Source organism: Acinonyx jubatus, chromosome B1, assembly GCF_027475565.1.
Source record: "Acinonyx jubatus isolate Ajub_Pintada_27869175 chromosome B1, VMU_Ajub_asm_v1.0, whole genome shotgun sequence".
In the NCBI taxonomy this organism is placed as follows: Eukaryota; Metazoa; Chordata; class Mammalia; order Carnivora; family Felidae; genus Acinonyx; species Acinonyx jubatus.
The window spans coordinates 190,727,658-190,871,836 of NC_069382.1; the positions used below are offsets into that span (position 1 = coordinate 190,727,658).

Consider the following 144,179-nt stretch of genomic DNA (forward strand, 5'->3'; position numbering starts at 1 on the left):
AAGTCTCTTATTCATAGATAAGCAGAAGGAAGGCTGGTTAGGACAGTGTTAGAAGAGTCTCCCTCAGGTCAAAGGTGGTAAGGAGGTGCTTACTTGCAGGGCCTCTCAGCATTTTGATTTTTATCCTAAGGATAATGGGAAATGGGGATCCTCTGAATGGTTCTAAGCAGAGAGTTGGCATGAAATATATTTTCCAAAACTCAGGCTACTATTTGAAGAATAGTGTGTGTGTGTGTGTGTGTGTGTGTGTGCACTTGTGTGGTGGCATGGGCAGGAAAGGAGAGCAAGAGTGGTTGCTGGGAGCCCTCTTAGGAGAATAATGAAGTCGTGATGGTGGCTTGAATTTGGGTGGTGGCTGTGGAGATGGAGAGGTACGAAGATACAAGAGACATTTTGGAGATAGATTCCATATGATACGATGACTGATTGGTTGTGGGGACTGAGGAAAACAGATCTGCCTGAGATGACTCCAAAATTTCATGACTGGAGCAAGGGTTGGCACACTTTCTCAGCAAAAGGCCAGATAGTAAATATTCTAGGATTTGTGGACTATATGGTCTCTTGCAACTACTCATATTGTTCTCCAAAAGCAACCATAAGCAAATGGTCATGGCTCTGTTTCCATGAGACCTTATTTAAACACAGGAAGCAGGCCAGAGTCAGCCTTTGGCCATGGTTAATCAACTCCTGGTCCAAAGGGTGTGAAGGTCACTGAGATGTGGTATGCCAGAAGAGAATGGACAAGACAAATAATTTCTTTTTCTTTTATGCTTATTTTTTATTTTTGAGAAAGAGAGGAGGGGGGATGGGCAGAGAGAGAGAGGGAGACACTGAATCCGAAGCAGGCTCCAGGCTCTGAGCTGTCAGCATAGAAACCGTCATAGGGCTCAAACCCACAAGCCATGAGATCATGACTTGAGCCTAAGTTGGACGCTTAACCCACTGAGACACACAGGTGCCCCAAATAATTTCTTACATCATTTCATTTCCTTTTCATGAAGCACTGCGAAGTATCTGTTGTTATTCTCCTCATTAGAGAAAATAATCCACACTTTGGCACTGTTAATTTTAATTCACTTATCCAGTGCCATACAGCTGGGAAATGGCAAAGACAGTATTTGAACTCAGATCTTTTACTTCCAAACCCATTAAATATTTTCCTGTTACCCATGCTGTTTCTCTTCCTTTGCCCTCGGCAACTACTCCAGGATGGTAGCAAAACTTTGTTTTGAAAGCTTTTCTCACTTTCCCCCAAGGGCACTTTTCTTCTTTGAATGATTTTTTAAAAAGCCAAATAGAAAGGGACAGTGAGTCTCTAAATGTACCATCGTTGCTTTTGTTCAGTACAATAGACTTTATATTGCTTTGTCCAGTCCCTACAAAGTGGGACATAGGAGGTTTGTTTTCAAGAAATTAGCATTGTATTTTTCTCTCTTTTTTTTTTTTAACTCCCGACACAATTTTATCTTGGGGATAAACAGTGTTATTTTCATTCCCTCCATTTGAGCCCCACATTGAACGTTTTCTATTAAAATTTAAATAAGCCTCTTCAGAGACAGATGAAGATGTGAGGCTAAAATGAGCTAATTCACTAGAATTTGTTCCTGAGAATATAACTTATTTCCTTACAGCTTATGCAACTCAGTTTCATAATAGAAGTTTTAAGTGGGCCAGCATCGTGTCGTTATAGTCGTTTCCTCTAACTTTTCCACCCAGAATAGCCAACCGCAGAGGGGGTAATGAGGGCCACAAATTCTCCCTTCTCCCACCCCCTGGAGAACCAATTATTATTTCAGGAAATCGCAGGAAGCTGAAAGATTTTTGAAGATACATTGGATTCTCTTTGTGTGATCCTCAATTGGTACACGTAGCAGCAAAAGCTTTGCTGGTCACTGGTCATCCAAATTGCTCTTTTTTCTTTCATTGAAGTTGGACACAGGGCCTGTCAATGTGGGGATGCATGTGTGGGGTGTCTGAGGGGTGGACACAGGAGATGGCAGTGGGACCAGCGAGCAGGATGAGTGCTGAGGTGGAACAAAAGGAGAGGTTGGAAATCGATGGATGGACAAAGACTCAGGGTACCAAGAGGAGACTAGGCGACTTCTAAATTAGAGGTCTAAAGTCAGGGCACAGAACAAAGGATTCAGGGCCAAGTGGGTGAGAGAAGTATAAGCAAAACATTGGAGGGGTAGAGTAGTGTGAAAGGAATTTTGAGTGATTACAGAGAAAAGCATTTTCCAAGGTATGTTCCTTATCAACTGGTGTTCTAAGAGAAAACGGTTGTTTTGTTGAGTAGCTTCAAAAATATGTAATGTTATTATATATTGGTAGAAATAATAAAAATAATGATGATAGTAATAAACAATAGACATATAGATGATTCCTGCCATAAGCCTTATTGCTACTCACCAATCCCCCCATCTTCCTTCACTTCTGGGTGTACTGAAAGAATGAATATCTCCTGCTATTGAAGTTAAGTGCAGACACGTGACTTGCTTGGGCCAATGAAATGTGAGTAGCGGTGACGTGTGTAGTTGCTAGTGCTCACTTCTACAATTTACTTTTCTCCCTGTCTTTATGGCATTCCCTCAATGAAGATGACTCCCTATTCCAACACCAACTTATGATGGACGTGTAGAATAAACACAAAGTAATTTTTCATTATTCTAAGCCATTGAGATTTTGGGCTTGTTTGTTGCAGACGCATAATCGGATCCTTACTGATAAAATCGATAACATTTACTGAGGTAGATACCTTTCATAGTTTTTACATATGTTGACATATTACTGTCTTATTAGAGTCACTGGTATATCTAGAGGCAAGTAAATATGGAAGTAAAGAAACCTGTGGAAGATTTTCCAAGTGTATAGAACAATGCACAATTTCTACTTTTCTCTTTTCTACATTTCTACTTTTCTCATTTTTGTTTAGAACACTTATTGACACCTTGTGCAACACAACCAGATAACATGTTGGAAAATCCATGCCTCAAACATGCTCTCCTGTCCATAGCTTAATATAGGGTACCATGGACCACAGGGAGAATAGAAGCCTTACCTAGTGGGCAAACTGCGATAAAGAGCTGAACATTCTCTTACCCTTATTTCCACATCAGAGACTGAGATGATTAGTGGTTCTTCATTAAAGCATGATTTTGACGCTTGGCTAACATTCAGTATCCAAGAAGAGGTGGGAAGTCAAGCAATGAAGCAAACGAGGCCTTATTATATTGATAGGTTGATCTTCTTAGAGGAAAACTGCCAGGATGCTAGCTTCTCTTTCAACCAAAACCCCAGGGAAAGATAAAAATTTCCACCTATTGAATAGCTGAGAGAGCAACTAGGACTAAGAGCAAGAGATAAGTAAGTATGACCTTGGAAAGGTGAAGGTCATGAGACTAATGCATCCATGGCCAGTGTTGCTATATTAGTCCTCATAATATGACTAAAATGCCATGTGATGGAGAATGTTTGACAAAGAAGACAGGTGTGATGACTCATTTGATGTGTCAACTTTATTGGGCCAAGGGGTGCCCAGATTAAACGTTATTTATGGGTGTGTCTGTGAGGGTGTTTCTAGATGACAGTAGCATTTAGATCAGTGGACTCAGTAAAGTAGATTGCCCTCCCCAGTGTGGCTGGGCATCATCCAATCCACTGAGGTCCTGAATAGAACAAAAAAGGCAGAGGAAGAAGGAATTTGCCCCTTTGTCTGCCTACTTGAGCTGGGATATCAGTTTTCTCCTGCACTCAGAACAGGATTAATACCATTGACTTCTCTGATTCTCATTGCTTTGGACTTGGACTAGAATGACACCTCTGTCTTTCCTCGGTCTCCAGCTTGCAGATGGCAGATCTCGGGACTTCATTATCACATGCATCAATTCCTCTAATAAATATCTTCCTGTACATATAAATCCTATTTGTTCGGTTTCTCTGTAGAACCCTAATTCACAAGGTGACCTTGGTACTGTTCTTGAAATCACTGGGTAGTCTGAGGTCTGTCCTTCTAAACAGGTTGGCCAAGGAGACAGTACAACCTTAAGACCAGATGTAGAAGCTGCACAGAAAGGACTCAGGGCTCTTGTGTTTATTGTTTCTGTTGCTTGAGACACTCTTCTTCCAGGCCTTTACATTTCTGGCTCTTTCTCATCCTTCAGGCCTTTCCCAAAATGTTATCTCCTCAGAGCGGACTTTGCTAACCTCTCCGCTTTGCAGGCTCACTATCTCTCGCATCACTCTGTTTTACTCACACCCCAGAACTCATCACAATGTGATACTTTTCTTGTTGATTTATTTGGTTGTCATTTGTCTCCTCTTAATAAAATATAAATGCCATGATACCAGAGGCCTTGTCATGTTCAGCAAGAAACTCTCAGTGCCCAGCACAGTATCTGACACCTAACGGAAGCTCAATAAGTATTTCAGAATGATTAACTGAATGGTTGAATTACTGAATGAATAACAGGTACAAAAGAAACTAATGGAGCTCTTACAATGAAATGTGCACAAGATGGACAAAGAGAACCCCTAGGTAGTGTGTCACCAATAGCGGCAGACAGAAGTAGACAGTCACTCAGTACATTTTTATAACATGGAACAGTGCAGGACCACGAGTCAGAGTTTCTGGATTGCCTTACACTAGAAGGTACTCTATTAAGGCTGGGTTTGTGGTGTCCATTGGGTGCTTCCACAGCCCCCATGGGTTAGCTCTAGCAAAAGATTTATAATTCTGGATTGCAATTTTTTGTTAACTTATACACCTTGATAACTAGCCCACGTGTTCCTAGAAAGACTGTCTTATTCATGACAGTGTCTAACACAGAATATTTAACAAAAATTTGTAGGATGGGTAAGCAAGTGTATAATTAGACGGACAATCCCTTTATCATCTCAACCCAGTTGTTGACTCTCATATTAATGCATACCATTTGCAGCTTGAACCTATCCCAGGCTTTGGGTTCAGAATGGTCAATTAAACTTCATTCCAATATACCATATTGGCTATTAGTGGTTACTTACAGAACTGTGGAGAGAAGGATCTCAAGGCTGACTATAGTGCCAAATGGACATGGAATACCATGATTGATTAGTAACGTCAGCGTGAGGAAAGGGTCAGAGAGCTGACTGGAGTTCCACGTGTTTTCTAACCCAAACTTGTGGCCTCTTCATTAGTAAATAGTGACTGAAATTGATTCAACTTTGCCTAACCACCTCTTTGTAGTCAAATATGTGGTCAAATATTTTCACCAAATGCATACATCACACCTGGTGGTTTTTAAACTTTTTTCCCGGAACTCTCCATTAAGGGGTATTTAATATTTTAAGCCATGGGAACAGAAGAAGTATAGAAAAAAGTGGCATAGGGAAGAATGAAAGAGGGACAAGGAAGACAGGAAGAGAGAGTAGATGCAAAGAGGAAAGAAGTGAGGCCAAGTGAAAAAAAAGAACTCTTGAATGTTTATAAATTGTGAAGAACAACACAGGAGAGAAAGAGAAGGAAGGATAGGTTAAGAGAATGTCTAAAGAAAAAGATGGAATGAAAATATTTTCTTGGTTTTAATTCTAAACATGAAATTTTAAAATAGGCCTAATAATACCTGACCCCTCTGAAGTGTGATGCACTTGAGATTGCATTGACTTCATAGGTTAATGAGTCTCTGGATTAGGTTTTATTTTTCTTGTTTCATGTTTCCTCTCCTTTTCTGTTCTCTTGTCCTACTTCTTATCTTCTCTCCACCCCTTTACCCATATTTTTCATCCTTCTTTTCCTCTTCCATTCCTTCCTTTTTGCCTTCCCTCTCTTCCTTCTTCTCTACCTCCTTTCTTCCTCTCCTCTTTCTTCCATCTCTCCCTCTATGTTTTTCTACCTTTTAAAAAATGTTTATTTATTTTGAGAGAGAGAAAGAGAGAGAGAGAGAGAGGGAGAGAGAGGAGAGAGTACAAGAAGCCAGGGAAAGGCAGAGAGAGGGAATCCGAAGCAGACTCTGTGCTGTCAGCTAGACCCTGATGCAGGGCACGATCCCATGAACTGTGAGATCATGACCTGAGCCCATATCAAGAGTCGGACACTTAACTGACTGAGCCACACAGGCACCCCATTTTGCTACCCTTTATTCATCCTTTCTTACTTCCTCCCTTCTTTTTAAAATTTCCTTTCTCCATCAATCCATCATATGAGAAGAATATTGTGCTATTGCCAAAAATAATATAGAAGAACAAGAGAACCATTTCTTAATCTCCATTTGTTCTCTGTTCATTTGGGAGGACATGATTGGAAACAGTGTGTAGCCTAGAGCTGAAGTGTCTTGAGGGCCAGAGAGACATTTTTAGAGTCCTGGCTCTGCCACTGGCTGTCTTGTGTCTTTATCCTCAGGAACCTTAGTTTCTTCCTCTAATAAGTGGGGATAATAATAGCACCTTCTCTGTGGGATAGGCATGAGGAAGACATGAGATAATGCTGTATATAAAACCTTAAAGAAATGTCAGTTATATTATTAAATATTATATAATGAAACCTTCTGGATCTTCACTACTAGAGTAAGATGCTTCATCTTATATCTGCTTAGAATGCTCAATTCATCCTCTTTACTTCTACTACAACATCATTTTATCCTTGTATTCTCTTCTGTATGTGCAGTGTGTTATATTCCTCTTTAAGGAAACAGTGCTTCATAATCATGTATGAATTAGGATACTTTCAGCTATAAAGTAAACAAAAATCAAATTAGAGTAGTTTAAACATTGATAAAGCTTTATAATACATCATAAAGAAGAGTTAGAAGGTAGGAGTTTCCAGTTTAGCTATTCCAATGGTGCAAGGTGTCATCAACAGGAACATAGATGTTCCCATCACTTCCCTTTGCCATCTGCAGCCTGTTGGCATTCATCCAAGACATGTCCCCTCATGATATCAAGATGGCTGCTGTAATGCTAGCCCCCCACTTCTCACACAAGTTTGTCCAGAAGAAAACAAGTTTCTTCTCACCTATCTCTTAATTTTTTTTAATGTTTATTTATTTTTGAGAGAGAGATAGCATGAGCAGGGGAGGGGCAGATAGAGAGAGGGATAGAGGATCCAAAGCAGGCTCTGTGCTGGCATCAGAGAGCCCAGTGTTGGACTCAAACTCACAAACCATGAGATCATGACCGGAGCTGAAGTTGGATGCTTAACTAACTGAGCCACCCAGGTGCCCCATCACCTATCTCTTTTTAAAAGAAAGCAAAACTTTGTATAGAAACTTCCAATGGATTTTCCTTTTTCTTGCCTCATTGGCCAGGGTTGCATCACATGGCCTTGCTTAAATCAAGCTTGTCAAAAGGAATAGAATTGCCTCTGTTGGCTTGAACTGATTAATATTCATTTCTTGGGCCTAGCCTGGAGCCATCTTCCTTGAGAACATAAGAAGATTAACATGAAGGGCACCTGAGTGGCTCAGTTGGTTAAGCGCCCAACTTCCGCCCAGGTAATGATCTCCCAGTTTGGAGTTCAAGCTCTGCGTGGGGCTCTCTGCTGTTAGTGCAGAGTCTGCTTCATATCCTCTGTCCCCTTTCTCTCTGACCCTCCCCTGCTCTTAAGCACTCTCTCTCTCTCTCTCTCTCTCTCTCTCAAAAAATAAACATCAAAAAGAAAGAAGATTAACATGAAAAAATCAGAGATTCTCCATTAAAAATGAAGGAAACAGAGTTGGGGTTTAACTATACAACCAGGAATGTCTGCTATAATTCACATTTGTATCTCAAACTCTAGCAGACTGCCACCCACATATTAGGTCTTTTCCAATAGTTGTGGCAAGAAAACCCCATTATTTCTTGTACTTCCAACTGCCTACTCAAAATCTCCACTTGGATTGCCATCAAACTACCAAGAGGTAGGCAAGAGAAATGGCACAGATTCTGCCTCACAATCCTCAGGAGGAACCAACCCTACAGAAACCTGGATCTCAGACTTCCAGCCTTCAGAACTGTGAGACGATACATTTCTGTTGTTTAAGCCACTGGTTTGTGGTACATTGTTACAGCAGCCCTAGCAAAACAGTAGACTTTTCATTGCCTACTAGGTAAAATCTCTGTTCCTTATCATGATGTACAGGGTCATCCAGGATCCAGTTCTGACCTGTTTCCTAGCATCTCCCACCATTCTGTTCTCTAGACCCTTTTCAGAGTTCTTGTGATATGACCTTGGGTGTGGCACGTGTTCCTTCATTTCTGCCCACATCACATTTTCTCGTTCAGAGTCAGCTCAACTGTCATCTTTTTGGAGAGGCCTTTCCAATCCTGTCTCCCAGAGGGAGTTTCTTCTCTTCTGTTTTCCCCTTGTACTGTGTGCAAACCTCAGGTGAAGCACTATTCCATTGAATTACTTTTGTCTTTGTTTTATGACTGCATCTGTCTGTCTAGACTGCAAGAACATTCAGAGAGTAAATGGCTTCCTATTCACTTTTTTTTCCTTTTAGTGTCACAGTCAGGGAGGTGGCTTATGAGATACAACAATCTTTGCTGGGGTGTTACTAATCAGCTGAGGAGTTGAATATGATCCAGTTGAAAGTGGGTGGAGTAAGGGTGGTGAGAACTTGTTTTACATTTACTCTGCTGCTAACTTGCTGGGTTATCTTGGGCAGATTCCTTAACCGTTCTAGGCCTCTGCATTCCTACCTTCAGAGTGAAGTGGCTGATCAGATGCCTTCTAACGATTCCTTAGTGGTGGCCTATGGGAATCTCCCCCCAAAGATACTCTTTTGTGGGATTTTCAGAGGAAGCCGGACCAAAATTGTAAACACTGAATGAAAGAATTTCAGGCAGACTCAAGTCAAAGAGCAATGCTTCCTAACTGAAGGATCTGTTCAAGTCTCCACTTGTTCCCATGGAGCCAGCCCTTTCTTTTGCCCCTGGCAAGTGTGACTGCAACCTAAGTTCACAATGGCTGGGAATTAAGTTTTAGTTTAAGTTTTATAACTAGACTTTTTAGGACCACCTTCTCTTTTTCTGGCATGGATTTCAGGGGCAGTTAAAAGGAGGCTACTTAAGGAAATGGAATAACTTCCAACAAGATACCTGCAAAACCTGAATGGGAAAACCCCCCAGGGTAGAAGGTGGAGCTTCCTATGGCACTCAGGTTCCTCCTCCTTTCTCAGCACCTGAAATCTCTCCCAGAGCAATAAAAGGCTTATTTGGTGAGAGGAGGATTTTTCCATTGTGGAGCCACCTGAGCTCTGTGTCCCTAGTGGAGAAACAGCTTTGGACTGCTGGTGAGCCTAATTTTGTGATAGAAAAAGACAACAATCTTTATTTTTGCAATGGAACCAAATTGTATTGGTTTCAGATTAGGTCTCACATGGGAAATTCTGTTTTTGCCCTTTGTGAAAGCTGCTCTTGAATACTGAGAATCAACTGAGGGTTGATGGGCGGTGGGGGGGAGGGGAAAGTGGGTGATGGCCATTGAGGAGGGCACCTGTTGGGATGAGCACTGGGTGTTGTATGGAAACCAATTTGACAATAAATTTCATAAAAATAAAAAAGAAATAAAATTTAAAAAAGCAAGCAAGCAAGCTCCCTTTCTCACTATTCTCCGAGAGATCCATATCCTGACAGCCTGGAACAGTTATAGAAAGTGTTCCCATGGTCTTTGTAACTGATTTGTCTGAGGTATTTTGTATAGTATTTGATTCACAACTTGTTAGCTTGTGCAAATTGTTTGGTGTCCATGCTACATGGTGGTCTTGATGTAAAATGGGTATAATGATGCCTTATTACCTCTTACATTTTACTTCTAACAAAACCATTCATTTATCTCATGTAAAGTCTTCAAGTCAGTGATGTTACCCCTGGTTTCCAGGTCTACAGTTTGTTCAAATAAAATTTGACTTTAGTTTTGCAGAAGAACACTTACTTAATTGACTTCAGAGGGGGAAAAAAACCCCGTTGAACTGTACGTTGTCATAGGTCTGGTAGTCACAAACTTGGGTTCCTCAAAGGCTTTTGAGTAATAATAATTCAATAAAGATTCTAGTGACATTTCTTTCTAGGTCATGCTGTATTCTTTTTCTTTATATTTGCAATTTCACTCCCTGCACCCCCTTGAATAACCAAGGAAGCTGATGTTATCACATCTACCTACCATCTTTCAAGATAAGAAAATTATAACTTGAGGAGAATGAGCAATGGTTCCAAGGTCACCCAGTGGCAAAAAAAAAAAAAAAAAAAGAAAAGAAAAGAAAAAATAGAGTCAATACCTAGATCTCCTGACTCTATATCCAGTGCTCTTTCCACTACAGGAGTTAACCATGTCTTGGAGTTGTTTAATTAAGTTCAATTATGATAACTGACTTAATATTTTACGTTAACCCAGAGTAAAAAACATATTAGATGACTGCTATGAGCCAGGCTTTCTGATATATGTTGTTTAACTCCCAACCCCTGTCTGGAAGAAGCCCACAATTGAGTAGTCAAGATAAGATTCCTGCAGAAATAGACCCAGCACAAAGCAGAATGTAGATAGCTCAGGGGTAAGAAAGTGCTCAGATCAAGAAGGGCCTTTGAATGTGTAGCTAAGGAGTTTGGAATTTACTGGCAGGCCATGGGGAACCACAGAGAGTCTTTGTTGAGTGTCCTTAATAAGATTTTCTTAAACAAAACAAAACACAACAAATCACAAGCAACAACAACAAAAACATGGGAAGAATTGAGAGCAAGAATTTGCATCTCTACTCCCCCCCAACTCAAGAAAACTGGAGGAGGACAAGCAAGATGCAAGGGTCTTTTCAAGTCACAGTGAATGAGAGAGAACTGGGACTCCCACCCAGTTCACAGGCATCCTCTCCCATTTCCTTTCCTTAATTTCTAGTGTGCAGACAAGGTAGAAGTTGGCTGGGCAGAAAGAACTGATGGGCCACACTTCCTTTCTCTTCTTCTCTGGGCCATTGCCTTCAAGTCTGCTGGCTCTTAGAGTCAATTATAATCATTCCTCTTTTCTTCCTGGCCCTTTGACAGTTGCCTTATCTGTGTGACTTGTTTTGGGTGGTTAAGCAGACCTGATACACGCAGTGTCTTGAAATGGCTCTGCTTGCAGGGCTTTGCTCTCTCCTCCTCCGTTGTCACCACATAAGCATGTCCAGGTTAGCTCAGAGTGAGACAGCACTGCAAAACTGAACTGCAGAGAGGGCCAGTACAGGGTAGCGGGGAGAACTGGGGCTGTCATTGCAATTTAAGAGCATTTAACTATCCCCACACCTACTCTTCATACAACATCATGCTATTTTTCTGTAGCATCTATGCTGAATCCCATCCATGTCGAGGGTTATGTGTACGAGTTTGATCCTAGTTATACCCCTCCTTTAAGTACAGTCCTGATATCACCTCCTTCAGGAGACTTTGAACACTTCTAAATCATACTAGCTGTTCTTTTCTCTGGGCACCTAAAGCAAGTAAAAATGAAGACTGATTAGTACACTGTCTTTAAATAGACTGTTTTGCTTGAATGGCTTCTTCAAGCAAATATGTAGCAGACAGGGATTCTAGGGAAGAGGCAGAGAGAGCGTTTGGGGGACCCAAGTAGCCAGATACTCCTAAGGTAGAGAAGAATCCCCCATAGACACCTAGAGCCTCTCCAAAGTTGACTTCTTAGGAACTCCAGGAAAAGCCATTGTCCAGCCAGGCAGCATGGAGATGAGGCCTGAGAGACTCATGCAGAGGGCAGAGGGTGAGAGATGAAATTGTGGGCAGATATTTGCTAAGAGGGAACTTGAATTTGTGGACAAGCAGGGCACTGTGTCATTGTCAAAACAATAATACATACAGCTCTCTTTCACTGGTCACCTACTTTGTGCCTTTCCAGTAGACACTATAACTCCCATTTAACAGATGAAGAACCTGAGGCTTAGTAGGGAAGTGATTTACCCAAGATCAAAAAGCTGGTAAGCAGAAGAAATACAATGCAAACCCAGGCCTGCTTAACTCAGAGCCCGACACTTTTCTGCCCTGCTATTTCCAAACTATATTAGGAAGCTGAGAAACTACCTCATCTAATTAGGCTGGGCTTTCCCCCAGGGGGCAAACCATGGGGCAGAGTTTCTAGTGGGAAAGGAAATTGTGAAGGGTCCTTGGAGAACTTGTCTGTCATCCCATGGACAGAAGTGTACCTGGTTCCTCATGTTCCACTTTCCAATGTCTCAGCTGGCTATAGCATTGGCTGCTGGAACACAGTGGTTCTTGCTGGGAAGGGCATCAGAGATTCTAGCTCTGGCTTTACTGTGTGATTCACAAACTTGCCTTGATTAGAGTCACTTTAACTATAAAATGAGGGATTTGGGCAACAATCAATTCAAAATACAACAATTTGGCATCTACTAGGGCGAGTGGATGAATGAGGGTGAAGAGAGACACAGAGAGGGGTGAGTCCCGACTTCCAAGGAGCATGTGGTCCACTGTGGGCAAAAGCCCAGGCCTGGGTTCCTTTGACACAAGTCAAGCTGTAGTGAGAGCTATGGCAGAGGCGTGACCAAACTGTGGGGGCATCAAAGAAGGAAAGACCTGGAGGGAAGGCTGGAGGGCAAGGTGGCGGCAGGCAGGAAGTTGACAGACAGGAGGCCTCAGGAATGAGTGGTGTTTATAAAGAGGGATAAGGGTCTCATTTCATGTAAGTATCTCTAGAGTCTGTTAGAGTGCCCATGACAGTTCTCGATGACTGCTTACTGACTAAATGAAGAAAGGAGGGTGAATAAATGAACAGCCATTTCTGCCACAGACATGATAGTTTCCATTGTTTATAGGTTCTGCAGGGCAGCAAAAAAAAAGTAGTTTTTTCTGTTTTATGATATGGCCAACCAATCTGACATACATGGAAAAACACTACTCTTATTTTTCCTTTGGAGTTTAAGAGCAGTGCTTATTATAAACATTTGGAATTGTGGGGAAATTATAAAGGTGTGACTAATCTTATCACCCAAAGATGATCAGTCTTAACATTTGGTATGTATATTCTCCCAATCCACCTTCCCAGTGCTTACACACACACACACACACACACACACACACACACACACTCACACTTTCTTTTTATCCATACATAGAATGAAAATGTGTTCAGACAAGAAACAAAATGAGAGAATGTAGATTGAGTAGTCTCATTTGACTTTTATATAAAAGTGGAACTCATGGTAAAGTAAAAAAGGGCATAATATGGCATTTTAGGCTAATGCTTAAAATATGAAAATCATTTCCTTTTTTCCCAAATATTCATTAACCAACTCCCCACCATATACAAGTCCATGTACAAAGTACTTCCCACTGTACTAACCTTTTTTAAAAAGTTTATTTATTTATTTTGAGAGAAAGAGAGAGAGGGCAGGGGCAGAAAGAGAGAGAGAGAGAGAGAGAGAGAGAGAGAATCCCAACCAGGCTCTGCATTGTCAGCTCAGAGCCCCACGTGGGGCTCAAGCCCATGAACCGTGAGATCATGAGCTGAGCCGAAACTGAGAGTTGGATGCTTAAGCAATTGAGCCACCCAGACACCCCATTACTAACATTTTTAAATATCACCACAATTTTGCAAATTTTGGATGATGCTGTCTCCATTTTAAAGAAGTGGTTTAGAAAGTTGCCAAATTTACTCAATGGAAACCCAAGTTTGTCCAACTGAAAGCCAAGTGCTTGAAGAGCTTTCAAGAATGTCAGAAGTGGTGTTCCAGAGGTCTCTACACAGGACTGAGAACCAGACTTCTAAATGTCATAGGATCCTTCCCTGAGTTTTCTGTAGAAGTGGGCTGCTCCAGCCAGATGTTGGCTGCTATGCCTGTTAGTGTCCCTGGGCTTACCACTCTGACAGCATTGGCCATCTGAGTTGCTGCAAAGTGTCCTGGTCAACAATCCCTCAGATATTCTTGCCAATAGACTGCGTCATTTGCCAGCTACATGAATGACCCATCTTGGATCTGCAGCTCAGCAAGATTTTAGATCAGTATAGATCAGCTATCAACCGACTGCAATCACAAGAGAAACCCAATGGGAGAATGAACCAGCTGAGCCCATTCAACTCATGGGATCATGAAAGATAATAATAAATTGCTTTTTTATTTGGGGGAAGTTTTGCCACACAGCAATAGATTATCATAGCAGTGACATTGAGTTGGGTGGAAATTCAGACCTAAAGGAAGTTTTTTAGGAAATTTTTTCCAGTAAGTGCATTATTGGCTTTAAAATAAATTCATATGTGGCAAAGGTTGTTTTTGACTATTATACAACTGGCCACTTCCATTAAATGTTGGCACTAAGGGAGTTTTCTGTATATATATTGGCAAGAGGCTCTGTGGACAGACATTTCAATAGATTAAGGCTTCAAAAAACCATTAGTGTATTGAAAAAAGGGAAAAACATGGTGTCCAGAGCCAAGTAGCGTATAAATATTCCTGAAAAAAAAAACACAGGAAAAAATATTTAGAAATTTTTTTTGAGAATAGATTAGGCTAATGAGTAACTTCAATACAGGGTTTTAGCAAGTTGAACTTGTCAGTCTCTTCTAACTTTCTTATATGATAACATTCTGGGCCAGTAGATTCAGAGGAAGCAGACTTGCATTCCTGAACTAATTTGCTTTTGCCCATGGTATATTACACTTTTAAAGAGTAATATGGATTAAGTAGACTAATGTCATAATTAGGGTTTGTATGGATACTCTTTACTGAGATTCTGTGAGTTTTTACTTTTTCTTTCAGGTTCTGTAAGTAATTTGTTGACTTCATGCACAAATTTGAAAGTTTGTTTTAATTATCTGGAATATTTAAAGCCACCTTTGAAGGCTTGTTAGAATCCTCCTGTGAAAGTCAGCCTAGAGGTGTGTATGTGTGTGTGTGTGTGTGAGAGAGAGAGAGAGACAGAGAGAGAGAGACAGAGAGAGAGACAGAGAGAGATTCGGCGGGGACATGAAGAAGAAGAGGAGTCAATGATGGCTTCTAGAATTCCAACTTACACATTTGTTTGGATAGTGCTATTGCCTAAAATAGGGAGCTCTGGAAGGTCAGGACTGAGTGAAAATCTCATGAATCTGATTTTAGAGAAGTGTCAATTTTCAGATTTTGGCTGGGGAAGAGACTAAGAGTGGTGATATAGTTGCCAAAGAGAATGACTAGGAAAGTTGTATAGAACATGTATGCAAATGCTGTATTAGTTTACCAGGACTGTCATCACAAAGTGCCACACACTTTGTGTACGGTTTAAACAACAGACATTTATTATCTCAATAGTTCTGGAGGCCAGAAGTCTGAATTCAAGGTGTTGGCTGGCTTGGTTCTTTTGCACAGCTCTGAAGGAGAATCATTTCCAGACTTTTCTGGTAGGTGGTTCCTTGGCTTATAGTATCATAACTACAGTCTTCCCATGTCAGTCTTCCTATGTGTGTCTGCTTTCAAATTTCTTTTTCTTATGAGGACACCATTTATATTGGATGAGAACTCATTCTAATGACCTCATTTTAATTTTATTACTTCTGTATAGACCCTCATTTTAATTTTATTACTTCTGTATAGACCCTCATTTTCTAAGGTACTGGGGTTTAGAACACCAACATATGAAGTTTGGAAGGAGGAGTACATTTAATCCATAGCAAACATCAAGCTTGTTATTCTAACTTAGATTTTATGTTTACTTGGGAGTAGCTTATTTGGGAGTTAATACAAATGAAGAAATGTACTCTCCTTCAACCATTCCTACTGCTGCTACCAATTTCTGCCACATGTGAGTTTGAGGTGACTTCAAGATATTCAAAAGGACCTTTTAAAAATATATATTTTTGTGTCCACCTAACACCACATATTGGATGAGTCCATTTATATTAAATGTTCTGAATAGGCAAATCCATACAGACAAATCAGTGGTTGTCTAGGACTGGAGCTGGCAATGGGATGTGGACCCACTGTAAGTGGGTACAGAATTTCTTCTCGGGGTGACAAAAATATTCTAAAATTTGATTATGTTGGGTGAACTGCATAGTTTCTGAATCATATCTCCATAAAGCTGTTACAAAAAAGCACATGTTAAGTCAGCAGTTGGATGTAAGGGTGCTTGGGTGGATTTCAAAGTCCTAAGATTTTCAGTCATGTGATTCTAAGACCCTATCTTCCTTTAACTCCCTGGATCTGTTTTATTCTTTGTAAAATGATATTAGAGTCTTCGATAGTTGATCGCTCTATGATTCAGTTAAAAACATCACCTAATATCCTTCTTTTACCTGCAGACTAGCAGACTAGACTAGGGAAGACTAACTTAGAGCATGGGCTCTGGAGCAACAGACCTCAATTTGCATCCAGCTCTCCCACATGGTAGTTCTGCAACTTTGGGCAAATTCTGTACTTCTCTGAAGTGTGATCTCCAAATAGGAGTATGGAATGGGAATGATATAATAATTATTTTCTCACCGGCCTATCAAGAGGGCCTAATGTGATGATATTCTAAAGGGCTTAACAAGCATCTGGCTCATGGTCAGTCCTATTATTACTATCAGCATGAATTTCCCAAGATCAAGACGAATGCCTCTACCAAAATGAGCCAGATAATCCTTTTTTAACAGGAGTTAAGTTGTCCTCTCACGTTGGATGCTCTATCAGTTACACATCCTACACAATTTTTAATTTTTAAATAATTTGACACAGTAGCATCTGTGTTAGTCCAGAACATATTTTCCTCACCCTGCTCCCGCAGTCTGGTAAGATCTTTGTGTTATCAAATAATCAGTTTGCCTCTGTTTTCAAGAGGCACCAAATGTTGTGTAGAATGTGACAAATCTGTGATCATTAACAGCAATGTTGATGAATGCAAATACATCTCTTTAATATTTATTGAGCACCTACTTTGTTCAAGACAATATGCCAAGCACAGAGAAGGGCATGAAAACGAGCTATATAAGGGTGATACTCCTCTCAAGAATCCCCTGAATCAGTGAGGCATATACTACCAGGTATACAGTCATGTATCAAATATTTTCTGAGCTTATGAGGGAGCTGGAAAGATTTACCTGTAACTGATAGATGTATGAACTGGGTGCTGATGACGCTGGAAGAAGGGAATGATTAACTCAATGTGGAGATGACATGGTGCCAGATGGCGAGGTGGAAGAGGGACATTTTGGACTGAAATTGGGAAATGCAGTGAACTTCTCACTATTATGCAAACAAATCATGCCGATTTATGACTTGCATTTCTGATTTGGAGACCAGGGCAGGATTCATGTCTAGGTGGAGGTGCTTCTGAACAGTGGGATTTGGAGATTTCGTGTAGGGACCAGGGAGGGTGATCACAGGCAGGGAACCTGGGGTTGGGTTATAAAAGGCCTTCATGCTAAGAGAAGACAAGAAAAACTCTTAAAGGGGAATGAATGACAAGCCCAGAATTATGCATAAGAATAGCAGTGTGTGTGTGTGTGTGTGTGTGTGTGTGTGTGTGTGTGTGTGTATGTGCGTGTGTATGTGCACGTTTACATACGCACATGTACGCGCTGGAGATATAACACACAGGCTGCTTTGTTTCTTTTTTGCTTGATGTTTACAACCCCGAATTTTATATGCATTGATCAAGAAATTGCTTTTTTTTTTTCGGTACTGAGCAACACCAAACAGCATGTAGTTTCAACATCAAGCTCACTGCTGACTCATTTGTCTCTCAGCAACTGAGACTTTTCATTGTCAATAACGTTAATTACATCTATCATTCATTCTAAAATGACCCTTATTATTTCTCCTCCTTATACCATTCTCTCCACGTGGGCTTGCATTTGGGTGGCTGGAGATCAGTGACGTCAGGGCTGAGATTTCACCATCTGGCCATCAGAGCTCTGGAAGTACAAGTCAGACTCTCGGGCTCTCCTGTGGCTCTGCCTCCCAGCTTAGGTGCCCAAACTGAATTGGTGAGCCATTCTCTGCTCTCAAGATGCAGAGAAGTATATTTGCTGTTTACCAAATAATTTTTCATTTCAAAGGTTTGGGGCAAGGTTTGTAGAAAAAAGAGAGTTGGAAGGAACAAGTCTTATGTTATCATTGAAAGAGACTGGGCCCTGAGATCCAAAGGCCCAAATCTGAATCCCAGACCTGGGATTTTTTTTTCTGGGTAACTTGAGCAAATCTCACTTATTTTCTGGGTAACTTGAGCAAATCTCTTGCCTGTTCTGAGTCTAAGCTTCCTCCTCCTCTCCCAAATGAAGATGGTAATTTTACCTTATAGGGTTGCTGAGGTTTGAACATGAGATTCTGTATGTAAAGCAGGCAATCAGGACCCTGGCTCAAGGTTGGTCTCTGTTCTAAAAGTCCCGAGATAAGTGACAGCTATGGTCTTTCACCTTCTGCAGGCTTTAGAAAGTCAGTGTATAAAGGGGGAAAATAGATTAAAATCCACCCTTGAAGATTTAAACAGGATAGCCTCGATGGTTTTATGCCGACAATGAGATTGCTTCTGGTTAGTGGACTACGTAAACAAAAGAACAGGTAGATAAACATATATTTGAACTTTGCAATCATATTTATCATAGAACAACATGCTCATTGCGTTAGAAATATATCAGAACCCAGAACCCCTGAGAGAATGGGAATGGGCCCATACCCAGGCCTGGCTTCCTCGGTGTGCATCCTGTGTGGTTACGAGAGTCTCCTGCTGGAAGGCTCCCGTGCTCTGCTGTTACCATCTTGAAAATCTTAATAATTTTTGAACAAGGGGCCTCTCAATTTTATTTTCCTCTAGGCCCCACAAATTACGTAGTCAGTGCTGGTCACATCTTCGCATTATCATTTCCTTCACTCCTTCTCACTTCCATTTGGTACAGTTGAATTCACATAAGATAAATGTTTATATGATATGTCACCGTAGCAGTGTAACTATCGTACGAAGCACCTCAGTGCATGCTAAAGTGCCCCCTGGGACATTGATATAATTGTCCCCACTGGAAAGACATGTAATTCGTTCAAGGTCACACCATCCGTAAGCGTTCTGATCCCGACTGGTATATCTGCCTATTATTGCTACTATATCATGATGAATGAGGAAAAACATGAAAAGCAATTCCAGTTCAAAATTAACACAGAGCAACAAATACCCAACAGGAGGATATTTGGACTAAACCGATAGGCCGGGGCACCCTGGACCCAGCAACACATAATTTATTTATGTTCAATTTCCCCAGTTATGTGCTTTCTTCCTGACATACAGTCTGTGGGGTTTTACTCATCATTGTATTCCCAGCACAGTGCTTGGCATATAGAAGGTGCTTAATAAACATTTGTTGAACGGAGAATCTTCCTGCCATGTTCTTCTTCACTCAGCATTAACGTGGCCTTCCTTCCTTTTTGTAGACTCATACCTTTGTGCTTCTCTTTTTGAAGACCTGTCTGTTTGGCATGAGAATGTTCTTTAGCCACTTAATGTCTGATCTATGAAGCAAAAGGGCCCACAAGCATAACAAACAAATAAAAACTTTGATGACAACTCTTTTCATGTAAAACGTGGCTGTTCTATTGTGTATTTTAATGCTGTTGGAACATTCCAGTTAGCATTTTCATTCTCCACTGCCTGGGAGTGCCTTGAAAAAGGCTTTGGGAGGGAAGGCTCCTCTTCCAGGTTGCTGTATATATACATTTAGAGCCACTTTATTGAGGTATAATTGACATAGAAAAAGCTGTACATACCTAATGTATACAATTGGATAGTCTGGAGATAAATATACACCCATGAAACTATCATCACGGTCTATGCAATAAGCATCCAGCCCTCCAGAGTGTTTCCTCCTACCCTCTCTATGTGTTATGATTATGATTATTCTTGGCGTGATAAGAACACTTAACATCAGATCTATCCTTTTAGCAAGTGTTAAAGTACATAATACAGTATTGTTAACTATGCTGTTTTTCCCCAAGCTATCAGTGTCTCCCCACCACCCTGGGGACTAACATACCCCCTCAGTGTCATTCTTCACTCGTACCTTACTTGGCCCCATAGTCAATGTGTCACGAGGGGCTACTGACTTTTCCTCTTGAATTTCTAAACACTACTGTTCCTCGCCATGAACCACTCCTCTAGCTTGGACCTCACTTGTCTCCTTTCTGGAAGGATCCAACGTCTTCCTGGCGGGACTCTTTGCCTCTTTACAGCACCGCCACCACATAGTCCTGCCGGAGAGGCCTGTCCAATCCAGGGCAGACACCACCCCTAGGCAGCTGGCAGCCGGAGGTGTGTTTCCTCAGCACCCCCCTGTAGCTGGGGCAAGGAGTCCTTTCCTCCCGCGGGGAGGATCAGAAGCGCATCTCTACCTGTATCTTACTTCCCTCCTTTTGCTCCACAGAACTTTAGCTCTTTTCTGTGTGTGTTTTTGTGGCTTCCTGCCCTTGTACTTGCTTTTTCAGTGGGAAATGCCCTTTGCTACTGCTTTTTCCCTTTGATCTGATACTTTTGGTTTCTCTTTGTGACTGATGTTAATTGCTGACTCCTCTGGAAGCCCCCACTCACTCTCCCAGGCAGAGTCCCTTCTTCGTGCATGCGTTCCGTGAACGTTGCTCATCTATACACCTGATGAACCTGGACTGGATGCCGAAGATGAATGAGACATGGTTCCTGCCCCGACCTACTGAAAAGATGCCCTCCCCCACCTTGTGCCCTATCACTACTCCGTGCACTATTTTATTATAGCATTTCCCAGGTTGCTTATTTATTCAGCTACTTGATCCTTCATTCGTTCGTTCACTGAGCCTTCATCAAGCCCTTGCCTGCCCTGTGCCCAGTGTTCCGAGAAGCACTGGGAACACAGTGAACAATAGTCGGGTTTGCTGAGGGATAGAGATGAATCAATGGGTCATGCAAGGCCTGCATAATTCTTGCTTGGGCAAAGGCTATGAGGAAGTTTATGGACCGAGGGGATTTTATAGCAGGATGTTTGATCTGGTCAGGGAGGCCAAGGAGATGGCCGGGAGAAGTGATAACTGTGATACAGGCTGGAGAAGGGAGAGAGGAGAAGCCTTTCGGGCAGAGAACACAGAAAGCACACCAGCCCGGTGGCGGAACCGCAGATGGGGAATGAGAAGACATGGAAAAACTTTGATAGGGCTGGAGTCCAAGGAGCCAAGAGAACAGCAAACACGATGTTGTTGTGGTTGGTAATGATGGTGTGAACGTTTATTGCCTGCCACTGAAGCTCGGTGGGAGCCATGAGGAGGTTTTGAGCAAGGGACTCAAGTGATAGGATTACAGATCTGAAAACACGTGGCTGGCCTGCATTCGGAGCAGATTGGAGGAGGGTGTGGATGCCCAGGGAGACTACGAGGAGGAGGCTGTTTTCAGTCAGCCACTGGCTTAGGGCAGCTTGGGGTAAGTTGGGGGGGCATGGAGAGAAGGGGTTAGATCTCGAGCACTTCAAGAGAAAAAGCGGTAAACCTTGGAGATTGGTGTGATGTGACTGGGGACGAAGGAAAGGGGGATGTGAGAGCAACCTTTAGATTCCCATTGATCTCTAACGATTTTGAATTCAGAAACCCATGAAAATTAGAGACCGCTCGGGAGACCTATATATATATATATATATATATATATATATATATATATATATGTACACGTAGGACATTTTGCCCATCACTTCAGAAAGATACATAGACCTTCTAAAGCCCATTCATGAACCCCAGGTTGTAAAAGAAACTATTTCTTACTCCTTATTATAGCTCTAGATCCTACTCTAGAAAACAGCATCGAATCTGGTGCTTAGTATTTGTTTGTTGAAGCAGTTACTAAAGGTAAGACAAGAAGCTGATGGTTAATTCTCTCCCCTTCCTGCTGCAATACGGATGTAGGGGTTTTAACAGATGAGCTGCAACTTACATGCCTGTGAACCAACTGCCCATTAGCTTGCAAGGCAGCATTAGGTGGAAAAGTCCACAAATGGACCCCTGAGCCTCCAGGTGGTGGAGAGGAATAAATTTTAGAGTATTAAAGCTCCAAAGACCCAAGATTTGTCTGCAGCAGATGTCTCCCCGCAATGCTAAGTGCTTTGGGCTGAAGAATAAAACCATCTGCTGTGATTTTTTTGTGGGGGAGTGCATCATTTGGAGATGAAGCCAGTCTGCCTATGGCTGAGTGGACAAGGTAAGTTCATGTCTTGCATTTCATGATTCATTTTTACCTTGTGGAAGAAGCAGAAATGGTAATTGTGTTCATAGACAGAGATTGAGGACAGAATCATGCCTTTGCAGATAAGGCATTTCAGGAGGCCAATAAAGATAAGGGGGAAAGAAATGCATAGGAGACGTTTTCAGAAAGATTTAGTTCACACATATTAACCCAGGCTGGGCTGGATTTTTCTCTCTGTGTCTTGGGTGGCCGCATGCTTGGAGCAGGGAGAACCATCATCTGAACCACAGACTCTTCAAGGGGTCTTAGTGGTCACCTGACTCATCCTCGCATAAGCACAAATTCCCTCTGCAGTGCCCTTTGCAGGTAGTTCCTGGTGCTTCCATTGTTGAATAAGTGAAAGGAAGTCCCACCCTGACTTTACAGTTAATGCCAGGAATGGCACATATGCTTCAATTTGCATGACAGTTCCAGTTACTTGACAGGGTCTGCCTAGAGCAGAAGGACTCCAAAGCTGGGTCTGGATTAAAGAAAAAGAAAAAGGAATTGATTATTAATGTCTGTCAAAGAGGAAGGAGGATGAGAGTGGTACCCTGGAAGCCAAAAATGTTCTGCTCTTGTCATCCTTGGGTTAGATTCTTCAGTCAATTAATTCACCTCATATTTATTAAGCATCTACTATGTGGCAGTTGTGATCCTAGGGGCTAGGGATCTGAATCCAACGGTTATTTCCCAGTCCTCATTTTCCTGTCCTCTCTGCAAAGTAGCCAGACTTGGCCACCTTTTCATTCTTAAGATGCCTCCCACCCCCACCCCCACCCTGCTCTGGCTTCCCTAAAACCATATCCTCTCTTTCCTCCCATCTCACAGGTGATATTCGTCCTCGCTTTTCTCCTCCTCTTCTCTATCTTAAAATGGTGGACGCCACAAGATTTGGTCCCAGGTCGCCTTTTCTTCTCTGTCTTTCTTTATCTAGTCCAGGCCCATCCACGTTTCTAAATGCCATGTATACGCTAATGACACTCGGGTGTATGTCTCTAGCCACAAAGGGAAACCTCTATAACCACCTGCTACTTGACAGCTCGACTTAGATCTCTAAAATGCACCTCAAACATAACACATTCGAAAGGGAGCCATTGAGTTTCTGGAATGCCTCTATCTCCCCCAAAGATAACCTCATTTGTTTGCCAGTCTTTCCACCTCAGGAAATGCCTCTGCCTCCAAAACTTTGGACCAGTCTGCCCATGGCAGTCTACACCTTGACCGCTGTCTTCTTCCTGGCCTGGAGTGCGTAAGTAGACCCCCGTTTGCTCTCTCTGTTTCGATGGTTGCTTCCCTTCAGGCCCCTGTCTGCACAATAAGGAGAAGTTGTAAACATAAGTATTACTAGTATCATGTGAGTTGCTCATTTAAAACGCTTCTTCCCTGTGAAGAAAACTCAAACACCACCTTCCCCACGTTTCCAGGGTGACTTTCATCTGCCTGCGTCTCAGACCTTACTGCCCTTACTGTCTTCAGCCACTTGCTAGCTCACTTTCTATTCCTCCAACAAGCTATTTATGTTTCCTCCTCAGGGACTTCACACTGTTTGTTTCTTTTGCTAGAATACTCTTCTTTCTGATCTTTCTGCGGTTGGCTCCTTCTTGTCTCTTAGATCTTAGCTTAAATCGTACCTTGCAGCGTATCTGTATCATCTTTCGTCTGGAGGATGCAGGCACCTCCCTGCTGGCTTCTGCCTCTGTCTCCCACTCCCATCCTCTCTCCACGCCTCGCAGATTTCAGCCTGGTTGACTCAGCCTAACTCCGTCCAGCCCCTGCCGAGCCCTCCAGCCTCATCCTCGCTGGATTCCTTGCCTTACACAAGGCAAGGAATGCCTTGCCTGTGCTGAGTGGTGGACTGCCTCTGAGTCTTTTCACGTCCTATTCCTCCTGCCCATACTCTCTGCCACCCTTCCTTCTGCATAGCCTCTACTCCTCTCAGACACAATTTAGGAAAGCACCGCCTTCCCTGGAAATGCTTATCTGAGTCTCTCCTGACTTCAACTTCCTGCATTGGGTGTAGGAAAGCATGTGGGGCTCTTTTCTTGTGTTGTTGCCTGTTTCCTGGTCTCTCTTCTGATAGCTCTCTTGAAAGTAGGGATTTGGAGGTATGGCCTTATCTTTATCCCCGGGGCCCGGCACAGACCTGTGCACTATCGTAAACATTACAGGAAGCTTCCTCTACAGGATTTCTGGAAGAGGGCAGTGGGATGGCTTTCTGCTGGGTGGATCAGCCAGTGTTGTACCCATCTCCAGAGTTCATGAGCTCTAAGTGAGGGCTGACCCCTGGGGATAGAATGAACGACATTATCCTGCCAGTAGGTGCATCGTGGAGAATCGAGTCTGGCGCTCTTGGTACAGTTCAGCTATGAGGTTTGCATCTTGAAGCAATTCAGCGCTCAGTGTTTGACATGGGGGCCTAGGAAAGGACAGAACATCAGCAGACATTGGAAATGAGCTGAAAGGACAGGAGAGGCTCAGGTCCCCCAGGAAGTATCATTGTGTCCAGCCCTGGTGGGGCTGCCCCCTTCTCTGGGTATTTCCTCTCACAGGCAGTGGAGTGTAACTGGCCATGTTGCTGTTTAGTGACCCTGCCCCCCTGGCTTCACCTGACTGAGCCAGGAGTAGGCATCCAACTCCACCAGGGCCTGTGGGACTCTCCATCTTCCAGAATTTAATAATTACAATAGAAAAACACAGAGTCTGGAAGGTGGTGGTACTGAATCAAGCTAATGGCTAAAAAAGCTACAAACTCCTGCTGTTGGGATATGTCCATTTCCTTTCCCTTCCTGAGTCAGACCCTCTTGATTCTATGACACAGGTCCAGTAGCCCTGCAAAGAGAGGGAGGTAGTGCATTTGGGATGAAAGAAACTCAAATGCTTTCTGGGGAGTGGACCGGTCTTCCAGGAGTGAAGGATGTAGTGAGAAGAGAGCCAGGGGTAGATTTCAACTTACCATGTTGAGCTGAACAAGCGCCTTTTCCCTATAGCAAAATTAAGGACTTCCAGAAAACCAGGGCTGAAAGTGTTTTACTCATGAGGACACTGTGACCCAGAACGGGGTCCTGACTTGCTGAGGCTCCTGCCATCAGTTAATGGTCAGGTCGGCTCTTAGCTCAGTGTTCTTCTCACCATCTCAGTTGTCCTCAGTCTGTTGAGCTGGGCTCAGCTCATTGGTCAGCAGGGATTCATTGTATTCCCCTTCAGCGTCCCACTTGGTGGCCGCAGCTGATTACCTCTGGAGTCCAGGAGCCCAGGGTTAACCACCCCTCCCAACTGCTATGTGGTTACCAGGGGGGTGTGTTTATCTAGGGCATCTGCCAACCAAAGGACCCAAGTGACCATCCCTTAAGATTGTGGGGCTGTGAACTATAATGTGATGATCACATGGCAGGGCACTGGCACCGAGGAGCATCCATCATAATAACATGATGGGATGTGAGCAGCGTGGAGGCGGTCCTCGCAAGCTGCCCCACCCACCCACGCCCTGCTAGCCCTGCAGCCTTCCAGCAGGGCTGCATTCCTGGCCTCCGACGTCACGCTCGTTACATTGCTTCCAAATTTGGTTGGATGCCATAAATGAGCTCCTCTTTCCAACCAAATCAGTCTTTCCAGGGCAAGAGGATGTCTGTTGTCTCTGCAGGAAGCAGATTCCCAGGGAGACCTGTAGGCAGGCAGTGCTCCTGTCTGACTTCCCCAGTTGGTGTGAAGTCATTGTCCTCGGGGGGTGATCTGAGTTTTGCTTGAATCAGAATCCCTGGTATGACTGTGAGAACGCGGATAATTGGGCCTCTTGTGGACCTACGGAATCCTCACCTCTGTGTTATTAACACGTCCCTCAGATGAGGAAGCTCGCTGGTCTCAAGAGTTCACTGGAGTTGGAAAAAGCAAGGAATTTAGGTTGGGGAGATAGCGGTTTCCTGACCCTGCTGTAGACTTTCTAGCTGGGTAATTTGCATGTGTCTCTCACCTTCTCTGAGTATCCTTGTAAAGGCAGGAATATGTCTTATCTATATTGATCTCTAGCCCGTGCCGAGGACACAGGTGGCCCTCAACTAATGTTGAATGAATGCCTGCATGACTGAAGACCTCAGCCCACTCTGCACCTAGTGACTGAGTTGATTCGGGAGAGACACCTGTGCGGCATCCTACATATGGTAGGTGCTCATCAACACCTCAGTACAGTGGCTTGTCCTCGGCAGGTAACCTGAGTAGAGAAACAGAAGTGCGGAGGAGATGACAGGTATTCAGAGACCTCTCTGAGACCCAGCGGTGGTAGGTGCTTCCAGAAAACTCCAGACATTCCTTCTTCCTCTGCTTCCTATGGCCTTCCGTCCACTGTCCTGGGAGTCACCAAATCAGTGAAGGTCAGCCAAGGCCGGTCACAGAGGAGAGGGCTAGAGCTGCCAGTATGCCATCTTAGGGCAGAGGAGGCCACCAGGTGGCTTCCAGGTCTGTGTCCAGAGGTGGAGGGGCATCTTGGCTGTGGTCAGCAGCTAAGGGTAGGTGACATGTGGAGGAATGACAACATCAGTGGTTTGAGGTTTTGGGTATGAATAAATAAATCCTGGTCTTACAGGTGGTACCACTGGGACAAAAATAGCTAATTTCTTCCAGATGCAATGATTTTATCCATGAAAAGGTCATAATGTACATCCTTCCCTAAATATTCCCAGGATTTTTGTGAGAATTAAATGAGGCAACAGGGATGTAATGATTGTCTCCATATAGATCATATCGTGATGCTTTCTCCTCAAAGTGTGGTTCCCAGACCAGCGGCATTGGTGGGACTCAGGAGCTTATTAGAAATGCAGAATCTTAGGCACCACCCCAGACTTACTGAATCAGGACCTCATTTTAACATGATCCCTAGGTGGTTTGAAATACACATGAAAGCCTAAGAAGCAAAGAGTAAACGATTTTAAGGAAGTTTTGGTTCTCCAAACACCTTCTTTTTTTATCTAGGCAACCCTCTGAAGAAGGGAGTGTGCTTATTTATCTCTGTTTAATACCTAGAAAGTAATTGACCCTTAACTGGAGTAGAAGGAAGGAAGGAAGGAAGGAAGGGGGGGGAGGAAGGAAGTGAGGGGGGAGGAAGGGAGGGAGGAAGGAAGGAAGGGAGGGAGGAAGGAAGAAAGGAAGGGAGGGAGGGGGGAAGGAAAGGAGAGGGGGAGGAAGGGAGGGAGGTGGGAAGGAAGATCTTACTCTCACTCACTACTTGGAGCCCTTTACCCAATATTTCTCCTGCTGTAATAACAGGACATGTATGTGGTGATTGCAGCTGCTTCACAACCACTGATGCCAACCACAGATGCAGGCATTTAGTATGTGATTAAGGACAGAGGAATCCACTTAATGTGGGTTATGGGAGATATTTGGCAGGAACCAAGGGACAGGGGTTGGATTTTAGTTTCCAAAGATAATGTCTTTCCCAATTATTTAAAGCCCTCAGTAACTTGGATCACACCCAGACAGAAATAAGCCTTCTTAAGTCAGAACTGTGTGAACAGCTCTTCTGCTCACGTTTTCGGCAGAATCTTGACTCTAATGGTCTGTTCAGGTGCTTATGTAACATGATGTGGTGGGGTTGTCCAGCTGGATCTTTGTCAAGTTGAGACCAACTAACTTACCCTCTATAAAGGAGAAATGCTTTTTGTTTACTAGATTTTACCACCAGTGAAATTAATTAAAGGATTAATCTATCCTATCGTTCAACAAATGTGCTTGGCATGGGGTTACCATAGTGAGCGTGCAAGCAATCCCTGCTTCTATCAAGTAATTGCTGGGTAGTGAGGTTGGAATATGAATTGAGCAATTACAGTGAGGGTTCAGGAAGTACGGGCTGATATGGGCGAGCATGGCAGGCAAACTTAGCCTCATAAGGGTAGAGGTGATGGAGAGAAGTGACCTGCAGGCTGATACCCAATGAGTAGGAGCTAAGCAGTTGGGATAGGAAGGAGAAAATGAAGCTGATACAAAGAACAGCCTGGATCGAGGTCTAGAAGCAAGAAAGAGCATGCTGTGGCAGAGGAAGAGAAGCAGTAAGTGTTTGGATAGCTAGAGTGACTGTATGGGCTGCTTGTGGGTATATACATGGCTGGGGGGAGTGTGATGAGAGAAGGGGCTACAGAGGTAAGCAAGGGTGGGACCTCCTGGGGTGTTTTGAATCCTCCTAGGAGATTTGCATTTTATCCCCAGGTCACTAGAGGAAGCCTTTGAAAGTGTTGGTGGGTCTGATACATTTCCAGTTTTCTGCTCGAATGGACCAGTGGACCCCCCTTGTCACTAGGGCACTGGGAAAAGATTTGTCTCTGTTCTGTGTGTCTCACCCTGACCTCAGCAGCGGGGTGGCTGCTTCTTGCTTTGCATCCCTTAAGCCTAACCAAGGGTTGGTTTGTGTACTTCTCCCAAGAATCGTATTCCTCCACCCAGCCTTCATCGGTGAAAATCTCCTGGTCGCTCTGCTTCCAGTCTGTCTCGTGCAAAGGTCTACTTATGATAGTCTATTTGTCTGGGTCCCCCTGCCTAAAGGAGCAAGTTTAGCTCTGGCAGCTTTGAGCCTGAGCTGAGAAGAGCTGCCCTGCTGGGCCTCACCAGTGGCAGCCCTGTGGCCACCATCCCAGCAGCTGCGGGTCAGGCCATTACTGTGCAATTGGTTTATACCCATTAGTGTATCGGCTGAATGTAAGACCCTTCATTGCCAAGGGCCTTACTATGAGCTGTCACTTTCGGAAGGTTTTTGAGAGGCAGGGTGGCCAGAACATGGGATTGAGGGTCAGAAGAACTGGCATGCATCGTGGTCCCTTCCTGCCCTCATTCCGTGACCTCAGGTGAGTCACCTGAATCTTCATCGCCTCAGCTGTAAACGAGGACAAGCAAGATCAAAGAAGATCGTGTGTGGGAAAGTGCTTTGTAAAGTTCTATGAAAGGGTGAGTTTTCATTGGCACTCTGGGCATTGCTGGCTTCATCCCTGGCTACACCACCCCTTTCTGGCACCGCTGAAGGCAGATAGGGCTCAGGAGCTGTGCATTTGCTCACCTTCCACAACTAATCGCTGCCTTCCTGTCTGAGGCTTGCAAATTAGGTTTCGTTTTCTCACGACTCCTGCCCTCCGTCGCTAATGGATAACCCAATTAGAAACCATTCGTCCAAATGTAAATATTATTTCAGCTCAAACTTGTTGAGAACAAACAATTTTCGGTGACACGATCCACTTTGAAACACTTTCTGGTGGACCTGTGGTATACACACCCAATTTGCTTCCCTTGTATGTAATTATCTCCTCAAGCTTCTGCTGGCATTTTCTGAAATGTTAATGGCATGACATTAAATTCTAGCTCATTTCAGAGCTCCCGTTTTCCTCTAAAATTTTTTTCTCAGGGAATCTTAAAAAAAAAAAATAGGTCGACCGATAGGTAGGTGAAATAGAAGAGCATTGATTGTCCCTCTTCAAATAATTGCCCTCCAAAATGCAAAATACTGACATGACAGCACAAAGGGGAGATTAAGGTTCAAAGCATTCGGATGAACATGAAATTTAGAGATTTTTAATCTTTGAATCTTATCCTTGGATGGGATCCTCACCATCTCCTGGTCTCATCCATCATACACGGTGGGGGTTCCTGTCCTGGAAACGACAATAGTAGAATGTCCAGGCATTTATATCCAGGTCAACCTAAAGAGAGCATAAGGGATTCTTCAGAAAAGGTGGGGCCCCTACAGGTTATGTTCTCCCTAAAACCTCCCTGGAGTGTCCCTCCCTATCAGGTGGAGACGGTGATTCTCTCTCCTTGCTTCCAAGTGGTCCACATTCCTTTCCCCATCATTTTCCATTTAGTGTCCTTCCTTAGTTATCTGTCTCCCCCTGGTAGACCACAGTCTCCCAGAAGTGAGGGACTGGGATTCATTTGCCTCAGCAGCGTGACTGTATTGGCCTTCTAACTTGTTTTTCTGACTTGACCTCATCTCTACACCATCCTCCCCATGGAAGCCAAGGAAGCCTTTAAGATGTAAATCAGATCAGTCCTTCCCCTACTTAAAACCCTTCCCTGAGTACTCTCGTTCTCTGGAGAAGTCCAAACTCCTTCACGAGGTGTAGGGGGCCTGTCATTGTCTGGACCTGGCTTAGTTCTCCAACCTCATCTGCACCTGTCCTCTCTCCATAGGGGGAGCTCCACCCACCAGTGAGCCACAGTAACTCCCTGAATACATCCTACCCTCTCACATGATAACAGCAACTGCTATTTACTGAGCATTTGCTATCCGCCAGGTACTTTCTTTTGCTCAATCTGCATTCTTTTTTTTTCTTTTTAAGTTTATTTATTTATTTTGAGAGAGGACGAGTGGGGAGGAGCAGAGAGAGAGAGAGAGAGAGAGACAGATGGAATCCAAAGCAGGCTCTGGACTGTCAGCTCAGAGATGGATGTGGGGCTCGAACGCACAAACCGGTGAGATTGTGACCTGAGCTGAAATCAAGAGTCGGCCACTTAACAGACTGAGCCACTCTGGCGCCCTGGATTCTTAATCGACCCCGTAGCAACCCCATGTGATAGTTAGTATTATCCCCTTTTACAGATGAGAAACCTGACCTCTGAAAAGGAAAGGAAATTAGCTCCTGGCCAGACAGTTAAAGGCCAGTAAAGGGTTAGGAGCAGGCCTTTGACTCCAGGGCCAGAAATTTTTGCCCACCATGTTCTGTCGAAGACGTGACTTTCAGGTGGAAAGAACTTACTTCCAGCTGAGACGTGACTGTGCCCAGAGAGATAAGCGACTGCCTAAGAGATCTGCTAAATGTCCCACCCAAAGGAGATTTCAAGGGTGCTGTAGGAAGTCAGAGCAGCACAGCACTTTCAATTGCAAGGGTCCATTGTTACATTCAGAGGATAAAGAGGACTTGCACGGTAGAGAGAGAGAGAGGCTGTTCTGGGCAGGGGCATCACCCGAGGAGGGCTCACAGAGGGGAAGGCCCCAAGTATGTCGGGGGTGAAGCAGAGAAGGGCTCCCTCTGGCCAAAGTATAGAATCTGGGGAAATGTGGAATGGGCCAGGAACGAGGGGACAGGTCAGCTACAGGAGGCTCCCCAAAGCTGGGCTGAGAAGCTGAGGCTGATCTGGTGGGCCATCTGAGAGATACTGATCACCTTCTGGCAAAGAGCTGCTCTGATCCCGTGTTGTTTGGAGGGGAAAACAATATAAAATCCAGGGTGGGTGAACAGGGGGAAAGAGCAAGTCATGAAGGCCCTGTGACAATGCTTTTGCAACAGTTCTGACAAGAGCAGGGGCTCTGTAATTGCAAAGCAAAGGCCTGGTCCCACAGGTATTTAAAGCCACCTGGTCTATAATTTACATTTTCATGACATTGCTGATTTTGCTGCTACTGATGTCTGGGGACCTCTGAGGCACTTTCCGGTCACCCCCTGGGTGGCCAGAGGCCTGTGTGTGGCACTTAAAGAGCCCTCTGTTAGGGTCAAGAGCCCTGGGGTCTCAGGCCGGGCCCTGCCCCACTGGTGGGATAGTCTTAGGCAACTTTTGCAGGTTCCTGGGCTTTTTCCATGTTTGTCCCACCCAATGATGGGCTCGTCTAACGCCTCAATCAAACAAGAGTTTTGGTAACATGGAAATACTCTCCCAGGACGTTTGGAGTGCCTACCATGTGCACAGCACTGTGGGTAACACCGGAATAAGATCCGGCCACTCGTCACCGCTTCTGCCCGAGTTTAAACGGTGTGCATATATAATAAAGGCCTTTTGAAAGCAAGCAGGCGAGAGAGGGGCATCTGATGAGTAACGTGGCCAACAGCGGGGTGAGTCAGTTTACATGAAAGCACCTGACAGAGCCCTGTCTCTGTTGATTTGCAGTTTGGGTCCTTTGCACCAGAACATTTAACCTGTTCTAAACAAGTCAGAGGCTTCCATAGCTTTTAGCCAGGAAGAAGAGGAATCAGATCCCCCTGTTGGAAGACTTGATCAAAGTGGACCTCGGAGCACAAAGCAAATGCGTAGTAGGACCTAACCGAATACAATCGGAATCAGTCTAAGAAAATTCGTCGCTTTTTTTTTTTTTAACAGGCATTCATTCACTTATTTACTCAATGTTTTATAAGCAGCCACTCACTATGCGGGTTTCCTTGATTGTTGAATTGCACAGACTGTCAGCTCCTTGAGAGGAAATATATCTTGTCCATCCATGGGTCAGCAGGGCTGTCTTGGAGCAGTACCTCTCCGGCACAAGGCCACCCCGCTGAGTGGGTCAGCGCTGGAATCCAGCCTCTCTGCTCTGCTTGTTCAGAGCTGCTGGAGCCTGGAGGCCTTCGTTCTTAATGAGCACAAAGGTCCTGTCTGGGTGCTAAGCTGCCGCCTGAGGAACTGTGTGTTCCCAGAGGAAGCCTCTTTTCTAATGATGCAGGGCAGAGGGACAGTTTTCTTCTTCCCATATGTGTGTTCTTTATGCGATCAGAAGCCATCTCTGCTATGGGTCTGATGTAGCACTATACCCTAGCGCTGTTGTTGGTTTTTTTTAAGACATTTATTGGGGGCCGTGTACTGGGTGTGGCGTTCAGTCCTGCCCCATCGCTCAAAGATAAATAGGGCAAAACGCTGACTTCCAGTCTCGTGAGTCCTTTGGTAAGTGTCTGATAAAGACACACGTGCAGTGAGAAGGGGTTCCTTCCTCATGCTGGGTAGTTAGGGATGCCTTTCAGGAGGTACCTCCTGGTTAAGTTTCGAAAGATGAGTAGGGTTGGCCTCGGAGTCGAAGCGTGGGAACATATTCCAGCCCAAGACCAGAGACCCGCCCGGACATGATGAAAGGTGGGGAGTGTGAGATCGTGTGGGTGTGCGAGGAACCCAGGTCTGTAGCCTTTTAGATATAGGTGAGATGCCTTCTTCCCCAGGAGGGCTTCCAGAATCCCTGCAGAAGAAGGGGTTCACTATCTCTTCCTTACTGCCTCTGGACCTGTTATTGGCTTCCATTATTGTATTTGCACACATTTCTAATTCAGGAGTCCCCCGTATCTGGTGGGGGATGCATTCGAAGACCCCCAGTGGATGCCTGAAACCGTGGGTAGCCCTAAACCCTACGTATACCATGTTTTTTCCTGTGCAGACACACCTATGATAAAGTTTCATTTATAAATTAGGCACAGTGAGAGATTAACCACAATAACTAATAATAAAATAGAACAAGTATAACGATACACTGTAATAAAAGTTACATGAATGTGGTCTCTCTCTCAAAATCGCTTACTGTGCTCACCCTTCTCCTTGTGATGATGATAAAATTCCATGCATGATGAGATGAAGGCGGGTGGTGAATTTTGCAGGCCCCATGACGTGGCTTCTCTTGACTTTCTTACATTAATTATGTCAGGTGGATCATCTGCTATCTGATAGCAGTTGACTGCAGATCACTGAAACTTCCGGTAAGGTGGGACTACTGTATGCGCATTTCTGTGATAGCCTAGAGGCTTGCTGAGACCAGAGATCTTGTGTCTTCCTCATTTTTGTTTCCTTAGTAAATAGCATAGGACCTGGAATAGCATAGATGCTTAAAGCATATCTGCTCAAGTGAGTTTACTCATGGAGAACGTGGGGAAGGTACTTCCCTCCTAGACTTGATCTTGGGGGACTAATTAGATCTATTACATATAAGTGGCCTCTAAAGTCTTTCTTGAATTTCCTTAAAGACATTTTACTTAATCATGTGAGCATGTATGCACATGTATATATATCTATGTGTGTGTGAGTGTGTGTGTGTGTGTTATACATATACAGGAAAAATTCATATCAGTGACTTCTGGGGGTGGGTTGAGAAGTGTATGGGGGTGCTATTTCAGGACCATGAATATGGTTGGCCATGTTGTGCACTGCACAATTCTAGGGGACCATTCATTTAGGTGTGAATCTGTACTTTACAAATTTAAACAAAGAGTAATAAAAGCAGAGAAATCACAACACTATAAGTGATTTTACTTTCTTTTCAGAGTTTTTCTGCATTTTCCCAAAATGTCCAAAAGAGATGGGCACGGTTTTCATATTCAAAAATTGTTAAAACTAGTGAGTTGTGGACAATTTCAAAAATCGAAAGTATAAAGAAGGAAATAAAAATGGCCCACCTTTCTTAACCAGAGAAAACTACAATTAGCATTTTACTTTATAAAGTTTGTCTTATAATCTTTTCTTAATTTTATAAGGGTGTTCTTTGAATCATTTTGGATAATTCCAAAATGTAGAAAGAAGAAAATAAAATTCACTTCTAACTCATTACCCAGAGATGACCCACTATTAACATGTTGTGTTTTTTCTTCCACACTCTTACTATATTAATACAATCATGACTCCCATTTGGTGAGTGTTTAAATTTGAGCCAGGCCATGTGCTAAGTGCTTGCCAGACATTATCTCATTTAATTCTCACATAAGCCTGAGGTGGGAATTGTTAGTCTCATCTCACAGAAGATACAAACCAAAGGTTAAGAAACTTGGACCAGTTGCAGTTTGAACCTAATGTTGCTTGATTCCAAAGCAAACATTCTAGATGATTCTCTCTCCTCCTTCAAATTCATGTGTGCAGTTATATACACACATAGACTCACACATGTGTATACACACACACCCCTGCATATACATTAAACACACAGACACACACAAGTTGTGGTTACATTCTGCCTTCCACTTGGATGCCTTTTATTTTTTTATCTAATATCCTATGGTGAGCATTTTATGATGTTAAATAAAAATGCTTTTAGAAAGTGGCTTGGTAAATTTTGCTTTTTTTTTTTTAAGGTAAATTGTAAGCAAATCAACCTTGAAGCTCTATTTTGCAGTAGTAGTACTGGCCTTTGTCATCAGACCTCTAGATCTACACCCCCTGTGCAGTCGTCCTTGTCCCACCTCTTGGGCACTTTTTCAATACTTCCTCCTCCATTTCTACTTCCTCATCACGCTGGGAGGAGGGGAAGCCAGGCGAGCTGAGGTCACTGGGCTCAGAAGCTGTCAGAAGAAGCCGCCACAGTGCCTGCATTTCATGACAGTACCTCATACAAGCATTGCTTCCCAGTGTTCAAGCCTTTCTTACTTGTGCGTGTGTGTTTCACGTGAATAACTCTGTATGGCTGAGAAGGCATTTTTCAAATCAAGACATTTATGGTCAGGTTAAGCAATCGGGATAATAGAGACTCTCCAGTGAGGGTTGCAACCAAAACTAGGGCATAAAGCACCAAACTTTTAGTTGAATGCAAACTGTTCACATCTAAAGTGGAACAGATCACTGCAGGCTTCCTCAGCTCCAATATGCTAATGATGCATTGGGCATTCCCAGGGGGGGTGCAGAGTATGCGGTGATTCCGGAACTTACTCCACTGAGAACCTGTTGGAGCCGAGGCAGCCTCCTTGGCTGACTCGTGTTCTGTAATACAGTTGGAAAAATACCATTTTATAGGTTTTCTGTGTGATGTTAATTTGGTAATTTAATTTCATTCAGTGACTAAGTAGTTCCTCGCTACTCAAAGCATCGTCCACAGACCAGTGGCATCAGTAATCTTCCCGATGCTCTTTAGAAATACAGAATCTGCACTCCCTCTCCCCTCCTCCCCCCACCCCAATCATGACAGATTCAGAATCTGCACTGTGATGAGATTCCCAGGTCATATACACAAGCACAATCAAGTTTGAGATAGAGGCACTACTGTTAAGGACATGAAGTTCTTAATGAAATGGAAGTCGCCTTACAGGGTTTCTTTAATGTCATAAAATGTGTTTTATACATGTGTTAATTTCATGGACATGAGCACAGGAAGTGGAAAATGTATTTGAATCCTGCCGGCCATGGAGCATGGCCTCTGCAGGCATGTTCTGATGCCTGTTCAACAAGGACCCCAAACAACTGTGAGCCCCCAGGTCTCTCCTAAGTCCTTTTTCTTCTCCTTTTTAGGAAAGCATGCAGTCAGTCCCCCAGCATGCCCACATTTGGAACCAGAGCGATATATGCAGCCACATCCCATTAGCTAATAGGGTGGCCCCTGGAGAGGGGTTTCAGCTGGGAACACACAGCTAAAGCCCCTTTAATGGCCCAGTCAGCTGTCAGGGCTGTAAACACATTTCTTCCCATTCAGAGCCATTTGCCCCTCTCTGTGACCTCTCGTGGCTCTCGGACCCTGGCCACGTGGCCCAGATGGCATAATCCGTCAGGGCAAAGCAGGTGACAGTGGGGCTTGCTGTTAGGTAATCAGCGACTATAATTAGCTGGGGTGGAAGCGATAATGGGACCAACTGCAGGGCTGGGGCCAGGGGAGCCCTTGGTGGGTGGAGTCAGGGCAGAGAGAAAGGCTTGCTTCCCTCACTCCCCTGTCTTCCTTCCCCCTCCATATGATGTGCCAGCACAGCGTGTGTGCTTGGGGGAGGCAGGGGCTTCATCCTCAATGAGAAGGTCAGGGCTGAGCGCTGGCAATTTTGTAAGTGAGTGATTTGGCAGCTGATGAATTTTATTTCAAAGAAGCCTTCCAGAAATCTATGTTTCAGTCTGATAATTAGTGGGCTACAAGGACCTTGTGAGGCCAAGGGCAGGGGAGGGTTGTAGAGGATTAGAACATGATTCTTGGGGGGAAGACACGTAGGCATTCTGACCCTGTTTAGCCACCCACCCGCTGGGCAGCTTCAGGCTGGTCAACCAGCCTCTCTGTGTCTTCAACAGTGGAGGTCACATCACTACCCTCAGGGATCCCTGTTTGGGGCTAAGTAAAAACTCCATCAATATTGCCTAAAACATACCGGACATGTAGCAGACACTTTGAAAATAGAGGTCCCCCCCCCCAGTCCTTCTCAACAGCTATTATGGTGTACATGACTTCAGTAAAATAGAACTGACCAACTTAGAACTAACTCCTAACAGGCTGAATAAGGTTTCCGTGATAATAAATGAAACGCAGTTACGTTTATCAAAACGCAGTTGGTAAGCGACGTTGGCTCTGCTTGTAACTTCGATCAGAACAGTCCCTGCATTTTGTAAATCAAAATGGAAGAGGTGGGGGAGGACGGCCCACTGATAAACACTGAAGCATTGTTTGTTTGTCTCTGTGTTGCTGGCCCTCGATGGCTGTTTTCTGACACAGCACATATCGTGGACTTCGCCGCAAACCCACACGTTGTTGAAGCTTCTTTACTTTGGGTTAGTTGAAGGTCTAAAGTAAAACGTCTCCATCTGTCATCTATCCTACTTACCCTCCCAGATTTGGTTTCTTCTTTTTCCTCCCTTTATTAAAAACCATATATAATGCCGCTAGAGAGGCAAAAAGAAAATAAAACCACCTGTAATTCCAGAAAAGACCGGTTAATGATTTGGTGTATATTCTTCTAGATCCTTCTAGACACAGATATGATTATTTTTTTTCATCAAAATAGGTTATATGGTCAGTTGGGACATGATTTTTTTTCTCCCGACTTGATATTTTGAATCTTATTCTGTATAGTCCATTAGTCTATGTCAATAGGTATAGTTCTAGAACATATTTTTTCCCCAGATTTTCTATCTGTCTATTGACTCAGTTTACAAAGACTTCTCCCCATCTTTTTCCATTATCTTTTTTTTAAATTGAGAGAATTCACATGCTCTAAAATTCACCCTTTTAAAGTATACAATTGAGTGTTTTTTAGAGACAGGTTTGGGAAATCATAACAGTTTGTAATTCAAGGACACTTCCATCACCCCCAAAAGAAGTCATTTGCGGTGACTCCCCATTCCCTCCTTTCTCCAGCTCCTGGCTAGTAGTAACCAGTGCTGTTGAGATGGCATGAGTTATTGAACTGATTCCTCACCCCTGGATTTATAAATTGCTTACAACTATGTATGACTTCAAACAATACTGTCATGATCAGTCTGGAAATGTTGGTCCAATTAAATTATATCTGAGCTGTGTTAGAGTTAATACACACACACTATTTTAATTTGAAAAGGAGTGTTACATTTTTGGATGATGTGGTTTTGGGAAAATTTAGAATTAAATCTCTAAATCTGCAGTATTTATAAACATTCTTTGGGGATTTCCCGAGTGTGGTCATTGCAAAACTGCTTTTGCAAATACTGTCTGTGGAGTTTGCCAGACGTTGGAAGTTGTGAAATTATATTACTCTGCAGTTTCACAGTGGAGGTTAATTCCTGACTCCCCCTCCTTGAGTGACAAAGTTGTGTTTTGTTTTGTGTCTCTCTGAGCAGCATTAGGACCTAGGAGAAAGAGGGGTAGGCAGAAGGGTATGGGCTAGGACCAATTCTGTTCTTAGTTTCTAGAAGGGATTAAAAAAATTTTTTTTTTACTTTTATTATTTATTTCTGGGAGTCAGAGAGAGACAGAGCACAAGTGGGGGAGGGCAAGAGAGAGAGAAGGAGACACAGAATCTGAAGAAGACTCCAGGCTCTGAGCTGTCAGCACAGAGCCTGACATGGGGCTCAAACTTATGAACCAAGAGATCATGACCTGAGCCAAGGTCAGATGCTTCACCAACTGAGCCACCCTGGCGCCCCTAGAAGGGATTTTTAAAATTTGACTTTAGGGGCACCTGGGTGGCAAAGTTGGTTGAGTGTCTGACTCTTGGTTTCAGCTTAGGTCACGATCTCCTGGTTTGTGAGTTCGAGCCCTGCATTGGGCTCTGCGCTGGCAGCACAGAGCCTGCTTGGGATTCTCTGTCTCCCTGTCTCTCTGCCCCTCTAGCACTCTCTCTTTCTCTCTCTCTCTCTCACTCTCAAAATAAATAAATAAACTTAAAAATACAAAATAAAATAAAATAAAATAAAATTTGACTTAAGAACAATAGACCTTAATCTGATATAAAATCAATTTGGTAACTATCTTTTAAAAATCTTGCATACATACATGTGCATAGGGGGACCATATTTAAATATTCAAAATTCATTCTCATAATAATAATAATAATTGTAATAACTCCCATGAATTAGGAAGTCACGAGTCTTTGAAGGCCAGGTGTGGTGCTGTGTTTCATGCGCATTATTTCATTCAACAACCTTGTGAAATCACCCCTGCGATTGTTTAAGATATAGAGGTCAGAAGTATTGCACCGCCTAAACGATGGTCAAGCAGCAAGTTATTCTGGAGTCATTTTGGCCCGTCCAGCGTCCCTTGGTAATTTACCCCTTGCTAGCACCTGACTCACTCCCTGCACCCTGCCCCACCTCATCTCAATGACAAAGCCAAGCTCAGCAGATCTTCCCTGAGGCCCTACACATGGGAGAAAAACTGGGGGTGTCCCCTATCTTCATGGAGAGAGTGTGGTCTGAGTCGTGGTTCTGGAATATACCATGCCGCCTTGGGCAAGTTACTCAACCTCTCGGTGGCTCAGTTTCCCCATCTGTGTAATGGAGATAAGAGTATTGACTGTATGCATTTGTGGTGACAGTTAAATAATTATATGAAGTGAAGCTGATAAGTGCTCAAGGGTTTTATTGCCATGGAAAAGTTGGTCCAGCCTTGAGGTGACAGCACTAAGCCTGTCCCCTGAGGTCACCACGGAAAAGGTGGTGGTGGTCCCCCAACTCTACCCCATCATTTTACATCTGGGAAAACGGACACTGGAAAGAGGAAATTCTCATTGAAGACACACTGCTTACCAGCAATGGAATCTTTTCTTTTCTTTTTCTTTTTTTTTTAAGTTATTTACTTTTGAGAGAGAGAGAGAGAGAGAGAGAGAGAGAGAAAGTGGGGGAGGGGCAAAGAGAGAGGATCCCAAGCCAGGCTCCATGCTATCAGCACACAGCCAGAGTTAGGGCTCCATCTCACAAACCCTGAGATCATGACCTGAGCTGAAATCAAGAGTCTGACGCTTAACCGACTGAGCCACCCAGGAGCCCCCAGCAGCAGAATCTTTATTGTGATTTTACAAAATGATCTGCTTGGATTCTGGTTGTTTGTCCAAAGCAGAGACTGGGGCGGTGGAGTGAGCAGACCTCAGAGGACAGTGCTCTATTTCTGCTGTCTGTGCTCACGGGGCTCCTGTATTTAGTTCTTGGTCTCATCCATAGCACAGGGATTACTGGAATCTACTGTGTGTGTGTGAGCCTCAGTGAGTCAGGCACTATATTCTCAGTACGTTTTAAAAATCATCTTGCAAGAGATACCGACCCTTACTCATTTTGCGGATGTGGAAACTGAGGCAGAAAGAAATAAGCCATGCTGAAACTTACACGGATAGGAAGAGGCAGAATTTAGGGAAATTTCATTGTGATCAAGAGCTCTGCCATTAACTAGCTCATTGTGTGACTTTGGGCCAGTTACTTAACCTCCGTCTGTCTCCATTACCCCAAAATGGGGTAATAGCAGTACCTGCCTTACAAGGATGTGGTGAGAGTCAGTAATGCTTGCAAAGGGCTTGGGAGAACACCTGGGACACAGTAGGAGCTCAATAAATGTCAGCCTTCCACCAAACAAAACAAAGCAAAAAACAAAACAGAACAAAACAGTATCATTCTGTCAGGCTTCCAAGCCTTGTGTTCTCTGCTACTCCCCGCTGCCTCAAAAGGAGCCAGGGAATTGAATTCATACTAAGAAACCCGAACAAGGTTCAGGATTGCAAGGCATTCGAAAGCGTGGCCTAGTTAGAAAGCACACTCACTCACATACACACACGTAGCTACTTTTAATAGCTGGTAAGAGCCAGAGAAAATCCAATTACAGATGAATCAATCGATTAAAGAGAAAAGGGGCAGAAGAAAGGAAAGAATGCTGGAGAGACACAGAGCCAAATTACAGCTGGGTAATAGAATTAAGGGTCTGTAGACCGAACTGGGGAAATAACAAAGGCATAAGGGCGGAGGACTCCCTCACAACGCCGTTTTGATTTCATTCTTTCTCGCCCCCTTGACTCCAAAGACCCCTCATTGGTCCAGCGCCCCAAACAAGTGATCGCCAAGGAAAGGGCCAGAATTGGCATTTGGCAAATTATATTTTTGCAAAGAAACAAACCGCGCGTGGCCTCTGGAACAAGAGGATTATGTCCGGGTTAAACAGAAGCTCACCGGGACGGGTGAAAGCTTGGGGCGCGGCGATCACAATCCTGGGAGGGGGAAGGTGAGAGCTGTGTCTTTGCTTGGCAAGAGGTAGCCTTAGCTCTTAAGGCTTTTCTGTTTCCTAAGAAATTCTGCCTTTGCTCTCAAAGAAACATCTCATTGTTGACAGAATTTCCCTTTTGCATACACGCACTGGAAAAAAAAAATCCCACGTGCATTTTTAACTTTATTTTCTATTTTGGTGGGAGGGGGGTGCGGAGAGGGAGGTGGGGCTGTTAATCCAACAGCAGTCTCTACAGCTGTGCCTATTATTGGTGGGTTCTAGAATAACATCCGTTTCTATGTATTTATGGAAAGGCGTCCTTAACTAGGCCACATAAAGAGCCAGCGCATCTATAAATAAATTAAGGCGGCTGCCCCTCGGCGCAGCTGTCGCCTTTGTGACCGGCCAGGCCTGTCCCATTGCCCGATTACCCAGGGCGGGAGGGGCTGTGCACGTGGGGCGGGGCACACCTCCTCCGGCAGGCCTCTGGGATTGACACCAGTGCGGAGGGTGGGCTTCTCAGAGGTCCCGGGCAGGCCTAGCTGGCTCGCGAGTCTCTGGCCCCTGACGGCCAGCGCAGGTGGGCGGGCGGCAGTCACTTCGTGGGAGTCAGGTGCACCCAGCGCGCGCTTAGGCTGGGCACGGAGTTAACGGGTGTGGGACCGAACAAAACAAGGGGAACAACAAAAGAGTCCCGAATGTGTAAAATTAAACGGACAAGGGAGCATGAGCATCAGAGCTTTTCCCAGAGTTTGGCAGCCCAGTCTTCTCATCCCATCCCAGGGTCCATGCCCCTACCAGGGTGATGGCTCTGAAGGGGCATGGGGCATACCGGCAGGGTTTCTTTCCTATGCCCTCAGAGACGGAAGAAGAAAGCAACCTTTGTCCTAGGAGAAATGAAGCAGAGAGCTTCTATTTGCGTGGTAGCCATGTCTGGATTTCCTGGGCATCTTGTGCTGGGAGCGACCTCCCTGAGAGCACCAGTCCGTGGGCAAGCCATATCAGGACCTCCTGTTCAGAAAGCAGAGTCTGGGGCCTTCCAGACCCACTGAGTCAGAAGCTGCAGCCATTCAAGATTCCCAGGGGGCTTAGAGGCCATTTGAAGAGCTGTAGTCCGCTGGGTCCCTAACCCTGGCCGTGCGTCAGAATCACCTGGAGTTATGGATTGACTTGCCTTCTTGAAAAGGATGTCGAAAGTCCTAACCCCCAGTACCTGTGAGTGAGACCTTGTGTGGAAATAGGGTCTTTGCAGATGAGCAGTGTTGTTGGGGCCCCAATCCAATATGACTTCTAAAAATGGGGAATGCGGACTCAGAGATAGGCATGATGCGCGCAGGGACAATGCCATGTGAGCATGGGGCGCAGACTGGAGTGACAGCCTGTGAGAAAAAGAATAACCAAGATTGCCAGAAAACCGCCGGAAGTTCACGGAGACCCTGGAGCAGAGTCTCTCTAACACCCTCAGGAGAAACCAATCCTACTGATACCTTAATCTCAGGCTTCTGGGCTCCAGAAACGTGAGTCATGGAGTTTCTTTCAGTTAAGCCATCCAGTTGGTGTCACTTTGTTAGAAACCCTAGCAAACGAAAACCTCGGGATACTTCCAAGAAAGATCCAGGTTTCTGAGCTACATCTGACATGTTTGCAGTCAGACTACCCGGGGGCGGGGCTACGGGACCTGCATTTTCTACATGTTCTTTGGGTGATACTGATGTGGTCAGTAGTGTGGGCAAGGGGTTCTGTCCACATATCGTGCACTACCTGCCTCACCCTTACAGCTCCCTCCCTACGAGCAGACCCTTGCACGCACCAGTCTGCTTGTAGACTTCCAGTGATGGGGGACTTATTACCTGATGGGGCAGCCTGATCCATCATGGAAACTTGTAATCTGTTCAGAGAAATCTTTAAATAGAGCTAAAATCTCCTATGCCTTTCTCATTATGAGGATGAAGAAACTGAGCTCCTGGGAGCTGGAGTAACTTGTTCAAGGCCATTCAAACATGGGGCTGCCATGGATTTGAATCCAGGTAGATACTGGGGTCCATCCTCCTGACCACTTGAACTCCTCAGATGGCCCAAGAGCTTACAAAGGGCCATGACATCTGTGGTCATAGCAAGACCTCCTCTAGCCTCGGAAGACAGAGACCCAGTGTCCCTCCCTGATCCTTACACCTAAGTGGTGGGAGGAGAGGGTGGTGTATGAGGTTAGAGGAGGGAACTGTGTGGTCCCACGAGGCACTGGGGCTGTGGGATTTGTTATGTGTGCATCCAGAACGTGGCTGAATCATGTGGGGAGGACGCGGTGTGGATTTGGTTCTTGTGTCAGGGCCTATTTCTGGCCCCAACTCCCCGAGTGACCCTGGGCAGGTGTCTTGTGCTTTCCTCAGTGTTCGCATCTGTGAAATGTGGATAATAGATGCTGCCTTTCCTACTCTGTGGCAGCCTTGAGGGGTTACAGTGAGATCACCCACAGGAAAACGCCTTGGGAAGCAGAGATGTGATGATTATGACTTGGCATGAGAATTGTACTTAGGTGTTTCCATGGAAAACTCTTCTCACAAGGGCAACTTTGGCGATTTCTCTTCTTGACCAGCCATTTGATTTCTGCTCGGTTTCTACCCAGCCGTTTCTAGACTGGAGTGGAGGTGGGCATAGGGAGGATGAGTCAGAGGTGAAGCCTTGTAGACAGCTCTGAGTTTGGCCACATACTTCCCTCTCCATGGACATACCCCATAATGGACCCATTCTCCAGAACCAAGAATGGAATCCCCTCCTCTTTTCAATGCATTGCAACTGGGTTGTGTTTTCCTGGGGCAGGACTGCCTGTCCCTCTTTCCCTAGAAATCGAGCTTGCCTCCACTCTATGGACCTGGCTCATTCACCAGGGTTCAAAGGGCTCGATACCATTATTACTCTCACCCCCAGGTTTTCTCATCGATTTCCTGATCAATTCTTTCCACAAATATTCCCTTAGTGCTTACTTTGCCTCAGACATTGTGCTGCAGAATATGAAATGGATTAAGATGACTTTCTGTGTTCCCGAAGCTCGCAAGCAATCTAATCTAAGGGTTCCATGTGGTTCTCTTTCCCAAAGCCGTCCCTGTTTACAGACCTCATGGTGAACCTTCTGCTCCTTCTCCCACCCTTTGTGGTGTGGTAGACCAGGAAGAGATCACAGCTGAGGCAGAAGATGTAGGCTCTCTTCTGCTCCTTGCTGTGTGACCTTGGGCAAGTCACAGCCTCTCTGAGCTATTTACGCTTCTGTAAAATGAGATCAACAATAGGGATATGAGATAAGATTCAGTGAGAATTTGCCATGAGCCAGACACTATTCTAAGTACTTTACTTAGGAAAAGCGTTAACAACTTTAGGAGGGATATGTTACTTGTGTCGTCATTTTGCAGATGAGACAACTGAGGCACAGAGAAGCTCTAATTTGCGAGGTCCCAAAACTAACTCTTTCCGGAACACGAGTCAAGTGCAGGCTCTTTGGTTCTGGAGCCCAGGTTCTTAGCCACTGGAGTGTCCTGACTCCCTAAGTTGTCCATCATCAGAGTTGGCCTTAGAGGGTGTGTGAACAGAGGCTTGACACTCTGTGAAGCACTGAACAAATGAGTGCGGGATGATGATGAAGATGAAGAAGAAGGAGAAGAAGAAGAAGAAGAAGAAGAAGAAGAAGAAGAAGAAGAAGGGGGAGGAGGAGGGGGAGGAGGAGGAGGAGGAGGAGGAGGAGGAGGAGGAGGAGAAGGAGGAGGAGGAGGAAGAAGAAGAACAAAACAGATGTCATCTTTGATAAAGGAGTGAAATTTCTCATAGGGTTTTATCTATCCATAGATGGAGGGAGGGATGGAGGGAGGGAGAGAAGGGAGAAAAAGAAAACAGGAGAGAGTGAGAGAGAGAATTATATACGGTGTTGAATTGCTATATTGTATACCTGAAACTGATATTGCACTGTATGTTAACTAGAATTTAAATAAAAACTTTAGGGGCACTTGGGTGGCTCAGGTGGTTAAGCGTCCAACTTCGGCTCAGGTCATGATATCATGGTTTGTAAGTTCGAGCCCTGCATCTGGCTCTGTGCTGACAGCTCAGAGCCTACAGTCTGCTTCCGATTCTGTGTCTCCTCTCTCTCTGCCTCTCCCCCACTCTCTCTCTCTCTCTCTCTCCCTCCCTCCCTCAAAAATAAATATATATTAAAAAAAATTAAATAACAACTTTAAAAAAGGTGAAGAAATGGAGGCTCAGAGAGGTGCTGTGCCTTGCCCAAGGTCAGTCAGCTACAGAGCTTGGGTTTCACCCAAGGGCTGTCTGATTCTGAAGCCAGTGCCCTTTGTACATGTCTCAGCTCCAGGGTAGACAGAAGGCAGCAATTCTGGTCTTCAGGTGAAATCCAGTCACCTCTCCTGTCCCCGCCTTCATTTATCAACAATTTGTGGAGCAATTTCTGTACTCATGGACAATTCACCAAGAACGATTCCACCATTCCTGCCTTTAGGGAGCCGTAGCTTTAAACTATTATAGAATCTTATGTCCTGTGAGAAAGGAGACTTTCCTAAGAAGTCCTTACTTCCCGTGAGAAGGAGGAAACTGGTGGCCAAAGGAGAGACTTCTCCCTTCTTTGTCTCACTCTCCTGTTTGCTGGAATATGGATTGAAGCATGGCTTCCAGTGCCAAAATGGACTTCATTTGGACAACCTGAAGGTCAGTTTAGCAAAGCCAGACCAGCTGTCTCCTTTTGACTTCAAGGTCAAAGAATAGGTAAGTTAAAAACAATGTTACTCCCAGTCTCTTTGTTGCTTAAACAGATTGACTTTTTCCCCTATTATGTCCTGTGCTGGTTCTAAGACATCACACATTACAAATCAGAACCAGTTAGGATGATGTGGGTGAAGTTAACAGTGGTGGGAAAAAATGCGCATAAAGTGGTACAAGAGAGAGCAAAATAAAAGGCAGATTTTTTTTTTGTTTTGTTTTATTTATTTATTTTTCCCAAGGGAGACATGGACAGATCTAAACTCAGGTAAACATGTCCAGGGAACACTTAGGTCTGAAGGTCTTAGGTCTTCCTTACAGGTTAAAGGAAGACGGTATGTATTTCACCCCTGTGTTGTGCAAGGCAGTGAGTTAGACCCTGTCACTGCATCATCCCATTTAATCCTTCTGGCAACTCTAAAATGAATATATTATTATAAAATAGGGATGGGCACTATTATTATTTTTTAAATGTTAATTTATTTTGAGAGAGAGAGAGAGAGAGTGAACAGGGGAGGGTCAGAGAGAGAGGGGGACAGAGGATCTCACATAGGCTCTGCACCGTCAGCTTCACGCGGGGCTCGAGCCCATGAACCATGAGATCATAACGTGAGCTGAAATCAAGAGTCAGACACTTAACCGATTGAGCCACCCAGGCGCCCTAGGATGGGGATTACTTGAGAGGATGTAAGTACCACACCAAGTCTGTTGCCTGTTCAATTATTACTGCTGCTTAAATCCATTTGACAGACAAGGAAGCTAAGCCTGGGAGAGATTCAGCAACCTGCCTGTAGAATTATGAGGCTAAGGAGTGGCGGACAGGGCAGGGGCCTGACACAGACCCATGTGGCCCCAACGATCACTCAAGGCTCTTCCTACAGTGTGTGGTGCTATTAAGCTGCACTTTTTTGAAGGAAAGACAAAAAAAAACGACTTTTCATTTATTAATTTTTCTATAAAGTCCTACAGTTCTGGTTCCCCTGGGCCAGCCCTATTCCTGGCCTGTGTTTTTCTTTTCTCCTCTAATCATCTAGTCTCGGGAAGAAGCCACCGTATAGTTTCTTTTGTAGCCCCCGGCTCAGCTCCGATCTTAAAGGAAACATGCGAGAAAGCAGAAGACCCTGTCACCGTCACCATCACCATCAGCAGTGCCATCTGTTACAGGTCTCTCTCAAGCCCCAAGCAAAGCAAATCCTCCTCTCCAGTGTGACTCATACCCCATCAGCTGCCCCTCCCATGAGTCAGTCTGGCTCTGACAGTCTCAAAAGAACTATAAATTTAAGTCCAATCCTTCAAGGTCAAGGAGCACCATAGTTCTTTAAGCGAGACCATTGTGGTTGGCACACGCCTTCTCCTTCAGCCAAGGCGAACTCCATGCCTCTGTGGGTTTTTCCTTTTTAGCTAATTGCTCCCTCTTTGGTCCCACCCTGAGAGGATCGTCAGTCATGGGGACACTCCTGGATCAGAGGTCAGGTCACAGATGCTCCAGGGCTGAGATCTTGGGTGAATTCTAGGTTTTGCAAAAGAATTAGAGACTGGGGAAGCCAAGTCCTGAGTCAAGTGCAGCTTATTAGTAGGACCAGCAAAAGCAGGGACCCCCTTAGTGCTGGTTCATCACAGGCCACTGGGCCTGTGGCTTTACAGGCAGGTTATAATTAGTAGACAGCTCATCCTGGAGGAAAGCAGAGAATGAGCCTCATAACCGGTCCCCCTGCCTCTGGTTTGGCATCCCTCCAGCCTGCCCCATTGTCATGTCACTCCCATGCTTAGGATCTTTAATGACTTCCCTTTAACCTCTGTTTAACAAGAGGAAGAATGTTTTTATGGTTTAAATGGAAATACACACACACACACGCACACACACACACACACACAGTCTTTCCCCCTCTGCCTCCCTACTTCACCTGCCCCACTTCTCCTGGTCTTTGCTGTCACCTCTTCTGATTTGCCAGGCTGAGCTAGGCTCCTGCTCTGTTACACTTCTTGGGCTTCCTTCTAGCCCAGCCCTCACTGCACTTCCTGGAACTCTGCTTTTCTGTTTAATCATCTATCTTCTCAACATTGCGATAAGCTTTTCAAGGGACAAGACCCTGTTTGTACAAACCATGTAGTAGGTGTTAGAAATGATGGGTGACATAGCAGGATGCCTATGAAACTTACCTGGCTCTCTTTTTATAAAGTCACTGTGGCTTCATTGGACTTGAAGGAAAGATGTCTCTTTCTGTGTTATTGAAAATCTGAATTTTCTTTACCCTTAATGAAGGAAATTAATGGACTTGCTGGGGCTTCTGAGATAAAAAAAAAAAAGTCAGCCTACCCCACCCCAAACTCAGTCCCATGATTTCTTTTTTAGGTGATAGAAATGGACATCAGAGAGAGGATACAAGAATCTTTATAGAGACAGAACTGCCAGGCCTTCACGTGTGGATGGAGAAGGAAGCAGGACAGAGAACAAGGAGATGACTCTGGGGTTTCTGGTCAGCTTGATGATGCATTCTGGAAAAACCAGCAATTTCAGGAGGAGGGACAAGTTTGGGAGGAGTATAAATGGATGGAGATGATAAACGTGATTTTAAGCATGTTGAGTTTGGACTGCTTACGGAACATGTTAAGTGGCCATCTGAAAGACAGGCTTGGCTCAGAGAAAAGACCAGATTAGGGAGAGGGATGAGTAGGAAAGGTTAACATATTAGAAGTAAAAATAATAAGGGTTCCTTCACTAAGGAGGAGAAGAGAAAAAAAGAAATAGCAAGAAGGGAGGAGAAAAGATGATTCTCTAAAAGATCCAAACCATATAAATATTCTGGAGAATGTCACATGTGTTTCTCCTACCGAGTGTCTTGACTTGGGTACATATGTGGTATTCCAAGTGCCAGGAGCTATGATTTGTGCTGGGAGAGTACCTCTCCACTCTCAAGGAGCTCAAAACTTACGGGAGGCATGTGGTTGGGTCTCCCACAGATGGGTCTTCCCCACAGCCAGCGAAAAGTCTCATATCCAAGGTGAGCTAGAGGCCACCAGAGGGGTGTTTCCTTCTATGGGCCTGGAATGCCACCATTGCAAGGTCACAGTTTTTGAATAAGCTGTTTGCCTTTTCTTTTTAGGAAGCCACATGATATGGTGGGAATACGCTACCTAATAGTGATAGGCCCTGGACTGATAACTTGTAATATCTAAGCTTTGCTTCTCTATTGATTAAACAAGAACAATAAGGATAACGTTGGGGACCCTGAGGGTAACCTGCAATAATGGGAAATTCTTGATATTAAATATGTAGTATTCCTTAACAAGAATAATGGGAAGATGCTGATGGTGGTGATGATGAAGGTGATGATGGGAGCAGACAGACAGTGCTACTATTTTGTGCCAAGGTGATCTAAGCCATTTACAAATATCCTGTTAATCTTCTTAACAACCCTATGAGGTATAACTATTATTATTCTTTATTTTCTTTTGACAAGTAAGAAAATTGAGACAGAAGAGTCCTCAGGCTTGAAGATGTGATGATTCTGGATGAGCAACACTGGAACTAGCTCTCAACACCTCTCTGAGAACAACCAGCACTAGGGGATGTGGGATTCAGGGGGTCGGAAAACACTCACTGTCCACTGGCAAGGAGCCTGGAAACAGAGAAAATGGTGTGGGATGTTGAAGTATGTGGACGTTGGTGGGAAGAAGTGAGGGGTCAAATGTCACTACTCAATATTTTGTCAAAGACTGCACAGACACCAAATGGTTCATGCGTTCATTCAGCCATTCAGTGTCTTTTTATTGAACATAACTCTGTGGCAGACCAGGAGCTGGGCTCAAGGGCGCCCCCTTCCCCCCAGCTTCCAGAAGCTTCTGGTTGATTCCAGGAATGGCAGAGTGATGAGCAGGCAGAAATCTTTAAGAGGGTTCCTTTTCTCTCCATCTGCCCTATAATAGATGCATAGGTAGATTTTTTTTGATGGATGTCCAACATCCATTTTCTTTCTTTTGATCTTATCTTTTGGGAATTACTCCTTAGCCATGTGGTGTGACACTAATAGGGCTGGCTTTTTTAAAAAAAAATTTTAATGTTTATTTGTTTTTGAGACAGAGACAGAGTGTGAGAGGGGGAGGAGCAGAGAGAGAGGGAGGCACAGCATCCGAAGCAGGCTCTAGGCTCTAGGCTCTGAGCTGTCAGCACAGAGCCCGATGTAGGGCTCAAACTCACGAACCACGAGATCAGGACCTGAGCTGAAGTCGGAGGCTCAACCCACTGAGCCACCCAGGTGCCTCACAATGGGTTGGCTTCTGATGCAAACCAGAGTGGCCAGGCAACTCTCTCTAGAATTTGCTTTTGAATGGAGGGACATGGTAATGAGAAATGTCTGAACCTGCTTCATCTAGAGTCCCGCACTCTGAAGAGACTTTCCTTTGGTTCCTGGAACTTTAAGACCCTGGTGCTGCCCAGCTTCCTTTCTTCATTGTGTATTTACTCATATCATATCTATATGTATATAGACATATACATCACACACACACACACACACACACACACACACACACACACTTTCCCCCCTTATATTGGCCAATTGCCTTCTGTTGCTTGCAACCAAAGACGTTTAACTAATACATACCCTTTTCTAGCATCTTTCTGCCTTGTTTTTCCTACCTGTAAAATAAGAATGGTAACACTTGCTACTTACCCTCGGGAGGTTGTATAGATTAAAGGTATATGTCAATAAAATGCTTTCAGATGCTTGGATGAAAGTTGCTGTTGCACTACAAAGTCTCCTACTCAACTTTAGCTGCACTTCCAAAGAGGGACTTTCTTTATATACCATAAAACAGCTTTTATCCCGAGAGAATGTGTCCCTCATTTTACTGTCTCTGTCAACAGTTCAAGGATTGCTCCCTACTTGCTGTGTTTCCAAAGCGACCATTGGAGATGAGAGCCCAGCTTTATGTAGCATGAGAGGTGGCTGTATGCTACAGGGAGGAAATGTGTTCATTGTTGCTATTATGAATTATTTAGTGATAAGGAAGGAAGGTGGCTCCAATTTTCAGGCTGCACTTTGTTGGCTCTTTAGGATTAATACTCACATTCTTACTTCAAGTTTTAAAAAAAATGTAAAAACCCCACCAATTTTAGGACAGAAAGAGCTGCATCATCTTAGAGCATCTCACAATTGTGAAAATATGGATGATGATAAAAAAAACAGAACATCTTAGAGATTCTAAGATATTTTACGATTTTCAAAACACTTATACTTTCCCTTGGACTCATCTAGATTCTGGAGTATCTGGCATATGACAAACACACATAAGACTTCGGAGTTATTCATTGCAAGTGAACAATTTTTATAATATGCCAACATGACAGTTGTTTATACTCAGCAGAGAAAATTTGGAAATGCAGAAGGGTAGAAGGATAAAGCAAAATGTATCAATATTTCAGTGGGTTTACTGCCCTAAAACAACCAGTCTTTAAATTTTCATGTGTACTATTTTCCTTTTTTGTCACAATTATTTTGTAATTATTTCATATTAGTTGATGCAATTTTGTATTCTGTGGCTTTCCCCCCTTTTCTATTACATTATGACTCTATTAGTTATCTACTGCTATCCCAAGACTCAGCAGATTAAAATAAGACCCATTTATGACTGCTAATGAGTCCAGGGGTTTGCCGGAAGGTTCTTCCATTCTGGTCTCATCTGGGCTTGCTCAAGGGTCTGCCATCAGGTGATAGTGGCAGGGTAATCTAACTTCTTTGGGGGTTCACAGCTACTCTACACTTGGTCTGTTATCCTCTAGGAGGCCATTTGGGGCTTGGATGTGTGGTGGTAGTAAGATTCTCAGAGAGAGAGGGGGGGGGGGAATGTGACAGTGCAGTTACTGCTAATACAATCACAAGGGCTGTAGGGATAGCCTGCATGGCTCCATGGGATCCCTCCTCATTTGCAATGGTCAGAGATAGACGGGGGGGGGGGGGGGGGGGGGGGAAGAACTGTCTAGAGTTTGCAGTCAGTCCCCCAGAATAACAGAAGCACACTTCTATATCACTTCATAGACTTTTTAATGACTTTATAGTGTTACCTTGAGTGGCACCATCACAGACAATTTAAACATTTCCATAGTTTAAGACATTTTGGATTCTCCATTTTGTTTTCTGGGATACAGCACACAGTTTTGTGGGGAGAAAACCTTTCTATTTGAGCTTACTAATAAAATCTTAGTCTAGAATCACAGAAATTAAAAGTTTATAAAAATTTTGAGGGGAGCCCGAGTGGCTCAGTCAGTTGAGTGTCCACCTCTTGATTTTGGTTCGGGTAATGATCCCAGCATTGTGGGATCAAGCCCCACCTTGAGCTCCGTGCTGAGTGTGGAGCCTGCTCGGGGTTCTCTCTCTCTCCCTCTGCCCCTCTCCCCCAGACTTGTATGCTCTCTCTCTGACATAAAAAAATAAATAAGGGGCACCTGGGTGGCTCAGTCAGTTGAGCGTCCGACTTCGGCTCAGGTCATGATCTCACGGCTCGTGAGTTCGAGCCCCGCATTGGGCTCTGAGCCTGGAGCCTGCTTCATATTCTGGTTCTCTCTCCCTCTCTGCCCCTCTCCTGCTCATGTTCTCTCTCTCTCTCTGTCTGTCTCTCAAAAATAAAAATAAACATTAAAAAAACTTTTTAAGTTTATAAATATTTTTGTTTTTCCTTCATTATGTCAAAGCATTTTGTGAGGTGCTCACGCCCATTTCAGCCCAGGCCAGTAGTACAAGTATGCTCATTTCACTGCCCGGCAATGCTGAATACTTAAAAAAAAAAATTCTCTGCTGAAACAAAATAAGGAAACTCTCCACCCTCAGCATTTCGTTGATATAATTGGCATTCACTTAATTGCTAGTAAAGGAAGAGAGGGAGAGACCTAGAGAGAGAAACAGCGATGTTTATATACTCACCCAAGTCTAGGAAACGCCCTGTCATGTTCCTATCTTCGATACAGTGAGCACGCTCTGGCGATTCCCACAGGAAAGTAACATGTGCAATTTTCTTGTGGCGCCAGAGTGTTTGCCTGATTACTTGGATCACAGAACACACTCCTTTCTTTTGCATCGCATCAAGTTTTGCGTGGCATCAGCGCCTTGGAACTACCGTTTCGAGGGGGACATTCCTGGGGAAATGTCTTGATAAACTGCGGTACTTTTTCTTCCTGGTGGGGATTTCAGAGACCACGGAAAGGCGGGAGCTTCTGGTGGCTCCTGCAAACACACTTGACTTCATGAAAGAGGAACGAAACCCGTCAACGAAGACGTACTACTTCTCTTTCCTCCAGCCTGTTCACTTTGCAGTGAGAACGTCAAGAGCTCTCCGAGGCTTCGTTTTAAGGGATGCATTCTTTTCTGCGAATAGCAGGCTGGCGATTCTCTCCTCTTCGCGGCTCTACAGCCGGACGTAGCTGACGGTGGTGCAGAGCCGAGGGGGCTGGCCGTGTGCTGGGACTTTGCTGCTGCAGGCGTGCTCTGCGGATGAACAGCTTGGTAAAGACGCAGGGTCTCAGGCCCCGCTCGGCCCTCCTGAGTCAGAGCCTGTGTTTGAATTAGGTGTCCCGGGGATTGTGCGCAAACGAGAGAGCTAGATGCGCTGAACCAGGAGGCACCGGGCTAATATAAAGAGACTCGGCCTCAACCCAACTTGCAGGGCAGTGACTTTATTGTGTGAGGTCCCTCACTCTAATCAGAGCATGACACAGGCACTGTATTCAGGAATCGTATGCATTTGCAACACGGTCATTTCTTAATAGCTTCTGGGCTATTAGCCTGAGGATGGCAGGAGGTGGAAGCCGGTCAGGGTTATAAACTACCAACCAATGGCTTTAAATTGAATTCTCTTCTAACGTCCTACCCAGAAGTAGTTAAAAGCATGGGTCAGAAGGAGACTTCCTTGTTCTGCCAGTAGCTAGCTGTGTGACTTTGGACAAGTTACTACAACTTTCTGTGCCATAATTTACTCATCGGTAAAGGGAGAATGAGGATAATTCCTGCTTCTTAGACCCAGGGTTGGCTGCAAAATTTGTAAGACCTAGCACTAATTGAAAATGTTGGGCCCCTTGTTCAAAAGTTATTGAGGATTTCAAGATGGCCCCTCTGGGCTCAGGGACCTAAGCGATATGAGGCTGTCCTTCCTCAAGTTGTTAGCATAATTGCTGTGCCTAGGACATGGTAAGAATTCAGGGAATTCCAGTATTAATAAGGCTTTGAGAAACATACATTACTTATCTTATTTTATAAAGGAAAGGACTGAGACTCTGGAAAATAAAACAACTTACCCAACAAGGTCAGACAGCCCAGTGGCTGAGCCAAGTCTCACCCTAGGTCTGCTTCCACTGTGAATGGGGACGAATCCTTGGCAGGTGAGTAGGAAAGAACCTGTCCTTGCCCCGCCAGAGGGGAAGAGTGCCTGGGGTCCAGGAATCCACCCACTGCCCTTCAGTGTCGAGAGGACAGCAGAGAGTTGCAGATCTTCCCTCTTTGGCAACTGGGGACAATTACTAAGTCAAAGGCAGGACTGAGAGCCTTTGATTCAACGTGGGCTGTTTATGAGATCCCAGCTGGACTTTAGCTTATGTTGATCAGAAACTGAAGGCTGAGCACCGTTTCTCTGACTCCATCCTAAGTGGAGAACCATGTTCTTTCCCCCTGCCCCACCCATCAGGCGGGAATCTTTCCTTTCTTTGAGCTTCGATGTTTCCTGGCCTCCAAAAAGTGAAGAATAATCTGAAAAACTCTCTTCAGAAAACTGGCTGGTTAGCCTGGTCAAGAAATAATTGCACGTCCAACCAGAAACCCTAGAGAAGGCCATTTACGGTAAGCCCACATGCGGGGCATGTCTAGCACAATTTCTTCTCACGTGGCGGGAGTGCACTCAACAAACACACCTCGATCCTTCGCTCTTGTCCCAAAAATGTGATAGGCAATTTCCATATGAGCTCTTTTAATTCTCCTGATAGGACTGAGGGGGCAGGCACAACAATTCCCACTTTGCAGATGAGAGGAAACAGAGGTTAGAGAGTATGGCCACATGCCTTAGTCCCACAGGCTAGAAAGGGGGGAAGTCCAGTTTGCATGTGGCTATCTCTGGCCAGACCAAACCATACGATACCGTTCCATACCACACGTAAACTTTTAAGCACTGTGCAGTGAGCTTTTACAATTGGGATGGTTAATTTTATGTGTCATCTTGACTGGACTATGGAGCCCAGTTTGATCAAACGTTGGTCTCAATGTTTCTGGGAGGGTGGATTGAATGCCACAAAACAAGACTTGTTTTTTCTTCTGGAGAGTCCATTTTTCTGCACACTGTTAGTTCTGGAACTATTCTACAGCTGGAGACTGACCAAGGCTGGTTGCTGCTGTGGTAAAGGCTCTTGCTTGTGGGAGGTAGCTAGTGGTCCCTGCCTCCTTCTGCGGCTCCTAACTTCTCTCAAGATCTCTGGTGTGGCAGACTCATAAATAAGTCATCTGGCAAAGGGGAACTGTGGTTTGCAGAGTCCTAGTCCTCACTTTCCCAAGAGGAGAATATAAAAGGGTCTGTTTGGAGCCTAGAAACAATGGCATAAACACAAGGGATCCAGCCTTCTGATCTCTGGGAGGCACTTTTTCATAGGGGAGGTTAAGAGTTCTGGCCTTAAAATAATCCAAAGCTGCCAGGGTTCAAATCTTGACTTTTCCAGCTACTTCAAGATCTTTGACTTTGAGTAAGACCTTTAAACTCTCTGCTTCACTTCCCCCCTCTATGTAATGGGAATAATCATGATATCCAGTAGAAGGATACTGTGATAATAACTGTAAGATAAACATCCTCACTTTCTCCATAAAATCTTTGTTCAAGTGTCCTCTTCTCAGTGGGGACTTTCCTGATCACTATTTCAAATCGCACCCCCCCCTTTACCCCTGGACTCACCACTCATTATTCCCCTCACATGATTTATCTTTCTCTAACTTCTATCATCTTCAAACTTAACGATGAATGTTTTTGTTTATTGTCTATCTCCCTAATTGGAATACGAGCTCCATGAGAGCTGAACAGATTTTTAATGTTTATTTATTTTTCAGGAGGCAGAGCATGAGCAGGGGAGGGGCAGAGACAGAGGGAGACACAGAATCTGAAGCGGGTTCCAGGCTCCGAGCTGTTAGCACAGAGCCCCAGGAGGGGCTCATACTCATGAACTGTGATTTCATGACCTGAACCAAAGTTGAACACTTAACCAACTGAGCCACATAGGCACTTCAAGAGCTGAACATTTGTTCTGACTTGTTGTCTAGTACACAGTTGCTATTCAATAAATATTTATTGCATGAATGAAAAACCTTGTGTAGCAAATAGCATGCGTGAAGATATGTTAGCAACCACTAATAAGATGAAAATGAGTTTATTAGTGTTTTGGCCTTCCGTAAACACACTGCCACACCTGGACCAAACTCGGTTCCATATAATGAGATGTTAACCTACTTTGAAAGTCTCTCATGAGAACTAACTGAACAAATCCCAGGACCTCATTAATAGCTTGAAAATTTTAGTTTTGGGTCATGTATTAGGACATCTCTCAAAACTGGCCAGTGGGTTTTTACTCCACAGATGTGACTGAGGTGAAACATCCTTCTTGGCCCACTTCTACTTTCAGTTATGATATAAAAAGAACCAGAACCAGAGCTTCCATGCCTGGAGCATGCCAGAAAGACACTAGGAACATGTTAACAATTCCAGAGGAAACTTCTCCATTTGCCTTCTCACAACGGTCGGGTAGCAGATTAAAATCTTAGCATTCCAGAGAGAAATTGAAGTAGCTTATTATGTGGTACGTTGAAGAAAAATGCTACCAACTGACAGTTCTGCCTACCTTGATGAACAAAACTGATTTTTTATTAGCTTAAAGAGGAAACCAGCCACTTCCCTACCTTGTATCGAGTGTGTGTATTTTTTCTCTTGGTGTGTCCAGTATGGTACATGTAGGCTAGATGGTCAAGGTTAAATACGCCCTGATAGTAGGGAACATATTGGCATTCCCTAGTGCCAACCACCTGGGTTGGCTCTCTAGTGAGGAACTAAGAAAGGGGTGGGTGGCTTGCATGGACAGTGGGTTGGCTCTTGTTTTTCATTCTTGACCTGCATTTGAAGCATCCAGGTAACTATGAGGTCACTGTCAAGTAATGGGAGTTGAAGACAGGCTTTGTCACCTGTGGGCAGGTGGATGCTACTAGTAATTGGTAGCTCATGCTGATTGAACACCCACTGTATGCCTGGCACCCTGGTCAGTGAGTGATGTCATCCACTTTCACAGCAACTCCCAAAGATCAGTAGGTGCTACATTTATCCTGATTTTGCAGATTAGAACATGGAGGCTCAGAAGAATTAAATGACTTTCCCAAGCTCACACATCTAGTAAGTAGATGTAATGGGATTTGAATCCTGTGATTTTTACCCCCAAACCATACTCTTAGCAGTTTCTAAACAAGCCAGAGTCTGTCTGTCTGTCTCTATTTATTTTTTATTTTAGGGACAGAGAGTGTGCACTAGTGACTAGTGGGGGGAGGGGCAGAGGGAGAGAAAGAGAGAGAGAGAGAATCCCAAGCAGGCTCTACACTCAGCGAGGAGCCCGACACAGGGCTCAATCCCATGACCCTGGGATCACGACCTGAGCAGAAATCAACAGTCAGACACTTAGCTGACTGAGCCACCCAGCTGGAGTATTTAGAATCTGTATCTTGCTGATGCTAGCTTTTTTTGGTAAAGTCTTTCAAAAGGAACATTTGAGTCCTGCCTCACATGTACAAACAGAGGAAATGGGTCCTTGGTCCTTCCTTGAGTCACAGCATGAAAGGAGAACAATACCCCTTGAGATGACAGGGTAACTGGTGATCTCTTCCTGAGGGAATCAACCCATGGGAAAGTTACTTAAATTCTCAGTTCCCCTCTTTTCTCATCAGTGAAACATAATAATAGTACCCAACTCATGGGGCTGTTGCAACACCTAAGTGAGATAATACATGTAAATAACTTAGCACAATGCCTAGATTTGGTAAGTCCTTACTAAACTCTTACATGTTACCAGGGAAGTGAGGGGCATCTTCTTTTGCATAAGTTACTTCCCTTTCAGTGAGGCTTCAATCTTTAAGATGACAAAAACATCTTAGACAACCTCCTACAATCACATTTCCCAAGATGTGTTTGTTCCTTATATTCTGGGGCCAAATGCTCAGCTTGGAACAAATTCTAGGATTCACTGTGTTTTGGAAATACATTTTATTTTATTTTGTTTTATATTATTTTATTTTATTTCATTTCATTTCATTTTTTTGTATTAAATATAATTTATTGTCAAATTTGTTTCCATACAACACCCAGTGCTCATCCCAATACGTGCCCTCCTCAAGGTCCATCACCCACTCTCTTCCTTTTTGAAAATTAGATGCTCTGAGAGTTTTGCAATAAAAACTGTGTTAAACTTGGTTTCACACAGCATCTTCCGAATGCTTTTTTAAATAAATAACTAAAAAGTATTAAGACTGTATTTTTTAGAGCAGTTTCAGGTTCACGGCAAAATTAAGAAGGAGGCACAGAAATCTCTTATATGCCCCTGGTATCACACATAGCCTCCCCCATAATCAACAGCCCCTGTTAGAGTAGTGCATTTGTTATAGATGATAGATCTACATTAACACATTATAAATACCCTAAGTCCATTAGTTTACCTTTGGGTTCACTCTAGGTGTTGTATATTCTATGGGTGTGGAATAAATGTGTAATGACATGTATCCACCATTATAGTATAATAGCGGAGTATTTTTGCTCTTCTAAAAATCCTCTGTGCTCTACTATTCCTCCCTCTTCCCCACTCCCTTCCCCCACAATCACTGGAAACCAATGATTTTTTTTTTTTTTTACTGTCTCCATAGTTTGCCTTTGTCAGAATGTCATATAGTGGAAATCATACAGTCTGTAGGGTGTTCAAATTGGCTTCTTTCCCTTAATAGCTTATTTATTTTTAGTGCTGAATAACATTCCACTGTCTGGATGTACCAGAGTTTATTTATCCATTTGCCTACTGAAGGACATCCTGGTTCTTCCACATTTTGGTCATTATGACATCTGAGCGCAGGTTTTTGTGTGGACCTAAGTTTTCAACCCCTTTGGGTAAATACCAAGAAGTGTCATTGCTGGTTTGTCTCATAAGAGTATGTTTCATTTTATAAGAAAATACCAAACTCTCTTCCAAACTGACTCTTCCATCTTGCATTTCCAACAGCAATGAATGATATTTCCTGTTGTTCCACATCCTCACCAGCATTTGGTATTGTCACTGTTTGGGATTTTGGCTATATCTCATTGTTGTTTTAATTTTCACTTCCCTGATGACATATGATGTGAATCATTTTTTCATATGCTTATTTGCCATCTGTATATCTTTTTTAATGGGGTGTCTAAGGTCTTTGTTCCATTTTCAGTTGGGTTGTTTGTTTTCTCATTGTTGAGTTTATGAGTTCTTGGTATATTTTGGATAATGGTCCTTTATCAGATGTGTCTTTTCCAAGTATTTTCTCCCACTCTGCAGCTTGTCTTCTCATCCTTTCGATATTGTCTTTCCCAGAGCAGAATTTTTCAATTATAATGAGGTTCAGCTTACGATGATTTCTTTCATGGATTATGCATTTGGTGTTGTATCTACAAAGGTCTCACCACACCCAATGTCATCTAGATTTTCTTTTATGTTGCCTTCTAGGAGTTTTAGAGTTTTGTGTTTTACATTTAGGTCTATGATCCATCTTGAGTTAATTTTTGTGAAAGGTGTAAGATCTGTGGTTAAATTTATTTTTTACATGTGGTTGTCTTGATATTCTAGCACCATTGTTGAAAATCCGATCTCTGTTTCACTGTATTGAATTTACTCTTTCGTCAAAAATCCATAGACTATATTTAGAGGGTCTATTTCTGGGCTTTCAAGTTTGTCCTATTGATCTATTATCATGCTGTCTGGATTACTATAGTTTTATATTAACTCCTCAAGTTCTGTGGTATTAGTCCTCCAACTTTGTTCTTCTGCTTCAATACTGTATCAGCTATTCTGAAGCTTTTCCTTCTCCATATAACTTAATTTTTTTTTAACAATTTTATTTATTTTTGAGAGACAGACACAGAGCATGAGTGGGGAGGGGCAGAGAGAGAGGGAGACACAGAATCTGAAGCAGGCTCCAGGCTCCGAGCTGTCAGCACAGAGCCCGATGCGGGGCTCGAACCCACAAACTGTGAGATCATGACCTGAGCTGATGTTGGACACTCAATCTACTCAGCCACCCAGGCGCTCCCCGCCTTCTCCATATAACTGTAGAATCAGTTTATTGATACCCACAAAATAACTTGCTGGAATTATAATTTCCAAATGCTTTTGATATAGAAGTTATTTTTTTCACTTAGTAGTTATGAACACTCTTTGGAATACACTTTGGAAATGGCATTGTATATAATTTTCTCACTCTTTGTGCATTTTATGTAATTTCCCAATTCTTTGTCTATGACCATCTTCTGTTAATTTTCAAGTTTCTTGCTCACACTGTATATGACTCTTAATATCCACCATAGCACTGGACACATAATAAGTACTTAGCAAAACAAACACTGCTCAACCAATTCACTGGGTTCTGTATTCTATTTCACAGAAAGAGCCCTCAGCCCAGCCTTGGGTGAAATGAGCTCACCTCAGGCAAGCAATGTGATGCTATGAAGGCAACAGTGGATCAAAAATCTCTGTGGGTTACTTTCCTTGTATAACTTGGTGTCTCAAGTTAAAGAGCACCTGCATTATTTTCTACATTCTTTGTAATAATGAATTAGGGGCATTAAAGTTGGTGACGTTTCATGATATAAATATGGCAAAATAGAAGGGAGAGGATATAAACTTGTTGAAATAAAAGAAGACTAACCATATGAGAAAAACAAAGGCTGTTTATTCAGAGCCTGCTATAGAATGGGAATCAGCCCATTGAGTTTGGCAGAGTCAAAAGCAGGCAAAGTGAAACGCTTTAGTGTAGAAAACAGAAAAGTCTTCAGGTATGTCCTGATTGGAGGGTGTTGGTTGGCATGGGGAAACTGTAGAGGGGTAACTAGAAGTGGAATATCCTATGTGATTGGTTGGGGTACATTTTTGACTTTTTCTGGTTGATCCTAAATTGGAAACAGGTGCAAAGATTAGTTAATCTGTGAATTATTAATCAAATACTGGCCATTTGGGGTTGATTGTTAATAGTTTGGCTTCCTAGAGTATTACTAGAGATAGTAGTCTGACTTCCTATAGTCTGACTTACAGCAGGCTGCCCTCCTGGGCTGGTCACTGTAGATAAGAATTTAGTTTCCTGGGCTAGTCATGACAGGTTTGGGGTCAGAGTTCTGTTTTTATGTATGGTCTGGCTATTGTCTGTTTATATATTTAGTCTTTTATCCTCATTAACTACTTGTGTAAAATTCTCAATTCAACTGAACTCAAAAGTTTTCCAAGTCAAGAGAGTATGCCCAGAATTATGATTTGTGTTTTGTTGTTTTTTTTTAATTTTTTTTAACGTTTATTTATTTTTGAGACAGAGAGAGACAGAGCATGAACGGGGGAGGGGCATAGAGAGAGGGAGACACAGAACCGGAAACAGGCTCCAGGCTCTGAGCTGTCAGCCCAGAGCCCGACGCGGGGCTCGAACTCACGGACCGCGAGATCGTGACCTGAGCCGAAGTCGGACGCCCAACTGACTGAGCCACCCAGGCGCCCCTATGATTTGTGTTTTTAATAAAGATAACAACAGATGGAACTATAGATATTTCCAGATTTATTTTCTGGTGGTTCATAAGTATTAGAAATCATTTGTGAGATGATAGCATTTTCTTTTCTTGTTTGTTTATTTTTTTAAAGTTTATTTTGAGAGAGAGAAAGAGAGAGAGAGAGAGAGAGAGAGAGAGAGAATCCTAAGCAGGCTCCAAAATGTCAGCTCAGAGCCCAATGCAGGACTTGATCTAATGAGCTGTGACATCATGACCTGAGCTGAAATCAAGAGTCGGACACTTGGGGCACCTGGGTGGCTCAGTTGGTTCAGCATCTGACTTTAGCTCAGGTCATGATGTCACAGTTGGTGAGTTTGAGCCCTGAGTCGGGCTCTGTGCTGACAGCTCAGAGCCTGGAGTCTGCTTTGGATTCTGTGTCTCCCTGTCTCTCTGCCCTTCTCCCACTCACACTCTATTTCTCTCACGCTCAAAAATAAATAAACATTTAAAAACATCTTTAAAAAAAAAAGAAGAGTTGGACACTTAACTGACTGAGCCACCCATGTGCCCCAGCATTTTCTGGAAAAGGCATCATTTAAACACTTATGAGTTGTGAGTTTCCAAATATATAAAGAACATTTTGATGTCTGTGGTCTCAGAATTCTTTAGCACTCTCTATCACTCCTGTGGGAACTGGAGGCATGGTCACAGAGATTTAATTCCTTGTGCTGATTTTTCTCAGGATATCAGTTAAGATTGGATGAGGCTTGGTATAACATTTCTCAGAAATTTGGGAATAATTCTCAGGATCTCTGCTTGTTTTATTTTATTATTTTTTAATAAGAAAATAAAGAACTTCCTGTCCAGGGGTCCACACACTCTAGCTTGTGCTGAGAAGGCTTTATACAGCTTGAGCTAAGAAGCTTTTTTATTTTTTCCCCCATTTTTAAGTGGTCATTAAAAAAACAAAACCAAACAAACAAACAAAAACAAAGAAGAGTATGTGATAGGGACTGTCAGTGATTTGCAAGGTCTCAAATATTTACTCTCCGGGGGTACCTGGGTGGCTCAGTCAGTTAAGCTTTGGAGTCTTGATTTTGGTTCAGGGTATGATCTCAGGGTTCATGAGTTCGAGCCCTGCATTGGTCTCTGGGCTGACAGCTTCAAGCCTGATTGGGATTCTCTCTTTCTCCCTCTCTCTCTGCTCCTTTCCTAGTATTGCATGCTCTCTCTCTCTCTCTCTCTCTCTCTCTCTCTCAAAATAAATAAAGACACTTAAAAAAACATTTAAAATATTTACTCTCTGGTGTTTTAGAGAAAATATTTGCCAACTCCTATCTTGGTTGATTAAGAGCCTTCGTTGGAGTTTTGAAGTAGGACCCTCTTCATTTTCAGTGCGGTGAGTGTGGTGAGGTTGGGGGTACTAATGGACATGTCCATACAGTGGCTGAAGAGGAAACACCAGTCTTACTTGTCAGGCTGGACAAGGAAGGAGCAATTGGAGGTATTCTCAGAGGCTATGACATCAGCTGGCTCTCAGGAACTGTTGACTGTGTCTTATGTTTTAAACCATGTACCTCCTCCCATGTGACTGCTGCCTGGGCTGGCCCTGCAGCTTTTTCAGGTCTAGCCCTTGCCGTGGCTGGAGAGGAGTCAGGATTTTTAAGGTTTCAAGGGAACCTCATCCCAGAGCCCACTGCTTCTGAATAAAACTTAAAACCTGCTTTCCCTTAGCTTTTCCATTTCTGCTTGGTTCAGGGCACAGAAAAAAAAAAAAGCTGAATTCCCTTTCAGAGAAAATGATACAGTGCAGTCATCAGACATGTGGGGACCATGTATAATAACATCCTCAAAAATGCTTCCAGCATTACAGTAAGTGAACAAGCTGGGCACAAATGTGGATAAACAGCATAGTCTTACCTGTTTAAAATAAACAACAGACAAACAATCAAATATGCATCAAAACAAGGCATCAGGAAGGAAATACTCCAAAGTTCATGGTGATTGCCACAAGGAATTGGATTTCTATGTTACATTTTATTTTCTAAGTTTTTCTATACTTGCAAATTTTCCCACCAAAAACATTTCTGGTTTTAAAATCAGATTTATAAAAAAAATAGTTTGCCCCAACACTACTTTGGTGTATCCCAGTCAGAAGAAAACATACACATTTATTCTCAAATGTCTTCCTGGGAGGAGATGAAAAGTGGATCCATAAAGATGTAATTTGAATCAAATTGTCATAGTTACAAAAAACTGGCAGAAAATGAAAAAAAAAGATATTAGGGATCCTTGAATTATCCTGGTAACCACTTCCATTCTCATTTTACTTTATAGGCAAAGGCCTTTGTCCTAGCTTTAAATATTTTAATGTCGGAGCTACTAAGACTTATAGTTGGCCTAATCCTTAATATATTTAATTTTCCAAACATGGAACTTCAAGTAGGAATAAAAGCCCTGAATGTATTTGAAACTCGCTGATGCCTTCCTTTTTTACATAGGACAAATCCATTGCTTCTCGTATTTATTTTTATTGCATCTATAAATTGATTTGGAACAATAAAACCCAGAAGCCTGAAAATCAGGAAGGAAAGGAGACTTGGTCACAAGTTGTTGATAAGTCTTTGAAATACATATTTATTTTGAGCCACAAGAGTGCTGTGCATCAGCGTCCTTTTCTCCTTAATGATGGAGAGCAGTGGCTTCTCCAGTAGGCGGCCAATGAGTTGGCAATATGGCAGCCCTGCACCTTCTCAGGGCATTGCCACCACTTTATGTCCACAGTTGTTGTTTTTTGTTGTAGTTTACCCCTCTTTCCTCCTTGGGTCGTGTCTAGAAGTGGGAACAATCAAGACATATCATTCTCCATTTACTATCCTCAGTCTTATCTTTGGCTTCTCTCCACCACAGATGCTATACCCCTGACCTTTACTCATCCACTCACTGGCCTATTGTACTCATTAGATTGTAAGCTTTTGGAGTGCAGGTACCATGCCTTATTCTTCTTTGTATTCTGAGCAGACACCACAGAGCCTAGAATGTAGGTGCTGATATCTTTTCTTAAATGAATGAGTAGAGTGAAACCAAACCAAGTAATAAGACAGAGCACTTACTCCGTTTCAAGCACGGTTTTAAATGCTTTGCCTATATTAATTCATGTAGCCCTCATAAAATATAATCTGATAGTTCTATTCTTATTCTACTTACATGTAAATGAGATGGAAATACAGTCGTGATTATAGACCTTCTTTCTTTAGAGCAGAGGCTGTTGAAAGCTGTATTTCTCCCAGTACCTCCCTTCTAGATACACTGATGAGAATGGAGGAAATGATCCTGTGGAATGACCCTCACCTCAGCCCTGGATGAGGGAGGATTTGGGCACGGTCATGAGTCTAAATGGAGATCTTCTGTGTGCTCACCTTACCTAAACTACTCCTCATTTTTCAGCCTGTTAGTGTCTAAGGATGCCTGGTATCCATCCTGAGCCTTGTCAGTCAAACCAGGCTGGCCCCCCATATACCTTGTGAGCAGACCCATGCAAACAGGCTGCTGGAGTTTGGACTGTCTTTGGGCATTTGTCTCGAGTGCTATGGCTTCTCCATCCCAATCTGTCTCCCTCCTCTCTTCTAACCTCTAGCTGGCTGCCCTCTGGCCCTCTTGCTTTTGTTTTCAGCCCCAACAGTGGGCCCTTGGCTTCCCAGGCTGAATCTCACTGCGTGCAGCCAGCACTCGCCCACCCTGGGCTCTTCTGTTCCCGGCAGCTTCTGGCAAATGTCCTGCCTGACCAAATTCCAACTTGAGTCCCAACCCCCAGAGCTGGCCTGGTCCCTAAGGCAGGGATGGAATTCCCCCAGAGCTTTCCACATGACTAAACAGATAAATTGTGTGATGGGTTATCCGTGTCTAGTTCCAGAGCGGGAATGGGAGAGGGGGCTCTAAAGCTTTCATGAGCAGATATGGGCTCATCACCCCATCCTAACCTGTAAGTGCTCTTGATGTTTCCCCCAAATTCTCATTCTTCCTGTCCCAGGGCCTTTGTGCACCCCACTGCCGCTTTCCAGAAGACTTCTCATCCCCACCTCACCCCCCAACTCTACTCTGACTCATCGTTGGGCTTTCGTTTTAATGTCCCTTCCTTTGGGGAGCCTTCACTGCTTACCTCGCTCCACTCCTGTCCTGGATCGCATAGGTTCTTTTCTTTTTTCTCCTTTGTCATCTACGGCATCTCCATCTCCATCATCATCATCATAGCTCATGTTCACGGGGCTTCACCTAGGCACTCTTGAAGAATTTTACAAGAGCTAACTCAGTTGATCTTCCTCCACAACCCTGACGCAGACACCGTTTTGATCTCTGTTTTACGGATGAGGACTCTGCCTCAGAGAAGTTAAATAACTTGTCTGTGACCATACGGGTAAGTAGGTGAGGTCAGGTTTTGAACCCATGTTGTCTGGCTCTGGAGACACTTGGTGCAGCGACTCTCAACCGCCTCTCGTGTGTGGCATTTGTCATACCACCTGGCGCTCCACCACCGCCCCTCTGTTTTATTCACAGTTGCATCCTAGCATGTAGTGCGAATCCTGATAAAAATTAAGCTCGATAAATACTTTTTTGGTGGAATGAATGCCTGAATTCTGGTTTATAGATATTTTACGTCTCACAAATTCAAATGAAATAATCCTGATTCTTGATTTGGTGACATCAGTAGACAAGGCCAGCCACGCAAGTGGTGTGGCGTCTTTGGATTCCTTAATGGCTTCTGTATTAATCAATCTCATTCAGTAGGAACAATGTGAGCTCAAGGGAAATTGTTGTCTGTCCCAGCCCCCCGCGTTTTCCATAGCAGGAGACCGGGGCCAGAGTGTTTAAGTGACTCGTCCATGGTCACACATGAAGCCAGCGGCAAACAGGATGCCAGGTCTGCTGGTTTCCAGTCCTGTGTCCTTTCTCTGTGCCTGGTCAAACAGAAATTACTGTCACGTGAGGGTGTACAGTTAAAACAAACATCAAGGCTGCAACCAATTTGATTATGACTCCAAACAGTGTGAAGGGGCATGTGGCTCCAGGGCTCCTGGGGACTATGACCAGCTCAGAGTAAACACAGGACTTCTCATAGGGAGGCATGTTTGGCCCAGAAAGGACCCAGACTCTGCAAAGTTCTAAGAGTGTTCTAAGAGTTTATTTCATGGCCTTTTTTTTTTCTGTGTGACCTTGGGTACATTGCTTTGCTTCTCTGGTCTCTAGTCTCCTTGGTAGTTTGACAGGGTATATGGACTGAATGTTTGTGCACCTCCACCCCCACCCAAATTCACATGTCGAAGCCTTGACCCAGAATGTGATGATACTTGCAGGTGGGCTTTTGAGAGGTGATTGGGTTTAGGTGAGGTCTTGAGGGTGGAGCCCCTCCCTGTGGGAGGACACAGGGAGAGGGTCGGAAGCAAGCTCTCAGCAGGAACCGACTGCCTGCACCTTGATCTTGGGACTTCCAGCCTGCAGAGCTGTGAGAAATAAATGTCTGTTACTTAAGCACCAGTGTTTATGGTATTTTGGTACAGCAGCCCAAGCTGATTCAGACACAGACTTTTATGAGCTTGACCTTGAGGGCTCCTTCTGGCTCTGCAATTCTCATGTTCCTTCTCCAGTTCTCCCCTGTTAGTGCTGTGCCCATTCCTGCCACTCTGCTGTCCCCCAAGCCATTCCTCCTCACTGGGTATGTTTTCTCCAACCCCTTGCCATTAATCAGAGTCTTTTGCTAACCTAGAGACTGAACATAAGTCTCAGCCCACGGGTGTGGAGGAAGAGCAAATGCCTTTGGGTCAAGTACAGATACTGCTCTTCATTTCTTTGTGCCTTGAGCAGTTGCTTGTTTAACTTCTCTATGCGTCTATCTGCAAAGTGGGGTTGTCACTCTCACGTGGAATTAAACATGGAAAATTCCCAGGAAGATTGAGGATCAGAAGCATTTTTCTTTTCCTTTTTTCTTTTTAATGTTTTACTTATTTTTAAGACAGAGAGAGACAGAGCATGAGTGGAGATGGGGCAGAGAGAGAGGGAGACACAGAATCTGAAGCAGGCTTCAGGCTCTGAGCTGTCAGCACAGAGCCTGATGTGGGCTTCGAAGTCGCAAACTGTGAGATCATGACCTGAGCCGAAGTCGGACGCTCAACTGACTGAGCCACCCGAGCGCCCCAGAATTTTTCTATTAAAGGCAAAACGGTAAATAATTCGGGCTTATAGTGTATATACAGTCTCTCAGCTTTGCCATTGTAGGGCAACAATGGCCATGCACGATATGTAAATAAGTGGGTATGGCTGTGTTCCAATAAAACTTTATTTATAAAAATAAGTGGCAGACTGGATTTGCACCCCACTCCCACCTGCGGCACTGCGCTTTGTGGTCCCTTGTAATAGATTATGATTCTCACTACTTTTTTACTTAAACAAACTTCAGGCTGTTCTGTTCTGCCTCTTTCTGTGAGGATCCCCCTTCCCTCCCTGCCTCACCCTTCCTTTCCTAGGTAGTGGGTATTCTGAAGTCACTGTTTTCCTTGGCTTCTCTTCACCCAGAGCTCCAAACACAAGTCCTAGTAGATATGCTGTAAGTGTTTGTTGCAATGAAATGACAAAGAGTCCCCCATCATTCCAGGCCAGGAGTCCAGTGTCTGAGGGCCCCCAGTGCAGTGGCGTGGGCCTGGCGCCATTGGAGAAGAAAGCCTTTCTGAGGTTTGAGGGGGGGCCTGCGGACTGGGCGGGGCGCTGCTTTATAAAGAGGTGCTGTGCTTTGACATTAGTGAAAAGCCCCAGCTGGCACACTGGGGAGCTGGCCAGCGGCGGGAGCTGGCGTGTGGGTCTGCTGCACAGGCTTCCTGGCCCGCCAGCGCGCCTCGGGCTCTGCCCATAGGGGGGCCGTTGTTCCTTGTCCATTGTGTGGCGGGCAGGGGGTTTGGGGCTATGGGTAGGGTTGGGAGCAGCCCCTCATCTCACAGAGCTCAGCTCAGTGAAAACAGAAAGATAAAGAGCCAGAAGAGGAGGAAGAAAGAGTACACCGTGCTAATGTGCCAGCTCGGAAATTGAAGTGACCCACCTGGCGAGGTGAGCGTTCTCGGAGCAAGGATGACATTTGCCGCAAGTTGCTCTGGGCTTGGAATGGGAAATGGGCTTTTAGATGTTGGTAATTGGAATGCACAGAAATTCAGGAACCCATCTGGCAGTTATTCTGCTAATCTCAGTATCCTGGCCAGGGGCCAGGCAGGAACAAAATCGTGTTCTCTTCTCTTAATCCCCAATGCGGTTCCCACTGGACTCAGCAGGCTCCCAGCCCTGGAGATTTCTCAGGACTCCTCTTCCGGGCTCAACTGCTCAAAGAAACCCCTAGAAATGCCATTACATGATCTCAGAGCCTCAGACACGGCTAGACACCAGGAGGGGCCAGGAATGTGTGTGGAGGGATGGGAGACCCAGGTTCTCAGAATCATCTGGGCTTGAGTTGAATCATGACTCTATGCAGGCAAAGTAAAGGACTATGTCCCCCTTCGGTTGAGAAATGATCTCTCATTTCTCCAGCTTCCAGGATTCGCTTTTGAAATCTGTCACTCACAGACTCTGTTATACGAGCACACTACTTAATGTTCTGTGCCTCAGTGTCTTTATGTGGAAAGGGAACAATATTGTGCCTCTTCAAGGTGTTATGAGCATCCAATGAGCAAATGAGTACACACACACACACACACACACACATATACACACTAGAAGAGGACTTGCCCGTAGTGCACATTTGTATGGGTTTATGACTTTGGTCGTTATTTCCTTACACAAAAATGGGGATAATGGCATCCACTTTCAGTTTCGTTGTAAGGATGTGATGAAATCATGAATGTCAAACCCTCTTACCTGGGCCTGGTGCATTGTAGGTGTTCAGTGAATTCTGGTAATTTTGTGGGTCCCTTCATGACAGATTTGTGTGGCCATGAGGCTAATTGTCAAGAGTCCTGACAATTAGCCCTCTCTGGCTAATTGTCCCTCTCTGGCCTTAGATGTCTTTCCTCTAAGATCAGGACATCAGCGTGGGTTCATTCTTTCTGCTTGGATGTTTTGACTTCCCAGAAGGTCAGGGAAACTTACCATGGATGACTGTCTTGTAGAGATTTGCCTTTTGCACTAGCTTGACTTTAAATAGTTGGGGTCCCAGGCCGGATATTCCAGTGTGTGAACACTAGGGAAACACGGTGAGGCAGGGGGCCCCTGTACAACCCACTAACCTTTCTTCCAAAGAAGGAGAATCAGGCTTCCTCAACCTTTAGTGGCCCCAAACTCACCATCATCATCACCATTGTCATCATAGAGATAGTCGACATTCATTAAATACTTTACACATGTTAATTCATGCGACCCTCACAGGCACCCCATGAGGTGGATTATTATCCCCATGTTGCAGATGAGGAAACCAGACACAGAGAAAGTAACTTGGTGGGGGGTGCGGGATGATCACACACCTGCTCAGTGGAATGGGCTTTGATAACAATGGTTAGAATTCCAAGGTTACCTCTTCGCCATAGGCCCTCCCTAGCAGGCCAGTAAATCATCTGGCCACAGGCTGTAGGACATGCAGTGAAGAAGTGGGGCGGTCCAGGGGGTAGGCACCCTGGATTCATCTGGGATCCATCTCACACCTGCTGGAGGCCAAGGATAGATGGTACATTTTCCTGGGTCACAGCGGCCCCAGCCTGGTTGGAGCTTGGTGGGTCAAGTAAGAGCACTGTCTGCAGGAGGCCCGGGAGAGGGGGAAGAGGAACTTAGTGCTGAAAGGGCGCGCCCAATCGTCACCAGTCTCCTTGCTGACATTCTCATGTAGGTCATGACATGTGTTGGTCAGGGTATAGGATGGTACTTGAGTATGAAGAGACCTGTTGTTTCCAGGTAGATACCTTGAGGCACCTTGAGTTCAAGAAGACATTGGACAGAGAATCAGAGACCCCATAGAGCTTTCACATTGCTTAACTCTGTGTCCTAAGAAAAACTACATTTTAACATGAAATGAGCCTTTGGGGGCTTTGGCTACTCAACCCCTTTGGATAGGTCCAAGATTAACTGCTCTGGGCTCTCTGGAGAAGACAAGCAGAAGTATGTTCATGTGATGTCCAGAGAATACCCAGAATGTGGTCCCCTGCTTATATGTGTCCTTTAGACCCCTTAGAAGCGCAATCATGTCTTCAGGTGTCCCTGAGCACCTAACTTTTTGCTCAATACAGAGTTCCCATTTTACAGGTGAGGAAGCTGAGGCCCAGTCATTAGTCAATTGGTCATGAGCACACAGGCTGTGGCACAGCTGTGATTTGAACCCTGGTATTTCTGGTCTCAAATTTCTGCTCCTTCCTCCTGGCTTATAGTGGAAAGTCTCTACCCCCTGGTTTAATGCACAAGGCGTTTCATATCTTGGCCTGTCACTCCTGCTCACTCATGCCACTCTGCAGCCACAAGAGGTTCTTGCTGTTCTGATGGTCTCTGTCCCTTATGCATTCCTGCCTTGCCTGGGCTGTGTGGCTGCCAGGATTTCCCTTCACAATTTTCTACTCATCTGTTGGCCCTCAGCTCATGTGTCACTGTCACAGGGAAGGTTTTAAATTATTTTTCATGGACTAGTGAACAGCTTCTAGTCTGTTCTTCCTGGATCCATTCACGCTGATCCAATCTTTTCTTCACATTTCTGCCCCAAAGAACTTTCTAGAATATCCATCTGATCCTACAGCAACCTGGCTCATCACCCTTTACCAGCTCCCTTTTGGTCTTAAGATGCCTTGCATAAAAGGCTAGTCCTGGCCCTTGCCTGCCCCTCTCTTGAATCCCACCCCACCAGCCCCTCCTACCACCTCCCCCCCATGCTAACCTTTCAATTCTCTAGCAGCAACTCTCTCTCTCTCTCTCTCTCACCTCCTTCCTTTCTGTCTCAGCCAGCTTGGGTACTGCAACAAAATGTCACAGACCAGGTGGCTTAAACAGAGATTGATCTTCTTTTAGTTCTGGAGGCTGGAAGTCTAAGATCAGGGTATCAGCATGGTTGGATGCTGGTGAGAGCCCTCTTCCTGGCTGTCAGATGGCCACCTTCTGACTGTGTCCTCACATGGTAGCAAGAGAAAGAGAGCTCTGGTCTCTTCCTCTTCCTATGCAGATCACGGAGGCCCCATATTCATGACCTCATCCAATTCTAATTACATCCCAAAGGTCCACCTGCAAATACCACCACGTTGGGGGTTAGGGCTTCAATATATGCATTTGGGGAGGATATAAACATACCATCTGTAGCACTTTCTCACATGCATCTCCTTCTTTAAAAAAAATTTTAATGTTTTTATTTATTTTCGAAGGAGAGAGAGAGAGCCTGAGCGGGGGAGGAGCAGAGAGAGAGGGAGACACAGAATCTGAAGCAGGCTCCAGGCTGCAAGCTATCAGCACAGAGCCCAACACGGAGCTCAAACTCATGAACTGTGAGATCATGACCTGAGCCGAAGTCGGATGCTCAACCAACTGAGCCACCCAGGAGCCACTCACATGCATTTCCTTCTTTCTGGAATCCTTTCTACCTCTATCTGCACTGACAAACGTCTCCTCATTCTTGTAGTCTCAGTTTAACCATCTCTTCCCCAGGGAGACCTCCGTGTCTTGTAAACCCCTGTATGTGCTCCTGCAGCTCTCACAGTGAAACTCTCCACTCTCTACCACCGCTAAATCTTAATGTGTCTTTTCTCTGGAAGATGGCGAGCTTCACTGGGCAGGTAGCCAGGCCGCTATGTGCAGAGCTCTGGGTACATAGCAGCTGCTCAATGAATACTGTTAGATGGATGAATGAATGAGTGCATTGGCTTGCCAAGATCATGTTGAGAATTAAATCGGGAAGCTTGGGATTCTAAATTTGCCATTGCAAACCACTTCTCTGTTTCTGGACCCTGCTGGCTAGTCCATTTCCTATCCCAGACCATTTACCCTGGTTACTCCCAACTGTCCACAACATTAAAAACCATATGATTGTACACCTGAAACTAATAGAATGCTATGCTTATTGTGCTTGAATACAAAATATGAAATGGTGCTCCTCTTGTTTGTGCCTTTCCAATATCTCTAGGCTCTTACACTCTTTATGTTTTGTCTGCTAGCCAAGTCATGCATTTTGGCTCCTTTCATTTTTCTCTCTTAAATAAATCTCTTCATACTCACTTTGGACCCTCTCCAATTTTCATAGTTTTTGTTCTTTTCCCTCCTCCCATTTCCTTGTTGCTTAGAAAAATGCACTTACATTGAAAAGCACTGGCTTTAAAATATAGTTTGTTTGAAGTCCATGTACAATTTTTGAGCCTGGTGTTTATGACAGAGGGATGCAAGGCATGGTCCCGGTCTTCAGGGAGTATGTGCTCTCGCATCTCTGAACTCTGCATGCCTCTGGGCTGTAGGCAAAAGGTGTTGGGGGCATTTCTTGGACATCAAGCAAATGAGAGCAGCTAGTCTCCAGCCCAGTGTGTTTGGGTGGTATCTCCTAGAATCATCCTGCGCTCTTTTATTCTTTCTGCACACTCAGAACTGCAACTCTGCACCCCTCAGGGAATATTCAGGAGAGTCTGAGTTCCCTGGCCACCCACTTGTCACAGAGAAGACCAGACTTTGGCTTTGAGTCAGAAGACCTGGTTTAGGGTTTAGGTGGAAAGGCATTCAACTGAGTTCGGCAGTCCTGGATCGGGATCCTGGTCATGCTTACCTGTTTATCCTTGGGTAAGATTTATCAAGCTCCCATTTACTCACTGGTAAAATGGGGATAATGATAACTACCTCATAGCATCGTTATGAGGATAAGGTAATGTGATTAAGTGAAAAAGTCTCTGGCACATGGCAGGCACTCAGCAAATGCTCCCAAACCAGTGTAGTGGCATTTTAGCTATGGCCGGTCTTTTGTGGCTGCGTTGTGACTTTGTTAGTGGACATGCATGTGAGCTGTCTTGTAAAGTCTGAATTATACCATGGCCTCTGTGATATTTGGACAGGTTAAGTCATTGGCTCTAAGATTCAAAACTAGTATGGGTACGGCCATAAATGAGGTGTATTGACAAGAGTTTTATATTTAACTACGTGGGAAAGATGCATCCAGATGTATAATAACCACTTCAGAAAATGCTTTGGTCATACTGGTCAGGATACAAACAAAAAAAAACAAGTGCCATTTCCAGTGATACATCAGGTCTTCCTTCCACCTACACATTTAACCATTCAGCTAGGCTAAATGGAGCTCCTACGATGTGCCAAACATGAGGCAAGGGAACCATAGATATAATTCCTGCCACGTATGTGTGTGTGTGTGTGTGTGTGTGCGTGCGCGTGCACATGTGTATGCGTGTGTGCTCTTAGTGTGTAGCCAGTACAGGTTGGCATAGACTGTGATGGAAATTAACAGAGGAGTTATGGCAGGGGGCAGAGAGAGGGGCAGCTGATGCCATTTAGGGGGTCAGGAAGGTTCTCTGTAGAAGATGATCTGATAGACAATTTCCTATTTATGGTGATGCTGGACCAATCAGAGTAGGTTCTGGTCAAGATGCTGGAGAGTTTCCTAGAGATTAGTTTCGCCATGTATTAACCTTTCCATTGCTGCTTCCAGGGGCCTTAGGGGATGAGACAGGAAAGCTACACAGAGGCTTTCTGTATTTTATCATCCAGTCTTGCCACTTGCCTATTATTTCACCTGTTTATGAAGTTTAGGACAAAGTTACCAGGTTTACAAAAATCCCAAATTCATCACCAGGATCTGAATCCAACTTTATTTTTCCCTCTCTTGCTTTTTAATAATGGTCTTTTAAGGTTTTCTTTTCCATCAAATGTACAGATATTTTTTTACAGTTTCTTGTTAAACAGAATCCCCAAAATAGTTTTGAGCATTTCAGTCACTGTGTCATTTGCATTAGTGGGTGTGTTGGTTGTCTTCTTTCCCTCCATCACAGAATCCTGCCCAATACATGGTAAACCTCTCATCTTGTCTTTTTACCCTCATTGTCCATTATTTCAAGGCTCTGTGTATTTTATTCTTATTTTTTGTGTTTATCATGAGTAATGCAGGAAGTGCCTGATGCCTTCTACCAATCTCCATGAAGATTTCTGGGCAGGAAGGAGACTGTCCATTTTGGAAGGTGAATGGTGTAGACTGTGATGTGTTTGAGTTGGGAGAAACTGAGGTTAAGCACAAAGCCTTTCCTGGTTGACCACCTGACTGTGGGCTAGTTAATTTCTCAGGACTTAATCAAAACTAGAGATAGAAATCATGAGACTTAAATGAGCCAACCCAGTTGGTTCAGGTCCTTCATGATGCAGACACCAGGACAAGATTAAACATGCAAAGATTTTATTGGGAGAAATTCCCGTGAGAAAGGAAATAGGGAGGGAGTTTGGGAAGGCTGGGAGAGCCTCAGATATAAAGGGGAAGGGGCGAGGAGGTGATCCAAGACTACTGTTTAGTCTAAGGGAGGGTTGACCAAGTCGCAGGGAAGTCCTGCACCTAAGCTGGTCCGGAAAGGAGTCTCAGAACCCATGTCTCCAGAAAGGGGTCAGGCATAGAGTCCACACAGGGCTCTGTCATAGTGGAGAGGCAGCCTGTGAGGGGTGTGTCTTCAGTGTCAATGAGGGGGACTTCAGGTGTAGCAGCTTTAGCTTCAGGCGGTATGTGAGTATGTCCTCATGGCACCATAGTGCCTTACACAGTTCCCAGCACAGAAGTGACTCTCCACCACTTGGATATGAGGTAATATACCATCCCCCAAACTTGGGAGGCAGGATTCCTCTACACCAAATGGAAGCAACAAAGCCTTCACATTGGCTAAGTATGAGAAGATGCTGAGTGTAGTGGCACAGAGGAAGACACTTAAGAAACATTTGAAGGGGCTCGAGTATGAAGGAAAGAGCATATCTGCCCTCAAATCCTAGTCATATGACATTCATTTTGGCAAGTGTTCAAAAATATTTTTATCTACTAAGGGAACCGATAAGACATCAATGCCAGACATAGTGAGGGCTGAGCATGTGACGTCTCTTGGCTTTTCTTCTTTCTGTACCCTCCCCACTTTACTTCCAGTCATCGTCATTTGCTTAGGCAATGAAATTATCAAAGCACCTGTGCTGAGGTCCAGACTTAGGGTCTGTGCACCACATGCCTAATCTTGGGAGGAGTATTTATCCTTTCAGAGAATGTGCCTGCAAGGGTCAAGTTTACTTACGATGTAGAGATCTTGGGGTTTCAGAAGCCAAGGGTGGTAATTGAGCAGGGAAGGGGCCCCTGGCAAATAGTTACCCCCTTTCACAGGCTTCTTTAATTTGGTGACCTTGCAGCCTCTTAATATTTTCCATCCATTTATCTATACAACAACATCCATCTATCTATACAACAACATTTTGAGAGTTCTATGCCGGCACGGAGTTGAGTGTTGAGATGGGGAAGTTATTTTAACAGAGGTCCTGGTTTGGGTTATTCCAAAAGCCAACCACAGCACAAGGATTTGGGCACAGCTTACTTGGGAGGTGAGCTCCGTAAGCAATGCAAATAAGTGGGGAAGTGAGTCAGGGAAGGAAAGGAAACCAATGAATCTTAGCAGGGGTCAGCACACTTCTGTAAAGGACCAGATAGTGTTTTAGGCTTTGTGGACCATACAATCTCTGTTGCAGCTCCTCAGCTCTGCTCTTGTAGCCTGAAGGCAGTCATAGATGACATATAGATAAAAGGACATACAGATACATGTGTTACAATAAAACTTTATTTATAAAAATAGGTACTGGTTGAATTGGGGCTATAAGCCATGGTTTGAGGACCCCTGATCTACAAGGTCCCTCCTCTGGACAACTGAAGCTCAGTCACATTGGAGAGTCACTGGAAATGCATGTTTTTCCATCTGTCCTACTGAGGAGCAAAAGAGCTGACCTGTTTATCTGACAAATCCCTTCCCTCAGTGTTTAGTGATTTGGTTCCCTCTGGTCAACCCTAAGCCCATCTAACCCACCTCAGGAGTGTTGGGCATGCTCTGTGGCTAGAGAACACCCTCAGGCAAAGAGACATATGACCCCTCAGTGTGTGCTGAACTGTCTACAGGTGGCTTCGAGGGTGGGCCAAGGGGACCTGGGTGAGGCACTAGCAGCAAAGAGCTTCCTATCTTAGTGATGGGATAAAACATGACCCTTAGAAAGTGAAATCACACTTCATGTGGTCCAGAGGCCCTGGCTAACTATTACAGAAATGCCACAAGGCATTGAGAGGTATTACCAGGCAACTATTATATTGGAGATCTGGGATGTCACCAATACAATATTAGTTACCATTTATTAAACACTTATTGTAGAACAAGTACTATGCTAAGCACTTCAGATATATTAACTCAATTAATCCTCACAACAACTCTGTGAGGTAGGTGCTATTTTGTTCTCATTTTACAGGTAGTTAAACTGAGGCTTAGAGAACTTACACAATTTGTCCAAGGTTGCACAGCTCGTAAGAAGGGGGGTGTCTTGTGAACCCCAACATTTTGTCTCCAGAACTCACTTTCAAAGATGAATTCAGGAATGCTGCTGAATCAATGGCCATGTTGGCTCACTAGGGCTGCCCATAACAAAGTACCACACACCGGGTAGCTTAGGACAACAGAAATTTCCTTTTTTTCATTCTAATTCTCTTAATTCTGAAAGTTAGGCATCCAAATCAAGGTGTCAGCAGGACCATTCTCCCTCCAAATGCTCTAGGGAAGATTCCTTTCTGGCTTCATCCTGGCTTCTGGTGGTGGCCACCAGTCTTTGGTATTCTTTGGTATCTAGATGGATCACTCCAATCTCCGTCTCCACCTTCACAAGAAGCCTGCTTCAGATTCTTTGTCTCCCTGTCTCTCTGTTCCTCCCCTGCTCATGTTCTGTGTGTCTCTTTCTCTCAAAAATAAATAAACATTAAAAAAAATTAAATGCAGGCAGTTCTAGAGTACTTTTATTTGCAAATGCATCTTCTTATAGAGGGTACTTTGGTTTCTCTAATTTTCATATTTAACTTTATTTTTTTCCCATCATATATTGCTTCCTGAGGTTGGTTACACATTAGTGAGCAGCAGCTACAATTCAAATGGTGGCAATTGTCACTTTGAGGCAAGGAGGACTCCTCTGGGCCTCAGTTTCTTCATCTGTGAAAGAGGCAGTAGGACATTGGCTTTTAACTCTAGCAACACACTAATCACTTCGGGAGATTTCAAAAACTGCTGCTGATGGCTGGGCCCACCCCCAGGGATGCTGATTCAGTTTTCTGAGTTGAGACCCAAACGCTAGTATTTTTTTTTAAACTTTCATAGATTATTCTAATATGCAGCCAAACCAAAGTCTGTATTGGTGCTCAAGGTTATTGGGGCTCACTCACCTGCTCTGCCGATCTTGGGTTCTAATCAGTTATACACTTTCCTTCCCAGGTTGAAGATGCTTCCTTGGCTTCTGCCAGAGTGAGTTTAGACAGGACTTCTGAGGGGTTGTCTTCCCTGCCTGTTAGCCCAGAGCTGCTCTTTCCAGCAGACTATAGACCCGGAAAGGCCTCCAAAGAAGATATGTACAATAAAATGCTGAAGAACTGTCAGCAGTCTGGAGAACAGATACAGAGATACCAGCAATTGTGAATTAGGTGTTAATTGCTTCCTGGAAAGTGAGCCTTTTGATGGGAGAAGGCTCAGGGACCATCCAGACTACTCAGGCCAGCATGCTTCTTCTTTTCCTGGGCTGTGGAATCCAGGTGGTAGAAAACCTTGGGGAAGAAAAAATCTGGTTGGTGGCCAGAAGTTGGAGTGCTAATTATAGACAGAAGGCCAGAAAAGGCATGGAAAATTTGAAAGGTTTTTTAAAGTCTTTTTTTCCTTTGTCATATTTGTAAGCCAGGCTCTTCCTAAGTAAGTTAAGAATGCCGTCCTCATTGTTTGATCCATTTGGGTTTAAAATCCCCCTCCACCTTCCTTCACCTGTGACCTTGGAGAAGTTACTCAGCCTCTCTGGGTTTTAGTATAACAGGCTCATACCTTGTCGGATGGTTGTGCAACACATATAAGCTTACTTACATGTGATGATTCATGTCAAGCATGTGGGGTGGTGCCTGTCACATAGAAACACATAATCAGTGTTTGCTGCTATTGAGTTATTTCTCTAAGTATTATCATCTCATGAATCTTGTAGGGGATGAGAACAGAAGCTAAAGACATTGAGATACTGACACCAAATATGTGTCGGGTGCTGGGTTAAACAATTGCATATATAGAATTTCATTTACTATGTATTAGAAATGTGTGAATTGGGTGTTATTATTTCTACTCTCCGGATGAGGAAACTGAGGCCCAGGGAGGTTAAAGATTAGACAGAGGGGTGTGGGTGGAGGCTCAGTTCAGTAAGTCAGCATGAGTGCAATCACATTTCTCTCTCCACAGCACACACGGCTGAGTGAAATTGGGTTAAAAGGAAACAGGGGGAACCTGTAATGGAAGAAAGATTCCATACAGGAACAGCCTGGGGTGTCTGAGCTTGTGTGTGCACGTGTGCTCACAGTGACCCCGAATCAGATTCTGGTGACAAACATGTTAGGGGAGATTTCTGGGTGGACAATGTGGGTGTTGGAGAGTGGGAAGGAGCAACACGGGTGGGGAGGGGTTGTGATGACAGCCTGAAATCTCTTCATCCGTCCATCATTCCCTCGAGGCATTTGATGGGATGTGAGAGACACTTCTTTATCCAGCAGTAAGTCTATGCCCTTCTTTGTGGCAGGCAGGCACCTTCCCCAAATCACATTCAGAAACCCAACAGGGGTTTCTGGGAAGGAGGACCCAAACTGGCTTGATAGGGCTGGGGAGAGACTCTGAAGAAGCCTGGTTGGTCTCAGGAATTCAGTGATATCTTCTTAAGGGTAATCCTCCCCTCCTGTCTACAATGCCCATCCTATATGCCTTAGGTAGCCCTTCTCCCCCTCCCCCCCTTTTTTTCCTAATAAGTCAATCAGAACCATCACCACGGTCCCTATCCTCAGACACAGCCTCAGCCGACAGAGAACCTGGAGGTAGCTGGTGTGGTCTGCACAAGAACTCTGGGAGATGTCCACGCCAGAACCTGTGCATATGTTAGCTTACAGGACAAAATACCATTAAGGCTGCAGGTAGAACCAAGCATGCTAATCGGGTGGGCTTTAAGTGAGAGAGAGAGTAGGCTGCATTAGCCACAGGTGCCCAAGATAATCACAAGGGTCCTTAAAAGTGGAGGAAACTGATCCTGTGAGAAGCACTCAACCTGATTTGCTGGCTTTGAAGATGGAGGAACCCCGCGGGGAGGCAGGGGGAGCTGACAGCGAGGAGGCAGAGTCTCCCTTAGACCCTCCAGACAGAACTGCAGCCCTGCTGACTCCTTGATGTTAGCCAATGAGACAGGTTCTGGGCCTCTAGCCTGCAGAACCTTGGATCATAAATGTGTGCTGCTTAAAGCCCCTAAGTTTGCGGTAATTTGTTATGGCAGCCATAGGAAACCAATATGCTTGGTAGTGCATGGGTGGGGGGAGGGGCAAGAACTGGGGGAGTGGAGCATATAAAGGTGGCCCTGTCCCAGGGCCCCATCCAAGCACAGGAAAACACAGTCCAAACTGGGAAAGTGGTAACAAATATCTTATAAAACAAGAGAGTGAAAATTCTACTGGTGCTGTTCCTTTGGGAAAGGGGAAGAGCATGGGTTTTGAACCAAGCCATGTGGTTTTGAAACCTGACTCCATTATTTCAGCTCTGTGATCTGGGCGGGTTAGTTAATTAATTCCTCAGAGTCTCAGATTTCTCATCTACAAAATGCCATATCCAGGCTGTCTGATTAAGATGCTCATAATCCTGCTGGTTATCTTGGAGTTCATATGTTAGCTAATGACAGAGTTGTTCTGCGGACGTATGTCTAACTGAAGGGAAGTGTCCAGTGCTGGGAACTCAGTAAATGGTGACTAATATCTTTTCCAAAGGCACATGTACCCAGGCTGGCTGCAGTTTTGTTTCTCCAAACCGAACCACCGAATGCTCTTTAGAAAGAAATACAATCAGTGTTAATGCAGTGCCCTATAGTAAAAGCTTCCACTTTTCACGAGTGGAAATTCGATACGAAGAGGCCAGGCCATGCTGAACCAAGAATCAGGATCCGGACTAAGGACTGAGATATTCTTTGTAGAAATGCAAAGTCTCTATCCCTTATGAATTTCAAGTTTACTTCTCAATTGACCAACAAAATCCCCATTAAAAAAAAATTATACTCAATAATGATCTTGACATCAGAATGGATGCTTACAATGTTGTGCATATCCACCTTTGCTCCCAAGTCAATATTCCTAGGCCTGAACTCCTTTCCTACTCACCACTGTCCCCAGATCTGCTTCTCCGGTGTGACTAATCTCAGTGAGGGCCACCACTTTTGTCCCATCACTGCAGCCAGGAACCTGGGAGTCACCACTTCCTGCTGAGGACACCTCCTTAGCCATTTTGCAACTTAGTCTCCCCTCTCCGTCCCTATGTCCTCCTCATTTTTTTTCCTAGAAGATGAGAAATAGCGCCACAATTTCTCTCCCTGTCCCAAATCTTATCCTTGCTCTGATCCAGTTTCAACCCAGTGACCACTGCGACTTTTCTAAATTAATAGCTTGATCGTATTATTTTCTCGCTTAAAATCTTTCAGTGGCTCTTTGCACATCAGGAGCACTGTGGATTGGATTGTGCCTCCCTCTCCCACCTACCACAGATGCATGTGTTGAAGCCCCAACCCCCAATGTGATTGTATTTAGAGGTAGGGTCTCTAAAGAGTACTTAGGTCAGGGTGCCTGGGTGACTCAGTCACTTAAGCATCGACTTTGGATCAGGTCATGATCTCAAGGTTCGTGAGTTTGAGCTCCGTGTCAGGCTCTGTGCTGACAGCTCAGAGCCTGGAGCCTGCTTTGGATTCCATGTCTTCTTCTCTCTCCGCCCCTCCCCCATTTGTACTCTGTCTCTCTCTCCAAAATAAATAAACATTAAAAAAATAAAAATCAATGAAAAGAGGTACTTAGGTTAAATGAGGTCATATGGGTGGGGTCGTGTTCCAATAGGATTATTGGCCTTCCAGGAAGACACCTTCTTTAAGAAGCCCCCTCTCGACAGTGTGAGGACACAGTGAGAAGACGGCTGTCTGTATGCCAGCAGAAGAGCTCTCACCAGACGTTAACCTGGGACTCATGGCCCCAGAACTGTAAGAAAATAAACTATTGTTTAAGCCACCGAGCCTGTGGTATTTTGTTGTAACAGCCCAAACAGGCTAATGCGAGGAGATAAAGTCTGGACACGTCAGAATGGCATGCCATGGCCTTTTCCTTCTTATTCCCATTCACCTGAAGGTCATCCATGGCTGTTTTCTGCACCTACTCATAACTGAGATTCCTGACCCACAGGGCTCTTTGGGGCATATGCCCTTCCCTCTCCTGGGCACAGCCTGGTTGGTTCCCTGTCACCCTTCAGTGCACCCTTTAGTGCATGTGGTTAAAATTCCATTTTGTGTTCTTGAGGTATTATGTAAAATACATAATAAAATGTATTTTAATCATTCCTTATCTATTTCTCCCAACTGACAAATTGAGAGGGAAAGAAGGGTTCTGTCTTACTCAGCTTTGTAATGTCCACAGCACAGATTCTGGCACCTTTCAGATTTTGCAAACATATCTATTGAGTGGATGAGTCAGTGAATGAATTACACGTGAAGCAAAACCTCTCGTTGCTTTTAGAATAAACCCCAAGCTCCCTCATACGGTCTCCATGCTTTTCTAGCCTCATTTAATTCTACCTCCACTGGGCACTGGCCACCAGAGCTGCCTGCCACTTCCACTCTCTGCTGTTCCCCAATCTCTGTGCCCCCCTGTCCCCTCTGCCTGGAACGTGCCCCCTGCTCTACTCAAACCATGGGTGGCCTCTCATCCTTCAACTTGTAAGCTAAATGGCTCCCGGGGAAAGTCTTCTTGACATCTCGTGCCCCAGACATGGTGGTTTCACCTCTTCTTTGTTTTCTTCCCAATACTTAGTCCAGCGTGCTGTAGCACGCTTATGTGATTGCAGAATTCAACTGGCCTCCTGACCCAACTGTAAGGTCCCTGAGAGCAGGGAGGTTTTGCTTGCTTGCTTGTGTGTTTTGTTTTCAGCTCTCTCTCCCCAGGTCGAAGAACAGTGCCCAGCACAGAGCCAGCACTCATACAAATGCCACAAAGTGGTAGAATATCGAGCACACAGTTAAGTTGCAAGATACAAACCAGACTGTACTTCCTTGCTGTTTTTTTTTTCTCTATATCATTTCATTCACCTGTTATCTAATAACAGATCAGAACAAATCAACCTTATCTCTCGGCTTCACCCTTGTATCCCTGGCTTCATCCACACTTGAACAAAGTCTACAGTGTTCGGGCTGTGAGGAATGGGCTTAAAGATGAAGGCTGTTCATGGGGCGCCAAAGTCCTGCAAGCCTAATGGAGACCCTCAGGAGCTGCTTTATTGGGAAGGCTTTTGGAGGCATGCGGGCTCGTACTTTCCTTGAAGGTGGGCAGAGTTGGACTGTAGAGAAGGGAAGGGTTAGGAAAGAGCAAATTTGTATGCCTAGTGGATCTTGAATCCACCACAGCTCAGCAGTTCGGAGTCTTGGTTGTAGAATCTGACTTCTCAGGTTCAAATCCTGGCTCTACCTCTTACTGTCAGAGTGACCCCAGGCAAGCTTATTAGCCTCTGCACCTCAGTTTTCTCATCTTTTGAAGTGGAGGTTAGAAATAATCCCTAACTGACAGGATTATTACGAGGATTAAGTGAGCTAAAATACGTAATGGGCTTAGAATAGTGCCTGTCACATAGGATACATCTAGGGTCAGTTATTAGATACAAGTGTTAGCTGTTCTTGGTGTTTTTAATTGATGTGGAGAAACATGGATTGCTGTATCACACCTGACCTTCTCCCCCAGAGCCGAGGAGTAACCCCTCATTGTAGTGTTTAGAGGGAGAATCTGGTTGTGCACAGAAGCTTCTCTTCTTAGGGGCTCATTGGAGCACATGTGTGTGACTCAGCTCCTCCAGATTCAGGTTGGCCCTGGCCCAGAGATGCATGGATAATGCTGACTGGTTCTGGGACTCAGTGTTAGGAGGTTCAAATGACTGTGGATATAAGCCCAATTCTCTAATACTAACTTAATAATGATCAAACCTTGGCCCCCTCTGCCTGCCTCCTTTGTTTTATTTATCCATTAATTTGGAACTTAAGGAAGAGGGTAGCTGTCTATTGAGTCCTCTTAAGAACCCCTGTAGGATCACATTTAAATTGAATAGAAAAGCACGGGTCAATGAATACCAGGAGTCCTAGTGTCTGAAGAACAGAAGATTCATGCTGAGAAATTAGGAAAGCAAAACAGAGTCAATGTGCTTTGGGATGATCAGTGGGAAAAAACAAACCAGCATAACCTGCACAATCATGAGTGTGAGTTCCTAAATGTCAGTCCCCAGACTAAGCTAATCCCCAGCTAAACAGCCAGGGGATGCAAGTGTTGAAACTCAAGAAAGTGTCATGCCATCTGTCTCTGTCTATAGAGGACTCGTCATGAGTTCAGACCTCCAGCAGTGAGTCGCTTCAACTTGTGTCGTGTGTGTGTAGAAGTCAAAGGTGTGGCATGCAGCGCAGAGATAGCGCTCAGAACACGAAATGCTCAAATCAAAGAGACAAATGTATTCAGTGGGCTGCAAAACCATGCAAACGGAACCGCCATTCTCAGAGGTTTGTCCAACACTGCACAGACCACGTTATCTAACGCAGTTGTTTCCGATGACTCATAAACTAACATTGGAACTAAACTGGGAGGATGGGCCTTGAAACAAGGAAAGGACATCACAGGGTAGAGGGACATGGAAGCATGAGGATACAGAAGGGCACAGGACTTGGTCAGGGCAAAATGGGAGAATGATCCAGTCTGGGTCCGAACAGATACTCCTCTTTCTGCCACACCTGGCTAAATAATTTTATGAGTGGTAATCAGAAATGGATACAAACATATAGATTCGAAGGAGCACATGCACCCCGATGTTTGTAACAGCATTATCAATAATAGTCAAGCTATGGAAAGAGCCCAAATGTCTTTTGACTGATGAATGGTTAGAGAAGATGTGGTCTAACACTAAAAGTAGTGGCAGCAGTGGGGTTTCTGGGACTTCTGGAAGGAGAAAACATGCAGTTCATGAGAATGAGTGATACTGCTTACTTCAGTTCTCCCATCTCCCCTCTCCCCTGCTAAGGCATTGCAGGCTGGGCTCTCTGGGACGCTGGCTCTGAAGGACAGTTCAATACACAGTGATTATTGGAGAGTTCTCCTGGGAGGAACACCTAGAGGAGAGAGAGGAAGGGAGCGGGACTGGGCATGGGGACAAGTTGACCTGTGCTATGTGACACCCTCATCCCACCCCTCAAAAGAGCTCTGGAGCTAGAATGACTCTTCAGAGTTGTTCCGAATTAGGCCAACATGGCTGGGAGGTTTCGTGATCTCACCTTAATCGGTCACTGAATGTGGGGCTCCCAGGAAGGGGTGCAGACTTGATTGAGGTGGTATCTCTGTAGCTGAGGCATCTCTGAAGGGTCTGAGGGATACAGGCATCTGCCCTCAGCACTTTCAGGCTGGGATAGCAAGACTTCCACTGCCCCGTTCCATCTGGGTAGTGTCCCCTTCGTAGGGAGACCGATCTAACATTGACATCTAAAAAAGACATAAGGCAGAGGAAGGAAAAAGTACTGGGAATCAAAGCTATTGTAAAAACCATAGGAATTACTAAAACAAAAATCTAGAAATAAGGGTAAGAGTAAAAAGGGAGGGAGAGTTAAGAAGGGTTTGCAATGACAATCAGGAGAATTAATCTCTCCAGCATGAATGCAGACACTGAAGTCACCATCTACTGGGCCTCCTACGTTGTCTTCATTTTCTTGATGGGAAAATTCTCTCAGAACTGATACAACCACAGGTACAACATACAGAATATATTTCCTTTTAATGTCTTGTTTTCTTCAATCAGCTCTTGAGGCGCTTTGTATAATCGTAGAGTGGCAAGAATTGATTTCAAATGCAGGCTTTGATGAGTCTTTGATGTTTGACTCTGGTCAAGATTTTAACCTTTCCCAACTCCAGCTTCCTTATCTGTAAAGTGAGAACAATGCTATCTACCCTCCTCAAGGTTGTTACAAGGTTAAAAAGGCACTAACATACATGAAAAGCATTCGGCCCAGTGCCTAATACGTAATAGTTCTTTAACAAAGTTTGTTTTATTCCCACAAAAAAAGATTCTAAACTGCTCCATTGGACCCAATTTTGAGAGAGAATCTTGTAGAACAATCTTTGCCCAGCTTTATGTACAAAACAATAATATATTAAAAAAAAGCTTCTGGTTTTAAAGTGAAATAAAGGTATGAAACATTCATCTTCCAGCTCAGACCTAGCATGTTGAAATCTGCCTGCAGCAAAATTTCATGGCTGAGCTACAGCCCCAGAAAAGAACATTCCAAGTTTGAAGTTCTGTATCAACCTTCACATTCCAGCCCTATTGAAAGGAATATTTTAAGTCTACCATGAAGTGGCATTTGAGTTGAAGTTTTTGGCGAAGGAGAAAAAAAAGACACAGGTAGCAAGGTTTGCGATGCCTCCCATCTGGTGAAAACTAGAAAGGATCTCAAATGGAGAATGCGAGAGGAACATTCTGGGTGAATCTCAGTTCTTCAACAGTGTCCAAAGGCCTCCCACTCTGTGGAGGCCCCCTGAATCTACAGATGTTGCAAATATAACAGAAAACCCTGTCCTGAGAGATTGACAGTCAAATGGAGAACCTCCACGAAAACGGACTTTCCTCCAACATACCAGGAGGAAAGGACTGTGGTCTGACCCAGTTCATTCGCTGGATGCTTGGAGCAGGGAATCTTGGACCTGTGAGTTTTTCATGGACTTAAATACAAATATCTGATATTTGAGAAAAAACAAAACAAAACAAACAAAACAGCTTCTAAGGGCAAAAAGAAAACTTCAAAAATAAAAAAGAAAACAAAACAAATAAATGCTAAGTTAAATATTTATAAAACTTTACATTATGTCAGCTGACCTAGTGTGATTCAGCACACACATGAATATACACATATAAAATATTTATGCTTATAGATATAGTGTGTATACATATGTGTGTATGTATATGTATATCTGGGTGTTTATGCATGTATACATGCATGCATTATATATATATATATATATATATATATATATATATATAAACAACAAGGAAAAAAGCCAATAATTTATACTAAAACAAATTCAGAAGTAGTTTTATATTCCTTAGTATTTTCTTAGATGAATCAATATAGCTATATTGTGCATATATTTTATTGTAATGAAGTATGCAGGGAGGTCTCTGAAAATAAGAGTGCCTAAGATCCTTTAAAGGTTAAGAATTGGTGCATCTATAGGAGCCTCAGAAGGATAATGCTTCCCTCCCCCCCAGGGAGAAAGTCCAAAGAAGGTCAGGCTAGAATTGCATGCTGTTTTCAAAGTAGGCATTGTGACATGTCACAAATTTCACAACTAAGGAGAGTTCTGGACCCACATAGTCAAGTTTATCTGTGTATCTGGCAGGTACTTTTGACTTAATTCTTCATGTCCGTGGCAACTCTTCATGTCCATGGCAACTCAGGCGGACTCTTGGATTGGTAATAAGAAGGACCAGGCAAGCGCAGGGTCATTTAATTGCCTTCCAATTTTTTCATGTTTCTCATTTGTAAAGGACCTGATTCCCTCAGACTCAACTGAAGGCAGAAAGAGCAGGGACCAAGGGACAGGTCAACGGACAAGCTGGTAGCACAACATAAACAGAAGAAATACATGCTAACCTCCCAGAGATGCTGAGGGACGCTGCTTGGGGCAGGGCTCTTTCTTTAGTCTGCCTTGAACTTTCACCTGGTTCTGGTGGGAGAGAGAATCAGAATCTGGAACAGAGTCTGAATCAGAATCCGGAACAGAATGTCCCCAAAAGTGGGACTGTTGCCGTCCCACGTTTGGTTTTCCTCAAAGGTTGGAGAAATCTTGACATGTTAAGTTTGTCTGGTTGGGATTTTAGAAGAATTCGTTTTTGGTCTGAAAGCTCAGAGGCTTCATGGCTGCATCTGTGGGAGCAGTGGTTGTGCGCAAGGCAGCTGAGGCCATCCACTCTTCCTCCGGATCCATTCAATCCCTTTAAATGGTGGTGATCCTACACAAACTGAAATTGGACCTGAGATTAGGGGAAAGAGGCCAAAAGTTGAACCTGTCTGTGGCCCAGTTATGAACGTGATATAACAGTAAACATCAAGATTATTATTGTTCCATGGATGATCATTTACTCATCTGTTCTTTCTTTCATATAATAAAAGAAACTAGGGGTGCCTGGGTGGCCCAACCTGTTAAGCAACTGACTCTTGGTTTCGGCTCATGTCATGATCTAATGGTTCATGAGTTTGAGCCCTGTGTTGGGCTCTGTGCTGACAGTGCAGAGCTTGCCTCAGATTCTCTCTCTCTCTCTCTGCCCCTTCCCCCCTTGTGCTTGCTCGGGCTCTGTCTTTCAAATTAAATAAACTTCTAAGCAGCTTCTGTCACATTTCTGTCATTTAATCTCTGCCTCATTCCTGCGAAGTAGGTCTTATTGGCCCATTTTAGAGCCAAGGAAATTGAGGTGTAGAGAGGTTAAGAGAACTGCCGAGGTTACAGAATTGTATCAGAGCGAAGATTGAAAATCAGTTTAATGAATTCCAAAGCATTTACTCTTTTTCACAACGTGGGCTATTTATTGCTTTTGAATATTCTTATTGTCTGGCCTGTGTTCCCTGACCTAAACGTTAAAACAAATGGTGTGCTAAGAATGTGCCAATTTTAACTGTGAGCCCTGGGAATAAAGAGACGACTGTCCCTTCAGATAGGGTTTTTGCATTCCGAGACTCTCCTGGGGATGTTTACATGGGAACAGCTGACTTTTTTTTAAATGTTTACTTATTTATTTTGAGAGAGAGACAGCGAGAGGGAGAGAGCACACTAGCAGGAGAGGAGCAGGGAGAGATAGAGAATCAAAAACAGGCTTCTCGCCAACAGCACAGAGTCAGATCTGAGGCTCGATCTCACAAACCGGGAGATCATGACCTGAGCTGAAGCCGAGAGTTGGACGCTTAACGGACTGAGCCACCCAGGTGCCCTGAGAACAGCTGACTTTAATGCCAGGTCAGGTGAGCTAAAGTGAGCTGCCCACCCCAGTGCCTGGGGGGACAGTGGAAGAAGTCACTGGTTTGTTGTTAGGGACTTGGGAGGATTTCCTGGTGGAAATGGTGTTTCAAGTTGTACCTTAAAGGAAAGACCAGGTCCTGCTGAAGGGCCTGCTGGGCAGATGGTTCAGGAGCAGAAGGGGCAGGGAGGAGGCCCATATAGCACAAATGGGGGTGTGGAGTCTTTCAAGGCAAAGGGTTTTGTGAATGGACCTCCTGGCAGATGGGCTGCACGGAGGTTTGTAGGCAGGTGCTGATGTGTGGACTTCTTTCTGCGAGGACAGGGAGAGACAGAGGGATGTGCTTAGAACCTCTTAGCCTTACGAGACCTGTTCAAAATTTGGGTTACAATGGGGTCATAGGTCAGAACGTGGCTAGCCTTCCAGATTCCATCTCTAATGGAAAATAATTTAAAAAGTGTTCTTTAAGGACAACCAGAAAGGCCAACTTTGTCTGCATACCAAAGGCAGGTTTTGCTATGCAACCTGGCATAATTTACCCTGAACTTCGAACCTCAGCCTGCCCCTTGGTGCAGGATTCATAGTTCCTCATAATTCCTCAACAGCACCCACTATCTAGATCCTGGGAACGGGGTGGCTAAAAAACTTTCCTTTTATAGAGAGATCCCCACAATACAAAGATGAGCAAGCAAAGAAGAAATTGTGACTGGTAGAACGTGCTAGGAAGAAAATAAAACACAGGGCTGTGACCGAGCATGATGGCGGGGGGCAGGGGGTGTTCAGAGATGGTCAAGAGAATTAATGTGTGCATTTAATTTGATTTGGAAACACAGGCCCTCCCCATAAACTGTAAAATACTCCAGAGTGTGTAAGCAATGCAAAAGAGGGTCTGTCTTTGACTCCTATTCCCCAGTCTCCTTTCCGGAGACAAAAACCAAAATTGGTTCCTTTGTGTATTTTTGCAGAGATATCTTCTGATCCTGTGCGTCTGTGTGTGAAAACACTGGTGATACCGGGGTGCCTGGCTGGCTCAGTTGATTAAGCGTCTGACTTCAGCTCAGGTCACTATCTCGCAGTTCATGAGTTCGAGCCTCGCGTTGGGCTCTGTGCTCACAGCTCGGAGCCTGGAGTGTGCTTCAGATTCTTTGTCTCTGTCTCTCTCTGTCCCTTCCCCAGCTTACACTGTCTCTGTCTCAAAAAGAAATGAACATTAAAACAACAACAACAACACTGGTGATACCATTCTGTCTATACTGCCTGACATATAACCTTTTCTGCTTTACGATTTCTTGGAGAACTTTCTATAACAGTAATAGAGTTGCCCTACTTATTTTTAGCTGGTTTTACAATACTCCAGCACAGGTATACAACAATGACCTCTAATTCCCAAATCCCCAAAGCCCTGAAAACTTAGTTTCACCCCATATTTGACACCCAAACTTATCTAGCAGCAAAAGTAACTTGAGCTGATATGAAAATATTTATCGTTTTGGTAATCCCACTTGGCTTCCTGGGGTATGCTTCGGGAGAATGAGTATATATATATTTTTTAATTTTTTTAACGTTTATTTTTGAGACAGAGAGAGCCAGAGCATGAACGGGGGAGGGTCAGAGAGAGAGGGAGACACAAAATCTGAAACAGGCTCCAGGCTCTGAGTGGTCAGCACAGAGCCTGACGCGGGGCTCGAACTCATGGACCGCGAGATCATGACCTGAGCCGAAGTCGGAAGCTTAACCGACTGAGCCACCTAGGCGCCCCGAGAATGAGTATATTTAATAGCTGGGTGCTGCTAAGAGTCTGCTGGAAATGGGAGTATATAACATACCTGGGTTGTATAACTTTACTAAAATAAAAAAAGAATCTGTATTCTGAGTCAAAACTGACTCTGAGGGTTCTGGGTAAGAAACTGTGGACATTTATTATTTCATTTAAACTGCCCCTACTGATGGACATTTTCATTGTTTCCAATGTTTGTTCTCACAAGCAATGATAATGTGTACGTGGTTCCATGCCCATGTGTGTTATCCATAAGGTAAATTCTTGAAAGAGAAATCTTATGGGTCAAAGTATTTGTATTTATAATTTTGCTCAGTTTGACCAAACTGTTCTTATGCTCCCACTAGCACTAAGTATCAGTTTTCTCTGTCTGTAGGCTTTTCATGTTTGCAGCGTGCAATCAGCTTTCAGTCATCGGGTATTTCGTTAGCTGGAACTCTCCATCAGCCAGGCCCACATGCTCCTGAGCTCATGAGACTTGGTGACCGTGAGGTTTAATGACACAAGGGTTTAATGACGAGAAGAGTAACTGGTGCTGAGCCTTGTTTGACTATCAGGTGGAGCTGACTGGAGCCCCACTCTTGGAAAATAGGCAGCCGGGTATCCTAGATGAGGTTTAATGACGAAGTCATGTGACTACTTTTTTAACCAACAAGCCAGATGCTAGCCAGTGATAACATTGTGGGCCACAAGGCTTGTCTGAAGTGAAATGATTGTCATTTATTGTTTTAGCAACTGCAGGGTTACCCTTGGTCATTGAATAAGAACACAAGTCATTGCCTATCTAGTCAACAATGCATACTGTTGAAGGGACATAAAGTCAGGAAAGGATCTGGGTTCAAATCCTGCCTTTGTGTTAATTTGGGCAAGTCACGTGACTGTCCAGGGATTTGGTTTTCTCACTTGCTTAATTGGAATAATACATTATTATTATTATTATTAGGATTAAGTAAGATGAATGTACCATAGATATTTGGCATGTAGTAAGTATTTATCAGTAAATGGCTGGTTTTAATTTTAAACTCCTGAGCTATAAGAGGCTTTAGATACCTATTAATTTTTAAACTTTTTAAAATGTTTTTTTTTTTAATTTCTTTTTGACAGAGAGGCAGAGTGTGAGCAGGGAGGGGCAGAGACAGAGGGAGGCACAGAATCCAAAGCAAACTCCAGGCTCTGAGCTATCAGCACAGAGCCTGATGTGGGGCTCAAACCCATGAACTGTGAGATCACGACCTGAGCTCAAGTCGGATACTTAACCAACTGAGCCACCCAGGCACCTCTAATTTTTAAAATCCTGTAATAAAACGACAGGCCCACGACATTAGATTGTTGTAAAAGGTTGATTTGAACCAGGTGTGGTGTAAATGAATGAGTCCTAGGGAGATAAAAACTCTGGGGGAGCAAGAGGACTAAGCATGGCTGACAACCGGTCCAATCATCTACGGTTCCCTTGTCTAAAAGTGATCAGGCCTGCTGTTGGGGTTTTCAGCATGGATGTGCTTAAGCACAGGACAAGCTTTGGGTGAGGCTCAAAGTATGCGGTCTCAGAGAGGAGCAGAGCCAGAGGGTGCTGTCAGGCAAGCCACTTCTGTTGGTCTCAGTTATTCTGGGATGTGGGGATAACTTTACTTGTCCTAATACTTACTATTCCTACCTATGACTATTAAATAAAAGAGTGTAAAGCAGGGACTATTCTCAACTACCCCATTTTTCATCTTGTCAGGCTAAATAATTAAATGTATACTAAATGACTGGATACCCCACTCTCACCCCCCATTCCTGAGTCATCAAGTTTGTGATTCTTCGAAAAACCAAACATTTCTTTTTCCTTGAGCACTTTTACAGGTTCTTTGCACTACAATGGAAGGCAAATGGCATTGTTAGATGTCATCTTTAACCAAGCACTCAAGAGTATAGTGGCTAAGTGTGCGTTCTGTGGAGTCGCTCTGACAAGACCCAAATCCCACACCTGACACTTACTTGTGGTATGGCTTTGGGCAAGTCATGTAAACTCTCTGTTCCTGCCTCTACTGCTCTGTATAATGAGAATTCTAATACTAAATCAGCCTCAAGGGGTTATTATGAGGATTAAGTGAAAACCAGAGCAAAGCAAAATATGTGAAGCACTCAGAACAGTGACTAGCCCATGATAAGACTTCAGTAATTGTTAGATACTATTATTCATTCCCCAACTCAGTGGTTACTGTGTGCCCAGCATCGTGTTAGACAATGAGATACAGGGGGTAGGGGCAGTGTTGGTGGTCTGTGATTCTGTCCAGAACCAGCACCCCTCTTCGCTGAGTTTTGAAACAGTTGAGAAAAAGGTAAAAGAATCAGCAGAGAGAGAGAGCCAAAATGTTAGATTTATTATTGACAGTCTGTGCAGAAGAACCTACGTTAGAGGGAGGTTGAAAATGGTCTTGCTAACTCCCGACTCCTGTCTTGGCCTTGGGGTAGCACCCCCTGGTGACGTTTGAGTCTACAAGCTGGATCCCCTAATTTGAATTACTGTTCTCACTGGTTCAGATTGTGAAGGGAAGAGAGATGCCAAATCCCCAGGGCTTGAGGCTATTGTAGATCAGCTCCACCCAATAAACCAATGGACTACTGCCAGCAACTATATGAGAGAAGGTGGAAAAGGAAACCAGAGTGTGGGGGTCTTTCTATCTGCTAAAGAAGGTGCATGGTCTCTGGTAGATCGTGTGAAATCAGGGAAAGGGAGTCTGGCATGTCATTAGAAAATAACAGTCATGTCAAATGATAGCTCTTCTCTAAAGAATTTGCATCACCATCATCTGAAGTTTTCTTCACAATCATCCCATAAACCAAATGGACAAAAAGAGAACTATCATGGAGGGTCCATGACTTCTCAGGCACTCTCTCAGTTTGCCTCATCTGCTCAAGGTCAAAGAGGCAGGACTGGAATGTTCCACATCTGACTCCAGGCATGGGAGGAGAGAGTGGCAGGCTCATGGCAAAACCCCACACCATATGATTCTGCATTTGTATCCATGTTCTCTCCAAGAGAATTATCAAAATTCACATTGTTTTGGTGCTAAAAAATGAGAAAAGGAAGAGTTTCACACAGCTCCTTTAGATACATTAAATCCTTCGATCCTTAAGACAACCTTTTGAAAGAGACTCAGTAATCTGACTTGCATTTTTGAGTGCCCACTCCATGAAGGGCATAGGGCATGGGCCCTTATAATGACAAGCAAAAGCTGACATGATCCCCTTATCTTGGGGGATGTTTCAGTCTTCATGGATGAGAGATGCCATCAAGAAGCTCCTGTGATAAACGTAAAAGGACAACTTGTGTGGGTCTACAAGGGTCAAGAGACATATCTAGGAAACCGTGTGATAAGGGAAGTGTTGGGGAGAGTATTCCAGACCGAAGGAGTAGTGCCTGCCCACGTCGTGTGGCTGAAGTCGGAAGGCATGCTTGACCATGCTGGAAAGCCAGCGTGGCTGAAGGGAAGAGGAAAGAAAGGCAGCAGATATGGTTATCATCTGTCTCCACTTTAGAGATGAAAAACAACCTCAGAGCAGGGCATGGCTTACCAATATCACCACCAGGGAGTGGAAGAACAGTACCTAAAAGGTTATAATTAAATCTCAAACTCTGTCACACTCATGTCTTCCTCCGTGCTAAACTTGTCTTAGCAAGAAGAAAAAGTTGGCTGGGATGCCAACTTAATTGCCAACTTAATTTCAGTGGGAAGGAAGCTCACAGGTGGATTGACTATTTTGTAATATCAGCACCAAAAGGCACCAAAAGCGTGTACCAAGAGCCGAATAGTGTTTTCTTCAGCCTACTTGCCATACACGACTAATGCACAGCGGTGCCTTCTGAAATTCACAGCAGCCATATTTCTGTTTGTAATTTATTTTTCCCTTCTTTTCCCAGATAATTTTTCAGAACTTTTTGAACACCGTGAGGAAGACTAGAAAAAAACACAGACTGTGTACTGGAAAAGCAAGGGTACACACACACACACGCACACACACACGCACAGAGTGGTAATTTCATTTATCACTACTTTGTCCTGTGACTTGGAGAGATTCCCTAATTGCTGCTCCCACCAAATCCCACCAAACCAGTGTGCTTAACAGACTTTAATAGGCGGCTGTGAGAATCCGCTAAAGCTAAAGATTTGGTTCCTTTCCTCCTCTCCTGTCATGCACACCGGCACACATCTTTGTGCATGCATTTCTTGGGGACCGCACATCCCAGCAAGCCCAGCCCCGAGTCCCTCCTCCATTCTCAGTGTCCTTTTAGACTCTCCCCCTCATCACTCGTTGATTTCTTTTGTGAATGTCAGCCCCTCCTCAGGGGCTTCAACAAGCTCAGTAACTACAAAGAGCAGTTGTCTGAGGATAGAAATGTTGCCTGCATCATATGCTTTTGCCACTTATTAGCTCTGCGACCTTGACTAATTCACCTATTCTTTCTGAGCATTAGTTTTATCTTTGAGATATCACCTATTGTTCAGATTTTTGTAGGGATTAAATGAATTCAAACACCACAGTGGATGGTGTGTGGATGATAGTTGCAACTATGAATGAATGCCTCCGAGTCTCATGTTCACCGCCTGTAAATTGAAGGTGTTAGACCAAATGATCTTTGCATCTTTTTAGGTCACAAGGTCTCTGATTCTTGGCCACTCATCATGCCTTGCATCCTCCTTTGACTTATTCCCTCTCTAACTCCATCACAGTCCATTCCAAACACAACAGGCTGATCGCAAGGCACTGTGAAAACCGATTTGGTTTATAGATGACATGGGTGCTGGTAGTGTTTCTCAGCATTAAGACTGAAATGACCCATGCTGAGGAAGAACCATGGTTTCTGAAATTGTAAGTGCTAAGTCCCCAAGGATGAACATGTCTTTCTAAATTATAGAGCTAGGGGCAAGAAGTGACCTTTGAGGAGTTGGATCAGAGGAGTGTAGACTGTAGGAGCATTTGAGAGTATTAAACACCCCTTTGGGATTTGCTCCCAAATCTCCTCACTGGCCTGCTGCACTATTTTCAACCTAGGACTCAGGTTTCATTAGCATCGTTGACGACTCCTTTGGGCCTGCTTATCACTGTGCAAAGAAATGAACATCTCATAGGAAGGCAGGACACAGAAATAGAAAGTGAATCAGCTTCAGGGCCAGGGGAACCAGGACTCCTTCCATCCCAGCTCTGCCATTTACCTGCTGTGTGGCCTTCGGCAGATGATTCAACCTTTGTATTCGACATTTTCCTAATTTATACATTTGAGAATAATATTAGATATGTCTTAAAGTTGCTTTCAAGATTACTTTGTACACTGGCACACAACAATCATGAAAGATAGAAAGATAGGCTTTGTATTACTTGGTATGGCTTTGGCTGCATGCAAACTTAAACACAGCAAACAAGAGAAAGCAGTATGATGGGATGTTTACGTGATGACCATTGTCTTCATTCAAATCCAACTTCTGTCATTTATTAGCCATCATCATAGGCCCGTTTCTTAACCTCTTTGTGTCTTGTTATTTTCATCTGTGAAACAGGTGTAATAATAGATGTAGTTCTGAGGAGTAAATAAGTTAATTGTTATGTACAGTACTAGCTGACATATGGAAAGTATGATATGTGATACCTATTTTTTATAGGTCTAGGACAGCAAGAAGGTGAACATACCTAGATTCTGAATTTGAATTATCAGCTCCAACAATGTCAAGAGTATGGGCGCCTGAGTAGCTCAGTCGGTTGAGCCTCTGATGCTTGATTTTGGCTTAGGTCATGATCCCAGGGTTGTGGGATCAAGTCCCATGTTGGGTTTCATTCTGAGCATGAAGCCTGCTTAAGATTCTCTCTCTCCTTCTGCCCCTCTTCCCTGCTCGTGCATGTGAATTCTCTCTCTCTCTCCCTCTCTCTCTCAAAAAAAAAAAAAGTATGGGTCAGAATTGTTGAAATTCCTTGTCTTTTTTTTTTCATGGTTATAAAATAGCTACTGCTTGAGCTCCAAGCTTCAAGGCTTCATACAACACAACCCAAAACAGGGAGGGGAGGGATGATGGTCCAGGTTATTTTCCTCAGTCAGCTGATTTTTGTTTTTTGTTTGTTTGTTTTTAAATCCCCAGAAATTCTAGACTTCCTCTTATTCCTCATTGGCCAGGATTGGGTAATTGGCAAATGTGAATGAGATTCTGTGACATAAACCAGTCATGATTTACCCTCTGGGATTGTGAAAATTGCTTCTGAATCAAATGAAAATACTGTTAGCAAGTAAAAGGGGGACGTTTGATACTCAACTAATAGTATTGGATCCATCCTAATTTTAGAAATAATGACACAGAATTCAGAGATGTAAAGTGACCTAGCTAAGGCCACCTGGTTTGTGGGTGCCGGGTTCTAGATTGGAACATAGATTCTGTGACCAGAAAATTGCTTTTCCTCATTGCCACTTACAAGTTCTTTGTTAACTGGAAAGAGCAACTAGAAGATGTCATGTATTATTTGGGGATTAAAGCATTACAGACCACCATTTTAAATGATAAATGTGATCTTTTGGAAGTGAAATAAAAATTTGGAACTAGAATCTTCAAGTGTGGTATTGTTAGTTCATTCAAGCCGCAATTCCTGGGTAGGCACTATCTTCATCTATCCATTTGTCCACCCATTCACCCATCTTTTCCTTCTTCTTCCTTTCATCCATTCATCATCCATTCTTCCATCTTTTTATCCATGTATCGTTCTGTACATCTACTCCATCTATTCTATCTATCTATCTATCTATCTATCTATCTATCTATCCATCCACCCATACATCCATTCATATGTCAAAGTGTGTATGTATGTATGTATGTATGTATGTATGTATGTATCGTCTATCATCTATCTATCCATCCATCCATACATACATACAGAATACATCCAAATATGTATGTATGGATGTATGGATGGATGGATGTATCTATCTATCTATAACTGTTTTTCATCCCCCCTTTCTTTTAATTACTCATCCACTCAGCCATCTATCCCTCACTTATTGACTACCTTATTTTGTTAAGTGTTGGAAAATGTAAAAGTGAAAAGGGCCTATTAATTATTCTTAAGAAATGCACATTCTATTTGACAAGGCGGCAGTTCCATTGTAGTATATCCAGTACTAACGGGGGCTCCAATCTGTGTATCCAGCGCCCAGGTTTTAAGTGACCTTCTGGGTTAGGCAGACAAAGAGTGCCTAGTGTGGTTCTCCTGAGACCAGCTGGACCATGCAGGTTGCTCGGTGCATAGGCTGTGGCCCAGTAGAGCCCTACTTCTGATGCAGCTGTCCTGACATCCAGAACAATGTCTTTGGAATGAGCAAAAACTCTTGCAGTTCTTCAGATGTTTTAAACACCAAGTACATTTTGCAAAGTGTTCTCCCTTGAATATTTAAAATCATGTTTTATTTAAGGGAAATGACTTTCATAAATTTCTGACCCATTTGAGCTTTATATCATTGTAATATTCTTTAAGAGCCAATTCGTGTCCAATAAGGCTTTTCACCTTGTTTAATGACTTTTTAAAATTCTCTTTTCTTGCAATCAAAACTGTATAAGCCAATTCGAATGCCAAAGAGTTCAAGTTCAGTTCAGAGTGCTCAAATCATGAATTCTGGGAGAATTTTAAGTTGGTGAAATGAATTCTGCTCATCCGTATTCAACTCTGTATTTCCAGCGATTAGCTTAGTGTGGACTCAATCTGAGGTTGTAAGAGCTAGACTTTTCACCGAATATTTGAAAACAATGTAGGCATACCTTCCCTTATACATATCTAACATGTCCTAAGCAGAGAAACTGGCTTATGTTACTAATTCTGAGCAACCAAGAAGGAAGAAAGGAAAATGCACTGTGCTAACCTTTATTATGCCATGTTTCAAGTTGCTCTTATTTGCTATCTAGAACAGTCCTGGGAGGTAGATATTTTCTCCATTTTACTAATGAGGAAACTCAGGCTCAGAGATGTTAAGGAAATTGACCAAAGTCACACAGCCAAGAAATGGCAGAAAATATTCTCAGGTCTTCTGAACCCAAGCTTTGAGGCTTCCTGAGTTTCGTCTCCTTCTGTGCCCCTCTGGCTCCATAAATTTCCACTAAGGTATGGCGGAGGTCTCCCTCCTAAGCAGTGTATCAGGTACTTAACATGAACACATTACCTTGCTTAATCTTTGCTGTAGTTCCCTTCTACAGTTTAGGAAATGAGGTCTCTGAAATGTAAATCCCAAGTTATGGAGCAGGGCCAGGCAGACTCATGTGTGAGTCCTGGCTTCAATACTGTATTAGTTTCCTGAATCTGCTATAACAAATGACTGTAAGCTTGGTGGCTTCAAACAACAGAATTGTATTCTCTCACAGTTCTTGAGGCCAGAAGTCTGAAATCAAGGAGCGAGTAGGTCTACACTCTCTCTGGAGGCTCTAGAGGAGAAGTCCTCCCTTGCCTCTCCCTGCCTCTGGCTGCTGTTGGCATTCCTTGGCTTGTGGCCACTTCTCTGATCAATCGTCACATTGCTTTCTCCCCTGTGTCTCTTCTCTGTGTCTCTTATATGGACACTTGTCACTTGATTTCGGGCCCACCCAAATAGTTCCAGAGACCCCCTCATCTCAAGATCCTCGACTTAAATCACATTTGCAAAGACACTTTTTCCAAGTGAGGTCACTTTCACAGGCTCTGGAGGTAAGGTCATGGACCTGTCTTTGTTTGGGAACTGTGATAACTATGGGGCCTAGACCCTTCAACTGCCTCCCCAGAATGACAATGCCAACAGTACCTATCTCAGTGATAGAGAGGTGGTAGGTACTCATCCTTCACATTGTTTCAGCACTGACTTCTCTCAGTTCACAAAATCCTCATCAAACGTCTCGTGCAAAGCCACAGCGACAGGCGATTATAGCTTCAAAGACACACAGGCAGGTAGAAGATGTCATCTGCAATGCAAATGAAGTGAACTCATACTTTACAGGTAAAAATGTACTCCCCAACTTTGACTCAGAGAGTGCTCCTGTCTTGTATTCCTCCCCAGCCCCTCTACCTGTGATGTTAGGGAAGCCAATCCTAAAAGCTTGGTTGCTGTTCAGAAGGTGTTTTTGTTCTGAAACAATCTTTTGCCTGCTGGCTTGAAAGATGGCAGATGCTTTCCAGAACTGATCTGAGGCTAATAAATGTTCTTGACTTACATCGCCATCTGCAAGCCCACAATACAACCTCATTTCAGTGGAGAAGTATATGGGTTCAGCCCAAACAGCCAGGAAGATTGTGTTTTCACAAACTTTTGGAGACAAAATCTAAGAAGGGAGAATCTTTGTATCAGGGGGTTAGTGTGAACCAACTCTGTAGCCTTAGAAACCCAGATCCACAGCAGCATAAGGTGACCCAACCTGTCTCTCCTTCCTCTCTTTTCTTCCTTCCTTTGCTTCCTGTTTTATCTTTCATCAAACCCCTAGAATCCCTTCATCATATGCCAAGACATGGGTTCAGCCCAGGAGGTATGTGACATGGGCTCAGAATCTAGAGCAGAGAGAGGGACATGGGTAAGTGGTCACCCTCTGAAACTCTATAATAGAGGATGTAGGGAGCTCTGGGGCAGTAGAACACTGGTCATGTCTGGGGGCAGAGCAGGGACATTGGAACTGGCTTACAGTGTTTGAGTTTGACCTTGAGAGATTAAGAGTGCAAGCCAGACAGAGGGAATGGTGCATGCAGGGGCCCAAAGGCAAAAGGTAAATGCCAATCTCAGGGAAGGTGGGCCCTTTGATAAAACCAGAGGATAAAACCGTAGCAGGAATAGGACCTGATGAAAAGACCAAGCGTGCTGATTTATAGGTTAGAAAGCTCAAACCTTATGATCTGACTTGGTTATTGCAATGATCTCGTGAAGCAGATGAGGAGACTGAGGCTCTAAGAAATGGCATGATGGGCCCAAAGCCAGAATTTAAAGTCAAGCTCGAGCATTCCATTTTTAGGGGGTATGGGACACCATGTTATAGCTGCCTTTATTATCTTTGAGCAGAGCCATTTTTATGGTGGAGAGTGAAAATCAGGAAATAAAGCTTTTAAACTCTGTTTTAAGCCAGTAAATGTGTGGAGACCTTCTGTACAGACAGCCCACCAGAATGTCAGATACGAGGAGACCAGGAACTCTCGCAGGTGTCTTTGCTCCTCGAGACCATGTCCATCTTTCTTTCTCCCCTGTGCCTCAGAAGACTGACCTGTTTGGACCATGTTGATGGGTTCCCTTACCTTCTGAGTTCTGAGTGGGTTTCTCCAACAAGGAGGCCTGGCAGGTGGTAGGTGGTAGGTGGTAGGTGAATGATGATGGGGTATTTATTGTCCCAGTGTCTTTCCTTAAGGTTATTCAGTGTGGGCTGCATCTCTGAGGACACCGTTGAGAGGTTGTCTCCACGCAGTTACTGACCTTTTCTGTGGCTCAGTTGCCTGTCTTTCTGGACCTAGTGTTGGTGGCAACTGTCTGCTATGCAAAACCTGGTTGCTCTACCAACACATTTTATGCTTTATCCTCACCCAGCTCTCCCCAACTGAATCCTTCTGCTATGACCCATTGTGAAGGAATCATTTGTTTCCTGCCGTGACCCTACCTGATGGAGTGGTGGGGTTGGGGGACACCTTCATTTTCCAGAAGGAAAGCTGAGTTTCTGAGAAGAAAGTGACCCATCTATTGTCCCATGGATGGTTAGCGATTCTAGAGCCAAGTCTAAAATCCAATCCCATGATAATGTTTCCTTACCAACTGGTTTTCTCTTTACCTTATTTTCCCCTTCACTCTCTTTGCACAGGTCTATTGCAAAATTAAGTCGATAATCCTAAATCTGTATTCTATTTCTCACAGAGGTTTCCTGAGTTGCATAAGCCTCAAGCCCTACACAGCCCAAAGCCTTCTCTCTGCATTGGGAAAGAAGTGTAGACATGTATTTGAATGAACTATGAATCTTAGCTTTAAGCTAAGGGAGAAGGCCAAGGCTTACTTCAGGGGCTTCAGCACTGGAAAACCCACTGTGACTCTTATGAACTTATCCTTTGGCTTCTACGAGCAGCCTGCCTGCTCCTACCTGTTGCTTCCCCTCCTTCATGCTGCAGGTGGTACTCTATGTTCCGGCTGCTGTGGATGATGCCATGGCTGCTCCTTCTACTACCATGTTGCTAAAGAAGCACAAGCATTCTTCTGATTTTTTACTGTTAGATTTAAGATAAAAGAATAATAATATCAAAGTCTTGGATCTTCAGGGTATGAGCTAATTTAAGAGCATCTATTGCATAATCCTGGCCCTTGCTGATTTGGAAATGGGGTGAGATGTCCTCTTTCCGGGGTCTTTTTTTAATCCCTCATTGGCCCATCTCTTAGATGTTCTTCTGGGAATTGGCTCCAGAGTTACCACAACCTCTGCCAACTTCCTCCTGCCTTCTCTCCTTCCAAAAGATGCCCTGGACAAAACAATGGTGACCAGGGTGGCTAGGGCAGCCACCTAATATCATGACCGCAAGGTGGCCTTGAGAATGAAGGTCGTCCACAGTGTGGCCACATAATTGCAAGGTTAACTGACCTTCACCAAACATCCATGGAGATTCATTCTCCTTTCATTTCCTACTGTTTCTCAAACACTCTATGTCCCTATATTATGGGCGGCTCTGCCTGGAGCACCTTCCTCTCCACTTCCCTGACCGCCAAATAAATAAAAATGCCGCAACATCCACAAAAGTTGGCCCAAGCAGAAGTAAATTTTCCTCACTTCTGAGAACACACTTAAATAAAATAACATCCCCAATGCCTTACATAAAAAAGTGCTAATATCTATTTGTAGTGTTCATCTGTATATTGCTTTCACATATATTAAAGCCCTGGATTTTTACTTTAGTAGATAGGTATTATTATATCAATTTTACAGATGAGGAAACTCAAAAGAGCAATGCATTTTTGTGATTTTCTCCAAAATTGTTCAGCTAGTAAATGGTTTCACCAGCATAAAGCAATAATCCTTAAACATTATCTTTGCTGTATGACAGTGGAAGGAAGAGGTACAAAGTCTTGGATGGGGCATTTATGGAACTACACTACACTAATCTCCTCATTAATGACATGATCTAGGGTCTTGATTCCCCTAGAATAATAGAATTTGACAATATAATTTAGTATAAAGAGTGGGATGTAGAAACTCGCGCAATCTTGGCCTCAAATACGGGTTAGCTATTTACCAATTCAGCAAGTGACACCATCTCTGAGGGTCTTTCCTTCTCTGTACAAAGGGGTTTTAATAACAATGGCATAGACTGCTAGTTTTTCTCCAATATCCATTCTCTCCTTCCTCCTTAGAAATAATCATCACCCAGATTGCAGACTATATTTTCCATATGTTCCAGCAACTCTCACAGCTTTTGACTAAGTATTGTCCAGTGATATACAGTATATGGTAATATGTCACTAGTCTCTACTTGGATTTAAAAAAAAAACAGCTAGGTGTATACTTTTTGCCCTTACTTTTTCCTTTTCTCTCCATTGCTGGGTGGAATGCAGGCATAATGACTGGAGCTAAGGCAGTCATTTTGGACCATGAGGAGACTTTGAAAATGGAGGCCACACCCAGAGGAGCCTGGGTTCCTAAGAAATTTTTGGAGCAAAGTCAACATAGTTTGCCACTTTCTGTCTTAAACTTTATGATGAAAGAGGAATAAACTTTGTCTCAAGGCAGTCTTAGATTTTGGTCTCCCTTACTTTTAGCCAAACCTCACCCTAACTATACAACACTTTTCTTTTAGGATCATTGTAAGAACTAGAATACCTATATCTAAATATGTATCTATATATTTCATGTGTGTGATACATGGTAGACACCAAGTAAGTACTAGTTATTAGTACTGTTATAACACCTACTTTTGCACATATTACATATTCAGTAAATTATTGACACTTGTGTTGAATGCAACTTATGTTCCAGCGTAACATCCAGCCATGGATGACTGAGGCTGGGTCTGTGATAGATCAAATTCTAGGACCTGGTCTGCATGATAGGTGACTTTGACCTCTCTCTGAATGGCTGGATATAGAAACAGAAGGCTGGGATTCAGAATCCCATGTTTCCCATTATTCTCTGGCTTCAAGGTTGTACAGGTAATACTGGCTAAGCTGACTACCCAGATCAATTTAGAAGAGAAAAACTGAAGAATAAGAATAACATCCCCAATGCCTTACATAAAAAAGGCATTGCCTTACATAAAAAAGGTGGGGATGAATGGGTTGAAAGGTAGGGGTGGTATTTTTAGGAGCCCAGTTTTTTGAAGTCTCAACTTGGGTCACTTTCTTCTTCACTATCTCTAGTTGGTGCACAGTCATGCTATGTCAGAAAGAAGATATGCAACATTCATTATTCAAACATTTCACTCTGATTTTTGCTACTAATATTTAATTTTGGGAGGCTGCTGGTTTGATGGAATGTGGACCAAACATTTGTTGAAAGCCCAGCTTATGTCAGGCCCTTTCTGGTATTTCCTTAATATGGTCCTTATAGCATCACTATAAATTAAGTATTGTCGTCCCCATATTAGAGCTGGGAAGAATGGAAACCAGGAGTGGTAAGCAATTTGTCCAAGGTCACAGAGTGAATAAACAGCAGAACTGGGATTCATACCAAATTCTAATTTTAAATTCTGTGCTCTTGAAAAATAAATTCTCTATAAAACCTTGGAAATGAGACAAAACTTTAAGAGCAATTTTCTCTCCCTCCTTGAATAAGCTGAAATTTCTACTCTTGCTATGACTGATCCCCTCCCATCCCTGAAGGCACTGGCTCTAGCCTTTCTTGTAGCCCCAACAAGTTCTAGGTCCTGGGCAAAGCTACCCACCCTGAATTGGATGGCCTGTGACAAGGTTGGAATTCAGGAGCTGCATCCTGTCCATTATCCTCTCCTAGCTCTAGTAAGAGCTGCACAATGACAATGTATCTGTCCTACCACAGGCATGGGAAGGTGCCATCAGATGGTAAACTATTTTACTGACAGCATGTGAGTAAAGCCAGGTTAATTCTCCCAAGGACGTATGATGCAAACCACTTGCCTGACAAGTTTTTTTCAAAAGGAAATCTTGTAACTGATCATTTCTGAAAGGCTGTTTCTGAACCTATGCCTGAAGATAGAGCTTATGAATTCTCATGATAAACTTGTTGTAAAATGTCCACTATAATTTATTTTGGGGAAATGAGGTAGATTGTAAAAGTGGGCATGCTTTCCCCTTCCTTGGCATGTAATTTTACAGCTCCTTCCATTAAAAGGTACACTCTTTCCCCCAGTCTTTGGATCCGGGCTGGCCTGGTGATGTGCTCTGGCCAATGAATGTGGCAGAAGTTGTGAAGTACCAATTCCAAGCTTTTACTCACTCTCTTTTGGGACCTTGCCCAGCCCCTGTGTAAACAAGCTGAGGCTGGCCTGCCAGGGGATGAGAAACCATGTTTAGTGGAGACAAACCATTGCAACTGAGGCCATCCTAGATCAGGACAACTGCCAACCTGCAGGTGAAGTGTAGAATCATGAGCCACGCTTAACTGTTGTTTTAAGCCTGGGCTCAAACATTGATAAAGTGTTTATAGTGAAACACTGTAAAACTAATAAAAAGAGTAATAAAATCAATCACTGAGCTCTGGGTGATTGATTATGAAGCAACGGTTGATACACTCCAATGACAACAGCTTTTTTTTTTTTAATAGATGATGCTGGCTAAGCGTGCTGTGCAATGCCATGCACCAGCATCTTGCACACTTTTTCTTCATCTCCCCATCCACAAAACCTACCATTTTATTGAACATTTACTCAGCCGTGTTTTATATGTCATAAAATCTAATCCTTATCCCTACCACATGAGATATATCTTATCATTTCCATTTGATGGATAAAGAAGCTGATTCTCAGAGGGATTGGGTGAATTAACCAAGCCTAAGATACCATCTGAAAAGTGGCAGAGCTGAGATTTGACCCCAGGTTTGATCTGCATCCTTTACCTGCATTTTCCATTCCCAGGGCTTCTATTTTCCTGGCCAGCTTTCAAGAGAGGTACTTTCATTCCTTATTTTTGGAGAAGGACTTGGTGTTTCAGAGAACTTAAATAGCTTGTCTGATTAATAAATGGGGGAGTTGGTTTTGAGCCTAGGATTCACTGCCTTTAAAACGTGCGTTCAGTGAGGTTCGTTATTAAGAAATATGTCCTAAATGGAGAAGAACATGTTTACATTCATGCTAGGACCATGTTATTTCTTTGTTTTAGAAACTTGTTCTGCTCTGTTTGAATGTGTTTTAAAAGTCATGTTTTGCAAACCCCAAATTGTAACAGAAAGCAGGTTGTAAAGGAACTGGTGAGAGTTATTGTCCAGAAAAACCAGCTGGGAAGCATTTCAGTGTCAATCTTATTATTGCTTTTAAATTAGCAGTGACTTCAAAAGCCTTTGAAGTAGCTGGCAGGGAATGCTTGGATTGGAGAAAACAATCACTAGAGGGTATTCTCAGCAGGCATGTGCTTTATAAATGTTCCTCCTCTTTATGCCTTGGCACCGAGAAAGGTTGGAAAAGAGGTAGAGGGATCTTAGCAGGAAGCTTCTAGCTGACGTGAATTGCCAGGAAGACCCAATTAGCCTGTCCCTCTCAGTAGCAAAAGCCCAAGCAGAAGGAATAAATTATTTGTGGCAGTGGCCAAAGCTGCTGACAACTTCAGAGACCACCCATGAGGTCTTTCCATGTCAAGCTGACTAGAAGGACCCGAGAGGCTCTAGCCCCAGGGACTTGAGGGATTCCAACCTGTGAGCAGAGCTCAGTTAAGTTAAATGGTAGCTCATAATACTTGGAGAATAAGTGTCAAGATATGCTTGTTTGCCACCCTGAATCTCTGTCTGAGGACTTCCACTGGCCATCCTCCAAGGTTGGTCTCAGAGTTTTCTTCTTTCAAGCCTCTGGCATGTCCTGGTACTTCTCTCTATCCAAACAGAACTCACCCATTTCCCCATCCACCCATCCACTCATCCATAGTATTTGATGATTTCCTACTTTGTGCGTGATGTTACCGAATCTTGAGGATACCATTGATTTTAAACTGGTTACTAAGGTCCCTCTCTTCCTCATGATGCTACTTAAGTCTTCGGAAGAGCATAGAGACTGCCCAGTGAGCTGACAAAGTATGTGCCTGGGAACCAACAAAGAAGGAATACCAAGAAATTGTTAGGACATAATTTGATACTTTTACGTATACACAACTGTGTTATCAGCATGGGAAAATATCACAACGGTCTTGAACTTTCCTACATGTATTAATGCATAAGAGTGATTTTATGTTGAGTTAGATATTAGAATAAAATGGACTATGATTTTTTCCAAGCTTGGGGGTCTCAAAGGTCCTTTGTTGTTGCAAAAAGGGAAAAAGGAATAGTTGTGTTAAATGTTCTAGTAAGGAATGCTTGTGAGCTGTGAAAGAAACCAGGAAAGGTGTTTAATCAGCCTTGAAGTTGGTGTGTGAGTGTGTGTGTGTGTGTGTGTGTGTGTGAGAGAGAGAGAGAGAGAGAGAGAGAGAGAGAGAGAGAGAATGAGTGATGGAGGGTAATCAGGGAAACCCATTGGAGAAGAAGTTATGGTTCCCTCCTGTCTGCTATTATAGTCCCTTGGTCATGCTTCTATTTGAGCTCCTGATTTAATCAATCATCTACATGTCCATTTGTAGCAGATGCCATAGGACCCCACCTATATATAACCTGTTGGCACACACTATTCTAGTGCATGCCCATAGCATACTGCAATGGGAACCTGCAACTTTCTGCCCGAGTAGCTTTTCTGCATCTGCAGGCAGAGAAATACAGAAGTTCAAGAGGGTTATAGTCCCTGAGAGTACCTCACCTCAACCAAAGTTGGATGAGATTAAGGTGATAAGTAGCCCAACTTTATCACCCCTTGGTAGGATCACTTGAAGGCAAGTTCTGTAACACGTGCCTGAGTTCTCAGGTGGGGCTGAGCCTAGCATTTACCAGCATAGTAACATGGCCTATGTTACCTTCCTTCTCTGTCCAGTCTCACTCCCTTACTCCTCTACCAGTTGTCCTGGGATCACCTCTTGCATACCCACCCTGGGCCTCAGAGTTCTGGGAGAATCAAAGCTAGGAAAATGACTCTCCTCTCCTCTCAGTGAAGGGCTGGGTCCACACAGATCACATAGGTGGACGTAATAAATCTTGAACAAATGAATTACTGAATAAATAAATGAATGATGAAGTATGAATGTTGATAGCACACTTCCAGCCTGTGTTATTTTGTGAAACTCGGATGAATCTCATTATAATGGTATTTGGGAGGAGAAAAATATAATCTGTTTGGGAGGTAATGGACAGGTGATTTGGCTTCTGAGAAATGGGAGACACCAAGGCTGGGCCTGGAGGGAAAGATAAAGCTGTGTTGATGGCCTCCCTTCTCTCTCCTACACTGGATCACCCTCCCCTACTGTACCTACAGAGACACCAATAACAGCCTGCCTTCCCTTCATAGAAATTTTGATGAAATTCAGATTCAAAGATTTCTTGGAAAATGTATTCTCGAGCTAAAGCCTAAGGAGACCTAACAAATCCAATGTAATCCTCACAAAAGTGGTGGCATCCATTTATTCACTTACTCAGTTCATTCGTCTGTAAATTGATTCATTCAGTAATTTACTTATTCATTAATTTGGTCATTCATTAATTGATTCGCCTCCTCCCATCTTGCTGACTTGAAAACTTTGGTTCGGAGGAACTGGTAATGAAGCACATGGTCCCTAGAGACTGAATGCTTTGATTGGCGTCCTGCTATGTGACCTTGGGCAAGTTATTTAACTTACCCATGCTTTAATTTCTTCGTTTGTAAAATAGGGATGCCTGGTGTCCCTTGTTGAGAAGGGTAAGTGATTATGGTTTATGTGAAGTGCTTAGAACAGTGCTCACACGTAACCAGAGTCATAGTCACGATCATCATCATCCTGCTTTTCGAATTGTCAGGCTGTGCTGAGGATTGCTCTCTCCTTCTATACTTTCACCTTCAGGTTCCCATTTCTGGTTTTCCTCTCCACAACAGACTGATGGCCTGAACCTGGAGGAACATAGTTTCCCGACTTCCAAATCAGTCCTGAAATTTTAACCGGACCCCTTACTTTCCTGACTGTTGCTAAGGATCAAAAATACCACACAGTGGGCAGGGTGTGTCCATTTAACCTTTCCACTCCCTTTGGAAGCTGCTCACCCAGGGCCTTTGAGTTAGTTGTCCCAAGCTTCTGTCTCTCCCTCTGATCTCCAGTAATTCCTGCTTTACTTCAGCTGCTTCCACAACACAGCCCTTTTAGCCGTGTGCAAGGGGATTCACCAAGAAGAACAGTTGACACAAAAGTGTATATAAGGTGGCAGCTTCCAAGGAGGAGTTCCTCTCGGAGCCTCTACTGTTTGGACTGTGTGTCCCCCTTCTTCTCTTAAAACAACACTAACATGGCCTCCACCCTGACACCTAATTAGATTAGTAGCAATTTAACAGCTACTCCCTGTCTTTTCCTGCCTCTGGTTTTCTAATAGCCAAAGGTCAGGGTCAGGGTGGGGAAAGGAGAGGTCAGCTCTATGCAGCCGGCTCTGGACTGGTCAAAAGGAAAGATGAGTACCTGTTTTACCAGGAGTAGGAAACAGAATGTGTGCAGAAAGGTGTCGTCCACCGTAGCAGGAAACACATTCCTACAATTCGTATTTTGTTAACCCTTTATAATACATTCAGCTAGTTGAAAGAGCCCCTGACTGCACATTAATGTCACTATAGTTCATAGAAAAAGTGTAGGATGGATCTATGGGCATGTAGGTTGTGAAAACAGTGACAGCTCAATTTGATTAGGAGGCATTGCGGGGACAATGCTGAAGAGCATGCATTCTGCTGCCTAAATACCTGGGTTGAATCTCTACTCTGTTATTTACTGGCTCGCTGGGGTTAATGTGCCTCAGAATTCACACATGGAAAGTGAAGATCGTATCAAGCCCATGTGCTCTAGCGTTGTTGGGATGGCCAAATGGGTCCACCAATGTGTGGCATTAGAGTGGTAATGACATCTCATAGGTATTAGCACTTGCTGTGTGCCAGGCCCTGTTCTAAGAGCTTCTCTGTTCATAGAAATGGCCATGACCTGGACACTTGCTTCAGTTTGGCACCACGTGACAGTAAACAGCAAAAATACCAGCGGCTTAGATAAGGTAGAAGTTTCTTTGTCTGTGGTCATCAGAGACTTAGGCTCCTTCAGTGTCAAGTGCTTCATTATTCAAATACTAGTTTCTGTACTCCAGGTCACCTCGTGTTCCATGATGCTCTAGCCATCAGATTCCTCTCTCAGGCATCAGGAGGAAAACAGGGTGTTGGAGAAAAGGTGAGTCAGTTCTCCTTAAGGAGTTTTCCCAGAGGCTCTCCACACCATTTCAACTTATATCTCATTGAAAAGAACTTAGTCACCTTGTTTTACCTAGCCGCAAGGAGGGCGGGGAAATGTAATGGATCTCAACTGAGCCTTTCATGGAGACTGAAGTCCCAGATGATACCTTGAATGCAATCCTAAAAGAATCCTTGATCAAAAGAGACCAAGTTTGACTGGGCTTGGGTTCCTAACTCACAAAAAATATGAGATAATAAACATTTGCTGTTTTAAACTGCTAAATTTTGTGGGTAATCGTTATGCAGCAATATGGAATTAGTACACTAATATTCTGGAATTTTCCTTTTTTTCTATTTTAAATGTTACAGCCTCAGTGAGTGTATGGTCTGTGTTCCAACTACCAGTAGGCAATAAGTTGGCCAAATGCTTTGCCACCACATGGCATGGGGTGCCAGATTTCTTGGCTGCAATATCCTTTGATAAATGAGTTCAGTAAAGTTGCAGGATACAAAATAAACATACAGAAATCCATTGCATTTCTATACACCAATAGTGAAGCAGCAGAAAAAGAATTGCAATATGCTTACTGTTTGCTTCTGGTGCGTTGTCTAATGCCATATTTTAGATTCTGTTTCTTATAGTACCTCTCTCGCAAGAACTAAATTCTGCATCGTTTAAGATTAGGTCCTGCTACCTATAACAGAAATTCTAAAATCACAGTGGCATACCCAAGAAAGAAGTCGATTTTAGTTTCATATAAAAGAAGTCTAGCAGTAGCTAGCCTAAGACCTCTTTTGTGGTTCTGTATTTGTCAGTGTCCCAAGCATCTTTCTGCTCCAAGACCTTGGCATCCATCTTCAAGACCACCTCATGATCCAAAATGGCTACTTTAGCTCTGTGCATCATATCCTTATTCCAAGCCACAGAAGGATAAAACAGGTAAGTCATCTTAGTTGAGTCAGCTCCCCTTGAAGAGTCTTTCAAGCAATGTTTTCTATAAGATATTTGTGTAGTAGACAATAGGGTATTTAAAAAGTAGGAGAACTTGTAGGTCATTTACTCTATTGTTTCCCAACCTTTATACATTTTGATTCCTCTTTCATGATTTTTACTATACTTCAATGTCATCCATCCAAGCAATTACTTCATAGTCAATCATGTAGTGAAAAAGTTATTTCCCTACATTTCATACCATCTATATGATTTTTACATAATGTGTTTTTAAATCAACTTACTTTTTAAAACTTAAATATGTATATTTAGAAATAAAAATTTCAGGGGTGCCAGGATGGCTCAGTCGGTTGAGGGTACGACTCTTGACTTCAGCTCAGGTCATGATCCTGGGGTTGTAGGATTGAGTTCTGTGCTGAGTGTGGATCCTGCTTAAGATTCTCTCTCTCTCTCTCTCTCTCTCTCTCTCTCTCTGCCTCTCTCCCCTGCCCTCTTTCTCTCTAAAAAAATAAAATTAAAAAATGAAGATTAGCAAACCACAGATTATGGATCTCTCCTGAATGAAACAGAAGGATTGCAAAAAGAGTAGCTTTCCCTTACACTATTCAATATAATTTAATGTCCTGTGTACCACCTAACTCATCTCAATTTACTAGAAGTCTGTGATATACATTTTGGGACACACTGGTGCATTCTGTTGACCAATGAGAAAGCCAATTTCCCAGAGGCCCAGTGTGATTCTCTGTTTGCCTCTTGGGATTCTTATATGCTTATAAAGACTTTATTGCCTGACACCACATTCAGCTGGTTTAGGGTCTCTATCTGCCTGCTAGACTGTGAGCTCTGAGAAGGCCAAAACAGATGGGTCTGTGATCCCTGGGGCAAAGCCCAGGGTCTGCCCAGAGTCAGTGCATTTAGTGGACTGGAGCAAATGGAATTGTCCAAGAACATGCAGCTCGTGTGCAAGGATGAAACCAGGGTCCATATCTTCTGGGAGCTCACCAAACAGTGCTTTCTAGTCAGGTTTCTAGAGAGAAGGATCAATTTGGTTCCAGGGAAAGAGATCAGAAAGATTTAAAATAGAGTGCTGCTTTTTATTTTTAAAAATCAAGGTTACTCTTGCTTTTTTTTCCATGATATATTCCTGTGTGTATAATAGTAGGTTAAAAACCCATAGTGACTCAAGGTAGAAATCTCAAAGAAAGGTCATTCAATAAAGTGGTTGTTGGTGGTGATGGCAGTAATAGGAAGAATAGCTTCCATTTATTGAGCATTTTCTAGATACCAAACACAATCCTAAGTGCTTGAATTTTCTCACCGGTCAGATAATTATTATTCCCATTTCATCAGAGAAAACTGAAGTATGGAGTGGTCTTTAGTGAGCACATGAGATACAACAGCCAGTAAGTGATGAGAAAGTCTTCATTAGATGTGTGTACTTCTTCAGATCCTCTAGGCCTCACCTGAGTTTTGGTCCAGGGGTTACTACAGTAACCAGCTCAGCACCAGTTCCACCAACTTCTGGCAGGTGGGATCTGCCAGTACCTCACACTGGGCACCCTCTGTAGTGTGCTTGTTGTCTCCTGTCCTGGGACCGCTCTGTGGCTTTGAATCCACGGTACCCCTAGTCACCTGGGCATACATAGCTCAGAACTGGGGAATTAACGCCACATAGGGCAAACGTTTGACTTGTGCGAGATGGAAACAGACGGATTGATGTTCCTCCACCTCTTTTACTCCCTGGGATAGGCTGTGCGGTGCTCATATTTTATATTTTCTTGGAGGACAGTCTCTCAGTGTCAGACAACCAGTTGTACCTGTGGTAGCCAACTTGAGAAAGTATTTTTAATTGGCCCACCCTCCTATTTTCTCCCTTTTCTTTCACTCTGTTCTCTTAGATCATAATAAAGAAATGTCACGTAGACCCTTACTTTTGGCTCTTCTTTCTATGGAACACAGTTTGAATCAACCCAGATCTGTCTGATTCTGAAGCCCATGCCCAGGACACTGAGTTATATTGGTTCTATGTATGAATTTTCAAAATAGGCTAACTTCCTGGTGAGAAGCCCATGCTTTTGGTATCTTGATGATCTGGTCCTTCCTTCTCCCCACTCTCTGTCTCAAATATTGAGTGTATTATGAGTTCTTGAGTGTATCTTGAGTTCTTTGCATTATGTTCTGTTGTTTTCAGCCCTTGGCACTTGTTTTCTCATTGGCACATGCTATCCGTCTCCTTTCTTCTGTATTCCTTTCTGCTTCCTTTTCTGGCTAACACACACTCATTTTTAGAATTCAGTCTCAATGGCTTTTTCTGATTCCCCTGGTCCCCTCAGTCTTCCCTCAGTGTGGATTAACTCTTTGTTTCCTATACTTTACTTTTATACGCCGACCTTCATGTCATTATCTGTTCTTCCAGGAGTCCCCAGCTCTTTGAAGATCAGGGTGGTGTCCCATTGACTTTTCTGTCCGTCATGAGCATAGAACCTTCCACAGGGTCTCAGCTAACTGAAGGTGATGGTGGAATGATCAAGGGCACAGGAGTGTTGTCAGGTGGACCTGGGGTTTCAGTCCTGCTCTGACACTTATAGCCATGGACTTCCCAGCACATTGCCTGACAATTGTGACATTCAGCTTCCTAATCTGTAAAAAGGGGGAAAAAAACATAGCAGCTATGATGTTGGGTTCTTATAAGGATTAAATGACATAAAACATATTGAATTTAGTAAGACAAAAATAAATGTAAGTTATTTTATCAACAATAAGGTAATTTATTATTCCTTCCAAAAAGGTGAGAAAGTAGAGAAGTTAGATTAATTGTCACCCACATCTAAACACAGCTTTAGTGAGTGCCCTCAAGTCTTTAGGAGACTCTGAGTCTTGGCTCAGGCCACAAAAGCTTACAAGCTAAGTTTGGTCTAGTTTTACTAGGTACCCACCTTGTGCTAGGCACTGTCTGCAGGGCTGGGGCATTAGAAATGGTAATACTTGGGGACTATCCTCAGCAAGTTCAAAGTCTAGCAAGGTTATGACCTCAAAGTCTGTGATCTTCTATTATGACCACATTATCTCCCATCTTGAGGATAAATGCATTCATTCCTTCAACAAAGTATTGTGCATGTACTATGTACCCAGCCCTGGCTAGGTGGCAGGGACAGAGCAGTGAATTTATACTTTTATTTTTTGAAGTTTATCTACACTGGGAAAGATAGACAAACAGCACACAAAGAAAACAAAATAACCAGGAGAAAAAAAGCAGATGTTAAACCAGTGGACAAGAGAATTCCAGAAAGAGACATCAGATTGTGCCAAAGGATGGAAATGTGGAGAGCATGGCATGATCTGAGACCAGGAGTCTGCTGGTGATATCACGGGGTAGGGAGATGGGTGAGGCTGGAGAGACAAGCTGGGACAGAGTGCCAAGGGCTGTCCTGCTAGTCAGGATTCTTTTTCATCACAGAAACCCAACCAGAGGAGTGAAATGGGGGTGGGTTTATGTGGCATAGCTTGTGTGTGGGCAAGAAAGGGCTTGGCCCCAGAGAAACTGGACCCGAGGTTAAAGGCATCTTATTGCCAAGATGGAATTTCCTCGTGTGATAAGGAACATGGTCATATATAAGTTTAGGTTTATTTCTTTGCAACCTAATGACTTTAAGTAAAAGGAACTCCTCTGTTAAAAAAGAGTAAGTCCCAGGGAACACCAGTTGGCTTTGTTTGAGTCATGTGACCTTCCTGGATCACCAACCACAGTGACCAGGACATGAGAACATCTGGTTGGCTCTACTTGCCAGCCTTATGTTTGGTAGGTTCAGGGTCTGTTTACAAAAGGATAAGAAGGTATCCTACCCATACCCAAACCAAATAATAGCCCCAAAGCCTTGAATCCGACACCAGGGAGTTTGGGTTGCATCTGAGGGTGGCAGAAATCGTTTTCAGGTTTTAAGTTAGAAGATGAAATGGTCAGATGTATGTTTAGAAAGAGCAGCCCAGGCATAGGGTAGAAAGATGGTTGAGTAAGTGGAGCAGATGGAAGCCCGGAAGACCTATTGTGATACTGATGTCATAATGCCACAGTCCAAGTAAGACCCTAGAACAGGGGCTGTGCACAAGGTTGTTGGGAGTGTGGGTGGATGAAGGAGAGAACACAGGGGATGGATATTCTGGTCCAGGTTCCAGCTGGAGACAGATGAGAAAGCACTGGCCACTGCTGTGTGAATTGTTGTCAAGGCAAATTGCTGATAAGGTCTTTCTAGAAGAAGTTATTGTGGCTTAGCAGCTGGCCAGTATCCTAGACTTACTTATTCTTTTACCAAAGCTAAATTGGAGCAAGGTGCAGAAAACCTGCTTTTCTGACTGGGATGATAGGATTTCAATTTAACAAATACTGAGCACCCACCATGTGCCATGACTAAGGCTTATTTATTTTTCGAGGTGAATAAGACAAGTCTCTACCAGAAAAGTACAACATGGTAATCCTATAATCTTTACCACAGGGCTATGGGGTAGCATGGAAAATATCCTGACCTCCATTACACACTTCCTTGGAGAAGTGAACTGACTTTCTCAGTTCTCATAGGAAACTTCTCCTCACTTTGGTCCACTTTAATGTGAAACCCATGGGTTCTGGCTCTTTTCTATACCACAGGAACTAAGGGACTCCCTCAGGCAGCTGTGGGCTGATAAAGGTTAAACAACAGACTCTCTAAGCAGTGTTTGCTGGTCATCAGTGTGAATACTCCCACCATAGCTGGTTTCATCAGTCTTGTCTGAATGTCGAATTGGAAAGAGATGCACACAAGGAGTCTCTTGAATCTGAGGATTCAGTGATCTCATCAGCCAGACTGCAGCCTGCACCCTGGAGGGGAAGGTAGAAACTCCATCTTCTTGGAGTTTGGTTTGCATGGTCTGTCTGGGTTGAATTGTGTCCCCCACAAAAGACACGTTAATTTCCTAACCTCTAGGATCTCAGAATGTTATCTTATTTGGAAATGGGGTCATTGTAGAGGTGAATAGTTAAGATGAGATCATACTAGAGTAGGGTGGGCCTCGAATCCAATATGAGTGGTGTCCTTACAAAGAAGACAGTCATGTAAAGACACAGGGACACAGGGAGAAGATTATGTGAAGATAGACGCAGACATTGGAGTGATGCATTTATTGGCTGAGGAACTCCTGAGGTTACTAGAAACTGGAAGAATCAAGGATGGATTGTCTTCTAGGGGTTTCAGAGGGAACATGACCCTGCCGACACCTTGATTTTAGGCTTCCAACCTCCAGAACTGTGAGACAATACATTTCTGTTGTTTTAACTCTCCCAGTCTGTGGCACTTTGTTATGGTTGCCCTAGGAAACTAATGACTCCTGTGTTTTCTTGTACCCTGCACCACCTGGTTCGAAGTATGACTGCCCTTGGGCAAAATCTCATTGTGTTTGTGTTTTATAGTTCCAGTCCTCTTTCATTCCACTCTTCCATTTGGGTCAGATTACAGGAATCTAGTGCAATGAACTAAAATGTGGGAGAGCCCATTGGCTTATAAAGGTAAGAAAGTCATGATATCAACCATAGTTAGTTGAATATGTACTAGGTATCAGGTGCTATACCACGTGTCTTTCGTGTATTGCCACATTTAATTTATTCTTCACAATAACCCTACAACTAGGCATAATTGTACTTATTTTACAAATGGGGAAATAAACACTCAGTGATATTAGATCACTTGCCTAAGGTCACAGAGCTAGTTAAGGACTGCAGGATTGTCAACTCAGGTGTGGTTAGACTCAGACTCTGCAAAACATCTTAGCACTCCACCCTGTGGCCAATTTATGGAAGTCTCAATGGGATACAACTGCACAAACGCCTCAGGGATTACCCCATCTGGACCCAGAGATAAGATGGGATCTGAGGGTAAGGGAGGAAGATGAAGGATGGTTAGAGAAATCAGGTCAATGAAGTAAGTTATCTTGGGTCCCCTTGGTGAGCTTATCCACGCCTCGTGGTTGCCATTTCCATGTGGCAGTAGTAATGACAGTCCCACAATGATATTGTAATTATCTTAATCCCTTATGTATACATAACACTGAATAGCTGTGATGGACTTTTTCTCCAGTGGCTTTCTCAAGTTCTTGGGCTCTGGAGCCAGACGGAGCTGGGTTTACATTCTAGGGCTGAAGTTTACCAGTGGTCTCATCTTGAACAAGTTGCTTAATCATTTATGAGTGTCAATTTACTTCCCTGACTTCCAGCCTCTTAGGGGTGTTGGAGGGATTATATACGGTGGTGTGGAGGGGAACAGTATATAGTAGACATGAGGGGAGCGAGTTTACTCCTCCCGTACTTCTGGTCTCCTGATCCATTGTTACCGCCCTCATGAAGTGCGTTGGTTGCTGATTCATGTTTCCTGATTGAGGGAAGCAAGTCTACCAAAAGTTCCAAGCATGTGCCTTAGCTCTCTGTCTGTTTACCCTGGCACAATGCTGTGCTACTCTGTATTTGCCATGTCTACGTCCCTCTTATGGGTCCAAGTGTGTTCCCCCCAAAATATGTTGAATTCTTGACCCCTAGCACTGATGAATGTTACCTTATTTGAAAATAGGGTCTTTGCACATGTCATCAAATTTAGATGAACTCGTTGGGATGGGCCTTAATCCAGTTGTGACTCATATTCATATATATATATATATATAAAGAGGAACACCACGTGAAGAGAGAGCCATACAGGAGAGAGGGAATGCCGTGTGACCATGGAGACAGAGACCGAGATGCTGACATTTCAAGCCAAGTGCTATTGAAAAAAAAAGGAGGTTTTCTATTACCGTCTCTATTCTGAGGTGAATAAGAGACAGGGTTTTGAAGCAGGAAGAGCTAAGACAGAGGAAGGAACCAGTATGCACCGAGGACCACTGCAAACACCTCACTTAGTTCTGACACCATGTATGGTGAGTATTCCTTTTCTCACTTTCCAGACGAAGAAACTTTAGTCAAAGATAACAGATACCCAGCTCAAGGTCCCACAGTGAACAAGGGGCTGAGAGAATTCCAAACAGAGGCCTAATTCCACAGTCTGTGATCTTTCTACATTATGAAGAAGTGATCAAGGCAATAGGTAAAATCTCAGTCGGTGCCCATTGTACTTGCTCTGAGACGAGGAGGAAGGGGAGCCTCGATGAAGCCATGTAGTTAAGTTATAGAGAAGTAATAGAGCCTCATGGTCAGGGTGACCATCCTGCTGGAGTTCCAGTGTCACCTACATTCACGCACTGACTAGCGGTGTGGCCTTTGCCACGTGGCTCTGTCTCTCTTGGCCTCAGCCTCCTGCCTGACATTTGGCGTTAATGGGGACAGGGATTATGGAGCTATTGTGAAATTAAATGAGCATCACACAAAAGCACTTAGAACAGAGCCTGTCACACAGGCAGCACAACATAAGTGCTTGTCGCTGTTGTTATTTTTTATTATTCAATATACGACCTGTGGCAAGGTCTCTGCTTCCACCGGAAAAGGCATAATGAACCTCCAGGGTGCCTGTGTCCTGTGTGTGGTTCCCAGGACATGCTGCTTGCTGGTGTGCTCCCTGACACCGTGATTTCCAAAATCTCAGCCGAGCGGGGATGTTATGTTTCTAATTGGACAACTGTCTGCTGGGTGCGCTAATAGCATCTTTCACAAGGCTTGTTGGTGATGCAGGGCGACTGCTGTAATGTTTCGTAGCCATTCGTAAGAGCACGATTGAGGAGGAGAAGGCTAACATGTAATTTGCAGTCATGACTTCTGGCACCAGCTCAGACAATGTCTCTGTGGTTCTGGTGCTTGAATGTCTGTCTGCTGGTTCTCTGAAGGCTGTTGGACCCCAGCCCCTTGTCCAGCTGCTCTGTCTTCCCATCAGGACTGCCAGCCTCTGGGGAGCTCCCTAACTTCTGAAACAAATGGTCTGCGGTGTCCCGTGTAAATGGTGTGAACTGTGAACTGATAGTTGAACCTGGGAGGCTGAGCTGATGTGGAGGAAGAACAAACCGAGTGTGATATTCTTTTTGGACATTTCGGATGCTTAATTTTTTTTTTCTGAATTCTGGTGAGTATTTTTCTAGGACTGCAGTGACCTGCTCGCACCTGATGGCCAACCATATTTTCTTCATCTCCTGCAGTGTGCTTATCAGAAAAATGGACCAGACCCAATAGACAGAGCCAATGTGACTTTGGGGATTTTGCTCATTGAGTATTGTGCACAAGGGCTGGCTTACAGTACACGGATTAGAGTTCTCTAGGCCATCTTGATGTTTCCGTCTGTCAGAGCATCCAGTCCTTGGACTTAATAATTCCAAATAAAAGGCCTTTCATTTAAATGAAAAAACAAAAAAAAACAAAAAACCAACCAAATCACAAATTGAACGCCACTTTCTGGATTGTTCAAGAAACATTAGGATGTGTAGTATGTTTCAGAGCTGGATTACGATGTGAGGGTATAAAAAATATGGAACAAGAGAAAAAATAAAAAAAGAAGATGCTCTAGAGAAAGCAAAATAGTCTACAAGTATGGAATGATCCCAAAGCAAAGTAATCGGGTAAAAGTCTGTAGATTTCAAGACATGGATTTCACACAATTGATAGAAAGTAGACAAAATGAAATAGAAAGTATTATGCATGATTCCTATGCAAATAAATTAGAATGCAGACACACTCACAACCCTATCTTCCCATCTGATACATTCACACAGATGAAAGTGCTCTATAAACACTGTTCTGTGCCTCCCATTTCTTTTATCTTCATATATATTGTGGAAGTTTTCATACTGGTAAATACTATTCCTTTTATGTCATTCTAGCACATTATTTTTCATGGCTCAAGGCATTTCATTGTATAAATGCATCTTAATCTATATCCATAATCACCTATTAATGAACAGGTAGATTGTTTCCAGCATTTAATTTTTTTTTTATTTCTTTTCCAAGCAATACTGCGATGAATATCCCTAGCCATAAATCACTGAGTGCATATGTGGGTATGTCTATAGGAAAAAAAAAATCATTGGAGGGGACTTTCTGAGCTAAAGTATATTGTAATAGATATTGACCTTTTGCCAAATTGACCTTCAAAGAGGTTATGCCAATACATACTCCCATTACCACCATGTGAATATCTGTTTCTGCAAAATCTTGCCCACGCCATGTTTTGTAATCCTTTTAATTGTTGCCAATCTGTTAAGTAAAAATAAACACAATATCCTGTTGTTTTAATTTGCATTTACTAAATCACTATGTGAGGTTAAGCTTCTGTTCATATCATTCTGAGGGATTTGTTTTTCTTTTTCTGAACTAAGCACATAATAGGTGTATAATAAATATTTGTTGAACAATTAAATAAACTGTTGTGCAATTGTTTCTTTTATTATTAGTCTGAATGGACTCTTTAGAGAGTAAAAAAAAATAATAACACCCTTTGATATAGTTGCTGCATGTATTTATTTTCCTGTTTGTTATTTGTGTCTTAATTTTGTGGATTTTTAGTGGGAGGTATTTAAAAATTTGGTTTTTATTTTTTTATTATGGTCACATTTATTTTTTTTAATGTTTATTTATTTTTGAAAGAGAGAGAGAACACAAACTGGGGAGGTGCAGAAAGAGAGGGAGACAGAGACTCTGAAGTGGGCTCCAGGCTCTGAGCTGTCAGCAGAGCCTGACATGGGACTTGAACTCACGAACCGTGAGATCATGACCTGAGCCAACATCAGATGCTTAACCAACTGAGCCACCCAGGTGACCCACATTTATTACTATTTTAAAAATACTTTATAGTTTTAAATCTGGCTAAGGATTTTCTTATTTCTCTGAACAAACACAATGCCGTAATTACACCTCCTTTCTGTTGCTGATATTTCTTGTGTGATCTTGAAATTGTACTGTGATCCCCAGACTGTACTGTTCCTTTGCCTACCAAACTCCCTTCCCTCCTTTGCCCATATAATGGTTACTACTTGGAGAATCAGGGGAATTTCTACTTGCTTGGGGAAGCTTGCATTTGATGAGTGCTCCTAGGCTTGGCCCCTCTCATTTTGTGTTAAGGGCAGAGATGATCCCAGGTTCGAGGTATTATGGAAGCCCAGAATAAAGCCAAGGGCACATTCTGCAAAATATCCTGGGTTTAGAAAGTTGCTGTCAGAGAAGGTCTTCAAAGCCAGACTAAGAAAGCTGATCTTTCTCCTGTAGGAACTACAGCAGGGCTCCCTGGGCTTCCTGCTTTCTGCAGGTGATAGGTTTAGATGGTAGAACAGGGACAGTAAAGGGCCTTGATCTTGTTCAGTAGGCTCTTTTTTAGGAATTCCTTCTAGATATATTTCTCTTTGGGTCGTTCTTCATCTGAGACTTATTGTCGGTGGTTTGGGTGCATATGAGACTCAGCGCCTATTTTGTTTATGAGGCAATGTGGTCTGAGAAGCAGGCTGCAGTAGACTTACCTTGGGACCAGACTCAGTGAGTCCTCTGCACTGCACGGGAGCTGCTTCCTCTCCCTGCTCAGTGTTCTTCAATCTCTTCCTTCTTCTGAAAACAGCACTTCATCTTAAGAGTGCTTTTCCCCACCTCATACCCCCCAGCCCCAAGTTATTCATTACCCAGGGAGGCAGATGACTCCATCTAGGTTAGGAATAGGAATCTTGACCATACACCCCCAGGCACCCAGGACTCTTGGATCATCCACTATGAGGATGCTCTAATCAGAACTCTCTTGTTGGTTCGGGCCCTAATATGTTCCCTGTTCCAGTCTTCCTAAGGCCTGAGATTATTCGGGCTTCCCACAGTGTCCATCCAAGAAGTATCTCTCTCCCTTTAAAGGAGTCAGATTCTGTTGCTCGTACTCCAAGAACCTTAGTGGAAAGAAGATCTCACCAGTGTCAGTGGGTCCCATGAAAGCGTGGGGCCAAAGCCCTGGCTTTGCTCAGTGCGCAATCCTTTGGGGATCTCTTTATTTCAACTGGAAGCCATGGCTCTTCTTTTTTGGATTTTCAATTGTCAGGTTGGGAAGACTGGGTCTCCTTACCATATAGGAAAATTGAGTCCCCTGGAGGGTCAGGGACTTGATAGAACTGAGGAATCAAGGAAATTGAAAATTTTTGTTAAGATAAACCCTGGGGATTTTATCCAGCCTGATGGTGAGTTGGTGTTCAAGACCCTTGGTAGTTCCTTGGAGTCAGAGCCAGGAAGCTCTGTCATCTGTTTGTGATTACAAGGCTCAGCATGCCCCACCAAAGGCCCTCTGGCGCCTTTCCTCTCTGCAAACGCATTCAGCACATTTTTAGAAACCGCACTGAGAAGCCCTTCCTGAGAAAGTGACTAAACACTGCTTAATATTCTGAAAACATAAACAGCCGCTGAGAAGCCAGTCATAAGCTGTTTAGGGAAAGCTGACTTGGCTCTGGGGGGAAGCCAGCTGTTGGTGGCATTCGATTGGCGGAGGTTGTAAAATTCCTTGCAATGTCAGTATTGTCAATGAATATATATTAAGTTCATTCTCCACCTTGCACGCTGGAGCATTCGGGTTGGATTTGTGTCATTCTGGACATTTTAGAGAGGTGAACTACTCCAAGATGGATGCTCCCTTTCCACGCTTCTCTCCCAATACCTACATTATGGGCTGAATTATGACTCCTCAAAAGATATTTGAGGTCCTAAACCCCCAGTGCTTCAGAATGTGCCTTATTTGGAAACCAGGTCTTTGCAGATGTAATTAGTTCAGTTAAGGCCATGCTGGAGTAGGAGGGGCCCTTAATCCAGTATGACTGCTGTGCTTATATTAAAAGGACAGAGAGGCCCATGGCGAGAATACCATGCTATTGTGATGACAAAAGCAGATTGGTGTGATCCAGTGGCAAGCACGGAAGGGCCAGGGATTGACAGCCACTCCTGGAATCTAGGAAGAGGCAATACAAGATTCTCCCCTGTACAGGTTTCAGAGAAACCATGGCCCTGCTGACACCATGATTTTGGACTTCTAGCTTCCAGAACTGGGACACAATGTTCGCTCTTTGAAGCTGCCCTGTCTGTGTGGTGCTTTGTTCCAGTGGCCTTGGGAAACTGACACATCGTAGTTGTACTTCCTCCCTACCTGTGCAGACTGTACCTCCCACCCCCTTTCTTTCATTTGCTTGCTCATTAAGCAACCATGTTCTAAATTTTTTTTCCATTTATTTATTTTTGAGAGACAGAGTGAGACAGAGCACAAGCAGGGGAGGAGCAGAGAGACAAGGAGACACAGAATCTGAAGCAGGCTCCAGGCTCCCAGCAAGCATTTAGCACAGAGCGCAAGGTGGGGCTTGAATCCACCAGCAGCGAGATCATGACCTGAGCTGAAGTCAGTCACTCAACCGACCGAGCCACTCAGGAGCTGCTTACCAACCATGTTCTAGATCTAGTATTAGGTGTTGGAAATACAGTGGTCACAGGACACAGTTCCTACTCTCTAGAGCTTAGAACTGGGAGTAGGGTACACTCGGACCTGCCAGCAGATAAATCCTACTCTGCCTTAGGTGCTTAGCATTTACTCTCCTTTACTGAACTATAACATTACTGTGACTGTGTGTGCATGTGTGTGCATGCACGCTCTTTAATCACATTGTTGGAAACTTCTCAAAAACCATATTTTCCTCAACTTTTTCGGTGTACAGAAGTGTTGAAAAAACAGTGATCACCCATAAACCCACTGCCTAGATTCAATGATTGTTAACATTTTGCCAGAGTTGCTTCTAAGGACTATGTTTTTGTTTCTTCATATATAGAGGTTACATAATGTGTTCCATAAAAGCAGGAGCTCTGGAACTAGTCTCCTTGAATTCAAATCCTGGCTTTACCATCTAGCTTTGTGTCCTTAGACATGTTCCAACCTTTTCTGTGCCTCAGTTCCCTCATCTGTAAAATAGGGATAGTAACAGGACCCAGCTCATGCAGATGTTACGAGGAATAAATACATTCACATGGGAAAAATACTTGAAACAATGCCCTTCAAGATGTAAATATTCGATCAGCATTAGTTCCTTTAATAGTTATTCCCCACAGTTCTTGGAAAACAGTGGGTAGCTTATTCTTAGAAGTGAGGCTAGGTGGTTCTCATGCAAGTGAGTTATAGGGGATCTTGCCCTCCTTTGATACATTGTCCAGCTTGTTCTCTGTCAGGGCATGTGCACTTGTCTCTGTTAGGAATGCGCTTCTCTTCCTGGAATTTAGGCAACTTTGTGCAGGGATCTTGCTTGCTCTGTTTACACTTAACTGCCAGTGCTCTAAGCTAATCCAGTCTTATGAGTTTATATATTTAAAAAAATGTTGAAAACAAAAGCAGATGCCAATCCACAACATTTCCCCCTGCGATAAAAATTTCTCTTTGCTTGGACAGGACACCAGAGGGAAAAGGATGGGCCCTTTCAAAGTCTATGTAATTCTGTTTTGCTCTGGAAGGTATGATTTCCTTGGATTTTGTTTTGGGGGTAGGAGTATAAGTTGCGTGTCTTCATTCTGGTGTTATGAAAAGACTTGCCTGTCAAAAGGCAACATAAAAGAAGTTGAAGTGCCAATAATTAGTATCAAGTGTGTCCTTCTCCCTTTTTCCTTTTAACCAAGATGGCTGTTGTAAATCCCAGCTATACATTGGGCTGTGGTGAGAATATATGAGATACGGATTCAGATTAAATGTATTTCTGTTCTAGAATGGCCATTTGAAAGCTGTATGGCCTTGGGCAACTTGCTTAAAATTTCTGAGTTTCAGTTTTCAAAGCTACAAAATGGGAGGAAATATAATAATCATTTGTTCATCCATTGATTCATCTATTTCCTAAGTACTGAACATGTAATATTATGCAGTTATCTCTGTGGATATAGCAGTGGTATATCCGTCTTTTTTAAATGTTTGTTTATTTATTTATTTTATGAGAGAGAGAGAGGAGAGGCAGAGAGAGAGAGAGAGAGAGAGAGAGAGAGAGAGAATCCCAAGCAGGCTCCATGCTCAGCACAGAGCCCAACACAGGGCTCAATCTCATGACCATGAGATCATAACCTGAGCCAAAATCAAGAGTCAGACCCTTAACTGACTGAGCCACCCAGGTACCCCTGTGCTATATCCTTCTAAGCACTGTGGGTATAGCAGTGGGTAAGACAGGATTGTCCCTGTCTTCTCAAACCTTACATTTTAGTGGCAGGGACAAACAACAGATAAGTAAACACATAAATACAACTCAGAATGTGATATGTACTGTGAAGAAAATAAGACAGGGTAAGAAGGATGGAATATCACTGGGGGACAAAGACCTAAATGATGAGGTCAACCATGCAGAAATAGAGGGGAAGAGTGTTTCACACAGTGAAATAAGACAATGTAAAGTTCCTGATGCTGGAACTAATTTGGTGTGTTAAAAGAACAGCAAGAATCCCAGTGTGGGTAGAACGTAGTAATAAAGGGGGCACAGGATGGGTGCTAAGATGAAAGGGAGGCAGTGGCTAGATCACACAACCCATGGCAAGGGTTTGGAATTTATTCTGAGTGCATTAGGAAAACATGGAATGAATTAATGCATTAATTACTTAATTATTTTTCTGGCTCCTGTGTGTGGGCAAGTGTGGAAGCATGACTACTAGTTAGGAAGCAACTCCAATATCCAGCATCTAATATCCAGCGGAGTAATGGGCATGACTTATACTTGGGTCTAGAAGTAGAGATTATATGTGTTTATATTTGAAATATGGTTGAAAAGTGAGAAGACTAAGACTGAGTAGGAAAACAAAGGAATAGGGTTTAAAAACTCAAGTTCTGGACTTGGCGACTCTTCTGCGCTGGATTTTATTTCCACAAAATGTTGAGGTCCTAACCCCAGCACCTCAGAAAGTAACTGTATTTTGAGATAAGATCTTTACAGATGTGATTAAGTTAAAATGAGATCTTCAGGGTGGACTTTAATCCAACATCACTGGCACCCTCATAGGAAGGGGAGATTTGGGCACCCATAAATATATCAAACATGTGCATAAACAGGGAGACAAACATGTGAAGATACAAATGAGAATGCGGTTATCTGTGAGGCAAGAAGAGAAACCTTAAAAGGAACCAAATCTGCTGACACCTTGAACCCAAACATCTGGCCTCCAGAACTATGAGAAATACATTTCTGTTGTAAGCCATCCAGTCTGTGATGCTTTGTTATGGTAGGTCTAGCAATCTATTAAAACAATTGGGTGGGTAGTGGTGTCACTTACTAAAGGAAGACCGGGACTAAGGCAGATGTGTGTGTTGGGTTGTAGGGATGGTGGTAGTGATGGGAAATCGGGAGTTCTGTTATGACTTTGTTTGGGCTGAGATGACTATTAGACATACAGGAGACCCCTAATAAGCAACTAAGCGACTAAATAATTGTGGTGTTTGGGAACACTTGGGGTAGTGTATAGGTGGTATCTGGGGCAGGATGGGATCACCAAGGGGGCCAGTGGAGAGAGAGAAGGCCTGAGGTACTTCAAGGTAGATACTGAGAAAGAGACTGAGAAGGTGTCATCATCTCAAGGTAGGAGGAAAAAGTAGGAAAGGGTGGTGCTCTGAAGACCAAAGGAAGGAAGTGTTTTAAAGAGGGAGGGAAAACCAACTGTGTCAAATGCTGTGGATATTGAGGAACATCAGGCAGAAAACTGGCCATTGAATTAGGCAAGATGGATATTGTTAATAATGATTTTCAAGAGTGGTTTCTATGGTTTGGTGGGGAAGTTTCTAACAAAATGTGTTAAAGGGAGAACGATAGTAAGAAACTGGAATCACTCAAATCAAACTCTCAAGGAGCTGTATTTTAAAGAGAAGCAAAGAAATAGGGAAGTGGGTAGATGGAAATGTAGGGTAAGTGGGACTCCCCTCAAAATCAAAAGAACAGGCCAACACCACAATATATCATAGTGAAACTTGCAAAATACAAAGGGAAAGAGAATTTGAAAGCAACTAGGGACAAAAGGTCCTTAACTTACAAGGGTAGACACATCAGGTTATCAGCACACCCTACCACTGAAGCTTGGCATGCCAGAAGGGAATTTCAGGAAATAGTCAATGTGCTGAATGGGAAAAAATATGCAGCCAAGAATTTATCCATCAAGGCTACCATTCAGAATAGAAGGGGAGATAAAAGTTTCCCAGACAAGCAAAAACTAAAGGAGTCTGTGACCACTAAACCAGCCCTGCAAGAAACTTTGAGGGGGACTCTTTGAGCGGAGGGGGAAAAAAAACAAAGCAGCAAAGACTACGAAGGACATCACCAGAAACACCAACTCTACAGGTAACATCATGGCTGTAAATTCATATCTTTCAATAATCACTCTGAATGTAAATGGACTAAATGCTTCAATCAGAAGACATAGGGTATCAGAATGTATAAAAACACAAGATCCATCTATATGCTGCCAACAAAAGACTCATTTTAGACCTGAAAACACAAGCATATTGAAAGTGTGGGGATAGGAAACAATCTATCATGCTAATGGAGGCCAAAAGAAAGCCAGAGTAGAAATATTTATATCAGACAAACTAGATATCAAAACAAAGACTGTAATAAGAGATGAAAAAGGGCATTATATCACAATTAAGGGGTCTATCCATCAAGAAGATCCAACAACTGTAAATATTTATGCCCCCAACTTGAAGCACCCAAATATATAAATCAATTAATAACACATATAAAGAAACCCATTGGTAATAATACAATAATAGTAAGGGACTTTAACATCCCACTTATAGCAATGGAAAGGTCATCTAAGCAGAATATCAATAAGGAAACAATGGTTTTTAATGACACACTGGACCAGATGGAGTTAACAGATATATTCAGAACATTTCATCCTAAAGCAGGATAATACACATTCTACTTGAGTGCACATGGAACATTCTCCAGAAAAATCACATATTGGGTCACAAATAAGCCCTCAACATATTTTCAGATCACACTATGAAACCTGAAGTCAACCACAAGAAAAAATTTGGAAAGTCCTTAAATAAATGGAAGGTAAAGAACATCCTATTGAAGAATGAATGTGTTAACCATGAAATTAAAGGGGAAATTAAAAAAAAATACATGGAAGCAAATGAAAAAGAAAACACGACAGTCCAAACCCTTTGGGATACAGCAAAGGCAGTCCTAAGAGGAAAGTATGCTGTGATTCAGGCCTATTTCAAGAAGTAAGAAAGGTCCCAAATACACAATCTTGCACCTAAAGGAGTTAGAAAAGGAAGAGAAAATAAAGCCTAATGTTAACAAAAGAAGGTAAATAATAAAGATTAGAGCAGAAATAAATAATATAGAAACAAACAAAGAAACAAACAAACAAACAAAAATCTCAGTGGAACAGATCAATGAAACCAAGAGCTGGTTCTTTGAAAGAATGAACAAAATTGATTACCCCCTAGCTGGACTTATGATAAAGAAAAGAGAAAGGACCCAAATAGATAAAATTATGAATGAAAGAGGAGAGATTCCAGCCCACACCACAGAAATGAAAACGATTATAAAAGAATACTATGGAAAATTATATGCCAACCTACTGGGCACTCTGGAAGAAATGGACAAATTCCTAGAAACTCACAAACTACCAAAACTGAAACAAGCAGAAATAGAAAACAGACCCATAACCAGCAACAAAATTGAATCAGTAATAAAAAATCTCCCAGCAAACAAGAGTCCTGGGCCAGATGGCTTCCCAGGGGAATTCTACCGGACATTTAAAGAAGAGTTAACACCTATTCTTCTCAAACTGTTTCAAAAAAATAGAAATGGAAGGAAAGCTTCCAAACTGATTCTATGGAGCCAGCATTACCTTGATTCCAAAACCAGACAAGAATCCCACCCAATAAAAAGGGGATTACAGGCCAGTATCTTTGAAGAAACTGGATGCAAAAATTCTCAACAAGATACTAGCAAATTGAAGTCAACAGTACATTAAAATAATTATTCACCATGATCAAGTGGGCTGCAGGACTGGTTCAATATTTGCAAATCAATCAATGTGATACTCTACATTAATAAAAGAAAGGATAAAAACTATGTTGTCTTGTCAATAGATGCAAAAAAAGCATTTGAAAAAATACAACATCCATTCTTGATAAAAACCCTCAACAGAGTAGGGATAGGTGGAATGTACCTCAACATCATAAAGGCCATGGATGAAAGACCCACAGTTAATATCATCCTCAACAGGGAAAAAGTGAGTGCCTTTTCCCTATGGTCAGGAACAAGACAAGGATGCACACTCTCACCATTACAGGATAAGTAGGGATTTTTTAAAGTTTATTTATTTATTTTAAGAGAGAGAGAGAGAGAGAGAGAGAGAGAGAGAGAGAACATGAGCAAGAGAGGGCAGAGAGAGAGGGGAGAGAGAGAGAATCCCAAGCAGGCTCTGCACTGCCAGCACAGAGCCTGACACAAGGCTTGAACTCATGAACCACAAGATTATGACCTGAGCTGAAACCAAGAGTTTGGATGCTTAACTGACTGAGCCACCCAGGTGTCCCATAGTGGGCACTTTTTTAGGATGAGTTTTATTATGGTATGGTCCCATGCTATTGGGAATAGTCTGGTAGATGAGGGAATAACAATTCAGATGGGAAAAACACAATTATGAGAATAAAATTCCTTACCAGATAAGAAGAGAAAGATTACAGCTTAGAGAACTGGTTTCCAGAAGGAACAGGGATGTTCATCTTCTTTAACTGGAGACAAGTAAAAATAGGTACAGATATAAGCAGGGTGATAGATTTAAGGTTACAGAGATGAGGAAGTTCACATCTGTTTCTGTTTTGTAAGAAACCTGACCATCAACTGAGAAGAGGGGAAAGGAATAATTAACACTTGAAACTATCTGAGAAGTTATAAAATGGTCATCCCAAAGAGTGAGCAAGCCAAGTCATCAAGGACATAAATTAGGGTTTCAAGCAAGGCTGAGTGAATATTGAATATTTGTGATCGTCAGTTGTGACTTTTTCACCAGCGATATTCAGGGGTAGTAACAGGGTAGTGGGGAATTGGGATTTAACAGGATCAGGGCTTTGCAATGTGGAGTGTAATGGCAGGAGGAGGAGGAAGTGAACTTCACGAGCAAACAATGGGTGGTGCCATTAACGTTCTGTACAGAAATGGGCCAAGGCATCTAAGGTGTTTCATATATATGAAAATAAGGGCACATATTAGAAGAATATAGAACATAGAATATATGTATTAGAAGTATGGAGGAAAGTGTAGTATTTGTACTCATGTGAATGTATGTATGTATCTGTATATATCTCCTAAGTAGAAGGCATGCTCACTGTGGGCTGGAATTTTTACCTTTTCTTTCTTTCTTTCTTTCTTTCTTTCTTTCTTTCTTTCTTTCTTTCTTTCTTTCTTTCTTGTCCAATGCTCTATCCCCAATAGCTAGAACTGTCCCTGACACAAAATGGGCCCTCTATAAATATTTGTTGAGTAGAATATGTATGGCGAAAGAAATACTGGTAAGGAGGACAAGGATGCAGGTTCTAACACCTCTAGTGGAATAGGAGCAGTGATAACAGAGGGCGTTAGTGAGAGCAATGTGGGTATGTTGCAGAAACCAGGGTTGTTGGGAAGATTTTACTTCAGGAGGAACTGGAGTTTCTGGGGGCCAAGTGAGGACAAATGGTCTGGAAAGAGCAATGGGATGAACAGAATTTTCTACCTCTCCCTTTCGTCCTATAGTATACATTGGTGGAACAAGGTGACCAGCATGTAGAAGAGGTTGAGGATGTGGGGAAGGATTTGGTGATAGATGAAAGACAGGCCCAGAGGGAGAGCACTAGCAAGAATGTGAAACTGAATAACCACTTTGACAAACACCTGGGCAATTTCTTGGGTAGTTAAATATACTCTAATTATGCAACCAACACTTTCACTCCTGGGTGCCTACCCGAGAAATGAAAACATGTGTTCATACAAATATTTGTCTGTTCATTTTAGCTTTATTCATAACTTAAAAACTGGACACAACCCAAGTGTTCAGTAACTAGCGAATGGAGAAACGGATTATGGTGCATTTACTCAATGGGATAATGCTCAGCAATGAAAAGGAAGATATTAGTGATAAACGCAACAGTGTGAGAAGCCTCAACACATTATGCTAAACAAAAGAAGCTAGACACAAAAGCCTATACATTGTACTATTTTGTTTAAATGAAGTAACAAAACAAAAAAAAAAAGCAAAACTATAGTGACAGAAATTCGGTTACTGGTTGCTAGGAGTCGTGGGGGTAAAGTAGGTAATTGACTCAAAAGAGACACGAGGTTGCTTTCTGGAACAATGGAAATGTTCTAAATCATGAGGGTCATGGTAGTCACATGACTGTATTTATTTGCCTAAACCTATTTAATTTTAAATTTAATATTGGTATATTTTTGTTGTATTTAAATTATACTTAACTGATGGAAATAATTAACAAATGTATATCTTGGTTTATATGTGTCCCTCCCACTAGAATATAGGTGAGCTTCTTGAGGGCAACGTTAAGAGCCAATATGCTTGGCACAGTATCTATTATTAATATTCATTGGAAGAATGTATGTTCCATGCTTCTGACAATAGCTTATAACTCAAATATTTCTATGATTGCCTCTTACATTCATCATGTCCATTTACCAACTTGGACAATATCTTTAATGTCTCTAAACCTTGGTGTTCTCATCTATAATGCTGGGATTAAAAATTGAATTTATTTCATAGAATTATTATGAAAATAAAATAATGCCCTGGCGTAATATGCTTATAGCACTATCTGGCATGTGGTGAGCACACATTAATTCAAACAAATTTGGTGTTACTTTCCATGACTGTTCTATCTCAATTGCCTATGACTGTTATATGCCTATTATTCTGTTCATCAATCAGAGACTTTGTATTTATTTTTTGCCTTCTTCTTATTGCCTGAAAGTCCTAGCCCACAATAAGTACTCACTAAATGTTTGTTGAATATGGCCTGATTTTTTAAGTGTTCAAGAAACATCCTTTCTTATGCCAGGGGGTTATGAATACATACGATTATCCTTTCTTTCTTTCTTTTTTTTTTTTACGATTATCCTTTCCTAGGAATGTTAGCCTCCTTCTGTCATATCAACCTACACCCAGGCATGCACATACAAATGATGTTTGTACTTACTGAGGTTTAAGCAATACTTTCACAGAAACAAATGTCCCTGACCTCAGAGAAGAGACTAGATTACCTTGTTACATGCTTTCATAGTACTCAATACTTTTCTTTTACAGCACTTATCAATATGTGCAATGATACACTTGTATGATTATTTGTGTCATGTAATCTCTAGTCAGGCTAGGCCCACAGCTGGGTCCATTGTATCTCTAGCACCTAGTAGTCCATGAACTCACTTATTTACTTACTCACTTACATTTATTTATTTATTTATTTATTTATTTATTTATTTATTTATTTATTTAAATTCAAGTTAGTTAACATACAGTGCAGGCTTGGCTTCAGGAGTGGAACCTTGTGATTCATCTCTTACATATGACCCCCAGTGCTCATTCGAAAAAGTGCCCTCTTTAGTGTCCATCACCCATTTAACCCGTCCCCCCACTCACCCCCCTTCCAGCAGACCTCAGTTTGTTCTCTGTATTTAAGAGTCTCTTATGGTTTGCCTCCCTCTCTCTTTTTATCTTATTTTCCTTTCCTTCCCCTATGTTCATCTGTTGAGTTTCTTAAATTCCACACATGAGTGAAATCATATTATATTTGTCTTTCTCTGACTGACTTATTTCACTTAGCATAATACCCTCTAGTTCCATCCATGTTGGTGCAAATGGCAAGATTTCATTCTGTTTCATTGTCAGGTAGTATTTCGTTGTGTATATATACCACATCTTCTTTATCCATTCATCAGTCGATGGACGTTTGGGCTCTTTGCTTAATTTGGCTATTGATGATAGCGCTGCTATAAACTATGGGGTGTATGTGTCCCTTTGAATCAGCATTTTTGTATCCTTTGGATAAATTCCTAGTAGTGCAAGTGCTGGGTTGTAGGGTAGCCCTACGTTTAATGTTTTGAGGCACCTCCATACTGTTTTCCAGAGTGGCTGCACCAGTTTGCATTCCCACCAGCAGTGCCAAAGTGTTCCCCTTTCTCTGCATCCTCGCCAATATCTGTTGTTTCCTGAGTTTTTAATTTTAGCCATTCTGACAGAAGGAAGTAGGGAGAGATGATGACAGAAGTCTATGGTTATCACGTAGGGAAAGGTTTCTTTTTTTGTGGAGTGGATGGTTTATTTGAATTATTTTTAGTTCTAATATATTTTTTTAAGTTTATTTAGAGAGAGAGAGAGAGAGAGAGAGAGAGAGAGAGAGAGAGAGACTGGGAGGGACAAAAAGAGAGGGAGAGAGAATATCCCAAGTAGGCTCTACATTCAGTGTGGAGCCCAATGCATGGCTCGATCTCATGACCTCGATATCATGACATGAGCTGACATCAAGAGTTGGACGCTTAACCGACTAAGCCACCCAGGTACCCCCAGTTCTAATTCACTTTTTATTTAAGTATTAGGCCTGGACTGAATTCCAGGTGGCTAACAGTAACCATCAAATGGGATGAAAATGTAGGTCAGCTTATCTACTAAAAGAAAGAGAAATCAAAGAGACACTCCCAGTGAATCAACAGCTCCCAAGTCATGAAAGTGAGCTGTCGTAAGCAATGGTTGCTCCTGAGAGGGGTTGCCTGGTGAGGGCCTGGGAAGTGTGTTTTCACAACCCACTGAGTCTCTTGCTCAGCAATTTGCCATCATAGGAATTTTAATGCTTTTCTTTTATGTTATCTTCAGTCAATACTATTATAAACATGTTAGACAATGTGTAAGGTCCTGAGGGTACAATGGTGACAAAAATACAGCTATTTTACAGTTGCTTAGAGAACTATTAGTCCAGTTGAGGAGATGACCTGATAAACAGTAGACTACAACATGACATGACTAACCTTATACTAAGGGAAGCTCAGTGTCCAGAGGCAACACTTAAGAGGACAGATGGAGGGTCCAGAAAGGCCTCCAGAGAGAGGTATTGCTCATCTTTCCTGATTCTGTTGCCTTTCTTGAAGGCAACTCACTTGTTCCAGTGGCAAATTGCAGTAGAGCTTTTCCATAGGACACAGAGACTAAGCATTAGCACACGCCAAGCCCTGTGCAGAGGTGTCTTTCATCAGCATAACAGTTCTTCGGGATAGAGGATATCATGCTCAGGAGAAAATAGAGGCTACAAGAGATTACTTAGCTTTGTTGGGGACACACAGCTGGTGAGTGTGGGCCTCATTCTGTCTGGCTCCCAATACAGTGTTCTTTCCTGTCAAAGGCAAAATGAAACAAACCCTGAATTCCTACTTGTGGCAAATGAAAACACTATAAAAAATTGGCCTCCAATAATCATCTTAAAAAATCCAGTAGCGTAATGGTGGTGATGACAAGCACGTTTTCCTCATTAGGACATCTGCTCTCAACCGTGATGGGGAGCTTCCCTCGATGACCCCATTCGTGCTGCCCATTTTGCTAAGGAGTTTATTCAAGGTAACAAAATAACCCAGGAGGAAAGCTTTGGTGAAAATGGAGGCCTTTGATCCCCGGCTTAATGCTTATTCTTCTAACAGGCAGGGCCTCTAAAGTTCAGCAACTGATATTGTAATTACTGTGTATCACTCTTTTTCCCATTTGTACGATAAAGCTGTATTTTAATTGTGTGGTGAGTGTAGACAGATTAGCACAACAAAAAGCACCAATCTTTCCTTTACTTGGCTTGCTGGGAACATTATGCAGAAGGATACTGGTTAAACACACACACAATACTTAGAAGGCTTGAAAAATACATGTGGATAATATGTTAGGCTTTTTTTTTTACATGAACCTGAATTGGTATACAGCCACTGATTAATAACCTTAGGAATGAAAATGTCAGGTGTATTGCATAAATATTAGCCAGCAGACCTCAATTTGTTTTGGATAAGGATCAACAGTCTCGCATAAGGCACAAGAAAGACACCTCTGACATTGAAAATCCCCTCTAAATATCAAGGTCTTTTTCAACAAGACATTCGGAAATACAAGCAGTCTAATTAATCATCCATTATATAAGTAACATTTGCTTATTTTAATTACTGTGAACTTCAGTTAGGTCTCTTCCATGGTGATGAACACAAACCTGTTTCTCAGGTAATGGTTTGTGGTTGATGTTCTTAGAAATCCTAGTACCTGGTGATGAGTCGGCGCTCAGGTATAAGGCAACAAGGCAGAGAACAGGGCTTGGCATGACACCCACCAGCAAAGGAGGGGCAGGTGTTGTCTTAGCAAGCTCTAGTGCCAAAATGAAATCTTGAAATCCAAACTCACTCTCCTCTGCTTAAAAGCCTTTCACTCTTATGCTTTGGCTTTCAGAGAAGTATTCAGCCTTATTAGTAGTCACTGGGTTAGTCATGAGAGGAGCTTTTCTCCCTTCTCCTGACACATCTGTTGTCATTGCTTCTGCCTCCCTGTACGTTGGCTGCGTGAAAGTCCCTGATTCTCAGCATGTGTCATGCTCTCACTTGCCTTCAGGATTTTGCCCATGCAAGATTCTGTATGAAATTCTCTTCTTTCTTCCATGCCTACAAACTACTCACTATTTAGGGCTGGACCACTACCGCTTGCCTGGGAATCCTTCTGTAACCTTCTACTCCCATTTCTGCCACACCCAGCTGTCACTCCTGAGCTGTGCCAGTGGCCTCCCCTCCAAGTTGTCAAAGCACTCAGGGTTTACCCCTGTCATCTGTACTTAGAAGAACAACTCCTTCCTGGGAAAATAGTCTTTCTCTCTATCTTGGACAACAGATTCTTTCCCCTCTTCTTCGTCCCTCCCTCCCTCCCTCTCTCCCTCCCTTCTTTTCTTTTCTTTTCTTTTCTTTTCTTTTCTTTTCTTTTCTTTTCTTTTCTTTTCTTTTCTTTTCTTTTCTTTTCTTTTCTTTCTTTCTTTCTTTCTTTCTTTCTTTCTTTCTTTCTTTCTTTCTTCCTTTCTTTCAGAGATAGAGAAAGCATGAGTGGGGTAGGGGCAGAGAGAGAGAGAATCCCAAGCAAGCTCCACACTGTCAGCATGAAGCCCATTGTGGGGCTCGAACCCACAAACTGCGAAATTATGACCTGAGCTGGAGTTAGATGCTTAACCAACTGAGCCACCCAGGCACCCCATCCTCCTTCTTCTTTTTCATAATATATGTTTTAAATGAACATTGAGCTAAATATTTTTAAAATATCACGAAAACAATATGATTGTAAGTCAAATATAGAAAAAATCGGATGAGCACTGGGTGTTATATGTAAGCGATGAATCAGAGAAATCTACACCCAAAGCCAAGAGCGCACTGTGTACTCTGTATGTTAGCCAACTTGACAATAAATCATCTTTAAAAAACTAATTAATTAAATAATTAATTAATAATAAATAAATAAATAAATAAAGTGGTTTTCTTGTAGGTGGTATTAAAAAAAAAAAAAAAGAAAAATGGTTCAAACAAAATAGGGTCAATAGCCCAGCCCCCTTCCACCAACTTCTGCAGATATATAGATTCTTACATAGCCTTCTGTGTTCTGAGATAACAGGAAAACAGTCTACCAAAGAAATGCTCTGGATCAAGGAGCAAGAAATAAAAAAAAAAAATTAAAATAGCTTCAAAAATTCTACTTGCTTATTGGTAATTAAGAGGTGGTCAAGGGGAACAGATGGTTCTATATGGAGCCTTATTCTCATAAATCACAAAGGACCCAGGACATTGTCTGAAGGCAAGTGGCCATTGCTTTCCATAATATTGGAAGGTGCTCTAACTAATGGGCAATACCAATTATGCAGATGTCACTCCTGTTAGGAAAATGTCCCCCTTACTTAAGAGGAATTCAGATAGCTTTATGTTTGGAAATTAATGCTTATCCCTAGAAAATGTGTATTTATTTCCTTGGTCTAATTAGTGTCTTTCATTTGATGATTATGAAGACTGAGGGGGACTTTTCTGTACCTCACTCAGGAAAAGAGAATTTGAGGGGGCTGAACTATTATGATAAATGTTGAAGGCCAGAGCTCATCTTGGAGTATCTTGCTGCAACTTTGGACACAAAAATTCAGACTTTGGAAAATGTACTGCTGTGTGATGCTTGTGTGTCCTAGAGCTCCTGGGGGTAGAGTAAAAGATCAGGCACTTAGCAGGGCATAAATTCTATACAGACCAACCCCTGTGGGTAAGGCTCAGGAATTGGCACTGAAGGCTTAAAGAAGATGGTATTCTGAACCACAATTTGGTGAGTAGTCTGAGAAATCTTAGCACTTCAACTTTGCTTATAGTTTTCCTTTGCCTTATAAGGATATTCACTTATTTTTAAAATGTATTCATTTATTTTGAGAGAGAAGAGGAGGAGGGAGAGAAAGACAGAGAGAGAGAGACAGAGACAGAGAGAAAAAGAGAGACCCCAGGCTGACTGCACTGTCATAACAGAGCCTGATGTGGAGCTTGAACTCAGATTTCATGACCTGATCTGAAACTAAGAATCAGACACTCAACCAACAGGGCCACTCAGGTGCCCCAAGGATATTCACTTATTAATTGAGTCACTGATTTTTGTTAGGTATTCTGTGCTAGATACAGAGAATGTAGGCAGCAGAATGCATTTCCTGATAGACTTAGAAACATGGTGGGGCAAGACATACCATAGTAAATACAAAAAAAAAAAAAAGAAATATACAAGATGCATTCAGGTCTTAATGACAGCTATGCAAGAAATATAAGTGGATACTGTTATGGAGCACCCCATGGGGTGCAGGATAATAAGCTGAGCATCTTCAAGCAATAGGGAACAACGTGTGGCTTGGATCTAAAGAGTAAGGGGTGGGGGGAAGTCAGGGAGAGATTGGAAGAGGACAGCAGGAGCCAGATCTTGAAGACCACAGTGAAGATTGTGACCCTTAAGTGTCATAGAAATATTGGCAAGTTTATGCAATACAGATGTGTTCTAATTTATATTTTTTAAAGTTGTTCTGACTGTTAAGGGGGAATAGATTTTGGGGGTAGGAAGACAAAGAGTAGAATCTGAGAAATCAGGAGCCTATTGAATTAGTCAAATTAAAAGCAATTGTGAATTGCTGGGATTAGGGCGATTTCATTGGCAGTGAGGAGAAGCGGTTGGTTTTGGGGTGTTTTGGGGGTGGACATGGCTGGATTTGCTGCTTTTAGTATCAAGTTTTGCATTTTTATTTCCATGCATGCTACCCTTCAGTGACATTAGATAGGTGCATATGGCTTTGCACAGTGGTACTGTAGGGAATATGGTGTTGAGGCAAAAGCTGACCTGCCCTTCATTCACCCAGTGCCTGAACCCATCAACGGTACAGACAGCCATGGACCTAGAGCCTGAGATATAACTAGCCACAGCATGAGAATTGGGGAGAAAATATCAGGTGGGAAACAGTTGCCAAAGGTACCCCTTTGAGGAAGACAGGAGACAAACTACTTCTTTCCAAGATATTGTAGAAGAAGATGCCACTAGGGGTGAGAAGACCCAAGGGAAGGCATGGAAGAGAACCTATGCACTAAGCGCTTCCCTCTGAGCTGTCTTTGTTTATTTGTCAAGTCCTTTACTAAAATATGATCGCTGTGAAGGCTGGAGCTGGCTCATATTCACTTTCACATCCTAGTAAGTGGCATAGCATCTGCCACTTACTGCCTGGTAACACGGAAATGAATGAATTTCATGCACACGAGTGAATGTGTGATTGCTTATTGAAAAGGTATTGGTTTGAAGAGTTGGTGCTTTTCTGCTGTATTAAGCAATGTGGCAGGGACACAATTTGGAATCAGGCATCGTGCCTTTTTTCCACATTTATATCTTGGCGATCGTGTTGCTGCCCCATATTCATCACTGTAGGATGGTTGAACCTTCTCCAACAGAGGCCTCCCTTTGTGCCTGACCTTGCACGATGCACTTTGTATTGGCCAGAGGGAAGGCATACACATTGGCATGAAATGTGAATATGCCTATTAACATTTCTCTCAGAGAATGTGGTGAGCCTTAGGAATCAGCTCAGAGGTTCAGCGGGGGCCCCTGGTCAGCACATTCTTCAAGCTCCCAGAAAAGGGCAAGCAAAGAATATTTACAGCCATGGAGAAATGGCCTCATAAAAATGCATAAGGGTGTGTGCACAGAGTGATGACTTAGATGAAAAAAGCCGTGTTTACATACTGTTACACTAAAAATATTCACACCTCATCAAATTGTCAGTCTTGTTTGCTGGCAACAATGGGATTTTTCCCTCTGTAAGGCAGTAAAGCTCCCGGCAGAGCACTGAGCATTATGTCTCATTAATCCTTCCCAGATCCCAGCGAGGTGGGTGGTGAGGGTTAGGTTTCCTGCTGTATCAGAAGAGAAAAGATTGGGATTCATTTTCTCCCCTCTCTGCCATCTCACGTTTGAAACTTTATTAGTCTACTGAGGCTCTTGGGGATTGATCTTCCTAATGTCATCTGGTCTACCACCTAGGGCTGATGACGAATCCCTAGAGGAGGGGAATGAATTCATCAAGCCCTCTCAGCTATTTGGTGGAAAATCCAAGCCCAGTTGACCAATATCCTACCCAGAGAACAGAAGAATGAGTAAGAGCATAAACCCCTATAAATGTCTACTAGATGTCAAACATTTTATATGTAATAGTTTTTGTAATCACTATGACAATTTTGTAAGGTTGTTGTTATTATTATTATAACTGTTAATTATTACAATTTTCCAGATGAGAATTATAAAGATCGTGGTTCATGTAAATTCTGTATTCAAACCCGAATATATCATTTGACACCAAAGCTAATGTCATGGGATGTCCCGGGATAATCCACTTTGTACCCATTGGACACACTGACACATAGCAGTGGCTTGATAGTGTTTCCTTCTTTTTTTTTAATTAAAAAAAATTGTAACGTTTATTTTTTTGGGAGAGAGAGCCACAGAGCGCAAGCAGGGGAGGGGCAGAGAGAGAAGGAGACACAGAATCTGAAGCAGGCTCCAGGCTCTGAGCTGTCAGCACAGGGCCCGATGTGGGCCTCAGGCTCATGAACCATGAGATCATGACCTGAGCCAAAGTCAGACACTTAACCAGGCTCCCATCCTTCTATATATTTTTAAGAGAGAGAGAGAGTACATCTGCATGCACAAGTAGGGGAGGGGCAGAGAGAGAAGGAGAGAGAGAATCTTAAGCAGGCTCTGTGTTCAGTGCAGAGCTTGACACAGGCTTGATCTCATGACCCTGATACCAACCTGAGTCGAAATCAAGAGTCGGACGCTTAACTGACTGAGCCACCCAGATACCCCAAGTATTTCTTTCTTGATATGACCTTGGAGAGGAAAGATGCTGTGGAGACAGGCAGGCCTGAATTCTAATGCACATCTCTTCATTGCTAAGGGGGCACCCTATGGGTGAGGCAGAAACTATGCCTAAGTGTCAGTTTTCTCATCTACAAAAGAAAATAAAATACTCCCATGGCAGAATGGATGTGAAAATAAAACGAGGGAGCTCAAAGAAACAGAATATCACCTGGAAGGACTGCTCCATACTTGGGGGTTCCCTCTGATTCTTCCTTTGATCAGCAGGCTTGGGTGTTTTTTCAAGAATCCTATTAGAAAACAAACCCATGCATTTCTGTATTGTTTTGGATTCACTCTATGAATTGACTTATTTATAGTGTCCAAGATGGTTGACATCTTTCCTATTGAATTTCACTAGTTATCAGTCTCTACTTGGAGGAGTCATACTCTTAAAGGTCATTTCAGAAGATCATTGGGTCAGACTACCCAACTTTCTTAGCAATAGGAACCATACTGCTAGTCCATTGACTACTGAATATGTATTCAGCAGCTAGAAATTGCATAGGATACTGAAAACTAGGGCATGGTGAATTCAAGGAAGCCAACATGGGCCACTTCAGTATTTATGAAACCTTGGGACTATACTTAACCCCTTTGTGCTTTAGTCTACTTATCTACATTACTGACCTAAAGATTAAAAGGTCTGAGAAAATTAAGTGACATAATAAATATAAAGTACTTACTCAGCACCTCACATGTAGTAAGGGTTTATTAAGTATTAGTTATGAATATCATTAACTACAATACTTCATAAAAGGAAAAATAAGTGAATGATTTCCAATGCAAGATGGTATACAATTAAGTCATTTGCACATTCAATTTCTTTTTAATGTTCATATTAAATTTGAATAAATTAATTTAAAAAATACACACATTATATAAAATAACAATAAGGATGCCTACATACCATCACCTAATGCTTTTGAAACCCACCATATGTATCCCCTCATCACATATCTGTTCTCCTTTCAGAGGAAACTGCAAACCTGAATTTTGTGTAGAACCTACCCTTTCTGTCTTTACCATTATACCATTTGTGTTTGTCTTTTTTAACAATAGAATTTTTTCTTGGATTGCATATAACTTATTCTGCAAGGGTTCTGCAAGATGAGCAAACATTTCTCCTAAATTTTAACTTGATAAACGAGCGATGTCTTTCAATACAAGTAGTACATAAAGCCAAATGTCACATGATCACAACTGAGCTCTTTTCTCTCTCTGACTCCTTACCTCTCTCTCTGTCTCTGTCTCTGTCTCTCTCTCTCTCTCTGCCTCTTGCTGCGGGATTACGGGTTATCATCTCCTCTTTGGATGCTCAGTCTCAGGCCACGGCGTTTGGCACAAATCAGTAATTTTTCAGAACATTGGAGGGTGCCCACAACTGACACTGATGTATTTTTTTTTTTTTTTGGTCACTTCAAAGCACCTATTGACAGTCCTTTGCTTTTCCATATAAGAGTAAGCTTAGGGATGCTTTGATTCATTCTAGGTCAATGGATAGACTCCTTGTTAAAGTTGCACGAAAAGAAAGATTCCATTAGCCACTAGACAGCAGTGATTCCATTAGTGATAGTGAAAGTCGTCCTGCACAATAACCCTCCTCTCTCTTGTCTCCCTCACACCAGCCACGAAGGTTTTCAAAGGTAAGTGCAGGTTTGTTTATTTTCCTTTTTTTTAATTTTATTTTTTATTTTTGAAAATTTACATCCAAATTAGTTAGCATATAGTGCAACAATGATTTCAGGAGTAGATTCCTTAATGCCCCTTACCCATTTAGCCAATCCCCCCTCCCACAACGCCACCAGTAACCCTCTGTTTGTTCTCCATATTTATGAGTCTCTCCTGTTTTGCCCCCCTCCCTGTTTTTATATTATTTTTGTTTTGCTTCCCTTATGTTCATCTGTTTTGTCTCTTAAAGTCCTCATATGAGTGAAGTCATATGATTTTTGTCTTTCTGTGACTAATTTCACTTTGCATAATACCCTCCAGTTCCATCCACATAGTTGCAAATGGAAAGGTTTCATTCTTTTTGATTGCCAAGTAATACTCCGGTGTGTGTGTGTGTGTGTGTGTGTGTGTGTGTGTGTGTGTGTGTGTGTGTGTATACCACATCTTCTTTATCCATTCATCCATTGATGGACATTTGGGCTCTTTCCATATTTTGGCTATTGTTGATAGTGTTGCTGTAAACATGGGGGTGCATGCATCCCTTCGAAACAGAGCACCTGCATCCTGTGGATAAATGCCTAGTAGTGCAATTGCTGGGTCGTAGGGTAGTTCTATTTTTAGGTTTTTGAGGAACCTCCATACTGTTTTCCAGAGTGGCTGCATCAGCTTGCATTCCCACCAACAATGCAAAAGAGATCCTCTTTCTCCCCTTCCTTGCCAACATCTGTTTTTGCCTGAGTTGTTAATGTTAGCCATTCTGACAGGTGTAATGTGGTAGCTCATTGGGTTTTGATTTGTATTTCCCTAATGATGAGAGATGTTGAGCATTTTTTCATGTGTCGGTTGGCCATCCAGATGTCTTCCTTGGAGAAGTGTCTATTCATGTCTTTTGACCATTTCTTCACTGGCTTATTTGTTTACTGGGTGTTTGATAAGTTTGATAAGTTCTTTATAGATTTTCGATACTAACACTTTATCTGATTTGTCATTTGCAAACATCTTTTCCCATTCTGTCAGTTGCCTTTTAGTTTTGCTGGTTGTTTCCTTTGCTGTGCAGAAGCTTTTTATTTTGATGAGGTCCCAGGAGTTCATTTTTGCTTTTGTTTACCTTGCCTCCGGAGATGTGTTGGGTAGGAAGTGGCTGCGGGCAAGATCAAAGAGGTTTTTGCCTGCTTTTTCCTCGAGGATTTTGATGGCTTCCTGTCTTACATTGAAGTCTTTCATCCATTTTGAGTTTATTTTTGTGTCTGGTGTAAGAAAGTGGTCCAGGTTCATTCTTCTGCATGTCGCTGTCCAGTTTTCCCAGCACCACTTGCTGAAGAGATTGTCTTTATTCCTGTGGATATTCTTTCCTGCTTTGTCAAAGATTAGTTGGCCATACGTTTGTGGGTCCATTTCTGGGTTCTCTATTCTATTTCAATGATCTGAGTGTCTGTTTTTGTGCCAGTACCATACTGTCTTGATGATTATAACTTTGTAGGATAGCTTGAAGTCTGGGATTGTGATGTCTCCTGCTTTGGTTTTCTTTTTCAAGATTGCTTTGGCTATTTGGGGTCTTTTCTGGTTCCATACAAATTTTAGGATTATTTGGTCTAGCTCTGTGAGAATGTTGGTGTTATTTTGATAGAAATTGCATTGACTATGTAGATTACTTTGGGTAGTATTGACATTTTAACAATATTTGTTATTCCTATCCAGGAGCATGGAATCTTTTTCCATTTTTTGTGTCTTCTTCAATTTCTTTCATAAGCTTTCTACAGTTTTCAGTGTATAGATTTTTTTACCTCTTTGGTTAGATTTATTCCTAGGTATTTTATGTTTTTTTTGTGCAACTGTAAATGGGATAGATTCCTTGATTTCTCTTTCTGTCACTTCATTGTTGGTGTATAGGAATGCAACCGATTTCTGTGCATTGATTTTACATCCTGCAACTTTGCTGAATTCATGAATCAATTCTAGCAGTTTTTTGGTGG

General features: G+C 43.1%; 2 long non-coding RNA genes across 4 annotated transcripts; one reads left to right on the top strand and one right to left on the bottom strand.

The window, feature by feature from the left end:
• The first annotated feature begins 27,328 nt into the window (after positions 1-27,328).
• Positions 27,329-120,482, top strand: LOC113593403 (uncharacterized). Of its 2 annotated transcripts, none has more exons than XR_008296414.1 (3): positions 27,329-28,163; positions 110,990-111,113; positions 119,208-120,482. It is a non-coding gene; the product is annotated as an uncharacterized LOC113593403 (long non-coding RNA). The 2 variants fall into 2 exon arrangements; XR_008296413.1 differs by lacking the exon at positions 27,329-28,163 and adding an exon at positions 51,887-53,424.
• On the bottom strand, positions 69,909-87,723 carry LOC113593391 (uncharacterized). 2 transcript variants are annotated; one of them, XR_008296411.1, is made up of 4 exons: positions 87,623-87,723; positions 85,253-85,457; positions 78,090-78,464; positions 69,909-70,618 (listed from the first exon to the last, which is right to left on the bottom strand). It is a non-coding gene; the product is annotated as an uncharacterized LOC113593391 (long non-coding RNA). The 2 variants fall into 2 exon arrangements; XR_008296412.1 differs by lacking the exon at positions 69,909-70,618 and adding an exon at positions 77,113-77,859.
• Positions 120,483-144,179: the final 23,697 nt, after the last annotated feature.